Source organism: Nicotiana tabacum, chromosome 4 (assembly GCF_000715075.1).
Source record: "Nicotiana tabacum cultivar K326 chromosome 4, ASM71507v2, whole genome shotgun sequence".
NCBI lineage: Eukaryota > Viridiplantae > Streptophyta > Magnoliopsida > Solanales > Solanaceae > Nicotiana > Nicotiana tabacum.
Genome location: NC_134083.1, coordinates 7114214 through 7258392, shown reverse-complemented (window position 1 = coordinate 7258392; position 144179 = coordinate 7114214). Strand labels below are relative to the sequence as shown.

General features: G+C 38.4%; 2 protein-coding genes and 3 long non-coding RNA genes across 8 annotated transcripts; 1 reads left to right on the top strand and 4 right to left on the bottom strand.

The window, feature by feature from the left end:
- Window positions 1-1586: 1586 nt before the first annotated feature.
- LOC107829515 (GDSL esterase/lipase APG-like) lies at window positions 1587-4591 on the bottom strand. The gene is made up of 5 exons (XM_016656969.2): window positions 4291-4591; window positions 3960-4090; window positions 3238-3471; window positions 2169-2424; window positions 1587-1851 (listed from the first exon to the last, which is right to left on the bottom strand). The coding sequence occupies exons 1-5, from the start codon at window positions 4535-4537 to the stop codon at window positions 1655-1657; spliced, it is 1065 nt and encodes a 354-aa protein (XP_016512455.1). The 5' UTR covers window positions 4538-4591; the 3' UTR covers window positions 1587-1654.
- Window positions 4592-73035: 68444 nt separating this feature from the next.
- Window positions 73036-73773, bottom strand: LOC107829518 (uncharacterized). Its single transcript, XR_001657953.2, has 2 exons — window positions 73622-73773; window positions 73036-73309 (listed from the first exon to the last, which is right to left on the bottom strand). It is a non-coding gene; the product is annotated as an uncharacterized LOC107829518 (long non-coding RNA).
- Window positions 73774-85992: 12219 nt separating this feature from the next.
- Window positions 85993-86985, bottom strand: LOC107829517 (uncharacterized). Its single transcript, XR_001657952.2, has 2 exons — window positions 86835-86985; window positions 85993-86381 (listed from the first exon to the last, which is right to left on the bottom strand). It is a non-coding gene; the product is annotated as an uncharacterized LOC107829517 (long non-coding RNA).
- A 2392-nt stretch (window positions 86986-89377) lies between these two features.
- On the bottom strand, window positions 89378-108521 carry LOC107829514 (uncharacterized). 4 transcript variants are annotated; one of them, XR_012708480.1, is made up of 7 exons: window positions 108156-108521; window positions 107975-108060; window positions 101658-101772; window positions 100982-101051; window positions 99474-99583; window positions 94541-94693; window positions 89378-91375 (listed from the first exon to the last, which is right to left on the bottom strand). It is a non-coding gene; the product is annotated as an uncharacterized LOC107829514 (long non-coding RNA). The 4 variants fall into 4 exon arrangements; XR_012708479.1 differs by lacking the exon at window positions 101658-101772 and having other exon boundaries at window positions 108156-108517; XR_001657950.2 differs by lacking the exon at window positions 101658-101772 and having other exon boundaries at window positions 89378-91073; window positions 108156-108516.
- Window positions 108522-109038: 517 nt separating this feature from the next.
- On the top strand, window positions 109039-110655 carry LOC107829516 (uncharacterized). Its single transcript, XM_016656970.2, has one exon. The coding sequence runs from the start codon at window positions 109585-109587 to the stop codon at window positions 110509-110511; it is 927 nt and encodes a 308-aa protein (XP_016512456.1). The 5' UTR covers window positions 109039-109584; the 3' UTR covers window positions 110512-110655.
- Window positions 110656-144179: the final 33524 nt, after the last annotated feature.

The following is a 144179-nucleotide window of genomic DNA, read 5'->3' as shown; positions in this document are numbered from 1 at the left end:
TTACTGGAAAACTCAAGCAGCAAGTGCGCAACTACATACATTGTATTCTAAGTGTGTCTACTTCTTAGTTCAATCACTGGAATCTTTAGTTATCAGTGTCTCAAAAGATAGAAAGATCTAGAACACAAAAGAGAGTTGTGTCAATTACTCAGAACTCAAAGTGCGACACTGTTCGTTGATGGTGAACGCGTTAAAATCATCTGTATTGTAACATTTTCAAAGATCTTAAGGAAACCCTTGTGACCCAAGGGAAACTGGATGTAAGTACCATAACGGTACCGAACCAATATAAATCGATGTGTGCTATTTACTTTTCTTCACTGCTTACCTTCATTATGCATTGTGATCAGTCAACTAATACTTGTGTTAGTCGACTAATTTTTAAATAGTTAACAATTCACCCCCTTGTACGTTCAAAAATATCACGAAGAAATTTACACATTTGAGGTTGACATATCTATCACAAATGGTTGCGACTAAAAGTTAATTATTACATTAATGATATGAACAAAGAAAGATACTTTTTTTAGGAAACACACAAGTTTTTACAAATAATTGATGCAGACCTAATATATTCCCGGACGAAAAAAATAATTCACATTCAGTTTATAATCCATATGGTGCTAGAAACCTAAAACTAATGGAGTTCAATCACTTCCAAACAAATTATGAGAGCACTCCTCGATCTAGTAACTCTCTCTCCCTAGCTAGTCTCCTTCTCCTTTCCTACTGTTAAAATTGGTTTTAATCGTGCTCTTCTGGACAAGACAGTCCTTGAAGCAGTTATCAATGATATATCAAAGTCTCGATAAGGAATTCGCAAAACAAAACTCATCTATTAGATATTTATGGTTCTCTCTTGTTCGTAGATCTTAAAACCACATCAATCACCATATTACTATAGATCTATTTATTGGTTAAAATAATTTAAAGACAAAAATGGATATGTCTACCCCTCTAAACACCTCCCAACTAATATAATATACTCTCATATATAAATTTTTTGCCATATATGTTTAATTTATATCGTTAGATCAGTTTTTTTAAGAATATAATATTGTTGATTAATTTATTTCATTAGTTTAATTCTATAAAAACTAGACTCTTCTTTGAGATATATTTCAAGTCGAAATATTATGTAGAAATGACATCAGATAGTCACTCTAAAAGGCTGTTATTTAGGAATTGATCAATGTGTCATAAATTTCAATTTTTCAGTTTACTTTTTGGGGATACAAATATCTTGAATTGTCCTGAAATTAAGATTTTTAGATCAAATTTTCAAGACAAAATAAATAGTGATTAACCTCTAAATAGCCGTACTAAGCATAGTTATTTGTGCACTTTTTATCTAGGAATATTTGGGCTATAGGACGACCTTGGCCCTTGCAGAGATTCCTTTTACTAGCTAGATGAATGATAGAAAAATCAGTTCAATCTTCCTTAGTACATTTTTTTTTTCCAACACAACACATGGTACTCTCATTAATAAAAGAAGAATATTAAGCAATACAGGACAACGTTTTCATCTCCCAAAAACAAGTAAACGAGAAACCCCAGAAACAAAAGAAAAGGAACGTAGTAACTTTAAAAAAGACTTATACATTAAACTCAAGAGAAAGATAACAGTAACAATAATTTGAATTTTGTTCAATTATCCAATAAGGTTGATGCCTTGGATGATAAGTGAATCAGCTAGGACTTGGTTAGCAGCTTGAGATGGATGTACACTATCCCAAAAAACATACTGAGTTGCATTGCTACAAGTCCCTGGTGACTTTGGGTTGCACAATAACGACGTCGTCTCCACTGTTCCTGTTCCACAACAGCCTCTATTTGCTTCCGTGAATCCTAATCACCAAAAAGTATGTCAGTAACGGTACCATATGCAGGATTTTGTACAAGCAGTATCAGTAAATTATGTCAGATAATGTGGTTCTATTATCACAACTCGACTTATATGCGTCGATTTACCAACAACCACCACCCAGTGAGTTTCCACGAGTGGGGTTTGGGGAAGGTAAGATGTACGCAGCCTTATCCCTACCCTGAAAGGACAGAGAGATTGTTTCCGATATAGACACTCGGCTAAAGAAATAATGAAAGGACGTGCCGATTTACCATATATGTAAATATTATATAGGAGAGGATGTGGAATATTTACGTACCATGATCTGATGGAGATTTGACGAGGTCATATAGGGGCTGGAAAATGTCAAAGATAGCAATCTTAAGGCCTGGGAGTTGTTTTTGTAATTGTGTAGCAGCTGAATTCATCTTCTTGTTGAATTGTTGGGCATCTGTATTGATTTTTGAGACACATCCACTCTCGTGAAATCCGAACAATGTTCTAGCAGCAGGAAGACAGCCCAATGGTGGCAGTGAAGTTACTCCAATTCTCCTTGCTCCTTGCGCATGCAAATCCTGTTTACATAGTTGTGGATCGTTCAGTAAAAACTAGAGGTGAAAAATGAACTCTTTTTTTACAGTAATAATCAAATCAGTCTAATTTGATCAACAGGTTGAAATCTGCAAAGTCATCAAATTACTACGACAACAACAAATCCAGTATAATCTCATAAGTGAGGTCTGAGGAGAGTAGTGAGTACGCAGATATTATCCCTATAGTGAATATAAAAAGGTTGTTCCAGCAGACCCTCGGCACGAGGAAAAATAAAAATAGAGCGGTAGCAATAAGCGGTAACGAGAACAAGATAAGAACAAAACGAGACGAAAAGAACAACATGTAGTGATGGTGTAACACAAGTACATGATCGATCAATTGCAACCCAAATCCAAGCATAGAATATACAATTTGAGAATGAGAATTATGTAAATTTGAAAGAATTTATGCTAGTAATAATTTAGGAGAAAGACATTAACTTTCACTCTTTTGTTTTCACAAAGTAAAAAGAAAAGAAAAAAAGGAAAAGGAAAAGAGAGATTGGAAATTGAGTTATGACTTGTTTTGTTCGATATTGACCCAACCAATTTTAACTCAACCAAACTTTAAACGAGCTGGGTCATGATTTATTTATTGATTTGACCCGTTTTAACCGCCCAAATTTAACCCAATCCGCTTATTTGCCATCTCTGTTAAAAAAATATAACATATCACAATATACACCTTCAAGTTAATTAGATGGATCTATGATCCATATAAACTTAATTTGTCTGCAACCTCAGCTATCGTTAATACAGAAATGCTGAAACTAAATTAGAAGCAAAATAACCAACCTTGACAAAGCTAGTGAAGATGCCGACAAGATAAGAACCATACTGATCAGGAGTATAGAGTTTGTTAATATAAGGATTGATGTAGTAATTTTGCAAGAAATCACTGCTTCCTGCGCTTAATAAGTAGAGCGCATCCTTTAGGATTGATGCCGCTTTTTGGCTGCCTGCAACTTTTGTTAGCTTGGCTTGGTATTCCTTGTAATATTGCATCTGTATTGACAATGGAATTGCATGCTGCACCAAGATTTGTCAAAATAGTTAGCCCCAAGTTTGTGATTTTGCCAAAGTAACTTAATACCAACAATAATAGCCATAGGAAACAATTTTAATTGATAAAGCTCGGAGTAATCGGACAGGGGCGGATTTATGTGGAATGGGTGGGATACATGCGCCCATGCTCCCCTCCCTAGGTTATGCATAAAAACAGTACTAATTTTTCAGTTTATGTAACTAAATATATTTGTGGCCATCCATACTCAAGTGAATACATTGGTACACCGGTGAATAAGTGTTCTTTTTGTAACTCAAGTCAATGGTTCGATCCCTATATAGTTCTATTTAATTAATTCTTTTTATAATTAATAATAAACAAATTCCTAATTTCCCTTACCCTTTTCAATTAACATAACAATGCAGTTATATTTTTAAAATTCTAGATACGCCTCTGGTATCTGACTAATATTATACAAAATAAAATAAAAATAGCTTGCAATTAGACTTACGTTAAGGATGGCAGTTTTATCGTCATAGCCAGCAGCGGCAGAAGCGAAGTTAGTACCAATAAGGAGATTCTTGCCTGATGCTTGGGGGCTCAGATATGCAGATGGGTAAGTGGTGAAACCAAGTGTATCAGCTGCAACAATTAAGTAATTATTAAAAATTAACAAATATTTCGAATTCGAGCTCTGAAAATAACAATTCTCATCGATAGAAAATGCTAAATTTCCCGCTAGTAGACATTCTACGGCGCGGCCACGAATTTAGTCGAGCAAGTGCGTTCCCCACGAATAATGGACTACATATTTAGTAGTACTAAATAATACATATACTTACCAGTGATATCAGTGGCTAATTTGCCATTGCAGAATCTACCAGTAGGTTGACGATTAACAAAATCCCTTCCATAAGGAGGATAATTTGCCTTAAAAAGGGTGTGAATGTAGTCATTATTCCCAACATCCACAGCTGAATCGCCAAATGTAATTATTGCCGGAACAAGGGTAGTCGAATCTTGAGCATTCAGACGGTTGGCAAAACCCAATAACGCCACCAAGATCAATGCCAATGTTTGGATTCCCATTTTCCAAGACTATTATGTGTTTGAGATTCTCCACTCAAAAACTTTTATAGTAAAGCCAAGTTCATGTCAGTACCGACCGAGGATCAATAATTGTGCATTCAAGATGGGAGGTGAAGGTTGAGCTAGCCATTAATGCCGCTTTGGAAGTAGTTAAGTGGTATTAATTCACAAGATGGTAAAATTAAGGTAAAAGTACTCAAAAATACCTGTCCGCACTACGCAATCTCTTAATTTTATCTTATGTTATAAGGTCGGAATTACTTATCCTTTGTCTTAATACTAAAGCTTCAACCTGAAGTATAATATACGATTATAATAATAATAATAATAATAACAACAACAAATTCAGTGGGCGTTTGGACATAAGAATTGTAAAATTTCAGAAAAAGGTAAACTAAATTTCAAGTGAAAATGACATTTGAAAATTAGAGTTGTGTTTGGACAAAAATATAATTTTGGGATGTTTTTGAATGTTTGTGAGTGATTTGAGTGAAAAATTTGAAAAGCAGCTTTTTAGAGTTTTTCAAATTTTCGAAAAATTTTAAAATTTATATTCACGTGAAAACTGTAAATTTTATGGCCAAACACTGATTTCGAAAAAAAAGTGAAAAAATTTTCATGGTCAAACGGGCTCTCAGTGTAATCCCACAAGTGAAAAAACGTGAAAACTTTTCGGAAAAAGTGAAAAAAATTGCATGGCCAAACGGGCTCTCAGTCTAATCCCCCAAGTGGTGTCTGGGAAGGATAGTGTATATACAGCTTTACCCCTATCTTATGAAGATAGAGAGGTTGTTTGCGATATACATTAGGCTCATATAAAATAACATACGATTATTATAATCAAAAGAAGAAAGGTAAATTTGAACATTTTTCAGAAGTGTTTTGACACGTAAAATACATTCATTTCATGCTGGAATTATGTTAAAGTCAAGTACAAATAAGAGATTTCTAATAGCAAAGTTATGATTACATGAATGATGTAAGAGTAAATGGAGAGTAAAATAAAGATATTTCGTATAGCGGGAGGTGTTAGGTGGTTGTCTTGATTTTCTTATCATATTTAATTTTTTTATTCATTGAAGAAAATGACAACATATTTACCATAATTAATTTTACATTTTATGAAAAAGGAAATATGATTCTTCCATATTTTGTTAGTTTTTTTTCTCGGAGGAAAATATTTTGGACTTCTATAAATTAAGGTCATGTCTTCTCATTTAGTAGCATCCACAATGTAGTCATGAGGGGTTTGAGAGTCTAGTTTTGTGGTAGAATTTTTGAGACAAGTGTTAGTGACGAAATCAAAGGGATCAGTTCTGATGAACCCTAATTGGAAATGGAGAGCATAAAGAGAGACGAAAGAGCACTGAGAGTTTAGAGAGAAAAAGAAGTTTGGGAAAAATAAATTATGTCATTCTGTAACTGACAGTACAAACATATATACATCAACTAATTCTAACTAATTCATTTAACCGACATTGTTTAATACTCTACAGTTAAATAGACTAAACTACCCTTCTACATCAAGTCTCTTTTATGTAATACCATTTTCAACACTCCCCTCAAGCTAGTTAGTGTAAAGATATCAAAAAACACCTAGCTTGGAATTCAGGTACTCATGTTGCACTTTGTTCAAGCTCTTTGTCAGAATATCAGCTAGTTGATCTCTTGTTGTCACACACTCTGTTCTGACTAATCCTTCTTGAATTTTTTCCCTAATAAAATAGCAGTCTATGTCGATATGCTTGGTCTGTTCATGAAACACAAGATTTGCAGCAATCTGCAATGCTGATTTGCTATCATAAAGCACATTTACAGACAGTTTGACCTCAAATCCCATGTCTTTGATCAGTCTCAACAGCCATGTTAGTTCTGCAATTGAGGATGCTAAGCTTCTATATTCAGCTTCTGCAGAACTTCTAGAAATTGTACTCTGCTTCTTTGACTTCCAAGGTACTAGAGAGTCACCAAACTTAATGAGAAAGCTTGTAACAGATTTTTTGGTGTGAGGGTAGGCTGTCCAGTCTGCATCATAATATGTAGTGATTGTGTCCTTGTTACAGCTTGATAATAGAATACCTTGTCTTGGTTGATTTTTCACTTATCGTACAATTCTCAAAGCAGCCTCCATATGTGACTTCCTAGGACTTTGCAAGAACTGACTTAATGTTTGAACATTGTATGCTATAGCAGGCCTTGTTACTGTAAGATAAAGAAGTTTTCCTATCAATCTCTGGTAACTTCTTACATCAGATAGCAGTTCATCCTGCTCTTTGTTATTAGTTTCCACATGATCATCAAACTCCTTAGTAGTAAGTTTGATATATGTTTCAAGAGGTGTAACAACTGGCTTGGCTGCCCCTAAACCCACTCCAGAGATAAGTTCTGGAGCATATTTCCTCTAATGCATCAACATGCTCTGATCTACCAAATTCTATACCAAGAAGTACTTTAGGTCTCCTAGATCTTTCATCTTGAAAGCTTGTTGCAATTTCGTTTTTGTCTCAGTAATAAGACTCAGTTGTATCCCAGTTATCAGCAGGTCGTTAATATAAAATAGTACAATTGAGATGCTACCCTCAGTCTTTTTGACAAACAAGGAATGGTCATGTTGGCTCTGCAAAAAACCAAATCTAAGTAGTGCCTCTGTTAACTTGCATTCCATTGACTTGGTGCTTGCTTGAGACCATACAAGGATTTTATGAGCCAGCAAACTAGTCTTGACTCCCCCTGGCTGCTAAATCCTTGTGGTAGATCCATATAGATCTCATCATGCAAATCCCCTTGGAGGAATGCATTGTAGACATCCATTTAATACATGTTTCATTTCTTGGCAGCTGCAATTGCTAAAATAATTCTAACTGAAACCATCTTGACTACAGGATAAAAAGTCTCCTAATAGTCAATACCCTCCTGTTGGCTGTATCCCTTTGCAACTAGTCGGGCTTTGAATCTTTCAACCTCTTATGTGGCTTTGTGTATAATTTTGTAGATCCATTTGCAACCAATTGGATATTTACCAGCTGGTAGAGACACAATGTCCCGGGTATGATTGTCTTCAAGTGCAGCAATTTAAGATTTCATTGCTTTTATCCGCATGGGATCTAAACTGGATTCTTCATAGGTATTAGGATTCACAATAGAGGAGAAGGCTGCTATGTATGCTTGATACTTGGGAGTCAACCTCTCATAGGACACATGATTAGATATGGCATATGGAACATCCTTGTGAACGTTTAGGGTAACAAAATCCTTCAACCAAATAGGAGGATTCTTCTCCCTAGTGGATCTTCTGATAGTGGCAGCATCATTAGTCTCCATTGGAGGTGATGTAGCTGAAGTTGTTGAGTCTCCCTCACTAGCAGATTCTGTATTTGAGGTATCATTTATGCTGAGATTGGGATTGTTAGGAACAACACTAGAAGATTCAGTAGATGACCTATGTGTAGGACTGGTTTGAGGCTCAACAGGTGAATTAGATACTCATCTGGAACATACACAGGTGCATGAGAGGAGGTGCTTGTTTGAAAGGGAAATGCCTCTTCTCCAAAGGCTACATCTCTATTAACAAATAACACATGGTTGGACAAGTCATAGAGAATATACCCTCTCTGAACATTTGAATACCCCATATGGACCGTCATCCTTGTTTTGGTCTAAAGCTTGTCAATTTCATGCACAACCTTGGCATAACAAAGGCAACTTAACACCCTTAAATGTTCCAATTGAGGTTTTATACTATACAGTAGCTCATAAGGAGATCTGCCTCTAGTGACAAGTGAAGGCATCCTATTGATGAGATAAATTGCTGCAAGTACACTATGGCCCTAGAACTTAAGAGGAATAGAGGCCTGAAATCTGATTGCCCTTGTTAACTCTAAAATGTACCTATGCTTTCTCTTAACAACTTCATTCTGCTGAGGACCGTATGCACAGGTTCTTTGATGAACAATGCCTAGTTTCTTGAACATATCCTCACATAACACTGTTAACAAATTTTGTACCATTGTCATTCCTAACAACTTTAACTATTTTGTTGAACTGAGTACTCACATACATTAGAAACTGTTGCAAGGCCACACAGACATCAGACTTTATTTTTAACAGAAAGAGCCTAGTCATTCTAGTGTAGTCATCAACAATTGTCAAAAAGTATTTATTACTATCAAATGTAGCAGTTTTGTAGGGGTCCCATACATCCACATGAATCATGTCAAATGTACTAATGCTTTTAATGCTACTAGGTGGGAATGGAAGTCTAGGTTGTTTAGAACAAGGACAAATACTACACTTATTGACAGTAGCAGATATATGTGATAAAGTACAAGAAATCATTCTCTTTAGAACTATAGAGGAGACATGGCCAAGTCTTCTGTGCCAAAGTGCAATGTCCACTTTATTCCTTGAATTGCAAGCTTGAGCTGCTAATGATATTACCATAAGCTTTCCAGGAGGTTGGTTGAGTAGAATGTAGAGCCCATCCTCCTCCTTACCAATCTCCCTCACCCTCCCATTGAAGAGATACTGGAAGATACAAAAGTTAGGAAAGATGGCCACACAACAACATAAATTTCTATTCACCTTAGAGACTGGTAGCAAGTTGTAATTACCCCTCTGGGAGATAAAACATATTCTTGAGTATGCTTCTGTCAGAAATAGGACTAGCACCTATATGTGTAACTTGTGTGACATCACCATTAGGTAGAAACACCTTCTTAGACTTAGGTGGTACAACAACATAAGATTGATCTAGTGGGTTAATGTTAGACACCATATGATTGGTAGTACCAGTGTCAATAATCCACTCCTATTGGCTATTAGAGTTAGAGGCCAAGCAGGTACTATCTGTATCTGTTTCTTCTGTTTGTTGTTCACTAGAGACAGAAGCCAAGCAAGCACTACTTATACCTGCTACATTTGCAGATGAAAAGGATGATGAGCAAGTAACTTTGTTAAGCATTTGTAAAATTTGATCATATTGCTCCTTGGTGAAAGTACATGCAAGAGGTGCCAATGGAGTAGCTGAGGCAGCATTAGAAAACCTGGCTTGAGTTTCCAACTGCTGGACAACTTGTGTCATCTGAGGAGCACCAATCATACTCATGTTTTGTCAAGTATATGCCATATGTGGAGCACTCATTCTGCCCAGTAAATGGCATCTGTGGGGATGTGCTATCAGTAGGGATTTGGTTTTCACACTCAGCCAAGGCAGTATAGGCATTATTACCTCCTGAATCACTTTTCTTTTTGAACTTGAAGTCGGCATGATACCCTATAATCTTGTAACAGTTCTCCTTACTATGCTCTTTTAATCTTGCAAAATTCATACCGTATGTTGTAATTCTTCTTAAACTTCTGATTGTTGCTAGGTCTGGAGCTATATAAGGTCGTGGACTCAAAGTTGTTGACATTCATATTCACAGTAGGAGTAGCTCCATGAATACATGTAGTAGTTGCTATAGCCCTTTGGCTTTCATCACTAATAAGCATGGCATAAGCTTGGTTGACAATATGTAAGAGAACCGTTAATAAAATTTGACTTCTAGCTTGCATATACGAGTCATTAAACCCAATTAGGAACTTATATATTCTCAGTCTTTGACAATCACAACCATGGGAAGGCACTATGGCATCAAACTCATCCCATAAGTCCTTTAACTTTGAGTAATAGACAGAAATAGATGAGTTACCTTGTGTTAGGGTTGCAATGTCTTTGTGTAGATTGAATGAACGAGTATCATTGACCTTATTGAACCTTTCTCTGAGGTCTTCCCAAACGGCATGTGCATTTGTTACATAAGCAATACCGCTTACTAAATTTGGAGCCACGGAGTTCATTAGCCATGGCAGAACAATTGCATTACACCTTTCCTATTGATACCAGTACTTGTTGCGAAATCTCTCATTCTTCCACGTTCCATCCACCATTCCGAACTTGTTCCGGCCTAACAGATCAATTCGCATAGAGCGATACCATACTGAGTAATTATCGAAGCCTGTCAATTAGAAGGAGATCAGGGAGATACCACCGGTATCCCCTGGGGCAAGATAGAGAGGGTGAGTGACTGCAACTATAATTCCTTCTTCAAATTCATCATCAGACGATGCCTTTGAAGTAGTTTCTGCAGAGGCGTGGTCGAGATCTTCAATCGCCATTGAAATTGAAAAATTGAGCTAAAGATGAGAAAGACAACTGATTGCTAAGAGATTAGAAGCAGGAAATAGAGATCGAATCCACGAGCTCGAATCTGAAGCTCATGACTCTAATACCATGATGAAATCAAAGGGATCAATTCTGATGAACCCTAATTGGAAATGGAGAGCATAAAGAGAGACGAGAGAGCACTGAGAGTTTAGAGACAAAAAGAAGGTTGGGAAAAATAAATTCACTCATTCTGTAACTAACAGTACAAACATATATACATCAACTAATCTAACTAATTCATTTAACCTACATTGCTTAATACTCTATAGTTAAATAGATAAAATTACCCTTCTATATCTAGTCTCTTTTATGCAATACCCTTCTCAACAATTAGCCTGCCGCAGTGCCACTTGTACCTCTTTGTAAGGTTGTTCTCTCGATATTGCTCATCGCCGCCTGTGGACATAGATTAATTGACTGAACCTTGTTAAATTTTGTGCCTGTTTTTGTATATATATTTTTTATTATTTGATTTATTGTCTTTCAAGATTTTTTTTTACTAGCTTGCGCATCATACCTGTTTATTTCAATACTAGCTTCCGGATCATACCTGAAATTTTTTCCTCTAAAATAAAGATATCTTTAACACAGCTTTCTTTGCCGGCGGTGTCTACTGCTTTATTGACGAAAGAGAGCTTCGTTTGTCAACCTCACAAACAGGGAAAATTTGGTAAGCAGCAATTACTACAACCATAGAGTTAACTATTGTCAATTCTAACAACTACTAACATGAAGCTAAATGGAAGAAGTAGTTGAGGGGGGCATAATGAATGAATGGTGTGCATTGGACTGCGGCCACGAGGGGGTGAAGAAGAGCAGAACATGTGATAGGAGTTAATTCCCCTGTTTCATAATTCGCCGGCTTGATCAAGACAAATCCAATCGGACTTACCGATTTTACAGATAAGAATTGAAATTGACATCTGGAATTTTAATTTGTTATCAGCTTCTTCATATCCAATTTCCTGTTTCTTGGATCAACGCAGTAATACTATTGCCTTTTTTCTTCTTCCCTTTTCAGTGTATTTGCTTGAAAAACTCAAGAATAAATTTGGAGCAACGGTAAAATTGTCTCCTTGTAACCTATAGGTCATAGGTTCAAGTTGTGGAAACAGCTATTAATGTTTGCATTAAGATTAGACTATATATAATTCTATATCATATCATTACCACTTGAATGCAGTCTTTCTTCGAACTCTGCGTAAACGTAAAATACTTTGAATACCTATTTTTTACTTTAAAAACTAATACTCTCGTTATCTCATCTTACTGGCATATTTACTATTTTGGGGGATCATAAGTTCTCCTAATTTGTACATATAGAATCCATTAGGTAGTTGGATGGTTTGGTTCATGTACTTATGTCGTGAATAATAATATAGATTATTGTTGTTACGTTGGAGCATCACTAAAGTTATCTCTGTATGGCTTGTAGGTTACGGGTTCGAACCGTATAATAAGTCATTGATGCTTGCATTAGGGTAGACTGCCTACATCACACTCCCTTAGGGGCGGCCTTTCCATAAACTCTGCGTGAATGCAGTGCACCAAGTTGCCCCCCACACCCCCTTCCCCCCTTTTTTTTAATTGTTGTTATGTTGAGTATAGTAAAATAAGAATTACTAAACGTGTATTATTCTTTCATATTTTATCTCGAATACAATAATATGTGGATCATTGCATAACTTATGCAATATTACCAATGCAGAGTTTATGAGGCAGTTGTATTTTTGCACGACCGACTAGGCAATTTATAAATTATGCGGAATTTTATGAGTTGATAATTCTTGTAAATACAGTAAACCAAGCGACCCATGAATGGAAAAGAAGTAGACAACGACACATGTACAGTACAAAGATTCAACAAGTTCATTGTTTACCCGAAAAACGGATAGAGTTGAATTTGTACGTAGTTCTAAAAGTATGTGGTATAACTTGACACAAATCGTAAGAGTAAAATGAAAATATCGAATATTGATTGCGAAGAATGAAAAATAAGCAAAGTTGGAAAGAAGATGATTTATAGATTAAGCAAGATAAATCAATCTATGAATCTAAAAAATGATAACTCTTTAATATAGGAGTGTATGGTATCTCAGTTACAATGTATGCCAAAACTTGGTTTCTTACAGAAATAATAACCATCTCCTTTATAGTGGAGGGATCCTACTTTAGATATAATTAATAATATATAGTGGGAGACCCATGATAAATCAGATTTTCCATAATTCCTGCCAGGATTCTCTCCTCTAGTGTGGTTGCAACGACTCTTGTCTATGAGCTCGATATTGACTCGAGCTTGATATCGACTCGAGCTCTCGATCTTGACTCGAGCTCGATTCTGACTCGGAGCCTTGTATTGATTCGGGGTCAGTGTTGGTCGGTCTCTGCCTCATAAGCTCGATAACTTCACTTCGCATCATAGTTCGATTTGGATCCAAGCTCGATAATGATAACGAGCTCGACATTGATCGGTCCCTAGGGCTCGAAGCTTGATGACCTGACTTCGGACCTCAACCTGATATTATGAAGACACTCTTCGATCCAATGCATTACCATTTCGACCAGTTCGTACGAAGGACTAACCGGTTTTGGCCGTATACAGATAGTCCCCTCGTTTCTCGGGAAGGATGTAGCGAGAAACGACATGATTTTTCAACGGTACGATTAGATATATATACTGACGTTTGCATCGAGTCTGATCATGACGTGTGTGATAGTTGTCTCGTCGGTTCAATTTACCGAGGTATTTAATGTGTGTCAGACGATAGTCGGCCATTATCGAAATTGAACCGCCATTGCTCAACCTATAAATAATCCCCTTTTCACCTTTAATCACTTTTACATCTCCAAACTCTAAATTTTCTAACTTCTTTCTCGCACCTGCTGAATTCATCTGTAAGTCTACAAAATTTTCCTTCTGCATTTTCTATTGCAAAATCTTTCTTTAAAATACCATATCTTTCTTATCTCCTTATTTAAATTCAAAAATGGTGAAAACATCAAAAACCGTACCCCAAAAAGAAAAAGCTTCTTCTTCCCAGTATGCCGCCGACAAAACACCAGTGGATCCACGGCCTGAGGAGTGCATTTCTGTGGCATGTGTTCTTACCTCAGATTTTAAGGTCGACAAAGGCTCATCGGTTCCCGGCCGATGTGAACTAGTATCGAGGTATATGTGTTCGATAACCGGGGGGTATCTCGAACAGATAAGAAACGATTGTAACTAGGAGAACAAAGAAGTGGTAGTCCCGTCTCCCGAAGAGGATATTACTACTCACGTGAAAGGATTTTTAAGTGTGTACACTTACCTTTTCACGTTAGGCCCTCTCGACCCTGTTATCATTGATTTTTGTCGTAAATACCAAATAACCTTAGGCCAAATCCATCCTTCTTTTTGGCGAATCGTTATTCTGATCCGTTTCTTTGTGAACAAAATCGAGGGGATGTCTTTCACCCTCAACCACCTCATTAGATTTTACTGCCCCCGCCTCTTTCGAGGTGGGTTAATAAAATTACAGCGCCGGGCCACCAAGGTTCTGTTCTCGAGCATAGATGAGGACAAGGATTGAGACTAGATGGGAAAGTTCGTTCGAATGAAGACATTGGACCTAATACAGGCCGAGAAGATGCCATTTCCCGAAGAATGGAACATGAAGCGTAAGTGTAACTCTGTTGTAATCTCCCATTGTTTTGCCCCTTCGTTTCCTTTCTTACTAATATCCCCTTTTGTGGTGCAGCGGTTCCTTGGATGCCCGGTGCGGTTCCCGACCTCAAGGACTAGGTATGGGCCATGGCTTCGACTTCTACGTACGCCGAGCGCTCATGGCGCGATTTTTCAAAGGACCGATGGGAGGCCAAAAATCATGGTAATCTCCTTTCTCGCATCACTGATAGTTCAAACTATTTTCCATACACTCAAATCAATTTTCTTGTGTGTAGGTCTGGGCAAGGATGCAGTTTTGAGACCCATGTCCGACGAGTAGGAAACTTTGGCCCCGGTTTCTAAACCGGTGAAGGACAATAAGAGAAAAAAGGCCTCTACTTTCAAAAACCCAAAATTGAAGGCTCGTAAGTCGAGGAAGAATACCATCTCTTTAACCTTAAAATCAGTTCAGCATCTAAGAGATGAAGACGAGAAAGAAGTAGAAGACGACGGGTCCGTACTGGTGGCCCGAGTGAAGAAAACCATTGATGCCCCACAGGCAGCTGGATCGATGGTGGTTTACAAGGCTCCGCCTCAAACTGAGGGTATATCGAAGAAAGATTCGGGCAAAGTCCCCGAGCCGTTGGAGATCGAGGATGTCTCCCATCGAAGTCAACGGATGGTAGATATGTCTGAAGGGGCCGTCCCTGAATCTCTTCGAACCGAAGAGAACGCCCCAAGTGACTCACTTGGGGAAGTAGTAATCGAAGACTCGCCCACTTTCCCTTCTTTTTTCGAAGGTGCGATTCGGGAAGCCCAAGCTTTATGTGCCCTCGAGGTAGATGGATCTCATGAGGGAGAGGACCCTTTTTGTGATTTGTTTACCGGTGTCGAGGACGTTGCCGGCATTAGTGATGCATCAGATCTTTTCCTTGGAGTGCAGCAGGCTTTAAATCGTGTAAGCCTTAACTTACTTCGTTGGTATTACCTTTATGATTGTTTTTCTTTTCTAACTTCGTTTCTTCTTTCTTTGCAGGCCACAACAGTTCATCGAGAAGCATGTTCTCGGTCTCGAGCCAAGCTACGTCGATACGAAGCCGACCTTCAACGGGTCATGGAGGAGAGGAACGCCCTTAAACTCCTCTTAGGGAAAAAGGGGAGAGGAAATCAAAGACCTCCGAGCTGAGTTGGCCAAGGCTCACCAAGATTAGACCGATCTGTCCGAGCAGGTAATGATATTATTAAAAGCCTATGCGCTCGATATCGGAACGATGGCTAATTTTTTGGTCTCACAACTGCAGCAGAAACTTGAGATGATCGGGAAACTCCGTGAGGATGTCGATGTGATAAAGGCGGAGTCCTTGAAGTGGAAAGAAAGTATGGACTGCTTTGCTGTAGAGAAAGAGGCTGCTCGAGCCCAATTATCATCAGCCGAAAACCAACTTCAAAGAATGAAGGAGAAAAGCTCGGTTCATGCAAGAAAAATCGAGGAGCTCGAGGCTCGGTTGGCCTTCGAACTTGCCAAGGCCAAATCTGACACCGAAAAGGCAAAGGGCGATGCGGATGCATTCATGGCCGTCTATCGGGCCAATGCTGAAGCAGCTCAGGTACAAGCAAGAGAGGCAGTCGAGACCACCAACACTCGAGCACATTGGGTTGTTGAACTTGCTAAGTGCCAATCTTGGAGGAAGACCCTCGAGGAGATCCATGATCGAGGTTTCGATCTCACCGAAGAGATAAAAAGGGCTAAAGAGCTCGAAGCCAATGTTGAAGCCTTGGCTTCCGATGATGATGATGGTGACGCTGATGATGATGGTGATGATGGGAGCAAGAGTGGGTCCGAGAGCGGGGAGGAGCCCGATGAAGAAGAGACTGCCCCCGTAGATAACCAAGAAACTTAGCCCTTAGTTTTCATTTTGGTTTTTTGTGTAGGGTCCTGTTCGGACATTATAAATATTCTTGTATATATATAAAGATCTTTTCTTTTCCCGACCTTCCTCTGTTTTATTCTCTGCCTCATGAAGATTTTGTTTCATTTATGCCTTGTGAAAATTTTCATAAGGCTTTAGGCAATATGATCGTATTTGGACCTTGTAGCCTTTATAACCGAGTGAGTGCTTGCTCGAACTCGAAATAAGGTAGCCCGTAAGCTTAGTAGTCGAGTGAGTGATTGATCAAACTTGAAGTAATATAGCCCGTAGGCTTACTAGTTGAGTGAGTGATTCAAACTCGAAGTAATGTAGCTCGTAGGCTTAATGATCGATTGAGTGATTCGAACTCGAAGTAATGTAGCCCGTATGCTTAACGGTTGAATAAGTATTTGCTCGAACTCGAAATAAGAGTAGCTTGTAGTCTTAGTAGTAGAGTGAGTACTTGCTCGAACTCGAAGTGATGTAGCCCGTAGGCTTTATTAGTCGAGTGAGTGATTCGAACTCGAAGCAATGTAGCCCGCAGGCTTTAATGGTCGAGTGAGTATTTGCTCGAACTCGAAACAAGAGTAGCCCGTAGGCTTAGTAGTCGAGTGAGTGCTTGCTCGAACTCGAAGTGATGTAGCCCGTAGGCTTTATTAGTCGAGTGAGTGATTCAAACTCGAAGTAATGTAGCCCGTAGGCTTAATGGTCGAGTGAGTATTTGCTCGAACTCGAAATAAGAGTAGCCCGTAGGCTTAGTAGTCGAGTGAGTGCTTGCTCGAACTCGAAGTGATGTAGCCTGTAGGCTTTATTAGTCGAGTGAATGATTCGAACTCGAAGTAATGTAACCCGTAGGCTTAATATTCGAGTGAGTATTTGCTCGAACTCGAAATAAGAGTAGCCCGTAGGCTTACTAGTAAAGTGAGTGCTTGCTTGAACTCAAAGTGATATAGCCTGTAGGCTTTATTAGTCGAGTGATTGATTCGAACTCGAAGTAATGTAGCTCGTTGGCTTAATGATCGAGTGATTGATTCGAACTCGAAGTAATGTAGCCCGTAGGCTTAATGGTCGAGTGAGTATTTGCTCGAACTCGAAACAAGAGTAGCTCGTAGGCTTAGTAGTCGAGTGAGTGCTTGCTCGGACTCAAAGTGATGTAGCCTGTATGCTTTATTAGTCGAGTGAGTGATTCAAACTCGAAGTAATGTAGCTCGTATGCTTAATGGTCGAGTGAGTATTTTCTCGAACTCGAAACAAGAGTAGCCCGTAGGCTTAATGGTAGAGTGGCAGTCCCCGATTTATGGGGTAATCATTGGCCCTTGAGCTTGTTTGCGTAATAGATCATGAAATAGAGGATGGGTTGTGAGACAAGATATATGGTCAAAGAAGTTTCTTTTCATGTCGTTATACATGTGTTTATATTTTGTACCAAGGATCGAGAAATCTACACGAGCATGGTTCGTTTTGACCATTTGGCCCTTACAATTTTTCCTATCGGGACCCTGTTGTTATGAAGTAACTTTCTTGCATCGAACTTGATATATTTGAGGGTAATGCCCCATTAGTATTCGAGGTTGATTGTAAAGAGGCCTCGGATACTGTTAAATTGTTCTAAGTTAGCACGATCAATGGTTGACTCATTAAAAACCTTGCCGAAAAACCCATTTGGGATAAAACCGGTCTAAGGAAAAAAGAGTGCAACGCGTGCTTTCAGACCTAAGTCTTCGTGTTGAATGATCCATCTTTGTTCTTGATTGAACTCCTGCAAGGGTTAGTTTCGAAATATAAACGAACATGGGAAGGTCGTACCTTAGCAGTAGTATCGTTTTAGGTGTGTTCCAATTGCTTGGTAGTTGTTTTCCGTTTATAATACCGAGTTTGTAGGGTCCTTTACCGACATTTTCGAGTACTTGATACAGTCCTTCCCAGTTCGGACCCAGTTTTCCTTCATTTGGATTTCGGGTGCTGAGGGTGACTTTCTTTAGCACTCAGTCCCCGATTTTAAAATGGCAAAGATTGGTTCTTCGATTATAGTATCTTTCGATCCGCTGCTTTTGGGCGGCCAATTGGACAAGAGCGGCTTCTCGTTTTTCATCAAATTATTCGAGGCTAGTATTCATAGCCTCGTGATTTGACTTTTCTGTTGTATATCGATACCTAGCACTGGGTTCCCCGACTTCGACTGGAATTAAGACTTCAGAGCCAAATACTAAGGAGAACGGGGTTGCCCCCGTACTGGATTTTGATGTTGTTCGATATGCCCAAAGAACTTCGGGTAGGATTTCTCTCAATTTTCCCTTAGCGTCGTTCAACCTTTTCTTTAGGTTTTGAATGATAGTCTTGTTCGTCGATTCGGCCTATCCGTTCCCACTAGGGTGATACGGTGTCGATAATATCCTTTTTATTTTGTGGTCTTCGAGGAATTTCATCACTTTGTTGCCGATAAATTATTTCCCATTGTCACACACTATTTCGGCAGGTATTCCAAATCGACATACGATATGATCCCAGATGAAGTCTATAACCTCTTTCTCTCTTACTTTCTCGAATGCCTGTGCTTTAACCTATTTAGAGAAATAGTCAGTCATAAATAAAATAAACTTAGCTTTACCTGGGGCCGATGGAAGAGGGCCGATGATATCCATTCCCCATTTCATGAATGGCCATGGGGATATGACTGAGTGAAGTTGCTCTACGGGCTGATGAATCATCAATGCAAACCTTTGACATTTGTCACATTTTCGAACAAACTCCTTTGCATCTTTGTCCATATCGATCCAATAATATCCTGCTCTGATTATTTTTCGGACTAATGAATCGGCACCAGAATGATTTTCACAAGTACCCTCGTGAATCTCACGTAGGATGTAGTTAGTGTCTCCTGGACCTAAGCATACTGCCAATGGTCCATCGAATGTCCTTCGGTATAATATTCCATCTGCAGTCAATGTGAATCGAGTAGCTTTGGTTCGTAGAGCCCTCGAATTTTTAGGGTCCGATGAGAGCTTTCCGTTCTCCAAGTATTCAATATACTTATTCCTCCAATCCCAGGTTAAGCTTGTAGAATTTATCTCGGCATGACATTCCTCGATCACGGATCTCGAGAGTTGAACGACAGTCCCCGAGCTTATCTCATCTTCCTCGACCGATGATCCCAAATTTACAAATGCATCGGCCTCACTGTTTTATTCTCGGGGTACATGTTGTAAAGTCCACTCTTTGAAACGGTGCAAAGTTACCTGTAGTTTGTCCAAATACCTTTACATTCTATCCTCTCAAACTTCTAAGGTTTTGCTTACTTGATTTACCACCAGTAAAGAGTCACACTTTGCTTCAACAACTTCTACTCCCAAGCTTTTAGCTAGCTCGAGGCCTGCAATCATGGCCTCGTACTCGGCCTCGTTATTAGTCAACCTAGTAATTTTGATAGATTTCCTAATAGTGCTACCCGTAGGCGGCTTTAAAACGATTCCTAGCCTGGATCCCTTCTCGTTCGAAAACCCATCTGTGAAAAGGGTCCATACCCCCGATGATGTACCCGATTTCAACAAGAGTTCCTTTTCGACTTTGGGTACGAGGGTTGGCGGAATAGGCATCGAGAAAATTAAGGACCTCGTGGCCGGCCGTGGCATCGATCACGCAATCGATGTTGGGCAGCGAAAAAGAACCGCAATCTCCCATACTGCCAAGTACAAGCAAAGTTTCTCGTATGCTTTTGGAGTATGAAGCAATGGTGGGCTCGATAGATATCGCTTCAATTCCTCTAATGCCTATTGGCATTCCGGGGTCCAGGCAAAATTATTCTTCTTTTTGAGTAGAGAGAAAAATATGTGACTTCGATCTGACGACCTTGAAATGAATCGGCCTAAGGCAGCAATCCGTCCCGTTAGCCTCTGCACGGCTTTTACACTGTCCACGATGGCGATGTCTTCGATAGCCTTGATTTTATCGGGGTTGATCTCGATCCCCCATTTCGATACCATGAAGTCGAGCAACTTGCCCGAACCGACCTTGAAAGCACATTTCTCGGGGTTGAGCTTCATGTTGTATTTCCTTAAAATCTCGAATGTTTCTTGCAAATGAGCCAAATGGTCCTCTGCGCGCAGGGACTTAACTAGCATGTCATCAATATAAACTTCCATTGATTTACCTATTTGTTCCTCGAACATTTTATTTACTAGGCGTTGGTAAGTAACTCCTGCATTTTTTAGCCCGAAGGGCATCACATTATAACAATATGTTCCATACTTGGTGACAAATGAAGTCTTTTCCTGGTCTTTTGGGTTCATTTGGATTTGATTATACTCTTTGGGGAACGCTTTGTTTAAATCCTTATAATCTACACACATTCTAAGTTTGTTCTCTTTTTTACGGACTACGACTACATTGGCTAACCATTCGGTATATTTCACCTCCCGAATGGACCCTATTTTAAGAAGTTTAGTTACCTCGTCCTTTATGAATGCGTGATTTACCTCGGAATGGGGTCTTCTTTTTTGCTTCATTGGTTTGAACCTAGGGTCCAGGCTTAGTCGATGCATCGTTATATCCGGTGGGATCCCTGTTTTATCTAAATGGGACCAAGCAAAACAATCTATGTTATCGATAAGAAATTGAATAAGCCTTTTTCCTGAGTTCGGGGGTTAATCCCGTTCCCAGGTATACCTTTCGTTCGGAAAAATGCTCGATTAGTATGACTTGCTCCAATTCTTCAATCATTGATTGGGTAGCGTCGGAATCATCGGGGACCACGAAGGATCGAGGGATCCTTTGATCATCATCTTCGTGGATCTTCTGATTTTCTGGTTGTGCTGAGGCTGACGTCTGTGATTGCTATTTGGCATCTCATTCCCCTTTTGAGTCCGACCCCTTTGTTGATGAAGGTGAGGATATCGGAATTGCTTCTTCGACGGCAAACATTTCTCTTGCGGTCGGTTGTTCTCCGTACACTGTTTTGACTCCCTTCAATGTCGGGAATTTAAGAACCCGGTGTAGGGTCGAAGGTACAACTCTCATGTTGTGGATCCATGGCCTTCCAAAAAAGGGCGTTGTACCTCATGTCACCTTCGATTACGTGGAACTTCGTTTCCTGGATGGTCCCGACCAAGTTTATCGGCAGAATTATCTCGCCTTTGGTGGTTTCACATGCCATATTGAATCCGTTTAGAACCAGGGTTGCGGGTACGACCTAATCCTATAGACCGAGCTGTTCTACAACCTTCGATCTAATAATGTTGGCCGAGCTACCTGGATCAATTAACACACGCTTAACTTTAGTTTTATTCATAAGTACGGATATTACCAGTGCATCGTTATGAGGTTGCATGACTCCTTCTGCATCTTCATCATTAAAGGACAAGGTTCATATGGGTGCGTAATCCTGAGTTCGAGGTCGCTTTTCTCTCATAACCGATGTCTTAGTGTGTAGCATCGGCCCTTGAGGGGTAACACCGCCGCCGATGATCATGTGGATGATGTGTTGTGGTTCTTCCTGTTCATTTTGTTTGCCGAAATCCCTGTTTTTGAAATGGTATTTGGCCCTGTCGCTTTAAAATTCTCGAAGGTGCCCTTTATTGAATAACCGGGCTACCTCCTCTCTTAGTTGCCTGCAATCTTCTGTTCTGTGGCCATGGGTGCCATGATATTCGCACATTTGATTGGGATTCCTCTAGGCAGGATCGGTCTGCATGGGTCGAGGCCATTTAATGTCTTTGATGCGTCCGATAGCCGATACGATGACGGATGCATCAATGCTAAAGTTATACTCCGATAATTGTAGAGCTTCCTTAAGTCTGGTAGGCCTGTCGAACCCATTTCTATTCTTCAGCTCCCGAGACCCTTGACCTCGATCACTTTTTTTGTTTGGGGTTACGTCTCGATTTATTGATTCTGTGGTTTCCACTATAGGGTCAGTATCGGTCCCTGATCGGACCTAGTTCTCGATTGATATCCCTTCTAGCAGCGGGTTCAGGCCCCAGCTGATCGTCTTCGACTCTAATTTTTGATTGGTACCGATTATGCACGTCGGCCCAAGTAATAGTTGGGTACTCGATCAGGTTATGCTTCAACCACCGTGAAGCCGTCGAACTTCGTTTGTTCAAACCTTGAGTGAAAGCCTAAACAGTCTAATCGTTTGTGACTGGTGGCAGATCCATTCATTCCATTTGAAAACGAGATACAAATTCCCTTAGCATCTCATTATCATTTTGTCTTACCTTGAACATGTCCTACTTCCTGGTCTCATCCTTTATGGTCCCGGCGTATGCTTTTACGAAGGAATCTGCAAGCATATTAAAAGAATCGATAGAATTAGATGATAAATTATGATACCATATCATTGCTCCCTTTGACAGAGTTTCACCGAATTTCTTCAATAATTCGGATTCAATTTCATCGTCCTCTAGGTCGTTCTCTTTGATGGCACATGTGTAAGAGGTAACATGTTCGTTGGGGACGGTAGTTCCGTTATATTTAGGAATCTCGGGCATTCAGAATTTCTTTGGGATCGGTTTGGAGCAGCGCTTGGGGGGAAAGGCTTTTGTACAAATTTTTTGGAATCTAAGCCCTTCAATATCGGTGGTGCCTACGGGATCTGATCAACCCTGGAGTTATATGTTTCCACCTTTTTGTCGTTTGCCTCGATCCTCCTTTCACCTGATTCTATTCGTTTGGTCAGTTCTTCGAATATCTTAGCAATTTCGGGATTAGTCCCCGACTCTTGCTCATTTGACCTTACTATAGCTGGTTCCATTTTGTGGGCGATTTCTCGGGGTGGACTAGGCTCCGGCCTACTCGGTATCTGGGTTTGACTCTGTATCTGAGCTATTGCTGCGTGTTGAGCTTGCAATATTTCGAAAATCATGCGCAAGCTGACGCCGTGTTCTTCGATGTTATGGGTATCTCGAGCTGCAGATCGAGTGCCACCATGAATGCTATTTTCAGGTTCAGAATGTAGGTTTGCCTCAATGGCCACATTCGAATTAACATCTAATGGCACTTCGACTCGAGCCTCAACGGCGTCGACAAGCAGCCTTTCGGTCCTGGGCGTCAAGTTGTTATTTTCATCTAGAAAACCATCTTCGTTGTCGATAGGTAAGGCCATTTAATTGATAGTTAGTCGTTGCTAATCTGAAATCAAAGATGCTTCCGGAAACAAGCGTACTATGGCGTGTTTTGCGAATTCGTATCAAATAACCACTGTTATCCTTAGCCCCACGATGGGCGCCAAACTGTTTACCCAAAAAATGAATAAAGTTGAATTTGTACGCAGTTCTAAAGGTATGTGGTATAACTTGACACAAATCGTAAGAGTAAAATGAAAATATCGAATATTGATTGCGAAGAATGAAAAATAAGCAAAGTTGGAAAGAAGATTATTTATGGATTAAGCAAGATGAATCAATCTATGAAGCTAAAAAATGATAACTCTTCAATATAGGAGTGTATGATATCTCAGTTACAATGTATGCCAAAACTTGGTTTCTTACAGAAATAATAAACATCCCCTTTATAGTGGAGGGATCATACTTTAGATATAATTAAAAATATATAGTGGGAGACCCATGATAAATCATCTTTTCCATAATTCCTGTCAGGATTCTCTCCTCTAGTGTGGTTGCAACGGCTCTTGTCTATGAGCTCGATATTGACTCGAGCTTGATATCGACTCGAGCTCTCGATCTTGACTCGAGCTCGATTCTGACTCGGAGCCTTGTATTGATTCGAGGTCAGTGTTGGTCGGTCTCTGCCTCATAAACTCGATAACTTCACTTCGCATCATAGTTCGATTTGGATTCGAGCTCGATAATGATAACGAACTCGACATTGATCGGTCCCTAGGGCTCGAAGCTTGATGACCTGATTTCGGACCTCAACCTGATATTATGAAGACACTCTTCCATCCAATGCATTATCATTTCGATCAGTTCGTATGAAGGACTAACCGGTTTTGGCCGTATACATTCATGTTAGCTCTGTTCTTGATAATAACTAAAATAATAAGAAGGAAATTTGGGTTGAGAAGAAATTTGGTCAAGGATGGAAGACAAGGAGAGTGGCCCTTTAAAGAGTGAATTGAATAGCTGTAAGCAGCAAAGCTCTTAAATTAAATGCGAAGGTTTTAATGTAGGCAGCGAGTGAACCCCACATTGAATCAGTCGTCTCAAAACTCCACATTATATTCATCTCCATAACCATATTCCATAATTATTCTTCTGCGCTTACTATGCCGCATTAGAGCTTTGCACTGACAATTGAAATTTAGAAACCGCGTGGACCAAAAGTCTTGCGCTCGAGCTTTGAGAGTGAAAAATCTCTTGATAGGAGCGCTTTACTGTTTTTAATTAACGAACCAATTTGTCACGAATCCAAATTAATGAAGCGCAGCCATTAAATTAAACTATTGTTCAAAACTTAACTCTAGTTCACATGAAATATGAATACTATCTTGTTATGTCTCAAAATTATGACAAATAAATGTTTATGCCTCTATTTAAAATAATATTTTTCTTTAGGAATGTTAATTAAAGCAACAGTTCTAATTCTTAATTATGTCTAGAGCTGTCTATATGGGTCGAGCTAGGCTAGCTCAGCCCAGCTCATGTGGGCTTTAGTTATTGACGGGATGGGCTGGGGTAGCCCACCATTTTGATGGGCCTTATAATGGTCAGCTCATCCCAGCCCTATATGGATTGCGGCCTCCACCGGCCGGCCCATCATTTTTTAAAATATAATTTTATATTTTTTCTTAAGTTCTAACCACAAAAAAAAAAAAAAAAAATTAAAAGTTAAAAAATATCTAATTGGAAAAATTTTGCAAAATTTTATAACTTTTTATATTGTTCCATATATCACAATAAACACTAAAAAAGTAAAAAACAAAACCATATTTCATTCACTAAAAGTCAAAACTCAAAACAAACTATTCAAGAGAAAGTCCATGACGCTTATGGGATATCCAACACATCATCTTTATCAAACACATTTGAATCCGCTTGTGAGAAGATTGTCTTACCATCTTCGCTTTCATCTACATCTACAATTCATATGCAATATTAATTAGTTAAATATTAAGAATAATTAAATTTTAAAAACTAATTAACGTTTTAAGACTTTGATCTTTTAATATGATGAGCTTAATAAATTTTAAGCTGGGGATATTCTTCTTTTTATTTTTAGTGGCATATACTTTTTATATTTTATATATTTTAAATATATATTTTTATTAGGCCAACGGCCCGGCCCGGCCCGCTCCCAGTCAAGCCTCATGGGCTACAGGCTTACTTGGGCCGGGCTTAAAAGTCTTGTTTTTAAATGGACTCCAAAAATTCTAACTCAACCCTGCTAAATCACGGGATAGATTGGACTGAGCTGCCCCAACGGGCCAAGTCCATATTCACGATTCTAATTATGTCTTAACATTTTCGGATGAATTCGAAAGTCACTTTAATGAATTTCAAAGTTCCTAACTTAACTAATTTCTGGTGTTGCATGTGAAATATGAAACTCACTTCTAGCACTATGTTTTCGACATGTAACATGAAATCCTTTGTCATAGATCGAAAGTTAGCTCCACTGACATGAACTCTTTTACTTCCTAGAAATCCTAGGTCCACAAAAAGAATTAGATTTTTTTTTTTTTTTAAATGTAGAAGTGTTACTTAGTCGCACATCTATTAGTGCTATGCTAGTCACTACTCTGATAACGAATTATTTTTGGAAACTTACATGATTAGTCTTAATTTTCCCAAATAGTACAAGAATAACAATCCACCTATTAATATGCTAATAATTTGGCAAAACCTCCGAACCAACAGCTTTCTTTTATTTGCCTAAGAAGTCGTAGACTGTAGAGTCTGCCCATTAATCTTTTGGTCACATACTACACTGTATTTGTACTAAAAGAGTCTTAAAGAATTTTACTAGCTGCATAGTTGTCCATGTAAAATTCTTAAAAGTCTCTTTTAACAGGCTACGTACGGCCTCTACACTCCCTAGTGAGGTCCTAAAATTGTGGTATTTAATGTAATTTATAACGGCTGATTAGCTCTTTTGGTCAATTGATTTTTTGGATTTTTATAAACTTATTTTTAATTTTATGATCATATATTTTTTTACATATGAGAAATTTACTTAAATTCAAAATTATAAAAGAGTATAATATACAAATAACACCATTTTTTGCTACAATGTCAATTTTGGTTCTTGTATATGAAATTTAGTTATATGCATTTAACATCACGAACATATTGCATCATTGCTCAACTTGTTTAAGTCAGTGAGGTGATAAAGATACTTGCATTCGGTGGGTAGGTTATCTAACACTTGTTAGCTCAAACATTTGATACAATAAAAATAATTGAAATGTTTTTATGAAAATTGAAGTGTTAAACGATATTTATTGTCACGACCCAATTTCACCTATAAGTCGTGATGGCGCCCAACACTACAGCTAGGCAAGCCAAGTTAATAAATTAAGCATATATTGACAAAATTTAAAACCAAGAAAATAATAAAAACTAAATTCTACCAATGTGTGTGCCAAGACCTAATATCACAAGTGTATGAGCATCTAGTAGATTATACAAAATCTCAAATATTGTCTGAAATAAGATAGACAGAATGAAAAATACAAGGAGAGACACTAGTAGCTGCAGAACGGCTCAGAAATACAGCTCACCACTATGCCCCTGGATAGCGTGGGTGTAAGACGATAGGTCCCCCACTAGTACTTGCCTCCTATCCTGCACAAAAAGTGCAGCAAGTGTAGTATGAGTACGTAAACAACGTGTACCCAGTAAGTATCAAGCCTAATATCGAAGTGGTAGAGACGAGATGGCCGACTTTGACACTCACTATGGGTCAATAATAATAATTGAAATACAATTAAAGTATTTAAATCAGCACGATTTACAGAATTTACAATAATTTATTTAACCAACAGAAATAATTAAATTCCTTCAAATGCAACAATTCTCAATATATTAATTAAATTCCTTCATTTCAAATAATTTCCAAGTTATCAATTAAATCTCATTTACAGGAATAACAATTAATTCCTTAACAAGCACGCATAATAATTCATTAAATTCCAAGGATTCTCAAATTTATCAATTGGCTCCGCAAGCTAAAATAAGCTATTAAGATATCGTGTAATTATTATTATTATTAAGCACGATTTATGTCGAAGATGTATGACCCGATCTAGAGTGTCGTGTACACTGCCGAGGGACGTGCGTCACGATCCATAGATGCATCTATCCTGCCGAGGCGTTCGACCCTCTCCACAAGAAAGGAGGACATTTTCTTATGTGCCTCCGGAAGGAGAGTATATTTATTATAAGATAAATTCGGGAGGAAGAACAATTTCTTTAATCAATTAATTAATTTAAACAGAAAAATCAAACATATGAGGTTTCCATCCTTTAATATCTTTATCTAACAATTCACAATATATTCATATATAGCAATTAATATTAATTAAATAAAGAATACAGTTTACACAAGTAATTCATGCTTTGAGTCCTAAATTATCCGGACTTTAGCATTAATAGTAGCTACGCACGGACTCTCGTCACCTCGTGCGTACGTAACCCCCGCAATTAGCAACAACTATTCAATTTAATCCCTATGTGATAATTTTCCCCTCACAAGATTAGACAAGAGACTTACCTCGTCTCAAAGTCCACTTTCCGATTATCGCATTGCGTAAAATTCTCGATTCAATGCCGAAAAATCCGAAACTATCCAAAAATCATATAAAATAATTAATATATGTTCAATAATTCAAAATTCATCTATCAATAAATTATCCGATCCAAAATAGTAAAATTTTTAAAATTCACCCCGGGCCCATGTGCCCGGATTCTAAAAATTTTCGGATGGAAATGTTACCCATAATCTCAAGAACTTAAATATATAATTTCTACTCAATTCCATAACTATTTTCGTGGTTAAAATCTCATTTTTATAAAAATTTAGGTTTTTCACCTAGACCCTTGATTTCTAAGATTTACTAGTTATAATCTATTTATAATTTATGTATTTAACTCAAGGAGTGTGGAATTAACTTACCTTTCAATTGCTAGTTGAAACCCCCTTCTCAAAAGCTCTGAAATCGCCCGAAAATGGAGGAAAAATAGGCTCAAAATATTTGAGCCCCGACTTTTTAACCATTCTGCCCAGACAGGTTTTTCGCACCTGCGGAAGGGGTACCACACCTACGGCTTTCACATATGCGAAAAATCCTCGCAGGTGCGAGTTTCGATCGCCTACCCCCTTTCCCATCTGCGCGCACTGCCTCGCACCTGCGCGTTCGCAGGTGCGCCAAAATTCCGCATCTGCGGCAGTGGCCTCCCCTTCCCTTTTTCCGCTTCTACGCATGAATCTCACATTTGCGAGAGTAGCACTTGTGGTTGTCCAAGTGCAAGTGTAAATGTACCAGAAGCAGAAAGCTTCAGCATTTTTTTCCCAAGTCCGAAATTGGTCCAAGTCTCGTCCGATTAACCCTCGGGGGCCCCGGGCCCCGCTCACACATACCAACAGGTTTGAAATCCCAAAACGGACTCGCTCGAACACACAGAATATGTAAAACAATGCCAAATTTAGGAATCACACCTCAAACCAAATGGATTCAAACTTAAGAATTTCAAGTTATTCAATTTACTTCCAATGCGCTGAAATATACTTAAACTACTCAGAATGATACGAATTTTTGCGTGCAAGTCTTAAATCACTATACGGAACTATTCCCAAACTTGGAATTCCAAACGGATTTCAATTACTCAAAATCCTACTACAAACCAAATTTAAAGAAGTTTAAACCTTTAAATAGTTGATTTTTACTATTAAGCGTCAAAATGCTTCCGGGTTATCCAAAACCCGATTCGGACATACGCCCAAGTCCAAAATCATCATACGAACCTATTGGAACCGTCAAATCCAGATTCCGGAGTCGTTTTCTCAAAATGTTGACCGAAGTCAAACTTGGCCTTTTAAGACTAACTTAAGGAACCAAGTGTTCCGATTTCAACCCAAACGCTTCCAAATCCCGAACCAACAATTCCCGCAAGTAAAAAATTATTAAAAGCACATACGAAAATTTTTATTTTAGGGAACAGAGTTCTAAAAGTTAAAATGACCGATTGGGTCATTACATTAATATTAATAGGTAAGATAATAGAGACTAGATTGTATTAGATTCAATTTTTTAAGAATGTTAATGTTGGACGTGATCCAAGATTTCACTGTTTGGTCATAAATAGTTTACAAACTCGTTCTTGTTTTTGTTGACAAGGGTATTGGACTTGTTTCTGGTTACTGAGATTGGTGATTATTAAATGATTGACTTTATTAACACTCAATTATCAAAGTAATATTCTAGTTGATTATTAGCTCAATTTGATACAATAATTGAACAATATTATGATTATTTTATATCACAGTCATATAGTTGAAAAATCCTTAAATTAATTGGTAAGATAAGCCCAACTCGACTTAAAAAAATCCTTAAAAGTACAATATACGAAACTGATTTATTTTCAAAAGGTCATTAAAGTAATAAATAAGTAGCAATGACTACATTTATGAGCACTTTTTGAGTTAAGGATTACTTTCAAAAAATTTGCATGGCTACTTTAATTATATTTCCATTTCCTTCTTCTTTGTCAAATAGGAAAACAATTAATAAGTGATTAATAATAAAAAATCTGAAAGCTGTGATGAATCAGCTGTTGATAGGACTGGAAATCCGAATGCTACTAGTACTAGGATTTCAAAAACCCAGACCGAAGCAATTTTAGTTTGATGATTTTCCCAACTTCAAATTTACGGCATTATATAATAGAGATCTTTTTGTTTTGAGGAGGTTAAAAATTAAACAAAGTATCAAAAACATAGAACCATGGATTGGTTCTGGTTTGGTTTAATCACTTTTGAAGTCCTTAGTTTTCTTTCCCCTTTCCTAATTTGGTATACTTGTAAATTTTGTAACAAATCTTCAGACGACGACCTATTACCAATTTCTGACCGTGCGCTATTCTCCGCTGCCGCCGTATCATTCCGTATAACTTCTAACAGTGCGGTATTCCCCGTCGCCGTCGCTTCATCCCGTACGGTTTCTAACAGTGTGCCATTTTCCGCCGCCGCCGTTTCATCCCGACCTAATCCTGGTCAGCAGCAACCATCAGAATCGAGAAAAGGTTGAGATTATGGTTATTAATGAAGGAAGCCAACAGGGAAAACAGGTATTGGGGAGAACAATTTTATTATTTGTCTTTCGGAGTATTTAAAGAGAGAGAGATGCACAATTCTGCCCGCTTGTTGCCATAAATTTATGAATTTCTTTTTCGAAATTATAGATTTTAAATAATTAACAGTACTTCAATTGTTCTTGTTTTTGTTGACAAGGTATTGAAATTTGTTTACCCGTAAAATATTACAGTTGAATTTATACGTGATTTCTAGACAATTAAATTAATTTAATCTTAAAATAATAGAAGAATTAGATAAATATGCAATATTTATGCCTGAGATGGAGAAATTAGAACGAATCAGTTGATTGATGATCTATATCTTTTAGACTATAGTTAATGGATACTCTTAAACCATAATTCTAATTATATAGACTATGATTCCATACCAGAAAAATTTCCAAATTCCTTTTCGGTTTTGGAGTTCTCAACAACAAACAACGACCCCTCTATTAGAATAGAAATTCATAAAAATAATTTAGATTTAATTGTATAGTGTATACCCGTTATGTACACAAAATTGACATTTATTTTATTTTCATCATAGAATGATTATTCTGTCTTTTTTCTTTTTTGTAATTTGTAGGAAATAGCAGAAACGATAGTTCCGGGAGCAAGGCTTCCGGGCACAACAACAATGAAATCATGATGCAAGAAGATGAAATTTTATTAAGCTTTGAATAGAGTGTAGCGTAAGTTTGCCTAAAAATTCGTGTCCTTTACAATAATAATAGAGCTCACTATTTATAACTGCACTTAGGAAACAAGGTCCTAGGATCAAGCCCTTCTTTAATGTCAATTATGAGGGTCATTGAAGAATGTATAATTGCGGAAATGAATGTCATATTCTTTGTAACGGGTAGTGTACTAAATGCTGTAGAATATTTTTCATCAAATGCTATCGGGTGGCCGTCATTTATTTTATCTCCATGAGTATCATTGTTTCCGGTAACAGACAAAATAGATGCCTTCGTTTTCAGCTATCCTCTGCTTTCGGTTCCACGTGTCACTTCCTTATGTGATCATTTAATACAATATATTCTACCCTATACAGATAGTCCCTCTGCTTTCCGGTGGCATAACTTTATGTCACCAAGAAGTTGGTAGGAACCTTCTTTTTGGCGGGAATTTTACTGGCCCCCACTGAAAAGCTTCTGACGGTTGATTAGACGCACGTTTCTCGGCATTTAATGCCCAGAACACGCGCCATCCACGATTCAGCATAACTTTTGCCAGCTATCGAGGTAATTATGGTCACGAATTTAGCTGCCTAAACCTTTACTTATACGCATCAACCTCATTTATTCACACCTCATAACTCTCCACTCTCTTCATTCAACTTGTACTCTGCTCTTCAACCTTTCTTTAATTTTCTTCATAAGAGAAAAGCTTTTCCTTCTTCTCTAACATAGAATGGCTTATTCTTCTAAAACCCTTAGTTCCTCAAAGAACAAAAGCAAAGCCGATGAATCTACTCCTCCTATAGTGAGCATCATCATCCCCCGAAGTCTCGTCACAACTAAAGACTTCGAAGAGAAATTTTCTTCTGCTAACCCTCGTACATGGGCCATTGGCAGATACCCTTCTTCCATCTGTCCTTCCAGTATTCCTGCGGTGAAGGAAGATTATCGTTGTCAGGATTTAGACATTATCGCTCCTGATTTGGCGAAGTGGGTAACCTTACCCTAGAAGGGTTTTACGTACTTCTATACGTATCCCTACACTTTGGGGGCATTTTCTCTGAGTGGAAAGCTTGACTCCGTCATTGTGGAGTACTGCCTCTGTTACCAAGTGTGTTTGGCACTAGTGAGTCCTTCCGTATGGAGGGCGATTGCTTGTCTTCGGTACCTTTGCCAAGAAGTGGGAGAGGAGCTATCCCTAGCTCACGTGATGAACCTCTATTCCTCCAATATCTTCCGCGGGGGGAATGGTAAATTTCAGCAAACATGGTCATCATTCTCTACTATCTAGCATGGATGATGACAATGATCGTGGGTAGATAGAACGGTTAGTTGCAATTTCCACCAATAATATCATTCTGTCAACGGCTTCATCCTTTCCGGAATCATGGAACCGCACTCATAAGTCCCTTGTTTAATCTTTCTTTTTTCAGATATCATCTCATATCATTATTGACCTTCCTTCTTTCGTCTGTTTCAGCAACTCGATGGGTACCACCTAGGGTTGAAGGCTTGGACCACTGGGTCCAAAAAATCTTGGACGTCACTACGCCCGAAACCCGCACTTGGAAAGAACTGGCCCTTAAATACGGGTGGAAGGCCAAAAATCTTTATAACTTAGACTCGTCCCGTCTCTGCTTTTTGTGTGGGAAAATTAATTAGTCCTTTCTCTCTATACCGAATTTAGGTCTACCCCAGGGCTCGGTTGTTATCCCCGAGGAGGATATTTTGGTTGATCTTATTGATGCGACGAGGTAGCCACAGAAGGATTTTTCATAGACAAGCGTCTTCGGGCCTGCTTCTGGTGCGAGTGCTTCTTCTCGGAGACCTCAGCCGGAGAACAAGCAACCAAAAAGAAGGCATTTCTTCCGTGGCCGGGGGGAAAGAATAAGAGGGTGAAGAATGTTGTCCCCGAGTCATCTTCGGAAGTTGTGCTACGAGTCCGCTGCCTGGGCCGACCATAGATATCGTGATGATTGACGTTGATGGAGAAGCCAGCAAGGAGGGGGCTTCTCTACACAGAAGATGACGACCTTCCTCAACTCAACAGACTGCTCAATCTGTTGGTTAGTTACACCAACCGAGGATGATGCCTCGGTGCTCTGGGGGGAGTTTGAGATAGTGGAAAATGCCAACTCCCATTTCTGTTTCCCAGTCATTGCGCCTGGTATTCGGGGGCTGAGTACCAGGTCCCTACCATTTTCGGTTGACTAGCAACCAACAACCAGCACTGTATTTGTCATAGCTATTTCTCACCCTTCAACACCATCAGTTTCATATCCCTTTTCACCAACTCTTTTACCATCAACTGCTACATCATCTCCACCGTCCGCATCTGTACGAGAAGATGATATTTCTCTCCCCTAGTCCCTAATTCATGGGAATTTGGAGCAAAATTATGATGCCCTTTCAGAAGATCTGCAAAGGAGGAGGATCGTTACTCTCTTATTTTCTACCGGATGCAATTTGTTGTCCCGGCCGGTGGAACTTGCTAACTATCAAATGCCTTTGGCTTCAGAAAAAGATTGGAAAAAGATATAGGCTCTCTCGGGAGAGTGCTTGTTGAACAATATTATGTACAAAGCATACTCTTCATTTCCTCTGTCATTTCTTCTATCTTTGATTTAGTTGTATTTTGAGTTTGCCTTTCTTGTTTCACATGCCAATTTCGTTACTTTCGAGGGCCTCCAAAGATTGATTCGGGAAAAGGAGGAACTTACCTCCGAGCGGGATCAACTTTTGACCAAGCGGGACCAAACTGTTGTTCGCCTCTCAGAACTGGAAGCCAAAACTACTGAGGATGTTGTGTTGGAGGCTCGTTTGCAGCACATCAAGCAAGAAGTAGATAACCCTTAGCCAAGAGATTGCCCCACTGAGGGTTCAATTTGAAGAGGCTAGGGCCAAATAGGCTGAAGTCTATAGTGTCGTTCTTGCTGCATCTGATCGCGAGGCTGCCTCCACTGAAAGATTAAATAATTTAGAGGCAGCCTTGAACTCAAAAACTGAAGAGCTTGCTGCTGACGGGTTGAAATATGCTTAATTAGAGGAGAAGTATAAGAAGACCATTGAGCATAATGGACTTTTACGCTTTATTGTCCGCGAACTCAATGCTAGCCTCAAGTCTGTTAGATCCGAACGGGAAAATCTTTCTGTCGAGGTTGACCAGCTTAAAGAAGAACTCAAGCGCCGAGCGGCTTCCCTCGTTGTTGAAACAATATATGTTATGCATAGCATGGGGAGAAATACCTTGGAGGAGGCTAAAACGAGTATCATTGACTTTGATGCCGAAATCGCTAAAGCCCGTGAGCTAGAGTCAGCTGCTAAGAGGGACCGCCTGGCCAGGTCTGATGCTTCCGGTCTTCTGGTTCTGGTTCCGAATCCTCGGAAACTGAAGAGGAACCGGAAGGCAAAGATGTTGAGGTCCAAAATGATGAGGGTCAAGATATCGAGCTGGCAACGGATCTATCCAGTTCCCCTGGGGGCGCGAATGCTGTTCTTCCTCCGTGTTCTGGAGATACAGCAACTTAGCTTTTCATTTCTTTTATCAACTTTTGTACTTGTGTCGTTTTGGCACATTTATTGTGAATAGAAATATCTTTTGCTCAAGTGTTACATGTTTCTTTCTGCGTGTCACACCCCTTTTCTTCCCCCAAAAGATATATGTGTTATTGATTGTAGGTATACGAGTTTTTTCAATTAAAGTGATATTTTTGAAGTAGGGTTATTTTATTATTCAGAGTTGCCACTTGAAATTTGATTTTTTGGGTGTTCCAAGTCACCTTTTATTTGAATCCCTATTTAAAGGAAGATTTTACTCTTTTATTATTGGTCTGCGAAAACAAAATCCGTGTAAGGCATTCTGTTGACGGTCGCTTTATTGACTAAAAATAGCTTGAAATAATTTTGGATAAACTCTGATTTATTGGTTTCCATGTTTTATCTATCCGCTTTCAATTATTAAAATATAAAATTATCTTTGAAACGAATCACGTGTGTGAATCCGTTTTGTTTATTGTGCCAAAATTACGTCATGCGTACGTGTACACAATTAATAGCAGTTTATTATATTAAGATTGCTTTGGCCAAAGTTGGGCAAACACATACTTCGGTTTTAATTTTGAAAAATCACAATTATGTCACGTGAACGTGTACACAATCACGATTCAGCATTGAGTATTTTAAACATAACTAATATTTAGCAAATCAAATATTAAACTAATATTTAGCAAATCAAACAAAATTCACCGTTGAGCATTTAAAAAAAAGATTATGCGCAAAATCAATAACATAACTAAGAAAAATATAAACTAAGACGAGACAAAATAAATAAAATAAAAGCAATAAAACTACAGATTCATGAACTTCTATTGCGGCTCACTACATTTGATCATGGAAATATGCAGCATATTGATGTCAACTTAACCAACTGAGAAGATAAAAAGGAACGGACCTTTACTATTGCCAAATGCTTTTCAATATATTGATAAAGAAGAAACTTGTATAACAGCTCGGAGCCAGAACAATACTGTCAACCTCAACAGATCCTCAAACTCGAACAAGAATACCTTGTCATTGATGGCTTATAGACTGGTTTTAGGTGTTGGAACAGTCATTTTTGGTTGGTTTCTCGCAGCCACTGTTGCTGCGTTTTTTCCCAACTGGTGCAACTGATTCTTTGATAGGGATGAGCTGGTTTGGAGCTGATTTTCGCAGCTATTTTCTGGTGGTTTTAAGGTTATTTTAATGGAGTTTTACATGGTTTGGGGGCTGGTTTTCAGATCTAGCTTTAGCTGGAATTTTGGTGGTGTTTATTGGAAGAGATCCAGTTACGGCTGCCCCTTTTTTTTTTGGTTAAGGAAGACCAACTCCCCTCCTTTGTGTGTGTTACTTGAGTGTATGTCCGTGAGGTCAAAACATATGGGTATGATTGTAGATGAGAGAGACCAAGAGAGGGGAGGGACCGGTTCTTGAAGAAGGGACGTGTGGGTGAGTTGTGAGTGGGGATAAGCATGGGGGACACACATGGGGGACAAAGGAAAGTAAAGTGGGGACAAAGTGTGGGGGGACAAACATGGGGGACAAATGAAAGTGGGGTGGGGACACGCGTGGAAAGATGAGAGCGGAAAAAATAGAGTAAAAAGTGAGGTATTGGTGAGATGAGTGGAAAACAATTCAAGCATGGTCAAAAATTAGGTGCTCACAGTATGTCCCTATTTGCTTGGAAACATGAAGAGTTTTCAGGCAAAGAAAAGATAGCGATATGACTAATTTTTGATCATACCATTATTCAAAAGGGAAGAGATAAGAGAAAAGAGTGTGACCGAGTCTTGGTTATGGACATCCTACATATACCGGGTTATAAGGGAATCAGGTCGTGTGTAGCTTAAGAAGAGTGATGGAAGGATAAGGTGGAGAGTCGAGTGAGGTTCCGTCAAGGCTCCGGTCTATGGTCCTGTTATTACATCAAAATCAAAAGAAACTAAACAAACCTATCAGCTATGAGTTACAAGATTCCTATTTATAGGTCTTCTAAAACTTGGTCTTGAGTCTTGACTGATTATTCATGCAGACTCTGATCTGAACCTTGATGCTTGCTAGTTGCAGGTGCTAGTTCATCTACGACTTCTTCTGAGCAAAACGGGAAATGTAAAGCTCGTAACTTCAGTCATGTCTTGAGCAGTCCATATCTTTTCCATCTGCTTCTGCATTTGGATTCACTTCTTTTCCTTTTTTTTTCTTTATTCTGGATTGAGAATTCTTCTTTTGGTCATTTTGAACCTTGTGCATCGAGGTAAAACCTGCTCAGACACCAAAACAAACAAACGAACGAAATTTTTCTGCACCAATTTTCACTAGGAAAATTTCATGAGTTACTGTAAAAAAATTCTAAACTACTTCTTTATTGAAAGCAATAAAAATAATCGGGAAGGGTGTACCCTGAAAAGATCATGATGATTTTTTGTGTGTTTTTTTTTTGGATGGTGTTCATTTACTGTCCAAAAGAATTTCTCAACTAAGGATTGGTGTACCTTAAGTTGGGAAAATGTGACAAATGAATAGTATACCCTATATTGGCAATGATATCACGGAGTGGTGTACCCTGCATTTAAGATCAAATTAACTAGGGAGTGGTGTAGTCTATATTGGAGAACACAGTTAGGGATTGGTGTATCCTATACTGGTAAGCAGATCAGGGATTGGTGTACCCCAATAAGGAAATGTAATCAGGGGTTGGTACCCTATACTGGTTTACTGAAAAGGAAATGAATCAGGGGTTGGTGCCCTGTATTACTGAAAAGGAAATGTAACCAGGGGTTGGCACCCTTTATTATTGAAAAGGAAATATAACCAGGGGTTGGCGCCCTGTATTACTGAAAAGGAAATGTAACCAGGGGGTTGGCACCCTGTATTACTGAAAAGGAAATGTAACCAGGGTTTGGCACCCTATATTACTAAAAAGGAAATGTAACTAGGGGTTGGCGCCCTGTATTATTGAAAAAGAAATGTAACCAGGGGATGGTACCCTGCATTACTGAAAAGGAAAGGTAACTAGGGATTGGCGCCCCGTGTTACTGAAAAGGAAATATAACCAGGGGATGGTGCCCTTTATTACTGAAAAGGAAATGTAACCAGGGGTTGATGCCCTATATTACTGAAAAGGAAATGTAACCAGGGGTTGGTGCCTTATATTACTGAAAAGTAAATATAACCAGGGGTTGGCGCCCTGTGTTACTAAAAAGGAAATGTAACCAGGGGTTGGCGCCCTATGTTATTGAAAAGGGAATGTAACCAGGGGTTGGCACCCTGTATTACTGAAAAGGAAATGTAACCAGGGATAAGTGCCCTGTATTACTGAAAAGGAAATGTAACCAGGGGTTGGCGCCCTGTATTACTGAAAAGGAAATATAACCAGGGGATGGTACCCTGTATTACTGAAAAGGAAAGGTAACCAGGGGTTGGCGCCCTGTATTACTGAAAAGGAAATGTAACCAGGGGATGACGCCATGTATTACTGAAAAGGAAATGTAACCAGGGGTTGGCACCCTATATTACTGAAAAGGAAATGTAACCAGGGGTTGGTGCCCTGTATTACTGAAAAGGAAATGTAACAAGGGGTTGGCACCCTGTATTACTGAAAAGGAAATGTAACCAGGGGTTGGCGTCATGTATTACTGAAAAGGAAATGTAACCAGTGGTTGGCACCCTATATTACTGAAAAAGGAAATGTAACCAGGGGTTGGCGCCCTGTATTACTGAAAAAGAAATGTAACCAGGCGTTGGCGCCATGTATTACTGATAAAGGAAATGTAACCAGGGGTTGGTGCCCTGTGTTAATGAAAAGGGAATGTAACCAGGGGTTGGCGCCTTGTGGGGATCCTATGTTGGAAAAGGGAGACTAGGGAGTGGAGACCCTATGTCTAAAATAAAATCAACTAGGGAGTGGAGACCCTATGTCTAAAATAAAATCAACTAGGGAGTGGAGACCCTATGTTGGAAAAGAGACTAGGGAGTGGAGACCCTATGTCTAAAATAAAATCAACTAGGAAGTGGGGACCCTATGTTAGAAAAGAGACTAGGGAGTGGAGACCCTATGTTTTAAATAAAATCAACTAGGGAGTGGAGACCCTATGTTGGAAAAACGACTAGGGAGTGGTGACCCTATGTCTAAAATAACTTCAACTAAGGAGTGGAGACCCTATGTTGGAATATCGACTAGGGAGTGGAGACCCTATGTTGGAAATAAAATCAACTAAGGAATGGAGACCCTATACTACCATGATTTTGAACTTTTTTAAAAGAGAATGAGTAAAATGCAGGAAAGAAATTGGAGAAGACTTCCCTTTTGGAGTTGTTGCTGTTGCAGAGCTATTTCTAGCTCCCGTGATATTTCTTCTTGTTTTGTTTATTTGGTTGCACCTGCTTCTTGTAAGGTTGCTTTTGGATTGCACCTATTTCCTATTTTTCAAACCAAGAACAATTGTTAGTTTGAAACGGTGGTTGGTTTTGTGGCCTTGAGTGTTTTAGTCACTTGATATCGGCCCGACTTCTTTGATGATACTTTCAACTGCAACTGGTTGTTTTCTGAAAACCGATTTCATTTCTGGCCCCGGAGAATCTTTGGTTTTTCCAAAACTCTACCATGACGGTTGATCGCATGGGCTTAACCTTTTTCACCTTTATTTTGCCTTTGTGGGCATTTGACTTCTTTCTTCCAATTTTATCTTTATAGTATTGGGGAACCTTTGGCTTTTCAAACTTTACCAAGACGATTAGCCACTTGGGACTTAACTTTTTCAACTTTATTTTGCCCTTGTAGGCGCTTTCAATTTGATTTCCTCCTTTTGAGAGTTTTTGATTTCAAAGCATCAGCCACCATGGCCAGTCAGGATCGACTTGATGCCTCTGCCGATACTGGGTGCCTCTTTTGCATATTGGCTTGTATCAAATGAGAGCCCTGTAAATTAGTCTTGCCATCCCTTCTTTGCCTTAGTTTTAGAACAAAGTTAGACCGAAATGGATTCAAAGAAAAACAAATAATGGAATGGAAATTGAGTTTAAACAAGAGGTGTCTCTTTCGGGGAAAGGAAAGAAGGACTTATCTGGATTACATGCGGATTTCCATAAACATGGCATGCCTTTTGCACTGGATGCCTGATCCATGTAATCCATCTGACTCTCAGAAATTCATCACAACCTTTGCCTCAAAACAGAGAAACCTTGCCCCGGACTGTGTCGATGTCAATGGCTGTGAGGAACCTTTTTCGATCAATGGTGCCCTCTGCGGGTTTTCAACAGCTGACCTCTCTCATTTCTCTTCTCACCACCGCCTTATAGTGCTCTTTGCAAGTTTTCACTAACAAGACTCTCTCATTTTAATTTCTCTGCTTACCATCGCCTTACGGTGCCCGTGAGTATTTTCACCAATAAAACCCTCTCATTTTATTTCTCTCATTTGGTTGCATCATATCTAAGTAATTGTATCCTCCTATTTTGAACCTCTTTGTCGATTGATCGGAAGCACTTGAACAGGATTTGGGGTAAAAAGAATTTGGATTGAATTACAACTTTTGGAACCTTTCAGGCGAAACCATCGCCGAACCATTATAACATCTGCCCCAGTTTCATTTTTGGGGGAATTTAAATTTTTATTTTGGTGTGACTAAACCCCAAAAAGAGGTTGCCTACGTATCCTTTCGGAATCAAGTCGAGCGTAGTTCAAGTACATGAACTATTTTGATTTTCTTTTGTTTTTGTTTTTCTTCTTTTTTTCCTTCTTTGTTTTGTTTTTCTTCTTCTTTTTTTTTCTTCTTTGTTTTGTTTTTTTTTTTTTGTTTCTTTTTTTTTTTTAAAATAACATCTTCGGTTCCAAAGAGGATAATCAAACAAAGGTAATTAGCTCAAAAGGGTTAGCAAAGGGTTGATGGTGTTTGGATAACGAGAATGAAAGTTTTTGTCATCCCAATCAGAGAACACTAATGCTACATAGAGGGTCAAATAACAAGGAAGAGTAAAGCATTAAACTTCTAGTTAATCCTTATTCTACTAACTCTATAAATATCAGTTTTGTTCTCTTTATAGACGATGCACACATACTGAAGTTAAGTACGAATTAAGAGCAAAATAGCAAGGTATTTTGTGAGCAATTCCTGTGAGATTTAAGAGTGCGATCTTGAAGCTACACGAACAAGATTGAAGAACCAGCTCCATGAAGAGTTTTATGAGTCTTTCTTTATTTCTAGTTCAAAGTGTAGTAGGCGTTTTGAGTTGTACCTTTCAGCTTTCTAATAAGCAAATTGTATTAGGTACCTAAGTTGTATATTTCAAGTTAGAGTTAACTTGACGTAGTCGCAACAGCCTGTGTCGTATTGCTATAAGGGTTAGAGTTAATCATTAAGTTTGCAAGAGGTTGTAAACTCTAGTTGTATTGTTCAAGTTAGAGATAACTTGAAGCAGTCGCAACAGTCTGTGGCTGGTTGTTACAAGGGTTAGAGATAATCCTTAGGTTAGCAAGAGTTTGTAAACTTTGTTGTTGGCTCAGAGTTGCAGTGAAGTGTTTGGGAAAAATCTTACTGGGTAGTAGGTCGTGAATTTTTCACTTTCTGAGCCGTGTATTTTCCACGTAAGACTCCTTGTGTTCTTTACTTTCTGTATTATTTATTCCGCGACTGTAGTGTAAGGAACGCATAGAAGAACTAGGTCCTTTGATAATCGAGTGCACGCGAAAATCAAACACCACATAAATCACTCCTCTTGTGTGATATCGAATTATAAAACATCAATTCAAAAAATATTTAAAAAAACATTAGTCGGTCAGATAAGCCCAATTCTATTTAAAATATAATATATGAAACTGGTTTATTTTCAAAAGGACATTAAAGTAGAAAATAGTACTAGTAACTACTACATTTATGAGTATCTTTTGCATTATGGATCACTTTCTAATTTCCTCGGCTACTTTAATTATATTTCCATTTCCTTCTTCTTTGTCAAATAGGAAAAAGATTAATAAAGTGATTAATAATAAAAAATCTGAAAGCTGTTATGAATCAGCTGTTTATGGATATCAGTGTAAGAAAGACTCCCAACTCCGAACGCTACTAGGATTTTAAAAACCCAGACCGAAGCAATTTTAGTTTGATTATGATTTTCCCAACTTCAAATTTACGGCATATATAATAGAGATCTTTTTGTTTTGAGAAGGTTAAAAATTAAATAAAGTATGAGAAACTTTTAGAATCATGGATTGGAACTTATTCGGTATCCATATCCCTGAAGCCCGTATTCTTCTTGTGTGCGCAGTTGTTCTAATTATTTGTTTTTGTTATTTTTGTAACAAATTATCAGACGACATCGTATTACCAATTTCTTACCATGCGCCATTCCCCGCCACCGCTTCATCCCTTACGACTTCTAACCGTTCGCCATTCCCCGCTGCCGCTGCTTCATCCCGTACGACTTCTAACAGCGATCCATTCGCCGCCGCTTCATCCCGACCTAATTCTAGTCAGCAGCAGCCATCAGGATCAAAATATGATGTTGAGATTATGGTTTTTAATGAAGGAAACCAAAGGGGAAAAACAAATATCGGGGAGAACGATTGTGCTATTTGTCTTTCGGAGTTTTTAAAAGGAGAAAGATGCACAATTCTGCCTGCTTGTTGCCATAAATTTCATGTCGATTGCATTAAGATTTGGTTACTTACGAGTATTAAGCGGAGTTATTTGTTTTATAACATTCTGACACATTGATCATGCTAATGCAGTGAAAATTATTGAGTACCCTGTTTTCAGTATTTTTACCATAGTGTAAATTTGTAACTCCAATTAGGACTTCAGGAGGATTTATTCAATAGCTTAATTATTTGCTTGCTTCTGAGCTAAAGAAGTTCCCCGACCCTTCAATTTTACATGTTGATTCCTCTATGATGTCGTTTTTCTTCCTCTTCAACTTTAGTATATTATTCATGTAAAAGCTAGTGATTAGTTAATAATAGTCGTTAAGTTTCAATCTTAGTAGCCTTTATTCCCTTTTTTGTGTAACAGCAATAGTTTTTTCACGCAGTTTCTGTTTCCTTAATTTAACGAAAGAACTACCTTTAATTTTAAGGAGTACTTTATGAGTTCTACTTTAGAAAAGTTAGACTTTCTGTGTTAAACGAGAAGAAATGGCGGGAGGCTAAAGAGACATAGCCTAATTAGGTTATTCACAATTAATACGCATACATCATAAAGTTTCAAGCTATGAGACTAGTTCAAATAGATTCTTCTTATTTTATAAGAGTCTATTGGACAATTAAATTTATATCGACAATGCCTAAAATTCAAGTCTGTTGGAATCCTCTTTTATAAATATCTTTATGTATCCACTGCTCTTTGGACTCTATTGCTAAACACGCGCTAAGCAAACTCAAATAAGATGTCCTAGAGGTAACACATAGGCAAACTAGGTAAATACTTATCACCATATTAACATATCCAGGGGCGGAGCCAGAATTTTTATCAAGGGGTACCAAAATATAAATAATTAGATACATCGAAAAGTCAAGGAGAGTCAACGTAGTGTAATTTTTCGGCGAGGGGTGTCGCTTGACACCCCTTGGTTCAATGTGGCTCCGCCACTGAACATACCATGTTTAAGTGATTGAATGAGATGGGTGGTTCAATGTGGCTCCGCCACTGAACATACCATGTTTAAGTGATTGAATGAGATGGGAATGCAGGTTAAATAACCACACACTTACGTACTAGAATTGAAATCTATCTGCAAACACATATCATGCATCTATTGATTTACACATATCATATATCTATTGATTTAATATAAATTGGTTACTTCCGAAGATGCCGGCTGGCTTGATGACATCAAGCTAACTTATTGATTACGATCAAGAAGACACAAAATGGACAAACATCAGGTCGTTCCAAATTTGAGACAAAAACATACGAAAAGTACTACATTATATTTTATCTTGGATCAGTATCGATGCATCCAATGGTCCAATGCTTGTTCAGCGAAGCGTACATGTGAACTGTATTTTCACCTTATTTGTAATTACTAATTTCAAAAGTAATAAGTTTAATCTTAGAACCATAAAGTTAAACCCATCAAGTTTAAATCTTCGATTCGCCTCTGCATGCAGGGGAACATGTCGATTAAGGCAAACCATTATGTGACTGAGAATTGATAGGAGACGAGCAGCATCTGCAACAAGATCCTGGTGGTGGAGGTTGGCAACACACACAAGCAGGACATATAGGTCTCCTCACAAGTACTTCTGCTTATTTGAATCCGAAAATTGAATAAAGAAACAACCAAAAGAAATAGAATACAATATTGATGTAGATGTATGATTAATTACCTCTGTACACATTGGAACGAGCAGCAACGCCTTCTTGGATTCCAGGAGTTAAAAGTAAAGTAAAGAAAACAAGGATCATGACTATAATAGATCTTAGAATTATGGTTGCCATGGTGTAATGAGAAGAATAGCTAGAAATTAGCCTTCAATTAGATGAATTAATGAACAAGTAGTAGTCGTAAAATTATTTATATTGCAAAACTAGCAAAAGGAAAATTGACTAACTGTGTGTTCTCACTTACCAAGCTCAAGGTTGACTTGACTAGGTACAAGTTAATTATATTGGGGAATCTGTTCAACTTAATTTGATTTGCTATAAGTTATTCAATTGGAGATTTTGTAAGCTTATCTTTTAAAAAAATGAAATAATTGAAAAGTCAGCAATTGCAATTGTTGACTTGTGCATATGGTGATGCATATGAGCTGGTGAGCGCTGAATTTGAATGCAAAGTAAAAAAATGCGTTCTTTTTAGACTTTTGTAGTGTTCTCAAACTTACCAGTTACTTCTGCTATCTCATAGTCTTGCGAAAACATAAAGTAGAGTAAATAGACTGCTAAGCAATCTTATTAATGTTTTAGTTAGTTGAATTCAAACTCTCTCACTCATCTTTTGAAAGCAATTAAATAAATTATAGTATTGCTTAGCAACTGTTTATTGTAGTAATTGAGAGCAAAAATTCAATAATAACACTGCTACAATAATATTATTTGTAAGCAGATACACGAATTGACTTGAGTCGTGTTGTGCACTGTCCTAAGAAACTATTTCAGCAGTGTGAAATGTCTCTCCAAGATTAAACAAGCCTACCTCTATTAGGAAGGATACAAGAATCAGCAAAATATTAAATTACAAACCCAGCTATTTAAAAGAGGGGAACAAAGAAAGTAGACTATAAAAGTTTAAGGAGGAAAGGAAAAGAAGCTGAAGAGGAACGAAAAAGGCAAATGAAAAATGCTGATCATTGATGGCCATTTTGAAAGTCTATTTATAGCCTTTAAGTGAAGCTTAGAGCATGACAAGTGTACACCGTTTGTCTTTGATTTCTCATGCAAGAATGCCACATGGAAGGACATTTGTCCATTTTTTGGAAATCTCATAACAATTCTCCCACATATTTTCAAAACATTCATACAAAGAGGAGTAAGATTTGCTGGATTTGTATGGTCCAAATACAATAGGTTCGGTGTCTTTTGGACTATGAACTAAACTTAGACCAATAAAACTTAACTCACAGAATTACTGATGAAATATAATATTTCTATGAACCACTAATTCTTATTGTAAGTCAGAGATTTTATCAATCACATTTCGACCCTCACAGTTTTGCTGTTCAACACGGTTTTGCGCTACTAAGCTATACGCGTGCCTGGTTATTCATGAGAGCTCTAGAGACTAGGCCAAAATCTCATAGGAGCGGCCCCACTCCACTCTCATATAGGTGAATTCATCAAGTGTATACTGCTTTGAAATACACCATCCTAAAGGAATATGAATTTCATTAAGAGTTATAATTCATCCTCTCAATTAGTAGCAGTCAAGAACTCTCTTTTAGTACTTGAGTGTCAATACTAACTTGTTATTACTCATATGAATCTATTACATGGGATCTCCAATCACATAGGTTGGGTTACCATCTCTATTGACAACATGGCAGCCTTAACCCCATCTCTTTTGAGGTTTGAAGAATTAATTTTTCTCCTACTGGTTTAGTCAGAGGATCGACCAAATTAACTTCTGACTTCACATAATCAATAGAAATTATTCCATCTCTCAGTAGTTGCTTTATGATATCATGTCTCAATTTCATGTGTCTACTTTTACAATTATAAGATTTATTCTTTGCTATAGTTATTGCCGCTTGGCAATCACAATGTATAGACACAGGAGGCAATACATCATTTATTAAAGGGATATTAGTTAAGAAGTTTCTTAGCCACTCAGCCTCAGAACTAGCTAACTCTAGAGCTACAAATTTTGATTCTATAGTCGATCTAGCAATGATCGCCTGTTTAGATGATTTCTACGATATTGCACCACCATAAAGGGTGAATACATAACTATTAGTGGATTTTGTCTCCTTTGAATCAGACATCCAGTTTGCATCGCTGTACCCTTCTAAAGTAGAAGGAAATCCACTATATAGGATACCATAATTCATGGTTCCTCTCAAATATTTTATTAGTCTAGCAAATGCAGAACAATGCTCTCTGTTGGGATTATGAGTATATCTACTCAGTCTACACACAGCATAGGCTATATCAAGCCTTGTAAAATTCATTAAATGCATCAAACTCCCAATAATCTGAGCATATTTAGACTGAGTAACTGGATCACCATTATTCTTTTTCAATTGAGAATTAGCATCAAAAGGAGTGCTCACAGGTGTGACATTAAAATATTCAAACTTCTTAATAAGTCTATCAACATAATGTTCTTGTGACAAAATTATTCCATCTCCACTCCTTATAACTTTAACTCCCAATATTGTATTTATTTCACCCAGATCTTTCATATCAAAATTAGCAGACAAAAATAATCTAGTACTTTGCACAATATTTAAACTTGTACCAAATATAAGCATGTCATCAATATATAGACATATTATTACATAATCATTATCTACCACTTTAGTATAAACACATTTATCCACCTCCACTGAAGAAAAACCGTCTCTCAGTAAGACTTGTTCAAATTTCTCATACCACTGTTTAGGAGCTTGTTTAAGGCTATAAAGAGATTTAATTAATTTACAAACTTTATTTTCTTGTTCAGGAATGACACTACCTTCAGGTTGAACCATATAAATTTCTTCTTCTAAATCACCATTTAAAAAAGCTATTTTGACATCCATTTGATGGATAAAAAGCTTATGGATAGAAGTTAAGGCAATTAAAATTCGAATAGAAGAAATTCTAGTTACTGGTGCAAACGTATCAAGATAATCTATATTTTATTTTTGAGAAAATCATTGTGCTACTAACTGAGCTTTATATTTATTTAAAGATCCATCAGGATTAAATTTCTTTTTGAAAATCCATTTACAACCAATAGACTTTGCACTAGGAGGTAAATCTGTTAAAATCCATGTTTTATTTTTTTAAAATAGAATCGATTTCAACTTTTATTGCCTCTTTCCAATAATTAGCTTCTGAAGAAGTTATAGTTTTAAAATAATTTGATGGTTCATTATAGACAAGAAAGGTCTGAAAATCATTTCCATAAGAAAAATATCCTTTCCTAGGCCTTTTACTCCTTCTCAGTTCCTCATTAGAGGTAATTTTATTATTTGTTTCAACAGGTGTATGAGAAATTTTATCAGACAGTGGATAAATATATTCAAAGAACTCAGCATTCTTTATCTAAATTATAGTATTGCAATCAAGCACATTACTTTTTAAAACAAGAAATCTATATGCAGCACTATGTTCAACATATCCAATAAGTATGCAATCAGCAGTTTTAGAACCTATTTTTCTCTTTTTAGGTTCAGGAAAAAGGACTTTAGCAAGGCACCCCCACACTTTTAAATATTTCAAGTTAGGTTTATAATCCCTCCACAATTTATACGGAGTTTTGCCAGTTCTTCTATGTGGTATTCTATTTTGTAAGTGACATGCAGATAAAATAGCTTCACCCCACAAATTATCAGGAGCATTGGAACTAACTAACATAGAGTTCATCATCTCTTTCAATGTTCTATTTTTCCTTTCAGCTACTCCATTTGACTCATGTGAATAAGGCGGAGTTTCTTCATGAATAATTCTATTCTTTTCACAAAAATCATTTAAAGAAAAATATTCTCCACCTCTATCAGATCTAATTCTCTTGATTATTCTATTAAGTTGATTTTCAACCTCAGTTTTATAAGAAATAAAAGCATTAAAGGCATCATCTTTATTTCTAAGCAAATACAACTTAGTATATCTAGAAAAATCATCAATAAAAGTCACATAATATCTTTTACCACCTCTAGTCATAGTCTGCTTCAAGTCGCCTAAATCAGTGTGAATTAAAGATAATAATTCAGTTTCTCTATTTACGAAAAATATGTCTTTTTAGTACTTTTAGCTTTAGCACATATTTCACACTTGTCAATATTATTTGAGTCTATACCAGATATTAATCCTAGTGACTATATTTTATTTATATATGCGATATTAATATGTCATAATCTAGTATGCCATAAAGAAATAGACTCAACTATATAAGCAGAAGCAGATACATTTCCATTGATAACATCAGAAACATTAAGTACAAAGAGTCCTTGGTTACAATAGTCCTTTCCCACAAACACATTATTTTTGGTCATTATGATCTTATCAGATTCAAATAACACTTTCACTCCGGCTCTTCCCAACAAGGTTACAGAGATCAAGTTTGCCCTCATAGTAGGAACATGCAGTACATCAACAAGGTCTAAAGTTTTTTCCGAAGTGAGTTTCAGGAGAACTTTACCCTTACCCAAGACTTTTGTAGTACTTGAGTCTCCAAGGTAGACCTCTTTTCTATCATCCTCTGCAGGAGTATAAGAGAAAAATGCTTCTCGATTTGCACAAATATGCCGAGTAGTCCTAGAGAATACCACCCATTCTTTTGCATGTGCTACAATGTTTACTTGAGAAATGACAGCTGTAATAATATCACCTCCTTCAGCTAAGTTAGCCTTAGGAGTATTAGTTTTTCCTTTGTCATTTCCTGCTCTGTACCTGCACTGTGAGGCATGATGGCCTGGTTTTCCACAAATAAAATAAGAGCCTTTTTTTCTTTTAAGGTTAGGATTTTTAGGCTTGTAACCTTGAGACTTATTCTCATACCTTTTGCGGTTGTTGTTGCTGCTTTGCATTAAGTTTGCTTTAAGAGATGTCATCCTAGCTTTGGAAGATTTTTTTTCTATTGGAATCTTCAAATAGGATGTGGGTCACAATTTTCTCAATAGTAAAATTTTTCTGTTTGTGCTTTAAGTTATTTTTGTAGTCACTCCATGAGTCAGGCAGCTTCTCAATTAGCACTCCAGCAGCAAACTTTTCTGGTAAAGACATCCCCTCGGCCTTCAAGTCTTTTAACAATTTTTGAAATTCGTTGATTTGTACGTTCATCTCTTTATCATCTCTCATCTTCCACTGATAAAATTTTCCTACTATAAATTTTTGTTTTGTAGCATCTTCAGCAGTGAATTTTTTAATTAAGGCTTCCCAGATAGCTTTTGCTTCTTTATAACTACAATATACGTCAAACAGTTCATTAGATATAGTTTGAAATATGGTATGACGGCATACCTTGTTGGCATGTTGCCATGATTAAACTATTTTATTATCAGTGTCTGGACTAGGTTGTGGATGCAGCAGTGCATGTGCAACACCATGGACATCAAGAAGTGAGAAAATACGTTCTTGCCAACGCTTGAAATTTTTATTGGCGAAAATTTCAATATTTGACACATCTGGAAATGCCCTGGCATATGGCAGTGCAACTGGGGCTGGAGCCAGGGGCGGAGCTAGCCCTTTGTATACAGGTTCGGTTGAACCCAGTAACTTCTGTCCAAACCTTGTATTTGTCTTAAAATATTATTGCATTATGTACAAATTATTAATTAAGAACCCAGTAACTGTGAGCACGTGATTTTTACCCGACGAAAAATACTCCTACAAATTCAAAATAGGTTTTTCTAATTATTTGAATTTTTATAGAAGTTTTAGGAATTTTTTGTTAATTTTTGCTTGCATTTAGTTACATATTTAACATTTTAAAATCATAAGAAAAATATCAAAAATGTCTAAAATATTTCATGCATAGCATTTTAGGTCTTAATTATAATTAGGATTTAATTACATAAGTTAATTATTTTATTAAATAAAAAATCAAAAATATTGGACATTTTTACATTTTTAGCTTTCAGTTGTAAATTAGTAATTTTCTTTCATTAGTCTTAAGTTAATTAATTATTTTTATGTTAGAAGTAGATAATTAATTTAATTCTACAAATTAGATTGTTTTAGAACTTAACTTTTTTATTAGGATTAATCAAATTTATTAGGGTTAAAAAATTCAAAAAAAAACTGAATAAAAGAAAGGCTTTGTTTGGTTCCAGTTTGGGCCAAAGCCATTTTTCAGTGGCCCAATGCATCTCAAAACCCAACTCTCCCCAAGTCCAGCCCATTCCAGCCCTCACTTAACCAAAACGACGTCGTTTTAGTAACGGCGATCTTAGCCATTGATTTTCTTTGATCGAACGGCTGTGAACTCCACACCCGAAACCCTTATAACTGTCTTAAGACCCTCCCCCCAAACCCAAACACCCCGCCCAGACCTCTCTCATCTACCTCTCTCACCTCAGCCACTCACCACCGCCCGACGCCCGCCGAAAATCGTCTACGGCGGCGGCGCAATCCCAAATCCTCCCAAAATCATAGCCTACACTCCTCTCCTCATCCTCAACCCAATCTTACCCCTAGTTTCCATAAAATCCCCACTGAATATCCTCAATTTCGGATCTAAAAAAATAAAAAAGAAAACCCCTGGTTTCTTTCTTCTTTTGATTTTTCATCGAGTTTCAAGGCTCGATTCGAGCCAAAATTTATGCTAATCGATTGTTCTCAGTAAGAACAATCGATTAGTGTCATTGTCGGCTCATTTCGAAGTTGCTGGAGGTCGGTCGATTCGCCATTTCTCGGCCAGTGTTCGTCATCACTGGAATGGTTTGGTGTCTTCTTGGTCTTGCTAAATCGTTACATCCACTTATATTTCCTATTTATTGTGTGATTGATTAATCAGGTTTTAATTTTTGTCTGCATGCTCAATTAGATTAGTTAATAGGTCGATATAGTTTAGTTAAGAGTTAGTATTTGGTGAAGTCCTTGATTAGATTTAGGGCCCAAAATATGTTTTTGTTATTTCTGATTTTTTGTTTTGGGCTTCTTCTATGAATTCGGATTTGCGCTTGTCTTGGGCCATTTGGTCACGGCACTTGGCCCAGACCTAAGCAGATAGTCTGTTTCTAGAAATAACAGCTGGCAATTTCGGTTAAAAAATATTCTTTTCTTTCTGACTTTTCCCATTTTTTACGCTGACAGGATTCCCTCTCCTCCTTCTCTAATAACGACAGCCCTTACATTTTATATAAGAGACTTGATATTCACACACAAAAGGGGAGGGGAGGTCACACAAAAAAGGGCCTCCGAAATTCATACTATCTTTTTCATTTTTTTAAAAGACTGATTTTGAGACTCCAAATTTCTGAAAACTTGATAAATCCCTTCTCATTTAGCAAGAAGTTGGTTTTACAGTGTCATTTGGTCTTGGGTTTTACTGCTGGATTTTCGGTCTAAAGATTGGAGCTATTGTGTTTGTTCTTGTTGTTGTTTGCTGTTTGTTGTTAAAGCTGAGCTCTTTTCTCTGGTTTTCTAGACCTTTATTTGGTCCTCTTCATTTGTTCGCCTACTGTTAGGTATGTAACACTCCAATCTGAAACCTCTTTTAAATATGGAACTGAAGTTGTAATTGTTCAAGTTTAGCCTATGTTTAATATTTTGTGCATCAAAGATGTGCGGTTATCTTGTTTATTATCAAATCCATCCACCTTTTGCTTTCTGCCATGGTAAATGAAGTATATTTCAGTTGTGATTACTGTGATTGTGCTTATGAAAATTTCATTAGGATAGAGCTATTTGGTTTTAAGGTGAAATGATTTAGCATAAGTTTAGTCCATGAATAGAACAAACTTATTTGATACTTTAGCATCTACAGTTTTCTTTTAAAAGTCGAGTGTGAGTTGTTTGCTTTCAGGGATCTAATTGAGTATGAATGTCGTTGTGAAGTCTGTAGTAGTTTAAGTAGTAATATGAGCATCATTTAAGTTAATGACATGAACTTACGAGCAATAGTATGACTAACTTTCGGGGTTTTGAATTGCTGTGGTTCCTATTTGTTTGTTGTTGGTCTTGTGGAATTGTTTGAGCCGAGCTTCATTCTTATACCTCCGAATCTACATTTATCCACTATTTACTGTTTTTTACACTCTTAGGTATATAAACGCTCAACATAAATTTGTGATGTTTGGGAATTCAAATTCTCTTGCAACCTCCAGTTCTTTTAAACAACATATTGAAAGAAGTTGTTGGCATGCTTTTTCTCTGATTATCCCTTTGTGTATTGAAATCATGAAAAGTTATAATCTTTTGAATTTTAAACTGTTGTTTCGTTTTTTTCAATTGTGATAAGTTGGATGCAGATTTGCAAGATTAGCTCTGTAGCTATCCTTGTAAATGCAACACTATTTTTTGAGAATTGCAAAGTGTCACATGGGCCTGAATTGAGTGCCTTAGCAGAAGATAATGAGATGGGAAGCCAGGAGTTTATTTTATATGAAGTCACAGCTGATAATTAGCTAAATACAAGGATCGCTAAGTTTATTTTGTTTATGACGAGAGCTACGTAAATTCATTATCCATTTTGTATAATTTCGATTGATAGCTAGTTCTACGTTTTTTTTCAAAGAGTTTATATGGATGTTTCTGTCTTATCTCTGAGGCCTGGGGATGCCTTATACATGCTTCACATGAAAATAGATATTTGAAAAGGAACTATTTTGCTAATGCTCTTTCTATTCTTATCTATTGTGGCTTCCTTATTTATCCCAGATGTTCTAATGCTAGAGTAGCTAGTGTATTTGGCAGAAGTTTTGCTTCTCTTTGCTTTCTACCTCCGTCCATATTCACCTTTCAAGTTATTTTAATTAGCTCAAATGATTTTGATATGGGATTTCACTAACTAATTTTGAAACAAGCCTTTGAGATTTAAACATACGCATGCTCTGAGTCAGAAGCTAAATTGATACTCTTTCCCAACAAAATGCACTCCATAAATCTAGACTTTGCACGCGAATCCCAAATTTTAGGATAATAGAAACATAAATAATCGTAGCCATGCTTTAGGCGCGCATGTAATCGACTTTCGTAATTGTGTACACGTTCGCGTGACATGATTATGATTTTCAAAAATAAATCAAAGTATGCGTTCGCGCGACTTTGGCCAACAATCTTAATATTAATAAAGCGTGACTAATTGTGTACACGTACGCGTGACGTGATTATAGCGCACCGAATGAAACGGATTCATACACATGTGATCCGTTTCAAAGATAAATCCATAAGCGCCATATCTAAAAGTGGTAAAAGGTAAAATGCACATGGGTTCTAAAATACCTAATTAAATAATTTAATTAAGCCATGTATGATTAAAGCGACCGTGCTAAAATTACAAAATTCGGGAGTGCCTAACACCTTCTCCCAGGTTAACAGAATTCCTTACCCGGTCTTCTGGTTTCGCAGACGTTGAACAGAGTCAAAGTTCCTCGATTTGGGATTTAAAATAAACCGGTGACTTGGGACACCATAAATTATCCCAAGTGGCGACTCTGATTAAACAAATAATCTCATTTCGATTAATGTCACTTTAATTGGAAAAACTCCCCTATCCCCTAGGAAAAAAAGAGGTGTGACAGCTCTGGCGACTCTGCTGGGGAAAGAACCCAGAATCTCTGGTTCAGGGTTTAAGAATTCGAGCTTGTTGTTGTGATGGTTATTACTGTATTTGTGGGCCTAATGTGCTAATTACCACTCATTTACCGCTTGGATATTATTTGAACTGTATTAAATTGTCTTCTTACGCCTCCCTTTTGAGTCTTCTAAATATTTGGTGCACACGTACGCGTGGCCCACTTTTCTGTTAGAGGTCATACCAAATAAAACGGGGATGGATCAGCCACTAGGCCGGGTATACTTTCGTGCTCCCGGTATGTCGCTCCCACCTCGGCTCAAGTTGTCCACTTGGGTAGGCCATGTCTAGAACACACCCCCAGGTCTAAACCTAGAATAACATAGCCTTATGCCGGATCCCTAGTAGGAACGTTTGCTTGCATCACGTGTATTTGACTTAGGGGACTCAACACAGGGGTTGAGTCCGTCTAGGACAGGTATACCCGAAATAAAGGCCATCCTGATGCATCTTACCTGCTATGTGTGCATTTATTTCGGCTTATTTGTTGACCGGCTAAGAAAATAAAAGAAAAACCAAGAGTGAGGTAGGATAGAAAATTTACCCGGTTCTAAACCGGTATTTGAAAATGCCTCGAAACTCTGCCAAAATTTTGAAAAACGAAAGTAAATCAATATCATGCTCTTCCAATTATGTCAAAACTGACCAAACTATGCGGGTCTAATTTCTACCGGATGTGAGATACGTAGGCAAACCTCATCGGTACCGACCCCAATTTTTCCAACAAAATAAATAAAGTATGCCTATTGGTCAAAAATAAAACCGACCCAGTTTCGGTTAAGTCTTGCGTCGTTTTGCCGGAATAGCCTTAGAATACTTTTAAATTGTCGAAGGGCTAGTCTCGCCAAGAATGGACATGTTCGTCAATAAGGCATCACTTTTCCCATAAAGTTCCTTACCTCGGCCTCAAAACTTTATTTGAAAGTGGGAAGGGGACATTATTGCAAAGATGACCATTTTGGCCAACGCTGCACAAACAGTCACCTTCACGTGATTTTCCTTGAAAAAAAATTTTGTTTTTGCAAAAAGGTCTGTTGGTCTATCTTCGAACTAAAGTCAACCCTAACCCTAACCATTCACAGGTACAAAATGAACACTGTCCAGAACCTGCCATTAAATATTGTAGAGCAGGCTCCACTGCAGCTTTAAATGTGGTGGTATGACTTGGGTAAAGATGGTCAAGACTGGGTAGTAGAACATTTGGGTGCTCTCACGGATATTATGAAGGTCAAGCCCCGGAATGATCTGATCAAGGCTTTAGTGCCCTTCTGGGATCCCGTTCATAATGTCTTTCGCTTCTCGGACTTTGAGCTCACTCCCACCCTCGAGGAAATAGCAGGATATACTGGTTTCGGTCGGGATTTGAGGAAACAACAACTTATATTCCCAAGGCCTCCCTCTGTGCGCTGATTCTTTGATATTTTGAACGTCAGTAAACAAATAAGGAAGAACAATGTATGTTGCTATTTCTACTTCCTGTACTCCAGGTATGGACATCCAAATGGGTTTAAAACACATGAAAAAGGGTTGAACAACAAGCAAAGCAAAGATACTTGGAAAATTCATCGTCGCTTTGCTTTCATAGTGGCATTCCTAGGCATCATGGTCTTCCCGAATGAAAAAGGGACGATTGATATCCGTATGGCTAGAATTGCACAAGTCCTAACTGCCAAAGAAGATCACACACTTGCTCCACTTATATTGTCGGATATCTATCGGGCATTAACACGGTGTAAATCTGGGGCGACGTTCTTTGAAGGTTGCAATATCCTTCTACAAATGTGGTTAATTGAATATCTTCGCCATCATCCGAAATTTATAAGCTACGGACCAAGCAAGAGCAACTTCATTGAGAGTTATGAGGAGAGGGTAAAAGATTACAACTCTCCAGAAGGGGTTGATGCTTGGATCGCCCACTTGAGAACTTTAAAGGCGAATCAGATTGAGTGGACTTTAGGATGGCTCCCAGTGAGGGAAGTCATACACATGACAACCACAAAGAACTATTTGCTATTGATGGGCTTGAGAAGTGTCCAACCATATGCACCGCAAAGGGTTCTAAGACAATTGGGAAGATATCAAGTGGTGCCTGAGGATGAAGATTTGAGTGTCCAAGTTATTGAGCTACACCCTGAAGCCCCACTTCTCGAGGCTTTAATCCAACAAATCTGGAATGGTTGTCGATACTTAAAAGAGGACACCCAAGTGCTCGATCTCGCAAGAGGAGAAGTAGATCCAAGCTATGCCACATGGTTCGAAAGAAGAAACTGTATTAATGACGAACCAGAGCCTGAGCCTGAAAGGCCCGCCAAAAGGCCTCATATTCAGGCTTTTGATGGCAAAGTCTGAGAGCGTTTGGCCTGGGGAGAAAAGGAAAAGAAATATCAAGCCACCATCCATGCCTTAGAGGAAAAGTTGAGGAACCTCGCATTTGAGAATGACTTACAAGCACAGGTAACCGAAGGTGAAAAGAGAAAATTGACCCGAGACAACGAGGTGCTCCGAGCCCAAATCCGTGACATGAGGATAGCCGCCAAAATGCCTCTAAGGAGCGAAAGAGATGAAAAAATCATCGGCAACCTAAGGATGAAGGTGCATGACTATGCGGCTGACTTGAAAAGGCCGAAAGATACTTGTTAAATACTCAAGCAAAGTTGGCCAAAGGTGCGGAAGAACAAGCTAGATTAGCCCACCAGTTGAAGCAGAAATATGACAAAGAAGTAGCAATTTTACACAAAAAGCTGGTTGCCCTTGAGAATGAAATGGTCAAGCAAACAAAGGATTTCAAGGCAGAAAGAGAGCATTGCTATGCATTGATTTATCAACTACAATAAAGCATGCAGCAGTTACAAAACCAAAACAACACAGATACACAAGTGTTGGAGGCTCGGGCCCAGCAGATTGGATGTTTGCTTCAAGAAAAGGGTGTCATCAGAATGAGGATTAAAGAGATAGCTGATTATGTTGTAATGAAATTCCATGAATGTGAGGATATGACCAGGTCTATGTTTTTTGCTTCTGTGATGACATTCGTTCGTCAGGTGACGTTTGACCTAGACCACCTTCAAGAGGATATTGCCCGTAAGCCCGTGCGGAGACCGGCTGATGTCTCGCAGGCTCCCATAGTACCAGTGGAGGCTCTCATGTACTTTTGACTTTCTAGTTTTTTTTGAGTCTGTACTTTACTGCTTTCTAGAGTTTTGTTCAAAGCTGTTTATTTCGAGTTTGTATGTTTTCTTTTGTAGTCATCAGTATTTTTAAGTCCTTGTAGTAGAAAACAAAAAAAAAAGATGATGTGAAAGTATTAAAAACCCAAAAGATTTTCTTTCATTTCGTATTTATATCCTTGAACTACGTAATGATCTGATTCATGCGGCATCATGATACATAGACAATCCCCATAGGATTCGATCATAGTCTTAAAATAAAAGAAAAGACAAAAAAAAAAAAAGAGAGAGGAAAAGAAAAAGGGAGGAAAGAAAGAAAAGAGGGGCCAAACAAAAGATAGAAAAGAGAATGAGAATTAACAGAGCGAAACACAGCAAAAGGAAAGGGGGAAAAATCAGGATTTGAAATTTGGGAAAAGAGCCGGGATAAAACACATAAGCCGTCGCAAAGCATTTAGAAATGTTTAATGGCTCAGGTGCATTGCATCCCCAATATGCGATTCCCTATCTGTTAAATGCTTCAAAACTGACCAAGTTATTGTGTGTGCATGTTAGTTAGGTTCTGTTTATGTGGTTAGTTTGTTGGCATCCTGGCAAGTCACCCCTATAACACCAGATCAAAGCGCAAGGCAGTCATGACTAGAAAAGAGTCGGACACGGATGTTGTTGACCCGCCGAGGGAGATTGTAGAATCGGAGTCTAAATTGAAAGAGGAGGTCCACAGGTTGAAGTATCAAATGGCAGAAATGTATCAAGCCTGGATCAGGGGGCATCCTCCACCTTCATTCCCCGCTAACTATACAGAAAATACCGCTTTCATCCCACCACTGGCACAAGCCCAGAATCCCACTACTGTTGATCTTTCCCCTCAGCATGCACCGGGTTTTACCCCTTTCCACCACTGCCCCGGCACCTCGTCCCAAACTTTCCATGCTCCACCAGCTAAAACAACCCCTGCTCCGATATCTGCTCCTGTTTTCGTAGCCCCTCCGCGAGCTACCCTCCACCGATCTTTTAGTGAACCTGTATTTCAAGCTCCAGATACCCAATATTATGCTCCAAAACCAACTTTCAACATCACGGATCCCTATTCCTACACCCCGTATTTTGAATGTCCTGTTGAAACTGAAAAACTATCTCGGAATGTGGAGCAGGATGAGATATTCAGGAAAGTGAAGAGTTTAGAGCAATCTTTAAAGAACATGCAAGGGATAGGAAGCCAAGTAAGTGTGTCTTACAAGGATTTATGCTTATTCCCTGATGTCCAATTGCCCATTGGGTTCAAGATGCTCAAGTTTGACCTGTACGATGGACATGGAGATCCCGTGGCCCATTTGAGAGGCTTTTGCAGCAAGATGAGAGGTGCCGGTGGGAAAGACGAATTATTAATGGCGTATTTCAGTCAGAGTCTGAGTGGGGCGACTTTGGAATGGTACACCCGCCAAGACGCTAGCAGGTGGTACACATGGGATGACTTGGCTCAAACCTTTGCTCGACACTTTCAGTACAATATAGATATTGTCCCATATCGCCTATCTCTGAAAAGGTAGAGAAGAAGCCCAGTGAGAGCTTTAGGGAATATGGTTTCAGATGGAGAGAACAAGCTGCACAGGTCAAACCTCCAATGGAAGAAGATGAGATGGTCGAGTACTTTCTTCAAGCCCTAGAGCCTACTTACTTTGGCCATTTGATCTCATCCATAGGTAAGTCTTTCAACGATGTGGTAAAGATGGGAGGAATGGTGGAAGAGGGACTCAAGTCTAGCAAGATCATGAGCTACTCCGCCATAAAAGCAACTACACAGGCAATTCAAAGCAACACCGGAACACTGTTAGGCATAAAGAAGAAAGATGATGTCGCTATGTTTGTCTCTGGATCATGGCGTGGCCCAGGGGTTCGCCTCACCAGTACACCCAACCTCGATCCCAACCTCAAGCCTACACCCAAGCTCCATATAGTCCATCTCAACATCATTTCCCACTATAAGACCCTCAATATTCAGTCAGACTACCCCAATACCATGTTCACCATGCACAGTCATATGCTCAACCCCCTCCTTACCCGCAATGGCATGCTCCAACTCCACAAAATCCTTATCCACCCCTACAACCATACCGAAACCCTACTGGTCCAAGCTTTCGACCAAGGCCAGATTATAGAAAAGAGAGGCAACAGCGAAAAGAAACCTTCACCCCTCTTGGAGAGTCGTATACCAGTTTGTTTCAAAGGTTGAGGCAGTTGGGCGTTTTGAGGCTGATTAAGCCAAAGATGCCAAATCTACCTCCAAGGAACCTCGATTATTCCCTCAGATGCGCATATTGTTCTAATGCCCCAGGGCACGACATGGAGAAGTGTTGGAATTTGAAGAGGGCGATCCAAGAGCTTATTGATACAAGTCAAATTATGGTTCAGAGCCCGAACGTGCCAGGGGTCCCGGGCAAGCCTGTCGTAATTGTGGAAGGGGCTCGTATTACCCCCGTTATTATTAAGCCAGTGACCCAGTTACCAATGGTTGACACAAAGGCCGTCCCGTGGAATTACAAACAGGTGATAGTAACATATAAAGGGAAAGAAGTAGAGGAAGAAGTCAATGAAACCGGAGGACTGACTCGTTCTGGGAGATGTTTTACCCCAGAAGAACTGAGGAAAGCCAAGCCATTCATGGATGGCCACATCCCAGTAAAGAAGCCGGTCACCGAAGAAGAGGCTGAAGAGTTCCTGAAAAAGATGAAAATGCAAGACTCTTCCATTGTAGAGCAGTTAAAGAAAACACCAGCTCAGATCTCTCTTTTGTCTTTGCTGATACATTCAGATGAACACCGCAAAGCTCTGATGAAGATTTTGAATGAGGCCCATGTTCCTGATAAGATCACGGTGAACCACTTGGAAAAGATTGCTAACAAGATTTTCGAAGCAAACAGGATCACTTTCTCAGATGATGAACTTCCTATGGAGGGTACAGAACACAACCGAGCTCTTTATCTCATAGTGAAGTGCGAGGATTCTACTGTCTCAAGGGTATTGGTTGATAACGGTTCTAGTGCAAATATTTTCCCTCTGTCCACTTTGCAAAAGTTTAAGATCGGCACTGAAAGGATCCACATGAACAATGTATGTATTCGAGGCTTTGATGGAGGAGGGAAAGATTCTGTCAGTGATATAATGCTCGAATTGTCAATAGGGCCAGTTGAGTTCACTATGGAGTTCCAAGTACTAGATGTGGCTGTCTCCTACAACTTGTTATTGGGCAGGCCCTGGATATATGCTGCCAAGGCAGTCCCGTCTTCTCTGCATCAAATGGTAAAGTTCGAATGGGACAGGCAGGAAATAGTTGTGCACGGTGATGAGAACTTTTCTGCTTACAATGACACAATTGTTCCATTTATTGAAGTTGAAGATGATAAAGGGCCTTGGGTGTACCAAACATTCGAAACAATGTCTGTCAAGAAGATTCCTGAAGGAGAATGCATTCCAGGTCCAAAGCTACCCTCCGCATCCGTCATGGTAGCAAATGAAATGTTGAAGAATGGTTTTGTGCCGGGCAAAGGTCTGGGTTCGTCTCTGCTGGGTATTGCACATCCGGTGTGTCCACGTGAAAGTTTTGGTAAATTTGGTTTGGGATTCACACTCACAGGGAAGGACATGAAAAAGGCTAAAAATTTGAAAAGAAAGGCATGGTCACTTTCTAAGCCTGTTCCACATATCTCCAAGTCTTTTGTCAAGCCAGGGGTCGCAAAACGCCCAATATCAGCGGTCCCAAAACCTGTGGTCGACTTTGATAAAGAGTTGATCAAGAGGTTCTAGAGTCTGTTTGATGAGGTTAATATGGTGGAAATCGGGGAAGGTTCCAGTAATGCCGATGTGCAGCTCCTTGGGCCAAATGTGTAGCTTAGCAATTGGAAAGCTACTCCTCTCCCCACCCGGAAGGAGTTTTGGTAGTTTGCTTTGTTTTCCTTTCTGTTATCTGGGTTATTCCAGGGTTGTAATTCAGATTTCTTATTTTTTGCTTGTTTTGATGTACAAACCCTTCTATCCTTTTATTTTCAATGAAATACAATTTCTCGTTTTCCATTATTCATGACAGCGTTTCATTTTTGTTTTGTTCTTTTTTCTGTACAGTTCTTTTTATGTTGGTTTCAATGACATGACATGCATGAGGAATTTTCAGCCAAATCTTAAAAGCCAATCTAATTCTGAAATAACAATCCAAGAAGTAGAGTGTGATGATGAAACAGAATATGATGAAGAAGCAGGATTTCAGGAAATCAGTAGAGAACTAAATCACTTCGAAGAAAAACCCAAGCCTAATCTGAATGAAACTGAAGCAATCAATTTAGGAGATCAAGATAATATCAGGGAAACCAAGATAAGTGTGCATCTGGAACCACAAATCAAGGAAGAAATAATCAAAGCACTGTTTGAATATAAAGATGTTTTTGCATGGTCGTATGATGACATGCCGGGTTTGAGCACTGATTTGGTAGTTCATAAATTGCCAACTGATCCGGCATTCCCTCAGGTCAAGCAAAAGTTAAGGAAGTTCAAGACTGACATGAGTGTGAAGATCAATGAAGAAATCACAAAGCAGCTTGACGCAAAGGTCATTCGGGTCACTCGATATCCCACTTGGTTAGCTAATGTCGTGCCAGTACCAAAGAAGGATGGTAAGACCAGGTTCTATGTTGATTATCGTGATCTCAATAAGGCAAGTCCAAAAGATAACTTTCCATTGCCAAACATCCATATTCTGATCGACAATTGTGCCAAGCATGAGATTGGGTCTTTTGTGGATTGCTACGCGGGATATCACCAGATCCTGATGGATGAGGAAGATGCAAAAAAGACAGCATTCATCACACCATGGGGGACATACTGCTACCGGGTAATGCCATTTGGTTTGAAGAATGCTGGGGCAACTTATATGAGGGCAATGACTACCATATTTCATGACATGATACATAAGGAAATTGAGGTTTATGTAGATGATGTGATCATAAAGTCAAAGAAGCAGTCCGACCATGTTGGAGACTTGAGAAAGTGTTTCCAAAGGCTCTGCAGGTACAACCTCAAGCTCAATCCGGCAAAATGTGCATTTGATGTCCCGTCCGAGAAACTGTTGGGATTCGTAGTCAGTCGACGCGGTATTGAGTTTGACCCATCAAATATCAAAGCCATCCAAGAATTACCCCCGCTAAAGAACAAAACCGAGGTGATGAGCCTTCTCGGAAGGTTAAACTACATCAGCAGGTTTCTTGCTCAACACACGACAACTTGTGAGCCCATCTTTAAGTTGCTGAAGAAGAATGATGCGGTTAAGTGGACTAATGAATGTCAGGAAGCATTTGATAAGATCAAAAGTTACCTGTCAAACCCACCTGTGCTGGTCCCGCCAGAACCCGGGAGACCTTTAATTCTCTATTTGACGGTATTGGATAATTCTTTCGATTGTGTGTTGGGTCAACACGACATCACGGGCAAGAAAGAGCAAGCCATTTATTACCTCAGGAAGAAGTTCACTCCTTATGAGGCTAAGTATACTCTTCTAGAAAGGATATGTTGCGCCCTGACTTGGGTGACACAAAAGTTGAAGCATTATCTGTCATCCTACACTACTTACCTCGTTTCTCGCATGGATCCTCTAAAGTATATCTTTCAGAAGCCTATGCCCACAGGAAGATTGGCAAAGTGGCAGATTTTACTCACAGAGTTTGACATCATCTATGTGACTCGAACCACGATGAAAGCCCAAACCCTAGCCGATCACTTGGCCGAGAATCCGGTGGATGAAGAATATAAGCCACTGAAGACTTATTTTCCTGATGAAGAAGTGATGTATGTTGACGAGGCTGATCATGATGAAAAGCCAGGTTGGAAACTTTTCTTTGATGGAGCTGCTAACATGAAATGTGTCGGAATAGGGGCTGTACTCATTTCTGAAACAAGGCATAACTACCCCGTAACAGCTCAGCTTCGATTTTATTGCACTAACAACATGGCTGAATACGAGGCATGCATTCTAGGTTTGAGGCTAGCTATAGACATGGGAGTTCAAGAAATATTGGTTTTGGGAGATTCAGATTTGTTGGTTCACCAGATTCAGGGAGAATGGGAGACTCGAGATTTGAAGCTCATACCGTATCGACAGTGTCTGCATGATCTTTGTCAACGATTCAGGTTGGTAGAATTCAGGCATATTCCCAAGATTCATAATGAGATTGCCGCCTTGGATACTCTAGCGTCAATGCTACACCATCCGGATAAGACTTATGTCGACCCTTTGCATATCCAAGTCCATGATCAACACGCTTATTGTAATGTGGTTGAAGAGGAAATTGATGGTGAAACTTGGTTCCATGATGTCAAAGAATACATCGAGTCGGGAATATATCTGGTACACGCCACAGGTGATCAAAAGAGAACCATTCGACGTATAGCTAGTGGATTTTTCTTTAGCAGAGGAATCTTGTATAAGAGGATTCCAGATCTAGGACTACTAAGGTGCATAGATGCTAAACAAGCTTCGACTATCATGGCCGAAGTGCATGCCGGAGTTTGCGGGCCACATATGAGTGGTTATGTCTTGGTAAAGAAGATTCTTCGAGCAGGTTATCATTGGCTCACCATGGAACGTGATTGCATCAGCTTTGTTCGTAAGTGTCATCAGTGCCAGGTGCATGGTGATTTGATTCATTCCCCGCCATCTGAGTTACACGCGATGTTTGCACCTTGGCCCTTTGTTGATTGGGGCGTGGATGTCATTGGACCAATTGAGCCTGCAACATCGAACGGGCATAGGTTTATTCTGGTGGCCATTGATTACTTTACCAAGTGGGTCGAAGCTGTAACTTCCAAGTCCGTGACCAAGAAGGTAGTGGTAGATTTTGTTCATTCAAATATCATTTGCCGATTCGGAATTCCCAAGGTAATCATCATAGACAATGTGGCTAACCTCAACAGTCATTTGATGAAAGAGGTATGTCAACAGTTCAAGATTATGCATCGAAACTCCACTCCGTATTGTCCTAAGGCAAACGGAGCTGTTGAGGCTGCTAACAAGAACATAAAGAAGATATTTCGCAAGATGGTGCAAGGTTCTAGGCAATGGCATGAAAAGTTGCCTTTTGCTTTACTGGGTTATCGCACTACTGTTCGCACTTCAGTAGGTGCAACTCCTTATTTGCTAGTGTATGGAACTGAGGCAGTCATACCTGTGGAAGTTGAGATTCTATCCCTTCGGATCGTTGCAGAAGCTGAAATTGATGATGATGAGTGGGTCAAAACCCGGCTAGAGCAGTTGAGTTTGATTGATGAAAAACGATTGGCAGCAGTATGTCATGGTCAATTGTATCAGAAAAGAATGGCAAGATCATACAACAAGAAGGTGCGTCCCCGAAAATTTGAAGTGGGCCAGCTGGTATTGAAACGCATCCTTCCCCATCAAGCTGAAGCTAAAGGCAAGTTTGTCCCAAACTGGCAGGGGCCGTTCATTGTGACAAAGGTGTTGCCCCATGGTGCCTTGTATTTAACAGACATAGAAGACAAATGTGTAGATATGGCTATCAATTTTGATGCAGTCAAGAGGTACTATGTATGATTTCTTTGCTTACCTTCAATCACATTTTGTACTTGGCGCGTTCAAAGTTGGAATGACGAAGGCATTTTATTCTGCTATACCCAAGCACTTTTGTCCTTTATTACCCCTTTTGAGCCTTATTTGTTTTCTTTCATACCCCTCTTTTGGAATCAGAAGTAGAGTTAGGAAATAGAAAAGAAAAGGAAAAAAAAAAGAAGAAAAAGGAAAGGAAAAAAAAACTTTTAGTTTGAACTACGTTCGACCCGATTCCTTTTAAGGATACGTAGGCAGCCTTACACGGTTCGGTCCCATCAAAATAAAAATTCAAAATTCCCCAGATTCGAAGAAACTGGGACAGAAGTTTTAGTTTTGTAAAAAGATCTGATTCCAAAAGTTGTAATTTTGAACCCCTTGATCTTAAATTATTTTGAGCCTGCATGCCACCATTTCTTTCTAACCCTGTCCAAACCTACATTACAGTCCAAAAAAAGACCTTTTGATCAACTTTGAGGATGCCAAGTCAAGTGAGATGGATGTATGATTTACATCATAGGTAGCACCTTTGTTCATGGGCACAAGGAAAAGTGAATAAATGAGAGAGTCTTATTGGTGAAAACCCTCACGGGCACCATAGGGCGATGGTGAGTCGAGAGAAAATTCAAATGAGAGAAGTCTTATTGGTGAAAACCCTTACGGGCACTGTAAGGCGACAGTGAGCTGAGAGAGGAGCAAATGAGAGAGGCTTGCTGGTGAAAACCCCTCGGGGCATTACAAACCGAATGGGGTTCATGACTTTACAGAGAAATTAAATTATGGAAACCCCGGTTTTGAAGTATGAAGACATGGCATGAACTGAAATGTTATTAGTTAGATGGATTAGGCTAATTAATCTGAAATGCATGTCATAATCATTGGAGCCAGTTGCTTCATTCAGATAAGTTTCTTTTTTATTTTTCTTCAAATAGTCATCTTTGTTTTTTCCTTTTTATTCCTAATTCTCGAAGTCACTTCTCTTCGTTTCTTTTGGGTCTATTTTTCTAAGTCTCTATCAAATTAGTCTTTGTTAAGCAAGCAAGAAAGGACTTCAAAGCTCATTACCAGCTTTTTATTTACACCAAGCGAAATTCGGCCATGCACATCACAAGTGACATGATTTAGAATGAGCAATGCGGTGGTAACTGAAGTTCAGGTGGTCAAGTGATTCGTGAATTTGTAGGAAATGCAAAGGTTCAACAGTTGTCAGAATGAAAGTGCCATACGACGAGTTGAGTGTAAGGGATTCAAGTCATTAAGAGGTTTTGTGGTCGAGGTCCGATCAAAAGGTCAAACAATTCTTTGTAGCCCGAAGCAGCTAATCAAAATGAAGCGGGGTAGTGGCAGAAGCAGACACTTTCAGCAAGGATGCCACAAACTAACCACCACATTTTCAAACTGATAAAATTTTCTTTGTTTTAAGCAGGGGCAAGAAATCTTGTTTGCTTTGCCCAGAATCCCCCATGAGGAAAGCATGTTCTCGATAAGTTCAGTTTTAAGTTTTTAGGACCCTCCTGGATAATGGGAGTTAATTTCAACTGCTCAGGACCCTCCTGGATAATGGGATTTAATTTCAGGTTTGCAGGACCCTCCTGGATAATGGGATCTAGTTTAAAATTTTTAGGACCCTCATGGATAATGGGATTCAACTAACACTCAAGAATGTTCCTGGCATAAATTGGGGCAGAACATTTTCTCTATTTTGTCTGTGTTATCATGATTGCAGGCGCCCACCTGGAGAACGAGGAAATTTATTTAAAGTTTTAAGTCATCAGGCGCCCACCTGGAGAATGAGGGAATTTATTTCAACTTTTAAGTCATCAGGCGCCCACCTGGAGAATGAGGGAATTCATTTCAAGTTAAAGTCAGTTGCAGGCGCCCACCTGGAGAATGAGGGAATTCATTTCAAGTTTTAAGTCATCAGGCGCCCACCTGGAGAACGAGGAAATTTATTTAAAGTTTTAAGTCATCAGTCGCCCACCTGGAGAATGAGGAAATTCATTTCAAATTTAATTTATCAAGCGCCCACCTGGAGAATGAGGGAATTTATTTTAAATTTTAAGTCAACATCAGGCGCCCACCTGGAGAATGAGGGAATTTATTTCAGTTTTAAGTCAGCACAGGCGCCCGCCTGGAAAATGAGGGAATTTATTTCAAGTTAAAGTCATTAATAGGCGCCCACCTGGAGAACGAGGGAAATTATTTCAAATTCAAGTCAACATCAGGCGCCCACCTGGAGAATGAGGGAATTTATTTCAAATTAAAGTCATTGGCAGGCGCCCATCTGGAGAATGAGGGAATTTATTTCAAGTATTAAGTCATTGGCAGGCGCCCACCTGAAGAATGAGGGAATTCATTTTAAGTTAAAGTCATTAACAGGCGCCCACCTGGAGAACGAGGGAATTTATTTCAAGTTCAAGTCATTAGCAGGCGCCCACCTGGAGAACGAGGGAAGTCATTTCAGAATTCACTTCAGGTTTCAAGTCAGTAGTAGGAGCCCGCCTGAAGAATATGGTCAATTAAAGTTAAGAAGTAGCAGAAGTTCGCCTCAAGAATGCGAGTCAACAGTTCAAGATGCACAACAGGACTGTAGAAGATTCAAGATCAAGCTTCAGAAAACCTATAAATAGGAATCTTGTAACTCATAGCTAATAGGCTTGTTTAGTTTCTTTTTATTTTAATTTTGGTGTAATAAGGAGCTCAACAAGCAGTAACAGCAGCAACAACAATGAAATCACAGTTATTCGGTAGTCCCAGCTAACAAAATTTTCAAAACTACACTGACCTGATTTCTTTATAGCCAAGGATATGTAGGCAATCTTCGAAGCAAGGTTCGGTCAAACTTTTTCAAAACGCTTCCCAAGGAGTATCCAAACGGGCGAAAATTGCTCGTATTTGCTCATTTTATCTTTGCTCGAAAACTCTTCGTGTTTCCGAGCAAAGAGGAGCAGCTGTGAGCACGTGATTTTTACCCGACGAAAAATACTCCTACAAATTCAAAATAGGTTTTTCTAATTATTTGAATTTTTATAGAAGTTTTAGGAATTTCTTGTTAATTGTTCCTTGCATTTAGTTGCATATTTAACATTTTAAAATCATAAGAAAAATACCAAAAATGTCTAAAATATTTCATGCATAGCATTTTAGGTCTTAATTATAATTAGGATTTAATTACATAAGTTAATTATTTTATTAAATAAAAAATCAAAAATATTGGACATTTTTACATTTTTAGCTTTCAGTTGTAAATTAGTAATTTTCTTTCATTAGTCTTAAGTTAATTAATTATTTTTATGTTAGAAGTAGATAATTAATTTAATTCTACAAATTAGATTGTTTTAGAACTTAACTTTTTTATTAGGATTAATCAAATTTATTAGGGTTAAAAAATTCAAAACAAATTTAATGAAAGAAAGGCTTTGTTTGGTTCTGGTTTGGGCCAAAGCCCTTTTTCAGTGGCCCAATGCATCTCAAAACCCAACTAGCCCCAAGCCCAGTCCGTTCCAGCCCTCAGTTAACCAAAACGACGTCGTTTTAGTAACGGCGATCTTAGCCGTTGATTTTCTTTGATCGAACGGCTGAGAACTCCACACCCGAAACCCTTATAACTGTTTTAAGACCCCCCCCTCCCCCCAAACCCTAGACACCCCGCCCAGACCTCTCTCATCTACTTTTCTCACCCTCAGCCACTCACCACCGCCTGCCGCCCGCCGAAAATCGTCTACGGCGGCGGAGCAATCCCAAATCCTCCCAAAATCATACCCTACACTCCTCTCCTCATCCTCAACCCAATCCTACCCCTAGTTTCCACAAAATCCCCACTGAATGTCCTCAATTTCGGATCTAAAAAAATAAAAAAAGAAAAAAGAAAACCCCTGGTTTCTTTCTTCTTTTGATTTTTTGTCGAGTTTCAAGGCTCGATTCGAGCGAAATTTATGCTAATCGATTAATCTCAGTAAGAACAATCGATTAGTGTCATTGTCGGCTCATTTCGAAGTTGCTGGAGGTCGGTCGATTCGCCATTTCTCGGCCAGTGTTCGTCATCACTGGAATGGTTTGGTGTCTTCTTGGTCTTGCTAAATCGTTACATCCACTCATATTTCCTATTTATTGTGTGATTGATTAATCAGGTTTTAATTTTTGTCTGCATGCTCAATTAGATTAGTTAATAGGTCGATTTAGTTTAGTTAAGAGTTAGTATTTGGTGAAGTCCTTGATTAGATTTAGGGCCCAAAATATGGTTTTGTTATTTCTGATTTTCTGTTTTGGGATTCTTCTATGAATTCGGATTTGCGCTTGTCTTGGGCCATTTGCTCATGGAACTTGGCCCAGACCTAAGCAGATAGTCTGTTTCTAGAAATAACAGCTGGCAATTTTAGTTAAAAAAATATTCTTTTCTTTCTGACTTTTCCCATTTTTTACGCTGACAGGATTCCCTCTCCTCCTTCTCTAATAACGACAGCCCTTACATTCTATATAAGAGACTTGATATTCACATACAAAAGGGGAGAGGAGGTCACACAAAAGGGGAGGGGAGGTCACACAAAAAAGGGCCTCCGAAATTCATACTATCCTTTTCATTTTTTTAAAAGACTGATTTTGAGACTCCAAATTTCTGAAAACTTGAGAAATCCCTTCTCATTTAGCAAGAAGTTGGTTTTACAGTGTCATTTGGTCTTGGGTTTTACTGCTGGATTTCCGGTCTGAAGGTTGGAGCTATTGTGTTTGTTCTTGCTGTTGTTTGCTATTTGTTGTTGAAGCTGAGTTCTTTTCCCTGGTTTTCTATACCTTTATTTGGTCCTCTTCATTTGTTCGCCTACTGTTAGGTATGTAACACTCCAATCTGAAACCTCTTTTAAATATGGAACTGAAGTTGTAATTGTTCAAGTTTAGCCTATGTTTAACATTTTGTGCATCAAAGATGTGCGGTTATCTTGTTTATTATCAAATCCATCCACCTTTTGCTTTCTGCCATGGTAAATGAAGTATATTTCAATTGTGATTACTGTGATTGTGCTGCTGAAAATTTCATTAGGATAGAGCTATTTGGTTTTAAGGTGAAATAATTTAGCATAAGTTTAGTCCATGAATGGAACAAACTTATTTGATACTTTAGCGTCTACAGTTTTCTTTTAAAAGTCGAGTGTGAGTTATTTGCTTTCAGGGATCTAATTGAGTATGAATGTCGTTGTAAAGTCTGTAGTAGTTTAAGTAGTAATATGAGCATGATTTAAGTTAATGACATGAACTTAAGAGCAATAGTATGACTAACTTTCAGGGTTTTAAATTGTTGTGGTTCCTATTTGTTTGTTGTTGGTCTTGTGGAATTGTTTGAGTCGAGCTTCATTCTTATACCTCCGAATGTATATTTATCCACTATTTACTATTTTTTACACTCTTAGGTATATAAACGCTCAACATAAATTTGTGATGTTTGGGAATTCAAATTCTCTTGCAACCTCTAGTTCTTTTAAACAACATATTGAAAGAAGTTGTTGGCATGCTTTTTCTCTGATTATCCCTTTGTATATTGAAATCATGAAAAGTTATAATCTTTTGAATTTTAAACTGTTGTTTCATTTGTTTCAATTGTGATAAGTTGGATGCAGATTTGCAAGATTAGCTCTGTAGCTATCCTTGTAAATGCAACACTATTTTTTGAGAATTGCAAAGTGTCACATGGGCCTGAATTGAGTGTATTAGCAGAAGATAATGAGATGGGAAGCCAGGAGTTTATTTTATATGAAGTCACAGCTGATAATTAGCTAAATACAAGGATCGCTAAGTTTATTTTGTTTATGATGAGAGCTACGTAAATTCATTATCCATTTTGTATAATTTCGATTGATAGCTGGTTCTACGTTTTTTTTTCAAAGAGTTTATATGGATGTTTCTGTCTTATCTCTGAGGCCTGGGGATGCCTCTCACATGAAAATAGATGTTTGAAAAGGAACTATTTTGCTAATGCTCTTTCTATTCTTATCTGTTGTGGCTTCCTTGTTTATCCCAGATGTTCTAATGCTAGATATTCTAATGCTAGAGTAGCTAGCGTATTTGGCAGAAGTTTTGCTTCTCTTTGCTTTCTACCTCCATCCATATTCACCTTTCAAGTTATTTTAATTAGCTCAAATGATTTTGATATGAGATTTCACTAACTAATTTTGAAATAAGCCTTTGAGATATAAACATACGCATGCTCTGAGTCAGAAGCTAAATTGATACTCTTTCCCAACAAAATGCACTCCATAAATCTAGACTTTGCACGCGAATCCCAAATTTTAGGATAATAGAAACATAAATAATCGTAGCCATGCTTTAGGTGCGCGTGTAATCGACTTTCGTAATTGTGTACACGTTCGCGTGACATGATTATGATTTCCAAAAATAAATCAAAGTATGCGTTCGCGCGACTTTGGCCAACAATCTTAATATTAATAAAGCGGGACTAATTGTGTACACGTACGCGTGACATGATTATAGCGCACCGAATGAAACGGATTCACACACATGTGATCCATTTTAAAGATAAATCCATAAGCGCCATATCTAAAAGTGGTAAAAGGTAAAATGTACATGGGTTCTAAAATACGTAATTAAATAATTTAATTAAGCCATGTATGATTAAAGCGACCGTGCTAAAACTACGGAATCCGAGAGTGCCTAACACCTTCTCCCAGGTTAACAGAATTCCTTACCCGGTCTTCTGGTTTCGCAGACTTTGAACAGAGTCAAAGTTCCTCGATTTGGGATTTAAAATAAACCGGTAACTTGGGACACCATAAATTATCCCAAGTGGCGACTATGATTAAACAAATAATCCCATTTCGATTAATGTCACTTTAATTGGAAAAACTCCCCTATCCCCTCGGAAAAAAGGAGGTGTGACAGTAACTTAAAAGAATTAGAATATTGAACCCACAAGTTTCAAATTCTGGCTCCGCCTCTGGCTGGAGCAGCGGAGGAAGCACCAATATCAGTAGTATTTTCAGTATCAGTGTTATTTGAAATAGTTTCTTAGATTGTAGTAATTGAGAGCAAAATTTCAATAATAACACTGCTACAATAATATTATTTGTAAGTAGGTACACGAATCGGCTTGAGTTGTGCTGTGCATTTTCCTAAGAAACTATTTCAGCAGTGTGAAATGTCTCTCCACGATTAAACAAGCCTACCTCTATTAGGGAGGATACAGGAATCAACAAAATATTAAATTACAAACTCAGCTATTTAAAAGAGGGGAACAATAAAAGTAGACTACAAAAGTTTAAGGAGGAAAGGAAAAGAAGCTGAAGAGGGACGAAAAAGGCAAATAAAAAATGCTGATCATTGATGGCCATTTTGAAGGTCTATTTATAGCGCTTTAATTGAAGCTTAGAGCATGACAAGTGTACACCACTTGTCTTCGATTTCTCATGCAAGAATGCCACATGGAAGGATAATTGTCCATTTTTTGAAAATATCAACATTTATAGATAGTGTTACTTATTTTGTCATACACGCCTGGTTCTTTTCTTAGATTTTTGGACACATTAGGCTTTTTTGCAAGAAAACTTCTCAAATATACCGAATACGTCTAGTTTGTTTGGGCTGATTTTCAACTCTTTTAGCAATATTCTGATTTATTCTGCTAAAACATTTCCACGTCAAAAGTTGACTTCTTTTATTTTAAAAACGAATCCACGCGTTGATTACATAAGCTTGCTTAATTAATCGATTATCTTTTTTTTTTAAAAGGAGATAATTTCTACCGTATAATTCGTTGTTCATTTTGACTCGAATTGTATAAGTGCGTTAAAAAATTCACCAAATAAGTAAAATAATTGATTTTGAACACAATTAATTAAATGAATTAAGCTAGAATCTAGAACTCAAACTCAAAAGGTCCGGATCTCCTCTATTGATATATAGGGCAGCCCGTTGCACTAAACCCCCGCTATACACAGATCCGGAAAAGTACCGGACCACAAGAATCTGTTGTACATAACCTTTATCATACGTTTCTGCACTTCTGCAGTGCTGAGAATAGTGGTATTTGAGTAACAATTAGAATCCCACCCAGCTTGAGCCTTGAGGTTTGGCAAAGTTTTAAAGTTATGTGGAAGTTAATTAGATATTCAATTTATTTTAAAAATTAAGTCACAAGCATGTCTTCTTTTATTGACATGATTTTAAAGATAAATCTCTAAGTCCAAATAATTTTTTCCCTAAGCAAATAAATTGAGTTGATGATTAATGGAAAGAAAAATAAGAGCAGTTTATGATCCTATGATACCGTGACTGGTTTTTAAACTTGGAAGAGGATCAAAATTGCTCGTGTTATTTGAAATTGACCAACTTTGTCTCCATTAGCTTTTGGTCTAATATTAGCTCCGACGTAAAAAAAAGATTATTTTTTCATTGATCTCTAATATTGCTCCAATCGAAGGGTAATTTTAAACCATAGTAAAAAATTTATGTGTAAATTTGGACTTTGTTTTGAAGAATTTCAACAAGTGAGTCCATAAATTTCACACCCGAACTCTGTTAAATGCAAATCCAAAACATCTATTAAAACTTAATCAATGAGAAATTTCAAATAGGACATGTTGAATGAAGCACTTTTCAAGAAAGTGAAAACGAAGACCAAATCAAAATAGGAACAATATTATTCACACATATAAAAATTCAAATCACCCAAAACATATTGCCAAAAGCATTAATTGCACGAGCAAATTATTTTCTTATTTCATTCTTATGTAGAAATCCATCACACAAGTCGTCTCTTCTCCGCATTTTGCTTTAAGTCATGGCTGGTCGACGGCGGCGGCGAACGGAACGGCACAAGCGCAAACACAACAGGACGGTGTATTTGGTTGGCAACAGTTGCAATTGTTACATGGTGGTTCCTTAAACCCAAGTTCTGCACCAATTATGATCATATCGTCAGTTGTTTATGGTTGTAAATTATAGTTGTCCAATATTCTATTCGTTTTAATTTATGTGATATTGTTTGACAGAACACATAGTTTAAGAAAGAAAAAAATATTGTTTCAAATGTATGGTCTAAAACAAGTCATAAATATTTGTGTGACTATAAATTAATAATTAAGTATAAATAATAATTAAACTTAAATTATTTATAAGTATAGAAGAAGATGTCATCCTTGTTGGAACAAATTAAAACGGAAAGTGTGCAACATAAAATGGGACGGAGGGAGTAATACTAACATACCTCGACGAGTCAGTCCGGCGGCGTTGGTGGGAACAGCCGGAGATAGAACTAGCATAAAGATGATGATAGTCGCCAGAAGAGTTTTCTCAGAATTCATCGCCACTGCCTTAGATTTAGAGGTTTATTCGCTAAAGCTATGATAATGTTATTCTGCATACACCACTTCAATGTAGTTACGATATATAGCTTGAGACAGTAGACTTTTGTTGTTTTTATATATGTTGCTTGATACAACAAGGCAAACTTATCATTTTTTAAAATACAGAATTGAGCTTTCAATTCCAGTAGTTGGAATTATTTTACTAAGTAAATTTAAAGTTCTTAATTAGTCTAAGTGTTTGACGCCAAAAAATTAGAAAGCCAAATTTACAACTGGTAATTAAAAAATAGTCATAATTTTAGAAGTAATCGAAATTAAGCCACTTTTTCATGTACAGATAAAATCTGAATAAAAACACCCTCAAAAATCCGGAAAAGTTCTAGAATAATATGATGGAATTTGAATTTTTTAAATATGAGATTCGAGCATAATATGCTGGAATTTCATAATATGCTGGAGTTCCACATTATATGCTGGAAGTTTATACACAGGAGCTCCATAATTCAGCATATTATGCTGGAACTTTCCGTGTGCTGGAGTTCCAACATAATATGTTGGAAGTTTATATGCAGGAGCTCCATAATCCAGCATATGATGCTGGAACTTTTCATGTTTCAGCAAAATAGTGGTTATGTTTTAATGACTTTGTAAATATTGACTATTTTTTAATTACCAGTCCGAAAACTGACTAGCTCATACTATTTTGGGAACTTTACATAACTGTCACAGTTTAAAATAAATATAACAAATTCTTAACATGAAATCCAATATTACAATTGTGGCAAGAAAATATTTATATTTGTAGCACATAGTTCCATTAAAATAAGAATATTAATTATTAATCCCTAAACATAAGCAATTTGAATGGAAAGTTAATAATTCTTTGTACAAAAATCATGCCTTTTTTTCTCTTTATCTATTAGTTTTCCTTCTTTTTATTCATCTTCTTAATTTTGTTTTCTGTTGAAGCCAAAATATTTTTTAAATTTGTTCCATTCGTTTCCTTTTTAATTATCTTTCTTAAGATTTTCTCTTCCTTCTTTCTTTCTTTCTTAACATAAAGATCTTACTTCGATAATAATATACGTTAATATATACAAAACGTATATATAAAAAATATACATTGAATTAACACATATAAAATATACAAAAAAATATACATCTTCAATTAAGATGACACTTAGACATGTGAAATATACATTAAAAATACATCTTAAAATAAGATGGCACTTCACAAATAAATATACAAAAATTATATACATAAAAATACATTTTGAATTACTTGATATACAAAGTATAAAAGACGTATAAATCAATACATCTTGAATTTAGGTGGCATTTACATATGTATTAGATTTTCAAAAATGGAGTGAAGAAGATGAATGTTGGAAAGGGAGAATGAAAATGGACAAAAAAAGTACTTCCCGTGATTAGTGAGTCAGTTAACTTATTAAATGTTGAGCTTAATTTTTATAATATGCTAATAATAAAAAAGGAAGGTGTTCTTTATGGAATAAACAATAAATGGTGCTTTTTTTAAAGTAATAGTTAAAAAAGAATCAAGCGTGCAAAAATCTCAACTATGACTGCGTTGGATCGATCAACATTTGAATGGGCTTGCTACTTTCATGAATCTTGTGGGCTTTCAAAGAACGAATTTGGAAATAGTTTGGACTGATCTGTTAAAGTTCAATACATCTGAGTATCTGACCCAATACTTAAATTTCGCTAATCGCTCCATTCCTAGCCCGTTGCCAAGGAAAGCAGGAGGACTGTATTTTGCATATAAATAGTGTTAGGATTTTTACCTTCCTATATACTATATGAAACATTATTACCTTCCCTACTCAAGTTTTAATTTAATTATATGGGCATATACAATTTATCAATTATATATATTTTAGGAATTAAATGAGATATCCTTTCCCTCCCCTCATGTTTCTCCTTTAATCACGCTAAAACGTATCTAACGTACATATCCCGCTCCCTCCACGTATCTCTGTACACACCCCCATGATTTCGATCCCCTCTCCCTCCATTAACGCTTTCTTCCATTTTTGTTCAAAAAGTTTTCTCAAATTTTCTTATTTTTCTCTCAAAATCCCTATGAAATCGTTATTGCTTCAAATTTTCCTTCCCTTACGATGAAAAAGAAAGGATCTACGAGGAATAGCCCTAAAAAAGCTATTGGTGGTGATATTTCTTCTTTTGATTTGGGTGATTTCTCATAGGATTCACCCAAAAAATGGTAAAATCCAGACATGCAACACCGAAGAGAAATTCCAAGCTTTCTCCTCGTGAAGCTAGGGCAGAGGCTCGAATAAAACTCAAGCATGACAGGGATGCTGCTGAAATAACATCTAGTAAATCAATAAAATGGAAGGGCAAAGAAATTGCTCGTGATGATGATTTCGTCGAAGAAGAAGTTATTCTGAAACCTGCAAAAAAAAAAAAAAAAATCAAAGTTTCTTCTATTGGCAAACCTTCAAAAAAGAAGAAGGTTCAAAAATCTCCTAAAAACATACCTCAACAGTCATTAGAGAAGGTAAAATTGTAGTACTTACAATTTTTTGTTGTTATTCTTACTTAAAAAACTATTTTCATTCTCATCCTGATACCTATTTTGTTGTTGTTTTGTAATTGTAGAAATTTTGTGTACATTGTGTATATTTCTTGTTTTTTATCAATTTTTTTACATATTTCTAGAAATTATAAATTTGTTGTATATTATTTGAAATAATTTTGCTAGGGTATGTATTACATGATTTAGTTGGTTTTGTTGGTTAATTTTTGCTCTATTTATAGATGTTAATTTCATTTTCTGTAAATAAATTGTATATATTATATCCAGTTGTTAGTTTTTTCCCCAATTTTAGGGAAAAAGGGTCAAATATACCCCTCTACTTTCGAATATTATTTATATTTAACTTTTGTTATATTATTCGGCCAAATTTACCCCTACCATTATACTATCTGGCCAAATTTACCTCTACCATCAGCAAACTTTTAAAAATTATCCATCAGTCCGTCATGTGACCCAGAATCTCCAAAATTATGTTAATTAAGTCATTTATTCTTTTTCATGATTCACTATTTTTGAAATAATTGGCATTTACCTGATTTCTTAATTGGAAAAAAATTATAAGAGAAAGAAATATTAAAATAATACATCGGTTAGTAAATAAATTATAGTAAATTGAAGAATCTAAATTAGGCAGCTTGTCTAAAATTTAAAAGTATTTACAATACCCCACCTTTATTGAATTCATTGCACCAAAGATATGGAGACTTTGCAAGTATTAGTGATAGAAGTTAAAGTTCATTGGAGACTTTACATTGTCGAATTCAACTTTGCTTTAATCAAATGCTTACGCATTGTGCACTCTTAAGTTAGTTGATAATTCTATACTAATCAGATAATAACAAAATATATTCAAATATACATGTACATTCCTGATTATCATCTGTATATAATACACAATAAATAGACCCACTAAATTCTACGGAGTGTATATGGTTGAAAAATAAATAAAATTTTAAACCAATTCCAAACTCATTATCACAAGAAAAGAAGTGGGTGCATTGGTAATTAAAAATATCCATAAATAATTTGTATAATCTTGTACCTTTAACATTCTCATCAATAGTAATTTCTGGAAATAATGGAGCAAGAAGAACAACAAGTGATTTAAATAAAAGGAAATTAGAGATTTTGGATTACTTAATAGATCAAGGAGTAATTTTTAAAAGTTTGGTGATGGTAGGGATAAATTTGACTGGATAGTATAACGATAGGGGTAAATTTGACCGGATAGTATAACGGGGGTTAAATGTAGACAGTATCCGAAAGTAGAGAGGTATAATTATTCATTTTTCCCTTTTTTAAATGTATATTACTTTTTAGTTTCTTGCTCTAAATAAATAATTGTCAGTTTATTTGTAGCTTCACTGTAGTTCAGTTGTTATATTTGTTATTGATTTTGTAATTTATTTGTCTGCAATGTATTACTATATTTCTGGCTGTAGATAAAGTGTAGCAGCATTGTTATTATTTTGTTTTCTTGTCTTTAAATGTGTTTTATTAAATATTTTTTTATTTGGTACAGAATTGAAAATTCTTTGCACCACATGATATTGATTATGGCATCATTAGGTTTCAAACATTATCCGACCCTGTAGTCTCTGCCCAAATCAAGGTATTATTTGTCTGAAAATGGGATAAAATTATTTAAGAAGACATATTTTGGACACTTTTTTCGCATGCCCAAAATATGTATCCAAAATCAGGCAATTCACCTTCTAATGAAGTATGAATTGAACACATTCGGGGCGAATTTTTTCACAGCAGAGATGAAGAGTGAGAGGCTGAACTTTGGGTTGAGGGAGTTTTCTCTTATTACTGGCCTCAAATATTTTAGAGAAGTAACCGACTTTGGTTACACAACTAAGTATGATAGTAAAACAATGAGGAGTTATTTTCCGAACAAGGAAAAAGTTGAGAAGTCGTACTTGAAACAAATTATAACCAATCGTAGTTGAGTGAATGATGAGAATGCAGTCAAGCTGTGTATTCTCTATCTGATAGAGTTCTTCCTATGTCCCTCAGAGAAAGATAATAGTTTGATTGACCATTTTGGGTTCTATTTGGTGGACTCGGGGAAGTATGCGAATTTCGCATGGGGTATCGAAGCTTATACACAATTGCTTCAATCTGTTAGGCATAAGTTGAACCTTTCTTTGTATTTTTATCTCCTTTGAGCTTTTCATTCGCTATGCAAATTTAGTTGTATGAGTGTTGCTCTACAGTCAACACATATATAGCTACAAGGGTTGGTAATTCAATTCCCCGCATATTTAATTAGACGACAACAAAAGACAAGATATGAATTTCTGCATTGGAAGAGAGGATGATCAAACCATGATGGATCAAGATAAATGTTTTTCAATTTTGTATAAGGTATTTTAAAATATTGATATACATAACACAACAAATCTACATGTTTATGGTACAGACAATATAACTACAAATTATCTACGAATTTTATACATATGATGACTATCTCCCCCATATTTTTATTTTATTCAGTTCACCAACATGATTGAAGCCCCAGAAGAGCTTTCTAGATTGACTTTGTCAGACAAAGTTGTATACATCCCGGAAGAAGCTGAAACGCAAGCCGAGCATCCGACAAATGCTCCATCTTTATCTGGCAATAAGCAGTCAATGGGAATAGATGACAAGAAAGATATTCTGAAACAACTAAAAAAATTAAGAAAAGATGTTGATAAGGTAACAACTGATGATATTCCAAGTTGGTTTATGTAATTTATGTTATGCAAATTATTTCTTTAACTCTTTTTATTTTTATACTTAGGTCAGTTCAGACCTTGGATTGTTCAAGAAAGAGGTATACCTAATTCTTGATTTTTAGGCTTCTTTATATATCTGTAATCCTCTTATTGTCAGATACATTATAAGCATTTTTGGTTCTTTAGGTTTTTGAAGAACTAGGTAGCATTCGAGTGCTATTCAATGATTCAATCAAGTTTGTCATACAGGAAATAAAGAGTCAACAAGATACTAACATCGATGCTAAAGTTTCATTCAAATTATATTCATTAACTAAAATATTTTTTATCCTGTTTATGTTTATATTACCATTCATAAAGGATATAGCCTCATAAATTTTGCTTGCAGTTTAGTGGCAGTTCTGAAAAAAATGATGAGCATTATAAAGTAAAAAACACACAACAGTATCCCGGCAGTAGTGCTAAACAAGTGTTGGGCAGCAACACTAAATATGTATTTGTTCAATTTTAACACAATTTGATGACATGTCTTACCTAGGTTAAATATATTACTAAAGTATCAACTAATAATCCACATTATATATCCAATTGTTGTATAAGATACAAGGCACATGTCTGATATTCAAAAGGAGGAGAATGTTCCTATATCATATCCGGTAGGTGTTGACTTATTTTTTCAGTTTCAAGAGGTATTGAACAAAGAAACTTCTGGTATAATTTTGTATATTTTTTCTACATGATTCACAATACATATTACATTTAATCTACAAGACATAATTTCAACAAATTAACTACAATTTAATAACAATTTATCTATATTTATTTTCTATTTATTACAAATGATCTACAATTCTCTTTCAATGTACACATTTGTTATCACAGAGAAGGAAAGTATGTATGTGCACTCTCCAAATCAGGATGCAAATGTTGCCATACAAGGAGACCATTTCAATCTGGAGAAGGAGATTATGCATTTGCAATCTCCAATTCAGGATGCAAATGTTTCCCAACAAGGAGAGGATTGCAACGAAGCTTTCAGTGGTATTAATTATTACAATATAATTGTAGAAAAAAATAACAGCTTTCATATAATTTGTAGTTTTCCTAACATTTCTGATGCAAGCAACATACAATGTTATTCTTTTATTTTAACTTTGTAGGTGAACCAGTCGACTTCATCAACGTAGATGATTCAGACAATGATTCCAAGTCTGGAAAAAGGACAATAACACTTGATGTTATTGAGTTGCCCGAGAACTTCTCACAGATAGTCAAGTTCGGCGAGGTTAATGAATATGAAACAACCCCTGTTCATCAAGGAAGAACAAGGGTTCCTGGAAAGCATGTCAGATCCCCCTTTCTTCCTTATTTCAGTTCTGATGGAAGCACTTCTATTGGCCCTCCTCTAATTTTCAACATCAAACATCCATTTACTGGGGTAATGGGTGAAGATGTTGATCCTGCTTTGTTGGAAGAATTCAATAAGTGGTTATATTTAGGTACATGCACAATTTCAAAGAGGTTAGATTCTACACTCTTTCCATATTATCGAATGCATAGAATTTATGAATTTTCAATTACAACTACATTTTAATTGTACTTGCTATATCTTTATATAGGAAGAAGGCGCCTTATACTGTAAAAGATAACCAGCTCAACCCGTGGTTAGATCTTGGAGTGGAGAAAGTTGATAAAAATGATTGATTTTATACTTTGGCACATTCCGGAAAAATCCTGAACAACACGGTACACTCATACCCCGACAGAATTTAATGATAAGCTGAAGTATTCTGTTATTTTAGATATCTATAGATTTTTTGTTAAAATATTATAGTTAAATTGTATGCTGCAGTGAGAAATAATATAATTTATTTCTTTGCAGCACATTGATGTTATTTTGTACTACTTGAGGAAGAGAGGAAAGCATGGTCCTGAAAACAAAATACGATTTCAACCACTTACTATATGTTCAAGACTAGAATAGAACAAATTTATGAGAGGTACAGTAAGGCCCCTGTTGATAGGAAGCTTGCTGTTGTCAAACCCCAGGACGTCGTATCAGAATACATATTGGGGGTACTGATTACTTGCAAATATTGCATGGGACAAAGTTGAGTTTGTAATTACGCCCATAAATATTGTTAAGAAATTTCATTGGTTGTTGGTTGTGTTTGATATTACCGAAAGGATTCTATATGTTTATGATTCTATGGTCTCTTCATGTAATCACAAACTTGTGGAATCTGTTGTCGACAAGTTTGCTATTATGATCCCCTTCCACTTGTCTTCCACCAGCTTCTATGGAAAGCGTTCAAACATCAACTACAAGAACACAAAGACATACATTGAAAAAGGTATTACTGACTCTCTTGACATTCAGTGGTTGGTCGGTGAGATACCCCAGCAAAAAGAGAAATCACTGTATGTATTGCTTTTCCTTCAATTTAACCAATTGAATTTTACATTGAATGTTAAAGCTTTTTTCCTAATATTTATTGCAGTATTTGCGGTGTATACGTGGCGGCATTTGCAGAATATGCCAGCATTAGACAACTCTTGATTTCAAAGGAAGACCTTTCTGATATTGATCAACACCGTAGACGCTATGGAGCGCTCCTTTGGGATTATGCTAGAAAAAAGCAAGAGCTTAGTGAAATTAGTAAAAGTGAGGTGACTGGGAGATTAGCAAGAAGAAAAGGTGCACTAGCTCTGAGGGAGAGAACAAGAGTCCGGACCAAAAAGAATTAGTTTTCCTTTTCAGTAGCTATTTTATAGGGAAAGTGTTTAGTTGTAGCTGGATTGTATTAAAATTGTAGGAAAATTATTTATTAAGAACAATTCAGCAAAAGTTTAATTGTAGCAGATTTGTGCTAAAGTTGTTTTAGCTTTTGTTTTGTTATGTTATCCAAAATTCTACTACTTACAAATAAAAATATTTGTAACATGTTTTTTTATCGAAATTTGTTAGTACTTGATCTCCATATTGATACTATATAATATATGTTTTCTGTTGTCTTCTTTTACCCTATTATGTTAACATATGTTACTCTAAATGTAAGTTATTAAATGTTTAGCTTTACAATTAAAGGAAATTTCAAGCAACGATATACCAAAACTCTCAGATAATAATTTTTTTACATTATAACTACAATTCGGTCTACAACTAATATACAAAAATACATAATCTATTCAAAATTAGCAGTATTGTTAGGAAAAGCTTAAAATTAATAAATAAACACAGTTATTGAACGAAACAACTACAAACCAATGGTATTAAGAGTTAAAATATGTTTACCAAACATTCATTATAGGAGACAATCTTTATTCAAATTAGCAACACAATTACACCATAACTATAATTGTCCAGAACACAACAAATACAACTGAATATGCCTTAAAGGACATATTATCATCAAAAGTACCCAGTAAAAAAATATTTATACTATATTAATTCTTATTTCCTTTTGGGAGCATTCCTACAAAATCTTTTATTATGCCCTTTTTTGTCTGCAGTTGCCACATGAAACATTGTACTTCTTTGCATTTATTTTATCATATGGTTTGTATCTTTATTTTTTAGGTCTCCCTGGCTGTCTTTTCTCAGTAGGTGGCAGTACAACTTCTTCTGCTATATGTTGTGGCATATCCCATTTACTTTCATCAGGTAGATGGTCTACTGGTGTTTCATAAGTCTGCAGAAGGCTCTCTTTAAGGAGAACAATAGTTTTTATAAGACTCGTTCCCGTGCCTCAAAGCCGCCAAAGCATGTGGATAAGGAAGTTCATCAAGCTGGAATTGTCCACAGCTACATCTCTTGTTTTGAAGTCAAACAATGAAGCGCTTCACACCATCTATCACAGTATGAATGTAATCTATTGAAGCCCTTACCTACATTTTTATTACAAACATACAACAAGTTGTCATCACTTGATAAAATAAAAAATATCTATAACTATACAACAACATATCTACAATTATCAGTATATGTTTATTTTGATAAAATCAATTATATGATGTTATGGACCATAACTTACTCTCATCTTCTGTGATAATGTCCTGTTGTCCTCCAACTCTTTGTTGTATTTTTTCCAAGGTATGTGAACGTACCCTTTGCATTCAATAATTTTTCATTAGTCCAACGTTCAAGAAGAGTCCTCATGTACGCTAATAGTTCAACCACGGGCAACTCTCTTGCATATTTGGTTACCGCATTCAAGGACTCTACAATATTTGATGTCATCGTCCATGTTCTGTTCACCGTAGCATTTATTCGAGACCATTTGTGATAACCAATATCATATAGGTATGCTTTAACACACGTATCGATCTCTTCGATCTTTGACATTCTTTTATTAAATTCATCAAGTGTGTATGATCGTGCTGCGGCAAAGTACAATTCGCTTAATTTTAGATGACCTTTCTTGAACTTTGACCTTATATTTGTCCAAATATGCCACATGAAAGCATAATGTGGCATGCCGGTATAAACCGTAGATGTTGCCTTCAAGATACTCTCATTCCGGTCCGAAACAACACACATATTTGGTTTTTCACCATATGCATGTTTGAATTGCTCAAAAAAATACCTCCATGATGCGTCATTTTATGAATCAACAACAGTGTATGTTAGTGGTAATATGCTACCTATCACATAGGTGGAAAAAAGAAATTAAATTTCAGTAATAAAACTTGAAAATATAAAAAATATAGCCTTAGAAACAACTTTATTACAATATTTTTACAATTAATCTACATTACCTACTGCATCCATTGTGCTAGCTGTTAGCATGATTCCCCTATATGTCGACTTCAAGAAGGTGCCATCAATTACTATAACTGGCCTACAATGCTCCCAACCCTTGATGGACGTACTAAGAGCAACAAATGCATACAAGAAACAGTCATCTTCAGTCTTCTGCAATTTCACTACCGACCCCGGATAAGTCTTCTCCAAAATTTACAAATAACTCGGCAACCGACTGTAGGAATCAACAGGATGACCTCTCAAAAATTTCAAAGCCTTTTCCTTTTCTCTCCAAGCTTGCATGAATGGTAAGTTCACACCATGTTCTCATAACATGCCAGCTTGTATGTCTTTTGGTATGTATATTGTCTTATGATCCGCATATTTTGGCATGATCATGATGCCAACTATCATGGCAGTAGCTTTGCGTTGTATATATGTGTTGTCCAACAAAGAACATGTGTGCAAGCTGTTGAATTTTCGAACCTTGAACAATGCTGATTCATTTATGCTGGTGGACTTGAAGTGCCATGTACAATTGTCACCAACACATACGAGGCAGTAGCTACAGAATAAAAATAATTATAAAAATGTTATGCAAATTGTAGCTACAGAATACGAGGTTGTTTATGCACATCAAATTGTTCTAAACAATTTATATACATAAAAACTACAACTTATACACAATATGATTTTGACAAATATATTCCTACCTTCTTGCACTAGACCTTTTCACCATAAATTGAAATTTATTCATGACAGCATATTGCTTCATTGCACTAACAATTGTTTGCTTATCTTGGTAAACTTGGCCTACTTCAATTACTTTTGGCGTATGTTCTGTTATTATGATACTTTCATATTCCACAGTTGCCGGAGATGTTGGCATATCAATCAACTTCATTGTTCCCGATACTTCTCCAAATGTGTTACAATTGCTTGACAATTATACCACATTAGTATTACGATAATCAAAAGTACTTGCACTCAATTAAAGGTATAGTAATTCAAACCTTTGTATATTAAGGTATTCAGTATTTGACATAATACTTGTAGATACTTTGTTCTGTGATCACATTTTTATTTTTTCAAACCTTAAGTACTGTGTAACAGTTACACTTCAATTATTTTTAGAGACATAACAGTTGAACTATATTTGTTATGTAGTATAGTTGTAGATAATTTGTAGTAAAATTGTAGAACACTCGATATTGAAAAAATACCCCCACTGAAAAAACAGAGCAAACCTACAATTGTGCTCGCATTCGACATACTGCATTCCAAATCAAAATCATGTACTGTAATACACAACGGATATATTCCTAAGTTTTGATTTTCCTTTTTCATCTCCATATACACTCGAACTCCCATATCGTTCCGAATTTCCATTGGAGGACAACGTTCGTTGACAGTGTATTTGTTCTCGATAATTTTTACAGAGGTATCGATCATTAGATGTTCTGCAATTGCGACATTCAATTGACTATAATTTGAATCTTCATTGACTACAATTCCGTCAACATCAAAATCTATGTATCTCCCAAAGCTATCCCACCTACCATTGAGCCGAAGCATTATCGCCAATTTTGACATTGTATCGCCAAATTCAATTCAATTGTAGAGAAAACAATTACGCAATCGTATGAAAACTTTAGAATGCAGCTAATTGTTTGCAATTGTGTTCTTCCGAAGCTTTTTTTTTCCTTTTGAGTTTGTTGCCTTGTTTATGGAAAACCAAAGAAAATCTGTGTAATAGAAGGATTTTACAGATATGTTGCCTTGATTATGGTGCGATGATTGTGTCTAAAATTTCTAACTGAAATATAAGCTATCCCAAAATTGCGCGTCTAAATAAGGCAGTCCACCGAAGAAAGGGGTCTATTTTAAACGAATATATTTTATTTTAGCTAAAACGTGTTTAGGTCGGGTAAATTCCAAAAATGTAATAATTTTGATAATAAGGTTTCAAATAGTGTATAGGAAAGAAAAAAATCTCAATAGTGCTCGTTCAGTGACCACTTTTTGGCGCTTCCCCTATTATCGTGATGTTTCACTCGTGTAAATTGAATCTCCAAGATAGTGGCTATTTTGAATTACAGAGTTCAAAAGTGACTATTTGTGAAAATTTTCCGTATTTTACAACTACAAAATCTTTTACCGCCAAGTTGAATTTCACTGGTCGAATAAAACTAAAATGAGGAAGAACACTTAAATAAATGTCAACTAATAAAGAAGAAAAATTTCAAGTAATTGGATCCTCACTAGAGCAGGAAGTAGGAGCTAAACAGACAACAGCGTGGAAAAAGAAAAGAACACCAGTGAGACTAAATACATTAATTATAAATCATCAACTCTATGATACTGTTCTTGACATATTGGCAATTTTTATTCCGGAAAATAGAATTATATAATGAATTTATAATTATGCTGAACTATTCCAACCCATTTGCAACTTATTCTCCAATCCAAAGATGCAGCTTTTCATAGGATTAAGTGCTATGGATTATCAGATCGAGTAACGTAACAGGCACAATAGCAATATGGTGGTGGAGGTGCTGCTGATTTGCAACATAGACATGGTGGATACATTGGCTTCTGATATAGTTCTGCAAATACATAATCCAAAACCCAAAACAATAAAAATTAAAAGAAGAAAATAAGCGAAGCCGGTCACCTAACAAGCAGTAGATTTCAAGAGTTTAGTTTCTATCGGTCTTCTAATGTCAGCTCTCTGGTAGGCCAATCGATCACTGCTTGATTGGCCGTAACTACATGATCGATCTGACGAAGATTCCCATGTAGATCTATGACGTTTCTATGCATTAATCGATATTTAAAAATATTTTACACTGTCATGCACAATATTAAATGCATAAAGGAATTATAAGTAAACCGACAATATTAAATATATATATATTCACAGAAATAGGTCATTTATAAAGTTATTATTGACAAATTTCTACGCTAACATTAATTGTTAACCTGATTAAAATGGTAAGTAACCTGATATATAGATAAACTATTATTTATATAACTTAAATCCAAATTTTGAAAAGTACCTCTATGACTGAATCCAGCTTCCGCAGAGGGGATCACGCCAGAATGTGAAATAATCATCACAAAAGTAACTATGGCAATGAGACGAAACCTTGAAATTAAGCTTCTAATTGCCATTTTCTTTTTTAGTGTTTCAAGTGTTAGTATGCAACTTTGCAATAAAGCACAATTGCATCCTTTCTTATAGGTGCTATATGCAATTCCCTGTCAGTGTTCTAATTCCACGTTAATTAATTAACTGACTTTTCTTCTATTCCTGTACTATTTAAGAATCTAGAGAGTTTTAAACATTTCAATATTCTGCTAATAATTCGGTTAGCCACCGGTATGTATTCTTGTGCAGTGGAATTGACTTGAAACAACTTTTTTTCCAAGTCCACGGAGGGGAGACTCAAAGTCTTTTTCTTTGTTTTTTTTTTTAAAAATTTTCTTCTTCTTCTTTTGAAGTCTTTTTCCAAGTCGAAGGAGAGAAGATTCCAACCTTTTAAAGTATCACTACCATTTTTTCTGCGTTTCTACTTGCCTCGGAGGCTTGTCCCTTTTCTTGTGCTATAAAATATTAGATTTTTGAAAGCCAAAAACTATTATGCCAGCAGACAAAAACTTCACTCAGGGAAGGAAAAATCGTTTTAAAAAAATAATTTGATTTTATCCTCCGTGATATTTTGGAGTCATTCATACCCTCGTCATTAGAGAATAGCTCGGATTTATCCTTAACCAAACGGAGCTCCAATTTAAAGTATAACAAATAATAATTTAAATTATAATCAAAAGTACAAAAATAAATTTGGACCTTATCAAAGTATTATGACACATGGAATATACACCCCAATATCCGTTACAACCAAGGAAATCAGACGATTTGCTAACGTGTATATTCGTGGACAAGTTTGTGCCAATTATACATATATAGAGATCGCTTGATTTTTATAATAGAAAGCATTGTTTCATATGTTTCTCTTATGAAAAATTATCTTAATTTGGCAACTAAATGTGAAGTGAAAAATGGATTTATTCGACATATTCATTTGCTTGGCACTTAAAATGTTTACCTCTTGGTATGTAACATGTACGCATTTAAATTTCCTCTCTGATGATAAGTAAAAAATCACGTTACTCCCATTTACCACAACTAGATACTACGTAATACAATAGTTATTTTCAATTGGCCTGAAAGTTCGTCTTACACATTTTTCTGCTAAATACAAACAGAGGTATCATGCTATTCCTTTTTTATATTTCAACTCTATCGAGTATTTTCGAGTTGCAAGTTACAACAAGTTTAGTTTTTTTTAAGTGTGAAAAATTAAAGAATGTTTGAAATTTCTGTTGAGTATGATTCTTTGATGGAAAGAAGTAGTAAATGCAGTTCCAACCTTCTCAGCTGTGAGAAAATGAAGAAAAAGAATAAATATAAAATTAATTACACAAAGTAAACAAGCAAGTCAAGGAGTCAGCTAATTGCAGCGTTCTTGACTTTGAATTGTTCTTCTACATGCAGGGGTGGTGTAGAAACCGAATCGAAAAATTGCACAAAATCGAAAAGTCCAATCAAACCGATTAAAAAACCCGACTTGGTTTTGTTTGGTATTGAGTAAAAAAACCTGTACCAACTCGACATATAAATATATAATTTTTATATATACTTTTAAGATTTTATATAGAATTTTCTTTAAAAAAATGTCTAAAAATATTTGGGATTCTCTTGCGGGATATAAATTCTAATAGAATATGAAGTGCTCCATATTTATTGACCTTAAATAATGGATTGTATGATCACTTTCTTATCGAGGGTTACTGAAATGCGTTTATCTCTTTGTTCTTCCATATTCATATCATATGTTAAGATCTATTAAATTCTTATATCTTTTTCAAATATGAAGTGATTATTAATATTTATGTATCATATTGATTTTTATGTTTAATTACTAAATTTGGTTAACCTGAAAGTGTACATCAACGAAAAGTTATTGTCAGACGACTAAAAAAATAACTATTATGTGTTACTAATAGAATTCTCCCATAAGAATATTTTAATCAATAATATTCTTGTCAATTTTTTTAGATTTTTACTAAATATATATTTACTTATCAAATATTTAACAAAGTAAGATTGTAATAATATTTAAGTAACAAAAAACCCAAAAACCCGACAAAACCGAACCAATCCAAACCGATATAATTGGTTTGGTTTGGTGTTGATAAAAACCGAACCAACCCGGTCCATGTGCATCCCTATCTACAAGTGTTTGGAACTCCTTTTCTTCCTCTTTTTTCTTCGGACAGTAGAATGCATTAAGATTCATATATTCCAAAATAAACAATACATAAGACTCGACTGAACCTTACACTTGCTAAGGTAGTTAAAGTGCTCAAGGTACAAGGAGGGGAGACTCCAAGTCTTTTCTATGTTAAACTAGATTACGATTGCCCGTGTTGCCACGGGCCCAACGCGGGGAACGGCTCCGACAGTGATAGCATAATTAAATTTCACATAAAATTGATTATAGCAAAAAAATAATTATAATAGTTGCAATACAGGAACTCAATTGCTGAATGGTAAAATTGTATGCAAACACAGAATATGTAATATTTGGCTGTATACAGTACATAAAAAATATTCTTTGGCATAACAGTTTACTTTATTTCTTGAAATTACAATTTTAAATTCAAAAAAGCTAAATGCCATAAAAAGACATAACATGTTACTAATTCAAAAGCAAAAAAACTACAATGCTTAAAAGGCATGTCATGAAACGTTAATGGAACTCATCATTCCACAAGTATACAGAACCAGATTGCTTTTGCTTGCCGATTTTCTTTATCATTAACTTCACATTAAAGACACTACTCGATCTCCTGTCATTTCTACTATTGCTACCATCCCGGCCACCAAAGCAATTTTTTGCCTTCCTTTCGCACTCTGCAAAGCCACATAGTTGACTCTATTATCATTGAGATGTAGAAAGTTTCTATCATCATTGGATGAGATGATAAGAAATTTTATTTAGTAGCTACCATATTGGCTAAGATAAATTCTAAATGCCTCCAAGCAGCATCACCAACATAGTGTTGATATGTGCATATGGCTCGAGGGACTTGCACTACTTGTCCTTCTGGCTAAGCTAGATATCCATCCATATATTCTACATTGCTGGCACAATCTAGCAAAGGACCAAATTCACACGATCTAGCTAACTCTCATTGTTTTTTCAATCTCAATCATACTTCGTAATAACTTTTTGCAAGAGAGATAGATTCATCAGCTTAGTGATATATGAAGCAACTTTGAAGCAGATACTCATTCTCATCTTTCATATTCGATTTCTTTATGCCTTCTATATGCCTTTCTGGAACCCGTCTAAGAAATGTGCGCAATCATATAGCAACATCAGCATTTAAAGGCCCAATTATAAACTTCACCATAATTTTCCAACACACATGGATCACTACCATTTCCTCTTAGACAACTTTGTCTTTACTATCCTTAATGAAACTAAGAAATATATTCACAACTAAGGTTTCAACAACACATCATAACCTATCAAATTATAGAAAGAATTTAAGCATAAATTTCATATAATTATGGCTTAGAGAAGTGCAATACAGATTTTGACTGTGCACTTGGTCAAAATCCTCTAATGATGTTTGACTACTTAAAAAGTATAGAGCTAAGTAAAAAAAATTAGTTGTTTCTCAGAATCAACAAACCAGACAACAACAACAACCCAGTATAATCCCACTAGTGGGATTTGGGGAGGGTAGTGTGTACGCAGACCTTATCCCTACCCTGGGGTAAAGAGGCTATTTCCGATAGACCCTCGGCTCCCTTTCTCCAAGAACTCCCCACCTTGCTCTTGGAGTGACTCGAACTCACAACCTCTTAGTTGGAAGTGTAGGGTGCTCACCACTAGAGCAAACCGCTCTTGTCATTAGCAGACATTAGACTGGTTATATAATTCTTTTTTTCATGTAGCGTGTCATTAGCAGCTTATTTCTCAAGTTAATTACATCTTTCAACTAAAAGTAATAGATGCCATAAAGAAGTAGTATTTCAGTAACCAAAATGCAAATTCAATAGAATTTTTCTTGAAGACAACTTGCAAATAACTTCATGTGCCGGATGCACCATTTTTATATAACATGGATTAATCCTCTATCTAACTGTAATGCATGTTTCCAAGACTAATCGACCTTCTTCCTTTCTACTGCAATACTCAATTAACATCCCAAGATGTCACCTGATAAAAAAATATTAGTTTCAATCTTTCTGTAAGAGATAATGCATATAGGTCATAGGGATGCATAACAAACAACAAACAGAAGAAGTTTTAAGAAAATGAGATGTTATCAAATAGAAAGTTAAACAATCAAGCACAAAAGTGTATTTTAGCAGGCATAGATGCAAAGAGAGACTGAGAACCAACTTACATTTTAATGGAACTATCTGAGCTGCATGTATCCATACAATCAATGGTTTTAGTTAGAGGAGATAAAATCAATACCTCTAGGGTGCACCATTTAAATATTTCTTTGACGACACCTAGTGAAAGATTCAATATCTATTAGAATATATATACTTGACAACTCCATGAATATATAGCAACTATTTCAAGTCTCTTAAATTGCTATGTCAACATACTGATCTCATAAGCTCGTCCAATCACTTAAAAGAAAAAGAAATAAATTTTAATTAAATGACCATTTTTCTCAACAAAATAGAACAAAAAAAGCCCTCTTAACTACTCCAAGCCTTCCGGTACTGTGGGGTCTAAGATTCAATTCCATCAAAAAGGACTTTTTATTAAAACAATCAATTACCTTGCATATACCATCTAAAAGCTCAAAAAAAATGACAATCAACTTCTGCTAGTACATAGAATTTTAGGAATTTAAGAACCCTCTTTTATTGGAGTACGTCTCCTAAATTAGATGATATCTAAGAAAGAGTGTATGATAATCCCTGGTCTCTTGCACAAAATAAGGAAGATGATCTTTGAAAAAATCAGATGATGACGTATCTTGAAAACAATAAAGTGGTAACTTTTTTTTTTGAGCTTCAAGAATCTTAATGTGCAGTCAATTTAGTTTGTGTAATTCACATCTCTTAGTCCTTTTAATTTGTCAACAAGTATTTTTTCAAAGGTCTCATCGTTGTTATGATTCATATTCAACATATCTGCAACATTTCTATTCCCTAAATATGTTTCTAAAGATTGAGATTTGAATTACATGTTTAATTTTTGTAGCCAAAATCAAGAATTCAAAGTTAAATTTTTTTTAGGGAATTCTTTAACAGTTGTAGAAGCATAAATATCCAAAGCATAGAATACACCTGAATAAGAAACAAAAAGTGAACAAATGAGGAGTTGTACCATGATTTCAAGTAGCATAAGAGGATTATGCTCAAAAGTCTGAAAATCCATTTTAGTCTCTCTTGACATTAAGATGTATAGGCAAAATATCTAGCATCTTAAAATATGAAAAAATCAAGACTATTCTAGCTAATGACAGATTTAACAAATTACCAACTTGAGAATTAGTAATAATTTACCAAAGTAGGGCAGAAAGTGGGAAAAGAATTGGAAAGTGCGAAGAGAATTGAAAAACAAAATTGGACAAATATTGAAACAAAATCATAACCGAAATTAATTGTAACATCCAACAGGGAAGACGAAAAGAACTGAAAGAGTAGTCTTTGAAATGAATAAAGTGAAGGCCAAAGAACACTGAAGAGAGAGTTAGGGCAGAACTAGGGCTGGACAAGTGGGCCGGTCCAAACGGTCCCGGGCCAGTCCCAAACCAAACGGGCCCGGGCCTAAACGGGCTTTTTGTATTGACCGGACCGGGACCGTTTGGTCCCGGGCTAAACGGTCCCGGCCCGCGGGCTAAACAGGCTAAGTGGGCCCAACATATTTTTTTTAAAAAAAAATTAAATTAAATAGATATTAGAGACAAAAGGATGTTAAAAAAATATCTAAGACAATACTTTGTAAATTTTATTATAGAATTGTGACCTAAATTTTAATATTCAATATTTAATATCGAATATATATAGTATATAAGATGTATATATAGTATATATATATAAAAGCTATATTCGATAAGCTATATATACATCTTATATATAGTATATAAGATGTATATATAGTATAGTATATATATAAGATGTATATATAGTATAGTATATATATATATATATATATATATATATATATATATATATATTATGAGTTGGAACGAGTTTACTGAATTGACGAACAACTTGTTGAATATCATTGAAGACTTCAATTCACCAATTTCACAATTTTTTCACAAATTGTAACAATTAAGTAAGTAATAATAGCAATATAGAAGAAAATTAGAGAGAGATTGATGATTTTGTGAGAAAATGAAAGAATGAGGGGGTATTTATAGTTGAAAATAGGGAATAAGTGTAATTATAAAAAGTTTGGGGTTAAAACAAAGTTGGGGGGTTAAATTGCTATTTTGCAAATAGCCAACGGCTATGTTGGAAGCCCAAACGACTACTTTTTAAAAAAAAAAAATAGCCGTTGGGACCGTTTGGCCCGTTAAAGGACCGGGCCGGTCCCGGGCCCTGGCGGGCTAAACGGTCCCTGGCCTGACGGCCCCAAATCATAGGACCGGCCCACGAGACCGGCCTAGGCCCACTAAAACCGAGCCAAACGGTCCTAACCCGTTTGACCCATTTGGCCCGCGGTCCCGGACCTGGACCTGGACCTGGACCGGCCCACTTGCCACCCTTAGGCAGAACCATAGCAACAGCAGGCATGAATTTTAGCTATGAATGAACCTATGACATTGGAAAATCTGAAAAGAGTTGGAAGAAGATTTGAGAAAAAATTAAAGAAAAGCATACCTGAAATAGGGAGAGCTAGCTGAGAAGATGAAGAGAAGTGAAAGAGTAGTATGAAATGAGCGTCTGAATTTTAGAATGAGAAAGACAAAAGAAGGACAAAAAGCACCATTTTAATAGAGACGTCTAAATTACTATTCTACCCTTGGTCGACCTCCACTTCGCTCTTCTATATAATAGAAAAAAGTGAACTAGGAGCACTGGACGACCGCTTTGTTAAGAAGAAGAATTCCACATGACTCAACCTCACTAAAGAGGTGGCAAATGCGCGTGTAGCAAGTTGAATTAAATTTGAGTGAGTCAAAATGAATCAATACAATAAATGGATCATTATTCAACTTGCCCTAAGTTTGCTTGAGTCAAAATAATTAAAACATGGTGAAATAACGAACTATAACCCAACATCCACGCTCATCCACCTTTCAAATTTTGCAAAAGGAACATATCCATACAAAAAGTAAGGGTTTGTGTGACAAATTAATTGATTAATGATGAGATGACTAGTATAATAACACGATATATGGATTTGATAACAAATCATTTAAAGACTATAATAAATAGTTGGGCTTGCCCATCGACGATGCAGTATAGTGAGTTGAATTGCAAACTTGAGATATAAGCGGAAGAGTCAGATTATAGGAGGCAATTCCAGTAATGAACAATCCCCGATGACGGTTTCTTCTACTTGCTCCAATTTATATATCCTAATAGTGTAGATTCAAAAAATTAAAAAGTGAAAATATTTACCCCCTTCTGCCTCCCTAGCTCCGTCCGTGTTTCCTAGTCTAGGAAATCAAAATGTAAAACATAATTATCTAGTGCAGATCTTACCTTGCATCGTGGCAAGTTCTTGCCGAGCAATCTTACCATACCATTGGATTCAATACCAAATAATCTGCAGCAGAATCCCTGGTGAACGAACATCTTGGTTAGACCATCACACTAGATTATTTCGGACAACCTAGTCCAAGGTGCAGGTGGCAGCTGCAAAGACAAAAATAAGTCTCAGTTATAGAACTTGTTTTATTGAATTTTAAGACGAATTTAGCCGTCAATGAAGCCTGAAACAGCAAATAAAACTTTAAGATACTTCCAGGCTAAGTACTTCACTGTTAGAGATAAAGTTCAATTTCTATAAGTTAGGATAGCAATCTCTATTAGTTAGGATAGCTATGTTCTGTTACCTATATTTTAGGATATAAGATTGTTCTATTAGTTACCTTATCTCCCTAGTCTTCTATAGTGTGTTGTAGACTGTTGTATATATATTCAACAATGTACTCAATAGAAAACTATCGAATTCTCTCAACATCATATCTTATAACATGGTACCAGAGCCTACCATGGCATCAACTTCCCAACTTTCAGATTCCACCACCTCTGCAATAATAACCTTAACCACTCCAAGTCTTTTTGCTACTTTACCTCATGCTCAACTCTCTTTTTCAATAAAACTCAAACCAACAAACAACCTGACTTGGAAAACTCAGTTTGTTCCTATCATCAAATGCTATAATCTTTTCAATCATATCAATGGTACACCGACACCTCCCTCTACCATCATCAATGCCACAACAATCAATCAAAACCAAATTCTGATTATTTAAAGTGGTAAGTGGTTACAAGAAGACCAACTCTTACTGAGTTGGATCTTATCATCTTTAACCGAGGAAATTTTTCCTTATGTGACTGGTTTAGATACTGCCTTTGAAGCTTGGGAAGCTCTCTCAAATGCATTTGGTATAAGCAACAGCGCTAGAAGAGTCCAATTGCACATCACCTTGCAAAACATGACTCTTGGTGACAAACCAATGGCTCAATTTCTACGCAAAGCTAAAGCTATCGCTGACGAGCTTGTTGCTGCTGGAACACCAGTATCTCCCGAAGAATTCAATGCCACCATCTTCCGGTTACTTCCTTCCGATTATCAACGCTATCTGCAGAAAAACCACAGATATCATTTTCTGATCTTTCTGGTAGACTTATGGCTCATGAAATCCTATTGCAGAACTCTCGCATACCAATCTCTGATGTTGCCAATGTTGCTCGACAACACACTTCATCGGCTCGCCAATTCCACCAAAGCTCCCAGAAAAATAATGGTTACAGAAACAATGGTGCTTACTTTAAAGGAAATAAGAAGTGGTTTCCTAATCCTTGTCAGATCTGTGGACTCAACAATCATCAAGTGAAGTGGTGTCGCAAACGTTATGATACTAATACTGATAAAATCACTGCCAATACCGCCAATGTTAATGCCTCTTCCAATGATTGGTTTCATGACACTGTGGCTTCCCATCATATGACACCTGATTTGTCTGTACTTGAAATCTCTGAGGAGTAGAAAGGGCCTGACAAAGTTACTATAGGTAATGGACATGGTTTGCACATTAAAAACATTGGTCACACTACACTATCTTCTGGTAATAATCAATTACATTTGAAAAGTGTTTTACATGTGCCTGCCATACAACAACAATTGTTGTCTGTTAATAAATTTGCTAAAGATAATCAATGCTCCTTTAAATTTGACTGTGTTGGGTTTACTGTGAAGCATTAGACAAATAAAAAGGTGTTGTTGAAGGGACCAGCTGACGGCGGAGTTTACAGGCTTCCTATTGCTGTATCAGACGACATTGCAAGAACTAGCAAGGCTTTCAAATCATTTCGGACTGTTGCACCACAGATTGGCATGCTCGGCTCGGTCATCCTCAACAATCAATAGTCTCTTTTATTGTTAATAAATTTAGTTTGCCTAGTCATTCAATAAAATCATCTGGTCTTTGTGAAGCTTGTTGTTTAGGCAAACATAGTCAAATTTCTATACCTGTTACTGGTTCTATTGCTAGTAAACCATTAGAATTGATTCATGGAGACCAGCTCCCAACTTATCTTTTTATGGAGACAAATATTTTGTTCTATTTGTGGATGACTTCTCTCGGTATTGTTGGCTATTTCCAATTAAGCAGAAAAATGAAGTTCTCTCTACTTTTGTCGAATTCCACAGATTGGTTGAAAAACAGTTTCAAACCAAAATTATCAATTTCCAATAAGATTGGGGTGGTGAATTTTGTACGGTCAGTACTTATCAGAAGGAAAATGGTATTCAACATCGCATTACTTGTCCTCATACACATCAGCAAAATGGTCAAATTGAAAGGAAAATCCGACACCTAGTGGACACATGCCTCACCCTCCTCGCTCAATCTGCAGTTCCATCCAGATTTTGGAACTTCGCTATGCACACTGCTGCGTACTTAGTTAACAGGCTCCCTACTCAAGTACTTCAACATATCTCACCATTTGAAAAACTTCATGGCACTTCACCAGATTATGGATTTCTTCGTGTCTTTGGTTGTACTGTCTATCCCTTGTTACGTCCCTACAATCAACACAAGTTCTCCTATAGAACTGCGGCTTGTGTTTTTCTCGGATACGCCAAGGACCATCAAGGGTATGTGTGCTTTAATCCTCAGGATAATAAAATTTATCTTAGTAGGCATGTTTGTATTGATGAGACCCGCTTTTTATATAAGGAGAAAAAGTTATCTGATTCATCTATCCTAGGCACCCCTCCAGAGCAATTTAATTCTACTCGGCTCACATTAATTGTGTCAATACCGCAACCCGATTCAAATGTACCATCCTCTTCGACACTTTCATATAATTCTACTGATTCTTCTTACAACAATAATTCTGGTTTTAGCTTATCATCTCCTAGTGCTTCTCAAGATCAAATTAATTCTCCTTTGGAACAGCAACTGGATGTCCTTCCAACTAATGAGCCATCACAACCACCTGGACGCACTCATCCAATGGTTCTAAGACAAAATCCCAAGAAGAAGACACTAGCTTTCATGTCTGTTTCGAATGATAAAGTTCAATCTTCCTCTGTTACTCTTTCAGAACCAACATGCAACACAAAAGCACTCAATGTTCCCGCATGGAGAGAGGCTATGAGCTCTCAAATCACTGATTTGATACAACACCAAACATGGGAACTTGTTCCTAAACCATCACATTCCAATATTGTTGGTTGTAAATGGGTTTTTAGACTCAAACACCATCATGATGGAAGCATAGAGCAATGCAAGGCTCGCTTGGTAGCCAAAGGCTATAGTCAAGTTGAGGGAATAGATTATGATGCCACTTTCAGTCCGGTTATCAAGCCTACAATAGTCTGAGTTGTTCTTTCCTTGGCAGTCTCCAATAAATGGATTCTTCAACAATTGGACATATGAAAATTTAGAAGAGGATGTATATATGTCCCAACCTCCGGACTTTATCGATCAACGATGTCCTGATTATGTGTGCAAATTGAGGAAATCAATATATGGCCTTAAGCAAGCCCCATGGGCTTGGTATCACAGACTTAGTTCTTATCTTCTAACCATTGGTTTTGCAGGTTCTCATACCGACTCCTCGCTCTTTATCAAACAGCAAAACAGGGATGTTCTTTATATCCTTGTCTATGTCGATGATATTATTATCACATGGAGTAACTCAAATGCAGTTCGTACATGCATCACTCATTTGTCCAAAGAATTTAAGTTGCGAGATCTCGGAATACTTCACTACTTCCTGGGAATCGAAGTTGGATATCTCAGCAATTGTATTATTCTATCTCAACAAAAATACCTTCAGGATCTTCTCGCCATTACTCACATGGAAAATGCCACATCTGTCAAGTCTCATATGGCTAGCACATGTAACCTGCAACTTGAAGAAGGCGAGCCGTTGATTGATCCCCAGATTTACAGGAAAACAGTGGGGGCATTACAATGTGCTTGTTTAACTCGTCCAGACTTGGCTTTTGCTGTGAATAAATTATGTCAATTTTTATCTGCACCAACAACCACTCACTGGACAGCTTGCAAGCGTGTTCTTCGATATGTCAAAGCCACTTTGCATCAAGGACTCTTCATTACTCATTCAACCAGCTCCCAACTTCAAGCTTTTTGTGATGCTGATTGGGCGGGTAACACGGATGACATGAGATCCATAGGAGGTTTTGCTGTGTATATGGGACCAAACTTAATTTCTTGGTCAGCTAAGAAACAACCAACAGTTGCTCGATCATCGACAGAGGCTGAGTATCGATCTGTCGCCAATACCACAGCAGAAATAATTTGGCTTCGTTCCCTTCTTCAAGAGCTCAAACAGCCAATACATAACCCCACAATCATCTGGTGTGACAACATTGGAGCTTCATATCTAGCAGTTAATCCATGTTTTAAAACTCGAACGAAGCACGTCGAAGTTGATTTTCACTTTGTCAGAGAACAAGTCAAGGTTGGTCATATATCTGTGCAGTTTATATCTTCCATGGACCAATTGGCAGACATTTTTACTAAACATTTGTCCACCAGCCGATTTCAACAGATCAAAGGCAAGCTAAGAATCTTGGACAAACCTTTTTAGCTTGAGGGGGATGTTAGAGATAAAGTTCAATCTCTATAAGTTAGGATAGCAATCTTTATTAGTTAGGATAGCTATGTTCCGTTAGCTATATTTTAGGATATATGATTGTTCTATTAGTTACCTTATCTCCCTAGTCTTCTATAGTGTGTTGTAGACTGTTGTATATATATTCAACAATGTACTCAATAGAAAACTATCGAATTCTCTCAACATCATATCTCCTTAACACAAATGTTGGCTGCCTCATACTTTAGGATGAATTGGACAAGTCAGTAACACGTTTATCTAAGGGTAAGAAAACCACATCGGAAAACACTATTGTTCCTGTGTTGAGGCATTTTACCTTCTGTTGTAGAGAAGCTAGGATGTGATCAACTCGCCTAAGTCCCTTGAAGTCAATAGTCTCTTTAGCGGGCTTAGTTTCAGATGCTGAACTCTCATTTTCAGAATCCACTGCAAAAGAAATTTATATTGAATAGAATCAAAACAATGAACTAACAGTAAAATGGATATTAACTATAAATTGCAACCTGAATGGTAGATTGTTATCTAAACAATATACGTGTATGATTTTGCATCGTGAGAAAGATGCAAGTCATAATTCGAAGAATTCTTGTTAGAACATATATATGAACAACAAAATATACACACAGGTTGGACTTATCAAAAAGATATTAAGGCAAACAGAGATCTAACTCCAACCTGACAACTAAATGGCAATATTCTGAATCAGACATTTAGTGTCATAGGAGCCCTCACACAATTCTTGTTTTCACTCATGCCCTTAAAAGTTAGTACTACAGAATTGGTAAAAGAGCTCGCTCTCTACTACTTTCTTTTCCCTTCTTTTTGGGATGGGTGGGTAGGAGTGAGGGAAAGGTGTTCACATATCTAGTAAACCTTTCTCTATAAACAAGTTAAAATAGACTGTTTAGTTTTCAATATTTACTCACATCAGCGAATCAGAAAGAGACTAGTTTCAAAAAGTTTATTCTGGCACAGAAGTTAAACTCTCTTGGCATCCCGATAAAACTGAATTTAATCCTTCGTCTCCCCCAATAATGCATATGCCATCAAATCGTTCTGGAAAAAAGGATTCCCAACTCAAGGACAGGTACAGAAGATCATGTTGCCAAAATTGTCCTAAGTTAGATCAAGCTCATGATGTCTAAAAAGGTTTTTATTGAAACTTCAAAGATTTCCTGAAAAGGTTATTAGAGATCCTTATTAATATCAAAGAATGCAAGAACACCTCCAAGCTCAGCCATGATATCAGTTTTAGACGAGTTCTCATGCCTGTAATATGTGGGCATAAAAAGTTCCCTTTTAAGCAACAAATTACTGAATTTGAAACAAATATCAGAAAATGATGTTACGAGCTAACCAAATGTATATTGAGGAAATACTCTTCATAAAGTGGGAATTAGAGTCATGGACAGGAGTTGAAGAAATACATAGCATGATAATCACAGACCACAAAAAAGTATATAACGCCAAACATGATTCAAATACCACACAACAGATCTTTCAAGTGAAAAGTGCTACACAATTATGATTGCCATATAACCAACACAGAAATGAGAAATACAACAAAAAGGAAAAGGATTAAAAAAAGTCAGCACCTCTACACTGGTCATGATATGTCATGTGGGTAGACTAGCTTAAACTGTTAAGCATGCAGAGAAGAGTGCGGTACAACCATAAAACCATATACTATTGCTCCAGTTTGTTTCCTACAACTTGGAAGTATCTGGTTTTCATTACACATCCTTATGCTGCCCTACCCAAAACACCCACACACGAGAAAATTAAAAAGAATGGAAAGGTAAAAGTTAAGGGATGTCAAGATACCATATCCAATCTTTTCCAACTTTGAGGACGCAGTACTGAGAGCTTTTGATATATTATATAGAGCACGTCCCTGTCAAATAAGTAAATGAAGATGATGAACATCAAACGGGCCATTGATATTCCATTATTGAATTCTTCGACTGACACAAAAATAATTAGTGATATCCCGTAGCACAGCAACCAAAATTTGGACCAGCTTTCCCCTCTAAGAGTTTCCCTCCAATGCTGATTCTTGTTGCATTATTCCTCTTTAGAGTTTCCCTCCAAATGAAATTTCTAGATGGAACTCCTAGTGTCTCTCCCCCAGTAGCTACTTCCTTTTCTCGCTATTCTTTCGGATTCCTCTTAAAGTTAAGAAAAACTCCATCCCTTATGAAAAAGAAGTTAGAAAAACTACATCCCCAGACCAAGCAAACCACCTTAACATCAACAACCAAACTGCATCACTTAGCTGAGATCATTGAGATATAGCTTACTGAATTTCTTACTACATTAACTTCCCAGAGATCCAAAATTACCAAGAAACACCCGACCCATGTCATGCAGACTTCAAAAGTTCCTTTTAAGAATCAAAATACATCTTAATTACACAAATCAAGAAACAGAAACCAGAGCTTGTAATGATATTTTACAACATCTGATGCCGAATTAACTCATATCAAAAGTAGAGTAGTACGTCTGCAGGGATCTGTCGTTAACGATTTGACCGGGACACATCCAATTGAAAGTCTAATCCCAACCTCTTTGGAAGGAGCTCCAAAAAAGACTTGACTTCAGAGCAGGGAATCTTCCTACAAGTGAGCACCAAGTCAAATGTATTCAAAAAGGGCCCAATTTCTATAATAATGTTTATCAGAATCGCTAGTTGTAATAGATCCGCAAGGGAGAAGAAGGCTAAGCTGCCACCCTCCCCGTCCCTCCGGACCGATCGGAATTTCTTTCGGCTTAAGAAGGTTGCGGTGAGAATGAGAATCACTTCGGAACTCTAGGGGAATGGGCGTTTTAGGGCGGGATCTAAAAGCTCTCCAACGTGTTGCGGAGCCTTCGGCCGTGAGAGGGTGGATGTAATTCAGCTCGAACAACAAAAGCAAAAACAAAGAATCAACATAGATATTTCTCATAGTACTACTGCAAAAGACAAAGAATGCCAATATGATATATATATATATGTATCTCTCTCTTTTGTTTGGCGGAAATATGCAGTATCATCTTATTGTTGCGGAAGCCAAATGTATATAGTGTGAATGAGTCACAACTACTATACCAAAAATTATGACAACCACTAAATAATAAACAAGACAATAAGACAACAATAAAAGAATACCAGAATTTACGAGGTTCGGCCAATTTTGCCTACTTCCTCGGACACAATCAATATTTTATTCCACTCCAAAATTACAAGTGAAATAATACTAAAGAGAGAAGATACAAATGCCTTAAGAAGATAAAAAAGGCAAATGAGAGGTGTGTTTAAATCCTAAACATTAGGCCTCCTTTTATAGGGTGAAATTCCCATTCAAAATTGTCATCCACCGATGTGGGACTTTTGACAATTTCAACAAATCTCCACCTTGGCAAAATTCCACATCTTCAATTTTCTCTCAATAACAAATTTTGGTTGTGTCTTCATCTTCAATCTTTAGTGTTCAACAATGTTGATCAAATCCAAACAATGTTGAAACTTGACCGTAGTCACCACTTTTGTTAGCATATCAGCAGGGTTCTCCGTAGTATAAATTTTCTTCACCGTGACTCCACCTTCTTCTATGATTTCTTGTACGAAATGATACCGAACATCAATGTGCTTCGTCCTTGCATGATAAACTTGGTTCTTCGCTAATTGAATAGCACTTTGACTATCACAAAAAATTGTAATATTTTTTTGTTCAATACCAAGCTCCTTTAGCAACCCCCGAAGCCAAATTGTCTCCTTCACAGCCTCTGTAATAGCCATGTACTCTGCCTCTGTTGTAGACAAAGCAACTGTTGACTGCAAAGTAGACTTCCAACTAACTGGTGCCTTTGCAAAAGTAAACACATAACCAGTAGTTGACCTTCGTTTGTCCAGATCACCCGCAAAATCTGAGTCACAATATCCAACTACAGACCGATTACCTTCCTGCTCAAAAACTAACCCAACATCTACAGTACTATGAATATACCGTAGAATCCATTTCACAGCTTGCCAATGCTCCTTTCCTGGATTATGCATATATCTGCTAATAACTCCAACGGCTTGTGAAATGTCAGGTCTCGTACAAACCATTGCATACATCAAGCTACCAACAGCATTTGCGTATGGTACCCTTGACATATACTCCTGTTCAGTTTCATCCTTTGGCGACATAGTAGTACTTAGCTTAAAATGGGGAGCAAGTGGCGTACTAATTGGCTTAGTCTTCTTATCTATGCCAAAACGCTGTAGTACTCTCTTCAAATATTCTTTCTGAGATAAACAGAGTTTCTTTGAACGTCTATCTCTTATTATCTCCATGCCAAAAAATTTCTTTGCCTCACCCAGATCCTTCATCTCGAACTCCTTCTTCAGTTGAATCTTCAACTTATCAATTTTTTCCGAATTCTTGGAAGTTATCAACATATCATCAACATATAGGAGAAGATATGCAAAGGAACCATCATTAAGTTTGCGCAAATACACACAATGATCGTATTTGCTTCTCTTGTACCCTTGCCGCAACATAAATTTGTCAAATCGCTTGTACCATTGTCTAGAAGATTGTTTCAATCCGTACAACGATTTTTCAAGTTTGCATACCATATTTTCTTTTCCAGCAACTTTGAATCCTTCTGGCTGAGTCATGTAGATTTCCTCCTCCAAGTTTTCATGTAAAAACGAACTAGTTCCAAATCCAACTGTGCTACCAAAGCCAACATAATTCTAATGGAGGAATGTTTTACAACTGGAGAAAATACTTCATTGTAATCAATTCCCTCCTTTTGAGCATATCCTTTGGCCACCAATCTTGCTTTGTAGCGAACATCTTCTTGGTTAGGAAATCCTTCTTTCTTTGCAAATACCCATTTGCACCCAATTGCTTTCTTTCCCTTCGGGAGATTAGCCAATTTCCATGTATGATTCTGATGAAGGGACTGCATTTCTTCATTCATGGCAATCCTCCACTTATCTTCTTCTGAACTTTGGATTGCGTCTTTATAAGTGGTAGGAACACCATCAGCTACAATTGAGGTTGCACAAGCAACCATCTCTATGAGACGAACAGGTTTCGTTATTGTCCTTTTTGGCCTGTTGGTTGCTATTGATTCAAGTTGTTGTCGAGGTTCCTGAGTTGGAATCTCCCTCTCTACTGGCTCTTCTTCCAGAGGGTAATCTTCATTTGTTTCCTCCTCTGCTTCTTGCGTAGGAAAAATAAATTTTTCCTCAAACTCCACCTGCTTTGATGCACCACCAGTTTGTTTGACATCTTCAACTGTCACCTTATCTGTTATGGCAGATTCATCAAAGGTAACATCTCTTCTGAATATAATATTCCTTGTCTCTGGACACCATAAGCGGTATCTTTTGACTCCAGAAGTAATCCCCATAAATATAGCCTTCTTTGCTCTCGGATCCAATTTTGACTCTTTCACATGATAGTATGCAATTGAGCCAAACACGTGCAAAGAGTCATAATCTTCAGCAGGTTTTCCATACCATTTTTCAAATGGTGTCTTGCCATCAATGGCAGCAGATGGTAGACGACTAATGAGGTGGCATGCATATGTAATTGCCTCAGCCCAAAATTCTTTGCCCAAGCCAGCATTGGACAACATACACCGTACCTTCTCCAGTAAATTCCGGCTCATACGTTCTGCCACTCCATTCTATTGTGGTGTATGTCTGACAGTAAAGTGACGGACGATGCCATCATTTTCACAGACCTTATTGAAATGATCATTTTTGTATTCACCTCCATTGTCTGTGCGAATACACTTGATCCTCCTGCATGTTTGATTCTCCACCATCGTTTTCCATTTGAGAAAAATTCTCAACACTTCATCTTTCCTCTTCATTGTATACACCCACACTCTTCGGGAAAAATCATCAACAAAGGTTACAAAATAGTGCTTCCCACCCAATGAAGGTGTTTTGGAAGGACCCCAAACATCAGAGTGTACATAATCCAAAATGCCTTTAGTATTATGGATCGATGTACCAAATTTAACCCTTGTCTGTTTCCCTTTGACACAATGCTCGCAAAACTCCAAGTTGCAAGTCTTTACGCCTTTTAACAATCCTTGATCAGATAGAGCTTTCAAGGATTTCCCTCCAGCATGTCCCAAGCGCATGTGCCATAGCCTGGTTTCTTCTGCCTCTTTGTCATCACTGGATGTCACTGTCGCTGTCCCAATAACTGTACTACCACGATAGCGGTACATGTTATTGTTCTTCCGATTGGCCTTCATTACCGCTAGTGCACCGGAGCATATTCTCATCACTCCATTTTCTGCAATGATTTTGAACCCTTTTGATTCTAGGGCTCCCACAGAGATAAGATTCTTCTTCAAACCCGGTACATATCGAACATCTGTTAATGTTCTGATCATTCCACCATGGCTTCTTAATCTTATTGAACCAATGCCATATGAGGTAAGAGGGCTGTTATCCGTTGTGTGGATGACTCCATATTCTCCTTCTTGAAAATTCACGAACCAGTCCTTGTTGGGACACATATGATAGCTACAAGCCGAGTCCATCAACCATATGTCTGATGATGTTGATAACTCTGTTGTAACTAATGAGAAGTCTGAATCATCACAATCAGCTACATTTGAATCCATAATGGCCTTTCCATTGTTATGTCTAGCCTTATTCTTCAACTTCGGACAGTCTTTCTTCCAGTGCCCCTTTTCTCGTCAAAAGGCACATTCATCTTTGCTGGGTCTAGATCTCGACTTGGATCTTCCTTTCTTAGTCCTCGTTTGATTTTGAGGACGACCCCTCACAATTAGTGCTTCTCCTTCTCCGCCCATCTGTTTTTCTCCCTTTCTTTGTTCATAGCTGTACAAAGCCGAACAAACTTCTCTGAGAGAAATTTCGTCATTTCCATGGAGTAGAGTAGTTTCAAGGTGCTCGTACTCATTAGGAAGTGACCCCAACAACATCAAGGCCAAGTCACCATCATCAAAAGTTGCATCCATATTTTGCAAATCTGTGACCAACTTATTGAAACTGGTGATATGTTCATTCATTGTGGTACCAGGAACATAGGTGAAGCGAAACAGTCTCTTCTTCATGTACAATTTATTTTGACTGTTTTTCTTCAAAAATTTATCCTCCAGTGCTTTCCATAATTTACTTGCAGAAGTTTCCTTTGTGTATGGATATTTCTGCTCTCTAGCAAGGTAGGATCGAATGGTACCGCAAGCAACACGATTGATAATTTTCCAATCTTCTTCTCCAATAACATCTGGCTTCTTTTCTTCAATGGCAAGATCTAGCCCTTGTTGAAAAAGAACATCTAGAACCTCGCCTTGCCACATCCCAAAATGTCCTGACCCGTCAAAAATTTCTACCACAAATTTCGCATTTGACACAATTCTTGTCATAAGCGAAGATGCCAACGATGACGTATTATTGACACTTGATGTAGATTCTTCTTGTTTATTGTCTTCCATTTTGACACAAATATTATTTAGTAGCTGACGACACAAATCAAGATTATTTCCTTTCTGGTGTGGAAGATCAGACTAAGCTGCAACCACAGAGCATACTCAGACAGAACCTTGACTCAGTTACCAAGATAGATCTTTTCTGATGTGGAAGATCAGACTATGCTGCAACCACAGAGCATACTTAGACAGTACCTTGGCTCTGATACCAATTGTTGCGGAAGCCAAACGTATGTAGTGTGAATGAGTCACAACTACTATACCAAAAATTATGACAACCACTAAATAATAAATAAGACAATAAGACAACAATAAAAGAACACCAGAATTTACAAGGTTCGGCTAATTTTGCCTACTTCCTCGGACACAATCAATATTTTATTCCACTCCAAAATTACAAGTGAAATAATACTAAAGAGAGAAGATACAAATGCCTTAAGAAAATAAAAAAGGCAAATGAGAGGTGTGTTTAAATCCTAAACATTAGGCCTCCTTTTATAGGGTGAAATTCCCATTCAAAATTGTCATCCACCGATGTGGGACTTTTGACAATTTCAACACTTATCACCATTATCGGTTCCACTAAAATTATGGTTTCTTCAGTAAACACAAAATTGCAGACACGCTCTCAGGACTACTGTCCCTCTTTTGCCTGCGAATAACAAAGAGATGAGCAGGGCCGGCTCTAACGTGACGAGGGGTAAGGCATGTGCCTTAGGCCCTAAATTTGGGGCATCATTTTAAAAAAAAATAAGTTTATAGGTATTTAAAAAATAATATTTAGTACTTTTTAATAAAAAATTAAAGTTTTTAATATAAAAATGAAATAGAACTCTTTAGATATGTAAATAAAGTAATAATTTGACATATTTAAAAATGTATAGATGAATAGTTTTCGCAACTTTTTACTCCTTCGTTCGATAATATATACAAAAATTCACTCTCCCTTTCTTAATATGTCCAAGTTAATCTTTCTTTTCTCCAATCTCTTTATATTTCAGAAACCCCTATATATTTTCTGTCTTTCTCCTTAATATTCTTACTCACCTTCTTTCTCCAATATTTCATTACTCACTTTCTTTCTACAAGATTTCATTAGCTTCATTGTTCAACAATACTTTTAAGCTTCCAATAATTTTATACTTCTATTGCTCTATAAAATATTATCTAATATCAACAATATCTCAAGAAAAATTAAATAAGCTGGCTATATTATCAATTGAATAAAGATAATTAGAGAAAATCGATTATAAAAAAGATTATTAACAACTTTGTATTTCAAAAAATTAGAAGAACATATTTCAAATAAAACGTATGTTATAACTATCTTTTAAAAACTTAGGTCATATATTAAACTTTGACCTTAGGCCCGCATATCCTTGACCCGCCCCCGGAGGCTCCATTACATCACTCTGCGTGTATTCCACTATTCAGTGCCCGTCATTTTCCTGCAGAATCAAATCCAACCATGATTTAAGCGAAAATGAGGAAAAATAAAAGCAAACAAAAAAAAAGGAATAAAAACGAGGGAAAGGAATCATACGAGATATGAGAAAAATCGAGCGGCTGAATGGCACGGGAACGGAGCTGTTCATTATTGCAAGTCCAATCGTAGAATGGGGAGAGAGCAGAATTAGTCGAATACTAAGTTTCGGTCCAGCGGATATGTATTCAGCCACACCTGGGCTCTAAAGCATATGCTCGTCATGTCTGTCCCAGGTAGCGGTGGAGCCGCCGCCGGCGCCATTGGCGGCGTCGCCTTCTCGTCCTTCGATTTTTTAACACCATTCAATTCACTACTACTCTATGTAGTACAATGGTAGAGATAGTTCAGTAGTCGCATTTTATTTAGGCAACTATTTTATAAGAATATTACTTTAAATTTAAATTTACTTTTACGAATAATTTAAAATTTTCTGTAGTATTTATGATAACTGAAAAAGAATTCACCTTTTTTTACTTGAATAAAAAAAATTAAAGTGCACAAATATAGAAGAAATGGAGGTTTATAAATAAAATAATTTCTTATCTTACTCTTTATTACATTTACATGCAACTTCACGTTGTACCATTTAGTATATATAGAGTTTAAATTCTGGTATAATGCTTACTATACATTTCAAAAAGAAAAGTAAATGCGTATTTCAAAATCTGAATAAGTGATTTATCAACCGGAACATATACCTTAAAATATAGGTGATATGAGTTTGTTCATTTTTCTAGATTCTTTAGTCCTATATGTTTTTTGTTTTTTTTGTTATTGATATATATTTTCGGAACACCTGACAAAGAAACGAACACAAATAAGCAAATTGAAGATATAAGCGATACGAAATACTAGAATAGTTAATAAAGAATAGCTAGGCCAATTGGATATATATATTTTTTTATTATTATTTTTTTTTTTTTTTCTGATCGTCCTAATATATGATTAATAAAGTACTTTTGATTTATCAAAAGAATTATACGTTATTATAGTCAATAAACAAAACCATTGAGGCCTGTAAAAATTTGTCTCACCTAGGGGTAGGGTCCTTCCTTCCCGGGAACCTTTTGCCCCCAAGCCTGTAGCAATTCCATTTAATTTTTCTCCATAATAAACAAATTTTGATGTCTGAAATTCCATCTAAATTCCACAAAACTAATACAAAGAATTTCTGGAAAATTTTCTTCACAAGCAGGACGTCGATGCGGCTTTAAATAGCAGGTATCCTAATTAAAAACCTGAGTGACTTTGCCTCTCAAGGTAATATGCACGTTATTAATCCCAATTTATGTTGAGATTATAACATTAATAAAAGGGTAATTTTCAAGATTGAATGTAGAGTGGCTAATTAGAGATTATGCATCCATGTAGCATATATAGCCATGAATGCTATGTATTTTTGGGTGATCATGTTTGTCCCTTCACCCATACATTTTATGCTAAATAGTTAAGGAAATTGAGAAGGTGGAAAAAGAGAATTTGAGAAATGCCTAATCGTGTTACGGCAAGGGCAAAATCATTTTCTTCCCAACCATCTTTGGCTGAAAAACTAATAGATGATCCTGTAGATCCAAAAAATGCTCAAGGTAGCGTTACATGTGTTTATCAGTCTTATATCGGAGGATATTGGCGTAACGTGACAATCATATGGAGAAAGCATTTGATGAATCATTCTCTCACCATATCCGTCGATAGCGTAGAAAACGGTGATCACCAAACTTGCAAAATTGATCTTAAACCTTGGCATTTTTGGGCCAAAAAAGGTTACAAAATATTTGAGGTAGATGGAAATCAATTGGAGGCATATTGGGACCTAAGATCAGCAAAATTTTCAGGGAGTCCAGAACCATATAAAGATTTCTACGTTGCCTTAGTTTCAGAGGAAGAAGTTGTCATGTTGTTAGGTGATTACAAGAAAAAAGCTTACAAAAGAACCAAATCAAGACCAGCTCTAGTAGATGCCTTGTTGTTTTACAAAAAAGAACATGTATTTGGGAAGAAAAGTTTCTCAACAAGGGCCAAATTTGACAAAAACAAAAAAGAAAGTGACATTGTCGTAGAAAGCTCAACTTCAGGGCCAAGAGATCCTGAAATGTGGATAAGTATAGATGGGATTGTTTTGATTCACATAAAGAACTTGCAGTGGAAATTCAGGGGAAATCAGACAGTACTAGTGAACAAGCAGCATGTACAAGTATTTTGGGATGTGCATTCTTGGTTGTTTAGTTCACCTGGTTCTAGCCATGGACTGTTTATTTTCAAGCCAGGGGAACTTGAGTTGGACAGTGACAAAGAGGGAAGTAGCGCCGGAGGCGACAGCGATTGCAGCGACCATACGAAGTATTATTCAACGTTGAGCCACTCTAAAGCCTCACCCTTTTGCCTTTTCTTGTGTGCGTGGAAAATTGAGTGATGGAAAAGAACGTATGTGAGCAGGGGGAGGGAGAGTATTGCTGACAGGTTCGGACGAACCAGTAACTTTTACTTACATTATATTTTTGTATTAGAAAATTCATTAAAAATATAGAAATGTTTAATTATGAATTCAGTAACAAAACGAGCTATGAGTTCGATAATAAGTTTCGGAACCTATAAATTTTAAATCCTGGCTCCGCTTCTTCATGTGAGTGTAAATGAAAGAAGCAGAGCATATATGTGTGGTATGAAATTCATTAGAGATGAGTCGGTTTCAAATTGGCTGAAACTTTCAGAAGAAAAATTATATCCCTCCAAGTCTTTGTGACTTTTGTAAGTTGTGTTCTGTATATTATTCTGCATCAAATGCTTCAGCTTTCTTATTCTGTTATCAGCTCTTTTGATTTTCACTAACACCATTTTTTACCCTTGGCTACTTGGTGCCAAGCAGTGGTAGAATAGATGCGTTTAAATCTAAAACGGCCAAAGCACATTGATAAAAATATTCTTAAGTTAAAAAAAAAAAAAAAAAAAAAATAGTCACTCATGCCCTTCGTTAAAGTTTGTTCATAAAACATCTTACTGTTACCTAAACATCATATATATCATTTACTTCTAACAGTTTTATTTGGCATATTTCGTCTATAACGACCATTTTAAAATAGCCATGTAAGTGAGACGTGAAAAGAAATTCAAAATTTATCCATAACTTTGCGAAATTAGTCATTTGTATTCAGACGTGCAACGAATACAATATGTATCAACTATAATCAGGTGTATACAAAGGATATAACTTGTATCGACTGTATACAAGGATATATACAAAGGATACAACATATATCGACTATATATATTCGTGCAACGAATACAACTAAGATGAAATATAGATAAATAAAATGCTCTTGCTAAGAGTCAAACTCAAGACCGACCTCTGCTAACTAAGCGGGCGCTCTAACCAACTGAGTTACGAGAGCTTGTTGCTCTCTTGTTTCAGTTCAAAACAATTAATCTCTTATTTCATGAATTTGCTATAAAATCTAAATATAGCTAGAAATGGTAAATTTACTAAAACTATAGCTAGAAATAGTAAATACAGTGTAAATATTTGATGGGTCGCGTAATTTTTCCTTTCTTTTTTCTGTGAAAAGAGCATTACATTCCTCCACTCAACAAGCGATGAACCAGAAACCTTATTGTGGGCATGGGCCTCGAGGCATGGCAAATTTAGCGGGTCAACTCAACTGATTAAGGGCCTGCTTTTAGCCCATTGTGCGCTTCTTCAAAAGTCAGAAACTCAGAATACAGACCTATGAAAACTAGAGATGACGTGAATTTAGCTAGCTATTTGTGTGAAAATCCCAAAAATATAAGAATAAATGAGACGGAAAAGTAAGAAAAGTTAGTGACCCAAAAATACTACCTATCCAAATCTATTTTATCTCCATAAACGGAGACCCTCTTTCGCCGTGCACAAACCAACCAATAACGTTTGTCCATAAATTTTTTTTTTTCTAATTTTCTTTAAAAAAAATATATATTTGTCCATAAAATTTTGCAAGTTTTTGATAAAATTTCGAAATTTCAGACAATTTTTTTCTCCACTCATAAAACTGCAAAATTATTTCTAAATGAAATGCGTGTCCAAACATAATTTCAAATTCCAAATACCAGTTTTTAACTTAACTAAATCATACTTTTTTCAAAAATTACAAAATATTTTTGTCCAAACGCCTACTAAGATAAGCACGAAACTGTATTATACTTTCGTTTTTTATTCCATATCCTGATCTCCAAGCAAAGTATTAGTGATTTTTTTCTCCTTTTTTAAATATACTTTCGTTTTAAACTATATGAGTGTAATGTCTTTACACTCGTATATGGAACTAGTCAAACTTTTCTACACAGCTACAAGCCTTTTTAGATGGATCCTAACAAGTTGGGGATTATGTGCTAGAATTCCAGTACTTGTATTCTCTCTTGAAAAAAGCAAAAACCCGAAAAAATTGCCAGCCAACTAAAGGTGTTAGATAAAGAAGCAGTTGCAAGTCGGCACTAGACAGTCTTTAAATTGGTGTAATGAACCAACTAGGACAAGTAGATTATCATATCATAACCGTTTTGGCTAAAATCAAAGTCAAATATTTATTCCCATCCATGAGATCGTATGAGCATCTATCTTATATGTTGATTTTCTGCACGTTATACGCAATTTGAGAGACAGACCATGTAATGACCCAATCGGTCATTTTGACTTTTAGAATTCCGTTCCATAAAATAAAATTTTTTATGTGTTTTTAATGATTTATGACTTGCGGGGATGATTGGTTCGAGATTTGGAAGTGTTTGGGTTGAAATCGGAACACTTGGTTCCTTAAGTTGGCTTTAAAAGGCCAAGTTTGACTTCGGTCAACATTTTGAGAAAACGATCCCGGAATAGAATTTTGACGATTTCAACAGCTCCGTATGGTGATTTTGGACTTAGGAGCGTGTTCGGAATTTTATTTGAAAGTCCGTAGTTAAATTAGGCTTGAAATGGCTAAAATAGGAATTTAAGTTTGGAAGTTTAATCGGGGAGTTGACTTTTTGATACCGGAGTCGGAATCCAGTTCTGAAAATTTTCATAGCTCCGTTATGTTATTTATGACTTGTGTGCAAAATTTGAGGTCAATCGGACTTGATTTGGTAGGTTTCGACATCGAATGTAGAAGTTGGAAATTTTAAGTTTCATTAAGCTTGAATTGGAGCATAATTTGTGGTTTTAGCATCGTTTTATGTGATTTGAGGTTTCAAATAAGTTCGTATGATATTTTAGGACTTGTTGGTATATTTGGTTGAGGTCCTGAGGGCCTTGGGTGAGTTTCGGATGGTTAACGGATCAAAAGTTAGACTTAAAACAGCTGTTGCAATTTCTCTTCTGCTGGAAATTCTGGGCTATGATCGAGCCCAAGATCGAGCCCCATGATCGAGGTCCATGATCGGACTCCATGATGGGACTCGATGATCGGACTCCATGATCGAGGTCCAGGATCGAGGCTAGTCTGGATAGATCTCTAAGTTATAAAAATAAGGGGCTTCGTCCCATTTGCCATTTTTGACGAATTGGAGCTTGAGGAGAGGCGATTTTTATATATTTTCAAGAAAAAATATTGGGGTAAGTGATTCTAACTCGGATTTGGTCAATATACACAAATATATCATTGTTTTCACCATTTAATTAGTGTTTTGAGATTTAAATTTGGGAAATATTTAGAAATCTCATAAAAACGAATTTTTGAGATTTCGGTATCGATTCGGAGTCGGATTTGAGTGAAATTGGTATGGTTGGACTCATAATTGAATGAGTTATCAGATTTCGTAGCTTTTGCCGGATTCCGAGACGTGGTCCCCACAGACGAAGTTTTAATTAATTTCGGGATTTTTATTGAAAATGTAGTATTTTCTTATAGAATTGATTCCTATAAATTTTAGTGATTGTATCGAATTATTTTTGGTTAGATTCGAGCCAATCGAAGTTGGATAATCGAGGAAAAGGCCTACTGGTGGATTAAATTGGAGCAAGACGAGGTAAGTTTCTTGTCTAATCTTGTGAGGGGGGAAATTACCCCATAGGTAATTAAAATAATAATTGTTGCTAATTGTGGGGGCTACGTACGTACGAGGTGACGAGAGTCCGTGCGTAGCTACTATTAATGCTAAAGTCCGGGTAGTTTAGGACTCAAAGCATGAATTACTTGTGTAAATTATATTCTTTGTTTAATTAATATTATTTGATATATATATATATATATATATATATATATATATGTGTGTGTGTGTGTGTGTGTGTGTGTGTGTGTGTGTGTGTGTGTGTGTGTGTGTGTGTGTGTGTGTGTGTGTGTGTGTGTGTGTGTGTGTGTGTGTGAAATATTAAAGGATGAAAACCTCATATGCTTGATTTTCTGTTTAAATTATTAATTGTTAAGAGAAATTATTCATCCTCTCGAATTGATCTTATAATTAATATACTCTCTTTTTCGGAGGTACATAAGAAAATGTCTTCCTTTCTTGTGGAGCAGGCTGAACGCCTCGGCAGGATAGATGCATCTATGGATCGCGCCGCACGTCCCTCGGCAGTGTACACGACACTCTGGATCGGGCCGTACGACCTCGGCAGAAATCGTGCTTAATAATAATAATAATTACACGATACTTGGACAGTTTATTGTAGCTTGTAAAGCTATTTGAAAAATTGAAAATTTCTTGAAATTAAATTGCAGGTTGTAAAGCTATTTGATAAATTGAAAATTTTATTGAAATTGAAGGATCTAATTAATAGATTGAAAATTGCTGCATTTGAAGGATTTTTATTATTTCTGCTAATTGAATAAAATTATTGTTAACTATGTGAATCATGCTGATTTGAATAATTATAATTTATTCCATTTATTATTGTTTACTCTTAGTGAGTGTCAAAGTCGGTCATCTCGTCTCTACTACTTCGAGATTAGGCTTGATATTTACTGGTTACATGTTGTTTACGTACTCATACTACACTTGCTGCACTTTTTGTGCAGGATCTGAGACAGATATTAGTGGAGGTCCTATCATCGCACATCCTCGTTATCCAGGGGCGTAGTGTTGAGCTGCCTTTCTGAGCCGTCCTGCAGCTACTAGTGCCTCTTCTTGTACTTTTAATTCTGTCTAATTTCATTTCACATGGTATTTGGAGTTTTGTATAATCTACTAGATACTCATACACTTGTGATACCAGGTCTTGGCACACACATTGATAAAATTTGGTGTCTTATTATTTTTCTTGGATTTAAAATTTTATCGATATATGTTTAATTTATTAGTTGGCTTGCCTATCTATAGTGTTGGGTACCATCACAACCTATAGGTGAAATTGGGTCGTGACAACATGGTATGAGAGCACTAGGTTCACGTAGGTCTCACAAGTTATGAGCAGACCTAATAGAGTCTTGCGGATCGGTACAGAGACGTCTGTACTTATCTTCGAGAGGCTATAGGGTGTTAGGAAACTACTTTTCTTCATATTCCATCGTGCAATTGATGTAATACTAAAAATCTTTCTCTTATTCTCTCACAGATGGTGAGAACGCGCTCTAATGAGGTTCCAAACCTGGGAAGAGCTACTCCCCCAGTTACTAGAGGCAGAGGCAGAGGCCAAGGGAGGGCTCCAGCCCGTGGTAGAGGGCGAGGACGTCCGAGGACTGTTCCAGTTATGCCGCCAGTGGGTCCAGCAGAGAATCCCATTATTGAGGAACAGGGTGAGGTGCCTGTGGCAGAGCCAACTCCGGTGGATTTCACATCTGCACTGGGATTTCAGGATGTCATGGGTCGTATGCTGCGATTCATGGACAATATGACTCAAGCCGATTTATTTCCGGCAGACCCAGCCACATCTCAGGCGGGCGGGGAGCACAGACTCCGACCGCACAGACTCATGGACTGGCAGCTGTTGTATATCAGACCGAGGGTAGAGCCCAGCCAGTGGCAACAGCTACACCTGAGCCCAGGCCAGCTGCAACCGTTGATCCTCAGAAACTATTGGAAAATGGACTAGACTATATCCCCATGTATTTGGGGGTGAGCGACATGAGGATCCCCAGGATTTCATTGATCGGTGCAAGGATAGACTGTACAACATGAGGATATTGGAGTCTCATGGGGTAGACTTTGCTACTTTTCAACTAGAGGGCAGAGCCCGTAGATGGTGACAGTCTTATGTTATTGGCAGACCAGCAGATTCTCCTCCCATGACTTGGGACATGTTCACCCGTATTTTCCTGGACAGGTATATTCCACCCTCTCAAAGGGAAGAGTTGAGGTTTCAGTTTGAGCAGCTCTAGCAGGGTCAGATGTCAGTGACCGATTATGAGGTGAGGTTCTCTGAATTATCTCGCCATGCACTTATGATACTCCCTACTGAGGCGGAGAGAGTGCGGAGGTTTGTTGCAGGTTTACATACTGGCATTCAGGCCACTATGGCTCGAGAGGTTGATATGGGTACTTCTTATGAGCTAGTTGTAGAGATAGCCCACAGGATTGAGGGCGTACGCCAACGGAGCCGAGAGCAGGTCATGAGAGATAAGCGGTTCAGGTATTCTGAAGAGTTCAGAGGTGCTCCGTCTGGGGGCAGAGGTCAGTTCGTGAGAGGGCAGTCCAGCAGAGTCCCATATCCAGTACCACCGCCTCCTCGATGTTGTCACGACCCAAACTAACCCCTGTCGTGATGGCGCTTATCGTGGAACTAGGAATTCCAATCAAAATAAAAGTGCGAAAGGAAAAGCCCGACATCGGGGTGTCACTAATCATGAGCTTCTACTACAATCTGTCTAACAATATCAAGGCTAACTCGGCCTGGAAAATAGCTAAATACAACTAGAGGAAGATAAGAGGGAGAAGAGCAGGGGCTGCGATCACCAAACAGCTACCTTGCTATCTCAAAGATAATCTGCAACGAGAACAATCAATAACTGCTATCATGTCCGGCTACACCTGAATCTGCACACAAAGTGCAGGGAATAACGTGAGTACGCCAACTCAGTAAGTAACAACAATAAATAAAGACTAAGCAGTAGTGACGAGCAATAAAGCATATAACATTCATATTGGGAAATCTCAGTAAAATACCACATGATTTTAAAATCAGGGTTTGAATAAAAACATCTCGTTTAACCCAGTTCCAGTAAAAATCATTTAAAGATATTTTTGAACAGACAGAGGAAAAATGCAAAGGTGAGCAAAAATGATGAAAATATAAACAGCCCCTCGGGCAAAACATCACTCATATACAGCCCCTCGGGCAACCCTCACAGTAACTCGTGCCACTCGGGCATACCTCACAATCACGCTTGCCACTCGGGCATACCTCACAATCACTCATGCCTCTCGGGCATACCTCACAATCACTCATGCCTCTCGGGCATACCTCACAATCACTCATGCCTCCCAGTCACTCAGCACTCAGCACTCGCACTCAGTAGGTACGTGCGCTCACTAGGGATGTGTACAGACTCCGGAGGGGCTCCTTCAGCCCAAGCGCTATAATCTGCACGGACAACTCACGTGCTATAATAATAAAGTATGTTGCAGGCGGGTAGCACTGATCCATACTCATCCTCACAATCAGCCCCTCGGGAAAACATCACTCATATACAGCCCCTCGGGTAACCCTCACAGTCACTCGTGCCACTCGGGCATACCTTACAATCACTCTTGCCACTCAGGCATACCTCACAATCACTCATGCCTCTCGGGCATACCTTACAATCACTCATACCTCCCAGTCACTCAGCAGTTGACACTCGGCACTCGCACTCAGTAGGTACCTGCGCTTACTGGGGGTGTGTACAGACTCCGGAGGGGCTCCTTCAGCCCAAGCGCTATAATCTGTACGGACAACTCACGTGCTGCACGGACAACTCACGTGCTGCACGGACAACTCACGTGCTATAATAAAAGAGTATGCTGTAGGCGGGCAGCCCCGATACACACTCATCCTCACAATCAGGCCCTCTACCTCACTCAGTCATAAACCTCTCAAGCCACTCGGGCATTTTTGTAACAACAGGGCATTCGGCCCAAAATAACATTTATATGCATCAAAATAGAGTCATAAAACTTAGTTATGTAGTAAACAAGTATAACCATGAATGAGTATAGATTTTCAATCGAAAACAATGAGAGGATAGTAAGAAAAAGTCCCTAAGGGTCCAAACAGCACTGGCGCAAGGCCCAAACATGGCATTCAGCCCAATTTACAGAAACTCTTTCTAAAACATATAAGTATCATATAGTTTCAACAAAGTATGCAACTTTACAGTTGCTACGGGATGGACCAAGTCATAATCCCCAACAGTGCACGCCCACACACCCGTCACCTAGCATGTGCGTCACTAAAAATAGTAGAATGATACAAAATCCGGGGTTTCGTACCCTCGGGACTAGATTTACAATCGTTACTTACCTCAAACCGGTCAAATCTCTATCCCGCAATGCTCTTGCCTCTGGACTCGGCCTCCAAATGCTCCGAATCTATTCACAATCAGTACAATACCATCAATACGCGCTAATGGAATGAATTTCATTAGAAAAGCTACAAAATTAGACCAAAACCCGAAATTGGCTCAAACCCGGCCCCCCGGGCCCACATCTCGAAATCTGACAAAATTCACAAAACTATAAAGCTCATTCACTCACGAACCTAACCATACCAAATTCATCAAAATTTGACATCGTTTGGTCCTTCAAATCCTTAAATTACTCTCCAAAAATTCCAAGCCATAACCCCTCATTTTTACTAATTACAATGATTAAACAACGGAAAATCACCATATATTCGAGTATTAGGGCTCAAGCAACCTACCTCACTGATAGCCCTTGAATCACCCTACAAATATCCCTCCAAAAGCTCCAAAATCCGACTTGAAAATGGTGGAAATGAACCAAACTCGCGAAGGGTTCTATTTATGGTTTCTGCCCAGGTTTTTCGCACCTGCGGAAACTTTCACGCTTCTGCGCCACCGCAGCTGCGGAAATATCCATCGCAGGTGCGAAACTCACTTAGGATCCCAGCTTCTGCATCTGCGGCCCAAAACCCCGTGCCTGCGAAGGCGCACCTGCGCGTTTCCTCCGCTTCTGCGAAGCCTGCCCAACATCCCCATTTCCGCATCTGCGCCCCAGGTTTCGCACCTGCGGGCTCACAGATGCGACCTCCAACTCGCACCTGCACAACCTGCCTAGCCCAGAATTGCCCGCCTCTGCACACTCCCCACGCGCACTAGCGGCCTTGCACCTGCGACTCTTTCTTCCGTACGTGCGAAAATAGCAGTAGCAGAAGCTTCAGCTGCATTTTCTAACTTCGACAAATCCATTAACACTCGGAATCACCCCGAGGCCCTCGGGGCCTCAACCAAAAATACCAACAAGTCATATATCAACATACCAACTTAGTCGAACCTTCAAATCACTCAAAACAACATCAAATCATCAAATTACCCTCGGATTCAAGCCTAAGAACTTCTAAATTTCCAAATTCGGCAACCGATGCCAAAACCAACCAAACCACGTCCGAATGACCTCAAATTTTGCACACACATCACAAATGAAACTACGAACCTACTCCAACTTTCGGAATTTCATTCCGACCTCGATATTAAATTTTTCACTGCCGACCGAAATCGCCAAATTTCTAATTTCTCCAATTCAAGTCTAATTCTACCACTGACCTCCAAATCACGTTCCGAACGCACTCCTAAGTTCAAAATCACCTAACGGAGCTAACGAAACTATCAGAATTCAAATCCGAGATCGTTTACATATAGGTCAATATCCGGTTGACTTTTCCAACTTAAGTTTCTACTTAAGAGACTAAGTGTCTCAATTCACTCCGAAACCACTCCGGTCCCGAACCAACTAACCCGATATAACTCTCAAAACGATAGGCTGGGTCGTTACATCCTCCCCACTTAAACATTCGTTTGTCCTCGTAACGGGTCTAGAAACATACCTGGATTCTCGAATAGGCGTGGATATCTGCTCTGCATCTCCCGCTGAGTCTCCCAGGTGGCCTCCTCCACAGGCTGACCTCTCCATTGCACCTTCATTGAAGCTATATCCTTTGACCTCAACCTTCGAACCTGCCGATCCAAAATAGTCACCGGCTCCACATCATAAGTCATATCACCCTCCAACTGAACCGTGCTGAAATCCAAAACATGGGATGGATCTCCAATATACTTTCGAAGCATGGAAACATGAAATACTGGATGCACACTCGATAAGCTAGGTGATAAGGCAAGCTTATAAGCCACCTCTCCTATCCTCTGAAGCACCTTAAAAGGCCCAATAAACCGGGGGCTCAACTTGCCCCTCTTCCCAAACCTCATAACACCCTCCATGGGTGATACCTTCAGCAAAACCTTCTCCCCAACCATAAAAAACACATCACAGACCTTCATATCCGTGTAGCTCTTCTGCCTAGACTACGCCGTGCGAAGCCGCTCCTGAATCAATTTCACCTTATCTAATGCGTCCTGGACCAAGTCTGTACCTAAGAGCCTAGCCTCACCTAGATCAAACCATCCAACCGGAGATCTACACCTCCTCCCATATAAAGCCTCGTATAGAGCTATCTGAATACTCAACTGATAATTGTTGTTATATGCAAACTCCGCGAGTGGCAGAAACTGGTCCCATGAACCCCCCCAGAGTCAATGACACAAGCACGCAACATGTCCTCCAATATCTGAATAGTATGCTCGGATTGCCCGTCCGTCTGAGGGTGAAAAGCTATGCTCAACTTAACCTGAGTACCCAACTATCGCTGCACGGCCCTCCAAAACTACGATGTGAACTGAGTTCCCCTATCTGAAATGATGGAAACTGGGACACTATGTAGGTGAACGATCTCTCGGATGTAAATCTCAGCCAACCGCTCTGAAGAGTAAGTAGTGCCAACTGGAATGAAGTGCGCAGACTTGGTCAGCCGATCCACAATAACCCAAATAGCGTCGAACTTCCTCAAAATCCGTGGGAGCCCAACTACAAAGTCCATGGTGATCCGCTCCCACTTCCACTCTGGGATCTCTAATCTCTGAAGCAAGCCATTCGATCTCTGATGCTCATACTTAACCTGCTGACAGTTGACACACCGAGCCACAAACCCAACTATATCCTTCTTCATCCGCCTCCACTAATAGTGCTGCCTCAAATCTTGGTACATCTTTGCGGCACCCGGATGGATGGAATATCGCGAGCTGTGGGCCTCCTCAAGAATCAACTCTCAAAGCCCATCTATATGAGGCACACATATCTGGCCCTACATTCTCAGCACGTCGTCATCACCAATAGTCATATCCCTAGCATCACCTCTCCGAATCCTATCTTGAAGAACGAGCAAGTGGGGGTCATCATACTGACGCTCCCTGATACAGTCATAAAGAGAAGACCTGGAGACCACACAAGCCAATACCCGACTAGGCTCCGAAATATCCAATCTGACAAGCTGGCCCGCTAAGGCCTGAACATCCAATGCCAAAGGTCTCTCTGCTGCTGGAAGATATGCTAAACTCCCCAAACTCTCTGCCTGGTGACTCAAAGCATCGGCCACCACATTGGCCTTCCTCGGATAGTACAAAATAGTAATATCGTAGTCCTTAAGAAGCTCCAACCATCTCCGCTGATGCAAATTAAGATCCTTCTGCTTTAACAGATACTGCAGTCTCCGGTGATCAGTATAGATCTCACAATGAACCCCATACAAATAATGACGCCAAATCTTCAAGGCGTGAACAGTGGCTGCTAACTCAAGATCATGGACATGATAGTTCTTCTCATGGGTCTTCAACTGGCGCGAGGCATATGCAATTACCCTACCCTCCTACATCAAAACACAACCAATGCCTATCCTCGAGGCATCACAATACACGGTGTAAGAGCCTGAAGCTGATGGCAGAACTAACACTGGAGCTGTGGTGAAAGCAGTCTTCTTGAGCTTCTGAAAGCTCTCCTCACACTCATCTGACCACCTGAATGGAGCACCATTTTGGGTCAATTTGGTCAAGGGCGATGCAATAGATGAAAATCCCTCCACAATGCTCCTAATCTCCGTGGCTGAGAATGGTCTGGGCCAACTTTGCACCGCCTGTATCTTCTTCGGATCCACCTGAATACCCTCACTGGACACCACGTGCCCCAAGAATGCTACTGAGCTGAGCCAAAACTCACACTTAGAGAACTTTGCATAAAGCTTCTCCTCCCTCAATCTCTGTAATACACTCCTTAAATGCTGAGTGTGCTCCTCCGGGCTACGAGAGTACACCAGGATGTCATCAATGAATACAACGATGAATGAGTCCAAATAGGGATGGAATACATTGTTCATCAAATGCATGAACGCTGCTGGGGCATTGGTCAGCCCAAAAGACATCACCAAGAACTCATAATGGCCATATCGGGTCCTGAAAGCTGTCTTAAGAATATCTGAATCCCGAATCTTCAGCTGGTGATAACCGGACCTCAAATCAATCTTGGAGAACACCCTCGCTCCCTGAAGCTGGTCGAATAAATCATCAATACGAGGCAAAGGATAGTTGTTCTTAACTGTGACCTTGTTCACCTGCCTGTAATCAATACACATTCTCATGGAACCATCCTTCTTCTTCACAAATAGAACCAGTGCACCCTTCTTCTTCACACTAGGCCAAATAAACCCCTTATCAAGGAGTTCCTGAAGCTGTTTTTTCAATTCTTTCAACTCCGTCGGTGCCATACGATACGGTGGAATAGAAATGGACTGAGTACCCGGCACCAAATCAATACCAAAGTCAATATCCCTGTCAGGCGGCATGCCCGGCAGGTCTGCAGGAAACACATCCGAAAAATCACGTACCACCGGAACATAATCAATGACAGGAGTCTCTGCACTAATATAACTCCCTGGAAAAATTTCAAAGAACTTAAGTGTAAGGCCTGGTAAAATTTGCAAAGAAACTAATGTTTTATGGTGCCGGACTACGCTTACGTGTTTGAGGCTCGGACTTTTTGGGTTGAACAATGCATAGGAAAGTAAAAGAAAATTTTTGGCAGACAAATATAATTCTGCGGTCCATTATGCGATCGCAGAATCACTCCGTGGGTTTCATGGTGCCGGACTAGGCTTAAGTGTTGAGGATTATAGAAATTCTAGCTCGCCGCGGCTCAGACTTTTTGGGTTGAACAATGCACGAGTGACCGCATACACAGACAGATTTTGGCCAACTTTGGACACCAATATGCGACCGATATGCGGTCCGCATAACCATTATGCGGTCGCATATGCGACCGCAGAACCTGTTCCGGAGCTTCATTTTTAGGTTTTTAAAACCCGACCCTACTTCTTTAATACACGTTTTGGGCCATTTTTGAGAGATAATCTAACATTTTAGAGTGAGAGAGGGTGCCCTAGAGTGAGAAGGTGTTCTCCAATAATTGTTCTTCAATTCTTGCCCAAGTTTTGGAAGATTGAGAAGGGAAACTCACTAGGTCTTCATCCTAGAGGTAAGATTCTACACCTTAACCCTCAATTTCGAATTTTGTGTACAAATGGATAATAAGCAAGATAATTTCTAGGTAAGAGGGTTGGTTATTGTACATGCATGTGTTATCAAGGGGTGTAGAAAGATTGTTGAGCTAAAAATGGTAAAGATTGGATTGCAGGATGATGGAATCCTCCATAAAAGGATATTAAAAACTTAATGCATATCTAGTGTTTGATAAAATGCTCAAATGAGCTAGAACCATGATCATCTTTCTAATTTTGGTTTAATTTGTTATATTTCTAAAATAGATTGAAGTTGCTAAGAATTTTGGAACATTTAGAGTGTAAGGAAGCTCAAGTGAGGTATGTTGGCTAAACTCTTCTTTAAGAGTTAGAATTCTCATTATACTTGTGAGTTCCGAAATGTTGATTATAAATCGAGTATTCCGATCAGCTTTATGATGAAGATATATGTTCAATTCGTATTTCAAATGCTCTTATCATATTGCATTATAAATTGAGGATGTGTCCCAAACTATGGATTACGTATCCACATGTTATAATTTCTAGTCGTGATTTACGTGAAAGGTATTATGCCAAGTTGTGTAGAGATTGTGATTGTGATATACCTCCACCCGCATACATTGGGGTGATGTGACATGACCGCTTTGTGTGGAAATTATGGTAGAGAGATCGTGATTGTGATACACCTCCACCCGCATATATATTGGGGTGAGGCGGCATGACCGCTTTGTGTAGGAATTATGATATTGTGGGACTTCACCTCCACCCGCTTATATTGGGGTGAGGAGGTACGACCGCTTTATGTATAGTTTTGGTATTGTTGTGGCACCACCACCCGCATACATTGGGGTGAGGCGGCATAGCCGCTTTGTGTAAGTTCTTAGTACTGTGGTTATATATCCACCCGCATACATTGGGGTGAGGCGGCAGGGCCGCTTGATTAGAGTTGTGGTATTGTACGTACACCTCCACCTGTATACATCGGGTTAGGCGGCCGGGCCACTTTGTGTGAAGATGGTTACATAGGATCTCATCTTAAATCCTATAAATGTTGTTGATAGCTTTCAATAAGCTAGCTATGGTTGAGACAGTTATCTATATTATTCTATTGCCGCACTAGTTCATCATATTTATCTTGTATTTCTAAATTCTTAAATTGGTGTTTAGTTTTCATACTAGTACTATTCGACGGTACTAACGTCCCTTTTGCCGGGGGCACTGCATCTTTAAATGGATGCAGGTGGTTCCATAACAGGAGACATTGATCAGTGATAGCAATACACCTTCTTCCCAGTTAACTTGGTAAGCCCCACTTCATCCCGGGGTCATGTATCTTTTGATCTTTATGTATTATGGTTGAGGTATAGTCGGGGCCTTGTTGCCGGCATTATCATTGTACTATTCTTTATCCTTAGAGGCTCTGTAGACATAGTGTGGGTTGTGTATTGGTGTTGGGGAAAGACAAACTATGTTATGTTGTGGTTGTATTACTTGTCCATTTGAGACTTTAAAAATGATGAAACTATTGGTAAGAAATTGGTAATTGCAGATATGACCACTTTATTGTTTAATTAAGGAAAACATATATTCTCTTTATTCATGAATGAGTTTGGGTAGAAGGAATCTAATAGGCTTGCTCGGTCGGGTTCACTCGGTTGAGCGCCGGTCGCACTCCTCGATTTTGGGGCATGACAAACTTGGTATCATAGCCTAAGGTTTTAAAGTGTCCTAGGATGTCTCGGAGTCGTGTCTAGTAGAGTTCTTATTATCGGTGTATTGTCGACCACATCTATAATTAGGATGCTATATGGGCATTTAGGAATAATACACTTCTTTCGTGTTCTTGATCATGCGATAAAGCTGGTTGTAAGATTGTTCCTCTTTTAACTCCTGTGTTGCTCTAATTTTCAGTACATGTCTCCTAAGAAGAAGGCAAGAACTAGCCAAAGAGCCAATGTCATCCCAGTAGTGACAGTTGACCCTATAATTGATGATGCGGGTGAGCACCCGAGGAGTGAGAATATTCTTCCAGTTACTACACTGCCTGAGTCTACTACAACTGATCAGACCGCACATGTCCCTATACCTACTGAAGGTGCAACAGTTCCTCCAACTGAAATACCAGTTCCACCTACAGCTTGAGCTTCCGATTCTGGTGTGTCTGATATTGATATTAGGGGAGCCATACAAATATTGACACAGTTAGTGGCTTCTCAGGCCCAGAGATCGAGTGTTGGGCCTACTTCTTCTAGTCATCCAGGGGAATCTACTAGTTCGAGGGTGAACAAGTTTCTTCAGTTAGATCCTCCAATGTTTACGGGTGCTGATCCCGAGGAGGACCCCTAGGACTTCATTGATGAGATGCACAAAACTTTCCAGGTTATGCATGCTACAGAGACGGAGGGAGTAGAATTGGCCTCCTACCGCCTGAAAGGGGTGTCCTACTCTTGGTTTGAGTTGTGGGAGGAATCCCGTGATGAGGGAAGCCCTACGACAAGGTGGGGTGAGTTCACAGATGCCTTTATGGATCATTTCTTGCCTGCCGAAACTAAGGCAGCTCGTACCGCTGAGTTCGAAAGCCTGAAGCAGGGTAGTATGAATGTGTGGGAGTACCATATGGAGTTTGCGCACCTGTCCAAGTATGCTATTCACATGTTGCCCACTATGGAGGCTAGAGTGCGCCGGTTTGTACAGGGCCTTAGCCCTTTGGTTATCAATGAGGCCTCTACAACTGCCTTGAATTCCGATATGAACTATGGTAAGATGGTGGCATTTGCTCAAGCCGCAGAGACCCGCAAATTGAAGAATAGAATGGAGAGTCAGAGTAGCAGCAAGGCCCGGTCCGCGGGCAACTTTGGTGGTTCTTCCGGTGGTGGTGGTGGTAGGTAGACATTCAGGGGAGCGTCATCAGGACCATCCCAATCATTTGCCCAGTCTTCGATGGGTGCACAGTCATCTGGACCTAGTCAGGGCAATATGGGACCCCACCAACAAGGTTGGCCCGACAAAAGGTTTCAATAGTGGAGGCTTCCATGCCCTAAGTGTGGGAGGATGCACTTTGGGTCCTGCTTCATGGACCTACCAGTATGCTATAGGTATGGTGTGAGGGGTCACATTCAGAGAGATTGCCGCTCATCCCGCCGAAATATGGGCAGAGGTGCGGCACGGCCAGCTAATTCTGCAGCTACTACATCCACAGCACCTCCAGCTCAAGGAACCCCAGCGTCCGCGGGGCGTGGTGCAGCTAGGGATGGCGCACAGAATTCGGGAGGACCCAACAGATTTTATGCTATGCGGAGACGTCGGGAATCAGAGGCTTCTCCAGATGTTGTCATAGGTATATTAACTGTCCAATCTCATGATGTATATGCTCGTATTGATCCCGGTTCCACTTTGTCATATGTCACTCCTTATGTTGCTATGGAATTTGGGATAGAACTAGAACAGCTTCATGAGCCATTCTCTGTATCTACTCCGGTTGATGAGTCTATTTTGGCCGCGCAGGTTTATAGGGATTGTGTTGTCGCATTGCGTGATCGGGACACCGTGGCCGATCTTATTGAATTGAGAATGGTCGATTTTGATGTGATAATGGGGATGGATTGGCTTTACTCTTGTTTTGCCAAGCTTGATTGCCGAACCAGAACTGTTAGGTTCGAATTTCCAAATGAGCCAGTTATTGAGTGGAAGGGTGATGATGTAGTGTCGAAGGGTAGGTTTATTTCTTACCTTAAGGCCACGAAAATGATCAACAAAGGATGTATTTACCATTTGGTCCGGGTTACGGACACCGATGCTGAGGCACCTACACTTGAGTCCGTGCCTATTGTGAATGAATTTCCAGGAGTATTTCCGGATGAACTCCTTGGGATCCCACTAGACAGGGAGATTGCTTTTGGGATTGATGTGATGGCAGACACGCATCCTATATCTATTCCACCCTACAGAATGGCACTGACAGAATTGAAAGAGCTAAAGGAGCAATTGAGAGATTTGTTAGAAATGGGTTTTATCCGACCAAGTGTGTCGCCTTGGGGTGCACCGGTCCTTTTTGTAAGAAAGAAAGATGGGTCGCTGAGAATGTGTATTGACTATCGGCAGCTTAATAAGGTCACAATCAAGAATAAGTACCCACTACCAAGGATAGATGACTAGTTTGATCAATTGTAAGGTGCCAGGAACTTCTCCAAATTGATTTAAGATCTGGGTATCACCAATTGAAGATCGGGGAGCGGGATATTCCGAAAATAGCTTTTAGGACTCGGTATGGGCATTTTGAATATCTCGTGATGTCGTTTGGGCTAACAAATGCCCCAACGGCCTTCATGGATCTTATGAATAGAGTTTTTAAGCCATTCCTCGACTCTTTTGTGATAGTGTTTATTGACGATATTCTTATGTATTCACAAAGTCGAGAAGACCATGTCGATCATCTTAGGGTAGTTCTACAAACCCTACATCAGCACTAGTTATATGCAAAGTTTTCAAAGTGTGAATTTTGGCTTGAATCATCATATTCTTGGGTCATGTAGTTTCTAGTGAGGGAATTAAGGTTGATCCTCAGAAAATTTCAGCTGTGAAGAATTGGCCGAGGCCTACAACTCCAACAGAGATTCGCAGTTTCTTAGGCTTAGCTGGGTATTATAGAAAGTTTGTGGAGGGGTTTTCTACTCTTGCCTCACCATTGACTAAATTGACGCAGAAGGCAATTAAATTCCAATGGTCAGATGCTTGTGAAAAGAGTTTCCAGGAATTGAAAGCAAGATTGACTACGGCACCGGTGTTGACTCTACCAGAGGGTATAGATGGATTTGTGGTATATTGTGATGCTTCAAGAATCGGGCTTGGGTGTGTATTAATGCAACATGGGAAGGTGATAGCTTATGCTTCTAGGCAACTAAAGAATCATGAAAAGAACTATCCAACACATGATTTAGAACTTGCGGCAGTGGTATTTGCATTGAAAATTTGGCGTCATTATTTATATGGGGTCCATGTGGATATATTCACGGACCATAAGAGCCTTCAATATATTTTCAAACAGAAGGAATTGAATCTGAGGCAGAGAAGATGGCTTGAATTACTCAAGGATTATGACATTGATATTTTATACCATCCGGGGAAGGCTAATGTTGTGGCGGATGCTCTTAGCCGAAAATCTATGGGTAGCTTAACACACTTGGAGGCATATAAAAGGCCATTGGCCAAAGAAGTTCACTGATTGGCTAGTTTGGGAGTTCGTCTTGAGGACTCTAGCGAAGGAAGGGTAATTGTACAAACTAGGGCTGAATCATCACTTGTAGTGGAAGTCAAAGAAAAGAAATACAACGATCCATTGTTGGTGCAATTGAAAGAGGGGATTCATAAACATAAGACCATGGCCTTTTCTCTTGGCATGGATGATGGTACACTAAGGTACCAAGGGCGACTATGTGTTCCAAATGTGGATGGTCTCCGTGAAAGAATTTTGACTGAAGCTCACACTACTAGGTATACCGTGCACCCAGGTTCTACAAAAATGTATCATGATCTTAAGGAAGTCTATTGGTGGAATGATATGAAGAGGAATGTGGTAGACTTTGTGGCAAGATATCCAAATTGTCAGCAAGTGAAGGCCGAATACCAAAGGCCTGGTGGGTTGGCACAGAACATAGAAATTCCAATGTAGAAATGGGAAATGATCAATATGGACTTTGTGGTAGGATTACCGCGCACTTCGCGCAAGTGTGACTCAATTTGGGTGATTGTGGATCGACTCACGAAGTCAGCACACTTTTTGCCGGTTAAGTCCACCAACACAGCGGAGCAGTATGCTCAGTTGTATGGCACCCCAGTTTCCATCATTTCTGATTGGGGAGCACAATTCACTGCTAAATTTTGGAAGAAATTTCAGCAAGGTTTGGGTACTCAGGTGAATCTCAGTACAGCCTTTCACCCGCAAACTGACGGGCAGGCAGAGCGAACTATTCAAACGCTTGAGCATATGTTGCGCGCTTGTGTTCTGGACTTCAAAAGTAGCTGGGATGATTATTTACCACTCATAGAATTTGCATACAACAATAGCTATCATTCTAGCATTCAAATGGCACCGTTCGAGGCTTTATATGGTAGGAGATGTAGATCTCCCATTGGGTGGTTCGAAATTGGGGAAGCAGAGTTGATAGGGCCAGACCTCGTGCATCAGGCTATGGAAAAAGTTAAAATCATTAAGGAGCGGTTAAAGACTGCTCGAAGTCATTAGAAATCCTATTCGGATGTTCGTCATAGGGATTTGGAGTTCAAAGAAGATGATTGGGTATTCTTAAAAGTTTCCCCTATGAAAGGGGTAATGCGATTTGGTAAGAAAGGAAAATTGAGTCCGAGGTATGTCGAACCATACAAAATCATTCAGAGGATCGGTGAGGTAGCACACAAGCTTGAGCTACCACCTGAGATGTCATTAGTACACCCGGTGTTTCATGTGTCTATGTTAAGGAAAGTAGTTGGAGATCCGACAACCATTATTCCGGTTGAGACTATTGAGGTAAATGAAGAATTGACTTATGAAGAGATTCCAGTTTCTATTATTGATCGGCAAGTCCGAAAGTTGAGAAACAAAGAAATTGCATCCGTGAAAGTGCTATGGCGAAACCAACAGGTTGAAGAGGCTACTTGGGAGGCTGAGAAAGAAATGAAGAAAAAGTATCCTTATTTGTTTGAATGACCATGTATTTATAAAGTTGTGATCTAGAAAAATTATAAGACTTACTTTTTATGAATTTTGTATCGTTTGAACAATTGGCGTTAAGGGTGTTCCTTTCTGAAAATATATTGCTTATATGGCCACAGCTGGTGTTGTTTTGTATTATGTTACGTCTTTGGATCATGTATATGTTGTTCAGATGTGTTTCTAGGGCTCTCTGACAGGTGGATAGGCCTAATTACAAAGGAAACTCTGGCGAAATTTTTGGAAATTTAGGGAGTTAGTCAAATTTTGGGTTGCTGCTGTGTGGTATGAAAGACTAAGTTGCATAAGATGTTAATAACACAATTTGACCCCCATTCGAGGACGAATGATCCTAAGCGGGGGAGAATGTAACACCCCGGAAAAATTTCAAAGTACTTAAGTGTAAGGCCTGGTAAAATTTGCAAAGAAACTAATGTTTTATGGTGCTGGACTATGCTTACGTGTTTGAGGCTCGGAAGTTTTGGGTTGAACAATGCATAGGAAAGTAAAAGAAAATTTTTGGCAGAAAAATATAATTCTGCGGTCCATTATGCGATCGCAGAATCACTCCACGGGTCGCATAATGGCCGCAGAAGTGAGCAGGAGAAGGGCCAGTCCGTGGAAATTATGCGGTCGATTATGCGACCGCATAACTGTTTTGCGGTGCATTATGCGATCGCATAACTTTTATGCGGACCGCATAGTGACCGCATACACAGACAGATTTTGGCCAACTTTGGACACCAATATGCGACCGATATGTGGTCCGCATAACCATTATGCGGTCGCATATGCAACCGCAGAACCTGTTCCGGAGCTTCATTTTTGGGTTTTTAAAACCCGACCCTACTTCGTTAAATACATGTTTTGGGCCATTTTTGAGTGATAATCTGACATTTTAGAGTGAGAGAGGGTGCCCTAGAGTGAGAAGGTGTTCTCCAATAATTATTCTTCAATTCTTGCCCAAGTTTTGGAAGATTGAGAAGGGAAACTCACTAGGTCTTCATCCTAGAGGTAAGATTCTACACCCTAACCCTCAATTTCGAATTTTGTGTACAAATGGATAATAAGCAAGATAATTTCTGGGTAAGAGGGTTGGTTATTGTACATGCATGTGTTATCAAGGGGTATAGAAAGATTGTTGAGCTAAAAATGATAAAGGTTGGGTTGCGGGATGATGGAATCCTCCGTAAAAGAATATTAAAAACTTAATGCACATCTCGTGTTTGATAAAATGCTCAAATGAGCTAGAACCATGATCATCTTCCTAATTTTGGTTTAATTTGTTATATTTCTAAAATAGATTGAAGTTGCTAAGAATTTTGGAACATTTAGAGTGTAAGGAAGCTCAAGTGAGGTATGTTGGCTAAACTCTTCTTTAAGAGTTGGAATTCTCATTATACTTGTGAGTTCCGAAATGTTGATTATAAATCAAGTATTCCGATCAGCTTTGTGATGAAGATATATGTTCAATTCGTATTTCAAATGCTCTTATCATATTGCATTATAAATTAAGGATGTGTCCCAAACTATTGATTACGTATCCACATGTTATAATTTCTAGTCGTGATTTATGTGAAAGGTATTATGACAAGTTGTGTAGAAATTGTGATTGTGATACACCTCCACCCGCATACATTGGGGTGAGGCGGCATGGCCACTTTGTGTGGGAATTATGGTAGAGAGATTGTGATTATGATACCTCCACCCGGATATATATTGGGGTGAGGCGGCATGACCGCTTTGTGTAGGAATTATGATATTGTGGGACTTCACCTCCACCCGCTTATATTGGGGTGAGGAGGTACGACCGCTTTGTGTATAGTTTTGGTATTGTTGTGGCGCCACCACCCGCATATATTGGGGTGAGGCGGCATAGCCGCTTTGTGTAAGTTCTTAGTACTGTGGTTATATTTCCACCCGCATACATTGGGGTGAGGCGGCAGGGCCGCTTGATTAGAGTTGTGGTATTGTACGTACACCTCCACCTGCATACATCGGGTGAGGCGGCCGGGCCGCTTTGTGTGAAGATGATTACATAGGATCTCATCTTAAATCCTATAAATGTTGTTGATAGCTTTCAATAAGCTAGCTATGGTTGAGACAATTATCTATATTATTCGATTGCCGTACTGGTTCATCCCGGGGTCATGTATCTTTTGATCTTTATGTATTATGGTTGAGGTATAGTCGGGGCCTTGTTGCCGGCATTATCATTGTACTGTTCTTTATCATTAGAGACTCTGTAGACATAGTGTGGGTTGTGTATTGGTGTTGGGGAAAGACAAACTATGTTATGTTGTGGTTGTATTACTTGTCCATTTGAGACTTTAAAAATGATGAAACTATTGGTAAGAAATTGGTAATTGCAGATATGACCGCTTTATTGTTTAATTAAGGAAAACATATATTTTCTTTATTCATGAATGAGTTTGGGTAGAAGGAATCTAATAGGCTTGCTCGGTCGGGTTCACTCGGTTGAGCGCCGGTCGCGCTTCTCGGTTTTGGGGAGTGGCAACTAACATCCCTCACAAAAACCAAATAAGATAGGCAACCCTTCTCAACCATGCGATGAGCCTTCAAATATGAAATTACCCTACTTGGTACATAATCTACAGAACCGCTCCACTCAACCCTCGGAATTCCCGGCATAGTCAACGTCACCGTCTTAGCGTGACAATCTAGAACATCATGACATGGAGATAACCAATACATACCCAATATCGCATCAAAGTCGACCATACTAAGCAGCAAAAGGTCCACTTGGGTCTCCAAACCCACAATAGTCACCATACATGACCGATATACGCGGTCCACAATAATAGTATCGCCCACAGGAGTAGATACATGAACAGAAGAAACTAAAGACTCACGGGGCATATCCAGAAAATGGGCGAAATATGAGGAAACATATGAATACATGGAACGAGGGTCAAATAATACCGAGGAATCTCTGTGACAAACTGAGACAATACTTGTAATCATAGCATCTGAAGCAATAGCATCTGGTCTGGCAGGGAAAGCATAGAAACGGGCCTGACCACCCCCTGATCTGCCTCCCCCTCTAGGGCGACCCCTAACTGACTGACCTCCACCCCGAGTTGACTAGGCGGGTGGTGAGGTAAATGGTGCTGTAGTCGGAGGCTGACTCCTCTGCTGAGATAGACCTCCATGACGACGAGTACACTGCCTCCACATATGCCCAAGATCCCCACACTCAAAATAACTCTGTGGTGTTGGCTGCGGAAACTGAAGGGAATCCCTAGCACTGGGATAACTGTAGAAGAACCTGGCATAGAAGAGCCCTGAACAGGTGGAGCACAGGACGAACTTTGAGCTGGAAGGGAACTAAGTGATGAGTGGCCCTGATGATAACTGTGAGAACCATGGCCAGATAATGCACCACGGTGAAATGGTCGAGCTAACTGAGCCTGTCTGAAATGACGACCTCTACTGTGCTGGAAGTGACCCCCAAAAGGAGCACCGCTGAATCCACCCTGACCATGAGGCCTCTTGGCCTCCCTCTCAACCCTCTCCTGACCGCGAACCATCTCAATCTGCCGAGCAATGTCGACAACCTCATTAAAGGTAGCACCCGAAACCCGCTCCTTGGTCATGAGCAACTGTAGCTGATAAGTGAGGCCATCAATAAACCTCATGATCCTCTCTCTGTCCATTGGAACCAACTAGATAGCATGACGGGCCAACTTAGAGAATCGCATCTCATACTGTGTCATAGATATATCACCCTGGCGAAGCCACTCAAACTGTCTACGCAGCTCCTCTATGCGGGATCGAGGCACGGACTTCTCCAAAAAGACCACGGAGAACTGCTGCCAAGTAAGGGGTGTTGCGCCAACAGGCCTACCCCTCTCGTAAGTCTCCCACCATCTGAGTGCAGCCCCAAAAAACTAAAAGGTAGTGAATGAGACCCCACTAGTCTCTAAAATACCAGCAGTACGGAGTATCCACTGACACCTGTCCAAAAAGTCTTGAGCATATTCTCTCTCAGTGCCACTGAAAGCTGGTGGCTGGAGTCTCCCAAACCTCTCCAACCGGCTGGGCTGGTGGTGCCTCCGGTGTCTAAAGTCCCCAAATAACCTGCTCGGGTGTGCGAGCGACGGGAGTCCGAGTGCTTCCCCTGGCCTAAGAAGTGGCTGCAGCCATTGAAATAGAGACCGCCTGAGCAAGGCCAGTACACGCTGTCAAAATCTGAGCTAGGGCCTCCTGAAGGCCTGGAATCACAATAGGCACAGGTGGTGCCCGGGCTGGTGCATCAATAACTGGAACCTAGTCCTGATCTGGGAAACCCGGTGGATCTACAGTTTCTGCCCCAGCTGCTGTACGGGCTGCACCTCTGCCCCTACTACGGCCTCGGCCTCTCGCGGCCCTAGCTGGTGGTACTGGTGGTTGGCCCTCCTGACCGGTAGCACAAGTCCTCACCACCTGTGAGAGAATGAAACAACAGATGTTTAGTTACTAGAATCAACAGATTTGCATGACAAGAAGTAAAGAATGTGGAGTTTCCTAAAGGTTCTGCAGCCTCTCGAAGATAAGTACAGACGTCTCCGTACCGATCCGGAAGACTCTACTAAACCCGCTCATGAATCGTGAGACCTATGTAACCTAGGCTCTGATACCAATCTGTCACGGCCCAAACTAACCCCTGTCGTGATGGCGCCTATCGTGGAACTAGGCAAGTCAACTCATTTCCAAAACAAATCGATATTTTCATTTCAAAGATAATTCCAATGTTATTTAACATAAAAATCTTCGTAAAGGAATTCCAATCAAAATAAAGGTGCGGAAGGAAAAGCCCGACATTGGGGTGTCACTAATCATGAGCATTTACTACAATTTGTCTAACAATATCAAGGCTAACTCAGCCTGGAAAATAGCTAAATACAACTAGAGGAAGATAAGAGGGAGAAGAGCAGGGGCTGCGATCGCCAAACAGCTACCTTGCTACCTCCAAGAAAATCTGCAACCAGAACAATCAATAACCGCTACCGTGTCCAGCTACGCCTGAATCTGTACACAAGGTGTAGGGAGTAACGTGAGTACGCCAACTCAGTAAGTAACAACAATAAATAAAGACTGAGTAGTAGTGACGATCAATAAAACATATAACATTCATATCGGGAAATCTCAGTAAAATACCACATGCTTTTAAAATCAGGGTTTGAATCAAAACATCCCGTTTAACCCAGTTCCAGTAAAAATCATTTAAAGATATTTTTCAACAGTTTTCAGACAGAGGAAAAAATGCAAAGGTGAGCAAGAATGATGAAAATATAAACAGACCCTCGGGAAAAACATCACTCATATACAGCCCCTCGGGTAACCCTCACAGTCACTCGTGCCACTCGGGCATACCTCACAATCACTCTTGCCACTCAGGCATACCTCACAATCACTCATGCCTCTCGGGCATACCTTACAATCACTCATACCTCCCAGTCACTCAGCAGTTGACACTCGGCACTCGCACTCAGTAGGTACCTGCGCTCACTGGGGGTGTGTACAGACTCCGAAGGGGCTCCTTCAGCCCAAGCGCTATAATCTGTACGGACAACTCACGTACTGCACGGACAACTCACGTGTTGCACGGACAACTCACGTGCTATAATAAAAGAGTATGCTGTAGGCGGGCAGCCCCGATACACACTCATCCTCACAATCAGGCGCTCTACCTCACTCAGTCATAAACCTCTCAAGCCACTCGAGCATTTTTGTAACAACAGGGCATTCGGCCCAAAATAACATTTATATGCATCAAAATAGAGTCATAAAACTGAGTTATGCAGGAAACAAGTATAACCATGACTGAGTATAGGTTTTCAATCGAAAACAATGAGAGGATAGTAAGAAAAAGCTCCTAAGGGTCCAAACAGCACTGGCACAAGGCCCAAACATGGCATTCATCCCAATTTACAGAAACTCTTTCTAAAAGATATAAGTATCATATAGTTTCAATAAAGTATGCAACTTTACAGTTTCTACGGGACGGACCAAGTCACAATCCCCAACAGTGCATGCCCACACGCCGGTCACCTAGCATGTGCGTCACTAAAAATAGTAGAATGATACAAAATCCGGGGTTTCGTACCCTCAGGACTATATTTACAATCGTTACTTACCTCAAACTGGTCAAATCTCTACCCCGTAATGCTCTTGCCTCTGGACTCGGCCTCCAAATGCTCTGAATCTATTCACAATCAGTATGATACCATCAATACGCAATAATGGAATGAATTCCACAAGAAAAACTACAAAATTAGACCAAAATCCGAAATTAGCTCAAACCCGTCCCCTTGGGCCCATGTCTCGAAATCTAACAGAATTCACAAAACTAGAAAGCTCATTCACTCACGAACCTAACCATACCAAATTTATCAAAATCCGACATCGTTTGGTCCTTCAAATCCTTAAATTACTCTTCAAATATTCCAAGCCCTAACCCCTCATTTTTACTAATTACAATGATTAAACAATAAAATATCACCATATATACAAGTATTAGGGCTCAACGAACTTACCTCACTGATAGCCCTTGAATCACCCTTCAAAAATCCCTCCAAAAGCTCCAAAAACCGACTTGAAAATGGTGGAAATGAACCAAATTCGCAAAGGGTTCTATTTATGGTTTCACCCAGGTTTTTCGCACATGCCGAAACTTTCATGCTTCTGCGCCATCGCACCTGCGGAAAAATCCATCCCAGGTGCAGAACTCACTTAGGAGCCCAGCTTCCGCATCTGCGGCCCAAAACCCCGCGCCTGCGAAGGCGCACCTGCGTGTTTCCTCCGTTTCTGCGAAGCGTGCCCAACATCCCCCTTTCCGCATCTGCGCCCAGGTTTCGCACCTGCGGGCTCGCAGATGTGACCTCTAACTCGCACCTGCGCAACCTACCTAGCCCATTATTGCCCGCACCTACGCACCCCCACGCGCACCAGCGACCTCGCACTTGCGACTCTTTCTTTCGCAGGTGCGAAAATAGCAATAGCAGCAACTTCAGCTGCATTTTCCAACTTCAACAAATCCGTTAACCACCCGGAATCACCCTAAGGCCCTCAGGACCTCAACCAAAAATACCAACAAGTCATATATCAACATACCAACTTAGTCTAACCTTCAAATCACTCAAAACAACATCAAATCATCAAATTACCCTCGGATTCAAGCCTAAGAACTTCTAAATTTTCAAATTCGGCAACTGATGCCGAAACCAATCAAACCACGTCCGAATGACCTCAAATTTTGAACACATATCACAAATAACACTACAAACCTACTCCAACTTCCGAAATTCCATTCCGACCCCGATATCAAATTTTCTACTGTGGATCAAAATCACCAAATTTCCAATTTCGCCAATTCAAGTCTAATTCTACCACGGACCTCCAAAATCACATTCTGGACACACTCCTAAATCTAAAATCACCTAACGGAGCTAACAGAACCATCAAAATCCAAATCCGAGATCGTTTTCACATAGGTCAACATCCGATTGACTTTTTCAACTTAAGTTTCTACTTAAGAGACTAAGTGTCTCAATTCACTCTGAAACCACTCCGGTCCTGAACCAACTAACCCGATATAACATAATATAGATGAATAATACAAAAAGAAGTAGAAATGGGGAAAACGAGGCTATAACTCTCGAAACGACTGGTGAGGTCGTTACAGATGTGCTCTAGTGCGACCTTATCTCAGTGCTCTACCAGAGTGTTCTTATCGCCCGCCAGCTATTCAGGGTCCTCCCAGTAGGTATTCAGTTCCCCAGGGCCAGACTCTTAGTCAGCAGCCCATCACAAAGAAGAGTTGTTACGAGTGTGGGACCCAGTCACATACAGAGACTCTGCCCTAGGCTGCGGGGTAGACCATTACAGCAGGGTCAGCAGCCTATGCTTACCAGACCAGTTGATCCACCAGTAGTACGATCACCAAGAGGTGGAGGACAGGTGGGTAGGGTTCGTCCTAGATGTGGATGTCAGTCAGGCGGAGGCCAGCCAGTTGGCGCTCCAGCTCGATTCTATGCTTTTCCGGCCAGACCAAATGTAAAGGCCTTAGATGCCGTGATTACATGTATTATTTCTGTTTGTGGCAAAGATGCCTCAATATTATTTGATCCAAGATCTACGTATTCATATGTGTCATCTCTATTTACTCCATTCCTGGGTGTTTCTCGTGAGTCCTTGAGTACTCTTGTTTATGTGTCCACTCCTGTGGGCGATTCTGTTATTGTGAACCGAATCTACCGGTCCTGTATTATTACATTCTGTGGTTATGAAACTAGATCAGATCTTTTACTGCTTGAGATGACTGACTTTGAAATTATTCTGGGCATGGATTGGTTATCTCCATATCATGCTATTCTAGATTATCATGCCAAGACTGTTACCTTGGCTATGCCAGTGTTGCCTAGGCTGGAGTGGAAGGGTTCGTCTGTTAGTTCATTTAATCGAGTTATTTCTTTTATAAAGGCTCAACATATGATTGAGAAGGGTTGTTTGGCTTATCTAGCCTATGTTCAGGATATTACTGCAGAGACTCCAACTATTGATTTAGTGCCTGTAGTTCGGGAGTTCTCCGATGTATTTCCTTCAGATCTTCCAGGTATGCCACCTAATCATGATATTGATTTCTGTATTGACTTGGCTCCATATACCCATCTTATATCTATCCCATAATATCGCATGGCTCCGAAAGAATTGAAAGAATAGCTTAAGGAGTTACTAGCCAAATGGTTCGTCAGACCGAGTGTATCGCCTTGGGGTGCACCGGTATTATTCGTGAAGACGAAGGATGGAACAATGTGGATGTGTATTGATTATCGCCAATTGAACAAAGTCACTGTTAAGAACAAGTACCCGTTGTCGCGTATTGATGATCTATTTGACCAGTTGCAGGGTGCTAGGGTGTTCTCTAAGATTGACTTGAGGTCGGGGTACCATTAGTTGAAGATTCGGGATTCGGATGTTCCGAAGACTATTTTTTGGAGTAGATATGGACATTATGAGTTTCTGGTGATGTCATTCAGTTTAACTAACGCCCCAACAATGTTTATTGATTTGATGAACAGGGTATTTAGACCATATATTATATCTTTTGTCATTGTCTTCACTGATGACATCTTGATCTACTCGCGCAGTGAGGAGGAGCATGAGAAGCATATGAGAGTAGTGCTTCAGACGTTGCGGAAATAAAAGCTATATGCTAAGTTCTCTAAATGTGAGTTTTGGCTAAAGTTTGTAGCATTTTTGGTGCATAATGTATCGGGTGAGGGTATTAAGGTTGATCCCAAAAAGATTGAGGCAGTTCAGAATTGGCATCGTCCCGCTTCGGCGACTGAGATCAAGAATTTTTTGGGTTTAACAGGTTATTATCGTCGATTCGTGGAAGGTTTTTAATCTATTGTAGCACCTTTGACCAAATTAACCCAGAAGGGTGCTCCGTTCCGATGGTCCGATGATTGTGAAGTGAGCTTTCAGAAGCTCAAGACAGCATTGACTATAACACCAATGTTAGTGTTGCCCTCCGGTTCGGGAATGTATACAGTGTATTACGACGCTTCACGCGTTGGCTTGGGTTGTGTATTGATGTAGGAAGGGCGAGTTATTGCATATGCTTCATGTCAGCCGAAGCCCCACGAGAAGAATTATGCGGTACATGATTTGGATTAGATGCGATTGTTCACGCTCTTAAGATTTGGAGGCATTATCATTATGGGGTGTCTTGTGAAGTTTACACTAATCATCGCAGTTTGCGGCATTTGTTCAAGCAGAGGGACCTAAATCTGAGGCAGCGCAGATGGCTAGAATTACTGAAATATTAAGATATTACTATCCTATATCATCCGGGTAAATGAAATGTGGTTGCAGACACCTTAAGTAGAAAGGCGGAGAGTATGGGCAGTTTGGCGTTCATTACAGCAAAGGAGAGGCCACTAGATTTGGATATTCAATCCTTGGCTAACCGACTTGTGAGATTGGATATTTCAGAGCCCAGCCGAGTTCTTGCATGTGTTGTAGCCCGGTCTTCACTATTTGAAAAGATCAAGGCTCGCCAGTATGATGATCCACACTTAATGGTTCTTCGAGAAACGGTACTACGGGGTAGTGCCAAGGAAGTTACTATTGGAGCGGATGGTGTTCTGCGACTCCAGGATCGTCTATGTATTCCTAATGTGGATGGACTAAGGAAAAAGATCCTAGAGGAAGCACACAATTCTCGGTATTCTATTCATCCAGGTGATACGAACATGTATCGTGACCTGAGGCAGCATTATTGGTGGCGACGAATGAAAAAGGACATATTTGAGTATGTAGCTAGGTGTCTAAATTGCCAGCAAGTTAAATACGAACACTAGAGGCCAGGTGGCCTACTTCAGCAGATGACTATACCAGAGTGGAAATAGGAACGCATCACTATGGACTTTGTAGTTGGGTTGCCGCAGACCTTGCGGAAGTTTGATGCAGTTTGGGTCATTGTTGACAGGTTGACCAAGTCGGCATATTTTATTCCTCTTGTGACTACGTATACTTCAGAGAGGTTGGCCCAGATTTATTCAGGAGATAGTTCGGTTGCACGGCGTGACAATTTCTATTATATCATATAGAGGCCCTCAATTTACTTCACATTTCTGGATAGCAGTACAAAGTGAATTGGGGACCCGTGTAGAGCTCAGCACAGCCTTTCATCCGCAGACTGACGGGCAGTCAGAGCGGATAATTCAGATTTTGGAGGATATGCTCAGGGCATGTGTGATTGACTTTGGAGGTTAATGGAATCGTTTCTTGCCTTTGGCTGAGTTTGCTTATAATAACAGTTACCAATCAAGTATCAAGATGGCTCCGTTTGAGGCTTTATATGGTCGGCGATGTCATTCGCCCATTGGATGGTTTGAGCCCGATGAAGCTAAATTATATGGTACTGATTTGGTGAAAGATGCCTTGGAAAAGGTAAAGTTGATTCAGGAGCGACTTCGTACAACACAGTCCAGATAGAAGTGTTACGCGGATCAGAAAGCGCGTGATTTATCATTTATGGTGGGTGAAAAACTTTTTTTGAAAGTTTTGCCGATGAAGGGAATCATGAGATTTGGGAAAAGGGGAAATTGAGCCCAAGGTTTATAGGCCCATTTGAGGTGTTGAGACGAGTTGGGGAGGTTGCTTATGAGCTTGCATTGCCACCCAGTATATTATCCGGGTAAAGCAAATGTGGTTGTAGACGCCTTAAGTAGAAAGGCGGAGAGTATGGGCAGTTTGGCTTTCATTACAGCAAAGAAGAGGCCACTAGCTTTGGATATTCAATCCTCGGCTAACCGACTTGTGAGATTGGACATTTCAGAGCCCAGCCGAGTTCTTGCATGTGTTGTAGCCCGGTCTTCACTATTTGAAAAGATCAAGGCTCGCCAGTATGATGATCCATACTTAATGTATCATGACCCAACTGGAAGGTCATGACTAGAACCCGGGCCATACTTGCCGAGCACCAACGTACATTTTATCTAACCTTCCTTATTATCTTTAAGGGCCGACAAGACCAATATAAATGGTAGACATGGATCATGAACATCCAACAATGAAAGATAATGTCATGAACATACATAATATGGGACGACAAGACTGTCAAGAAACTATATATAAGGTACGAGCTACCATGATGCCATGAAAGACTATACAACAAAAATCAGCCGACAAGGCATTCTAAACCATACATAAGTCGACACCTGTCTATGAGCCTCTAAAAGAACATAAATGCTACAACATTGCCGGAACAGGGCCCCGACATACCCATAATGTCTATAACAAAAATGCATACCAAGACCACGGCAAGTCCGGAGAAGGGATCTCGCCAATAACCGCTGAACCGGATAGCCTACTGTGATGGGGGAGCTGCGTCTACCCGTCTATCAGGACCTGCAGCACGACATGCAGCATCCACAAATAAAAAGGACGTCAGTACGAATAAAGTACTGAGTATGTAAGGCAGGAAAGCATAAGTGAGAACAGTAATGTAAATAGGGATAGAGAATATACAACCTGTGACATCTGGGTACCTCTGAGGGCTACTGACATGAAATACATGATACATACATATATATACATAAACTTTTAAAACATATGCCTTTGTGGGCATCACCATCATCATATCGTACCCGGCCGTAATAGGCTCGGTAAAACATACCCGGCCATCATAGGGCTCGGTAGAATCATACCCGGCCACGTGGAGCTCGGTAAAACCCAACTGATCAGTGGTTGCACAATAGGTGCCGTACCCGGCCGACTATAGCGCGGCTCGGTAGAGTAAAATAGATACATATATATATGATGCATGCTGGACTCATTGGAATCACATTTTGAACCTTTCGGAGTGACATAAGGTTGGTATCCTTCGTACACGTTATTAGGATTAACTCTTCATCAAGAATCTTATAAGAATCAGGAACTACCAACAACATTGATAATATAAGAATAAGAGAAGTAACATTAATATCAATCGTTTCATAAGAAGGGCAGCAATGTAAGTACTGCTAGCTTCTAAGAGTAGAGTATCAGTGGTTGCACAATAGGTGCCGTACCCGGCCGACTATAGCGCGGCTCGGTAGAGTAAAATAGATACATATATATGATGCATGCTGGACTCATTGGAATCACATTTTGAACCTTTCGGAGTGACGTAAGGTCGGTATCCTTCGTACATGTTATTAGGATTAACTCTTCATCAAGAATCTTATAAGAATCAGGAACTACCAACAACATTGATAATATAAGAATAAGAGAAGTAACATCAATATCAATCGTTTCATAAGAAGGGCAGCAATGTAAGTACTGCTAGCTTCTAAGAGTAGAGTATCTTTGGGAGCTCGTTCATTACATTATGTACAATCGGAGTCGTGCAAAAGAATGAAGGGGATAGCCTCACATACCTTGTATATACTGCCCAACCTCAAGCTATGCAAATGTCACGACTCCTTAGTCTACAATAAGACAAATGACACTATCATTATCGTTTAAGCGTCGTAACTATTATGTATCGACCACAACCTATTTTACGATGAAACGGACAGCACCTCCCCTATTTATATGACTTTCCACAAGTCAATACAATCACCAAACAGCCCAAACAACATCATTAATAATCATATTGAGCCTCCAAAACAGTCCACCAACCAACAACATTACTACCAAGCCTTTCGATATATATTTCACAATTTCTAGCTTCAACGACTTAGCTGCAACTTGGATAATCTTAAATATATATAGAGTAAGAGGTTCCTTACCTTTAAACAGAAAGAACAACTCCAATTTGACCTTAATTTTCCACGAAATATCCCTTCAATTCTGCCACAAGAACAAGGAAGCAAAACTAGCAATTAATTCGGGTTTTTCGGCACTAGAATTACTTTAGAAGACTTGAAATCACCTAGGGTTGATATTAAAAACTTGAAGGTGTATTTACAGGACATAAAAAACTTAAAACAACCTCCCACACGAGCTGGAACAACACAAAAATCAGCAACAACAAGAAGAACAAGAAACTTACTAGCGCCACGGGATTCCTGACATTTGATTTGTGTTGTTTGCCCTTTGTTTGGTTCTTGGATCATGAGAGAACCTTGAGAGACTGATTTTAGGGTTATAAGGTCTGAATATACTGAAAAATAATAACTTAAAACGGGGTTGAGGTATCTTATATATGTCCATATGTCTTAAACCGCCTTTGTGGGCCCCATAGAGAGCAGCTTAGCGCACTCTTGCGAAAATGTGAATATCTCTCTATTCCGAGATTGTATTGATGAACGGTTTAATGCGTTGGAAACTAGACTCATAGATCTTTAATTTGATAGGTAGATCACCCCATAATTCCAAGCACATTGGGAGAAAAATGCAGTAACATTTGACCTAA

Excerpts from the sequence above, each read along its gene's own strand:
- LOC107829515 (XM_016656969.2), bottom strand. The coding sequence starts at position 4,537 with ATGGGAATCCAAACATTGGCATTGATCTTGGTGGCGTTATTGGGTTTT. Across the intron at positions 2,425-3,237 it reads TCTTCACTAGCTTTGTCAAG|GATTTGCATGCGCAAGGAGC; the intron begins GTTGGTTATTTT and ends CTATGTAAACAG. Across the intron at positions 1,852-2,168 it reads CAAATCTCCATCAGATCATG|GATTCACGGAAGCAAATAGA; the intron begins GTACGTAAATAT and ends TTTGGTGATTAG.
- LOC107829516 (XM_016656970.2), top strand. The coding sequence starts at position 109,585 with ATGCCTAATCGTGTTACGGCAAGGGCAAAATCATTTTCTTCCCAACCA.